General features: G+C 36.6%; 6 protein-coding genes across 12 annotated transcripts; 4 read left to right on the top strand and 2 right to left on the bottom strand.

The window, feature by feature from the left end:
* The first annotated feature begins 3,129 nt into the window (after window positions 1-3,129).
* On the top strand, window positions 3,130-23,208 carry LOC137389908 (1-deoxyxylulose-5-phosphate synthase YajO-like). Of its 5 annotated transcripts, none has more exons than XM_068076078.1 (9): window positions 3,151-3,226; window positions 6,906-6,933; window positions 12,670-12,803; window positions 15,178-15,312; window positions 17,860-18,100; window positions 18,178-18,325; window positions 22,448-22,578; window positions 22,675-22,737; window positions 22,839-23,208. In XM_068076078.1, the coding sequence occupies exons 3-9, from the start codon at window positions 12,676-12,678 to the stop codon at window positions 23,052-23,054; spliced, it is 1,062 nt and encodes a 353-aa protein (XP_067932179.1). In that variant the 5' UTR covers window positions 3,151-3,226; window positions 6,906-6,933; window positions 12,670-12,675; the 3' UTR covers window positions 23,055-23,208. The 5 variants fall into 5 exon arrangements, with proteins under 5 accessions (XP_067932180.1, XP_067932179.1, XP_067932181.1 ...); XM_068076080.1 differs by having other exon boundaries at window positions 3,182-3,226; window positions 6,906-6,970; XM_068076082.1 differs by having other exon boundaries at window positions 3,185-3,226; window positions 6,906-6,958.
* A 7,418-nt stretch (window positions 23,209-30,626) lies between these two features.
* Window positions 30,627-43,822, top strand: LOC137392289 (alpha-aminoadipic semialdehyde synthase, mitochondrial-like). Of its 2 annotated transcripts, XM_068078961.1 has the most exons (21): window positions 30,627-30,900; window positions 31,288-31,464; window positions 31,557-31,709; window positions 31,955-32,101; window positions 32,812-32,890; window positions 33,005-33,132; window positions 33,601-33,752; window positions 34,161-34,283; window positions 34,938-35,049; window positions 36,566-36,625; window positions 37,137-37,207; window positions 37,355-37,473; window positions 38,200-38,440; window positions 39,558-39,731; window positions 39,898-39,973; window positions 40,109-40,269; window positions 40,565-40,667; window positions 40,749-40,864; window positions 42,116-42,204; window positions 42,467-42,652; window positions 43,350-43,822. In XM_068078961.1, exons 1-21 carry the CDS (start codon window positions 30,667-30,669, stop codon window positions 43,466-43,468), a joined length of 2,820 nt encoding a protein of 939 aa, XP_067935062.1. In that variant the 5' UTR covers window positions 30,627-30,666; the 3' UTR covers window positions 43,469-43,822. The 2 variants fall into 2 exon arrangements, with proteins under 2 accessions (XP_067935062.1, XP_067935063.1); XM_068078962.1 differs by lacking the exon at window positions 30,627-30,900 and having other exon boundaries at window positions 31,379-31,464; window positions 31,565-31,709.
* A 615-nt stretch (window positions 43,823-44,437) lies between these two features.
* LOC137391515 (tropomyosin-like) lies at window positions 44,438-51,132 on the bottom strand. Its single transcript, XM_068078018.1, has 8 exons — window positions 51,076-51,132; window positions 50,084-50,239; window positions 48,318-48,406; window positions 47,293-47,528; window positions 46,332-46,507; window positions 45,816-45,929; window positions 45,007-45,174; window positions 44,438-44,650 (listed from the first exon to the last, which is right to left on the bottom strand). Exons 1-8 carry the CDS (start codon window positions 51,130-51,132, stop codon window positions 44,558-44,560), a joined length of 1,089 nt encoding a protein of 362 aa, XP_067934119.1. The 3' UTR covers window positions 44,438-44,557.
* Window positions 51,133-52,786: 1,654 nt separating this feature from the next.
* Window positions 52,787-58,709, bottom strand: LOC137391645 (uncharacterized). Its single transcript, XM_068078163.1, has 4 exons — window positions 58,428-58,709; window positions 54,277-54,423; window positions 54,031-54,118; window positions 52,787-53,309 (listed from the first exon to the last, which is right to left on the bottom strand). Exons 1-4 carry the CDS (start codon window positions 58,503-58,505, stop codon window positions 53,086-53,088), a joined length of 537 nt encoding a protein of 178 aa, XP_067934264.1. The 5' UTR covers window positions 58,506-58,709; the 3' UTR covers window positions 52,787-53,085.
* A 277-nt stretch (window positions 58,710-58,986) lies between these two features.
* LOC137392248 (nephrocystin-3-like) lies at window positions 58,987-98,380 on the top strand. Its single transcript, XM_068078914.1, has 28 exons — window positions 58,987-59,145; window positions 67,449-67,606; window positions 68,259-68,488; window positions 69,608-69,724; window positions 72,733-72,848; window positions 73,109-73,266; window positions 73,960-74,147; window positions 76,146-76,324; window positions 76,622-76,751; window positions 77,356-77,382; window positions 78,862-79,026; window positions 79,559-79,662; window positions 80,516-80,630; window positions 81,175-81,318; window positions 82,066-82,186; window positions 82,633-82,795; window positions 84,241-84,382; window positions 84,496-84,660; window positions 86,917-87,143; window positions 87,292-87,392; window positions 87,610-87,799; window positions 88,034-88,139; window positions 88,380-88,492; window positions 93,764-93,916; window positions 94,897-95,068; window positions 95,851-96,048; window positions 97,158-97,283; window positions 97,828-98,380. Exons 2-28 carry the CDS (start codon window positions 67,477-67,479, stop codon window positions 98,005-98,007), a joined length of 3,960 nt encoding a protein of 1,319 aa, XP_067935015.1. The 5' UTR covers window positions 58,987-59,145; window positions 67,449-67,476; the 3' UTR covers window positions 98,008-98,380.
* A 7,249-nt stretch (window positions 98,381-105,629) lies between these two features.
* LOC137392309 (catenin beta-like) lies at window positions 105,630-118,426 on the top strand. Of its 2 annotated transcripts, none has more exons than XM_068078980.1 (14): window positions 105,630-105,758; window positions 110,919-111,011; window positions 111,563-111,711; window positions 112,578-112,710; window positions 112,906-113,147; window positions 113,255-113,505; window positions 113,736-113,937; window positions 114,302-114,550; window positions 115,895-116,077; window positions 116,169-116,413; window positions 116,771-116,978; window positions 117,157-117,357; window positions 117,490-117,640; window positions 117,830-118,426. In XM_068078980.1, exons 2-14 carry the CDS (start codon window positions 110,978-110,980, stop codon window positions 117,955-117,957), a joined length of 2,376 nt encoding a protein of 791 aa, XP_067935081.1. In that variant the 5' UTR covers window positions 105,630-105,758; window positions 110,919-110,977; the 3' UTR covers window positions 117,958-118,426. The 2 variants fall into 2 exon arrangements, with proteins under 2 accessions (XP_067935081.1, XP_067935082.1); XM_068078981.1 differs by having other exon boundaries at window positions 105,669-105,687.
* The last annotated feature ends 4,363 nt before the right edge of the window (window positions 118,427-122,789 follow it).

The raw sequence follows: 122,789 nt of genomic DNA, 5'->3' as shown, positions 1-122,789 counted from the left end.
GCCTAGCAAGACATCCACTAAAGAAAAACTTTAAGTTTACTGCTTAAGCCAAATGTCACATAAATGTGTTACTCAAACTGTTCATCGTAGAACCGATGTTCTAAGCTGAACTGTAAAATAGAAGTTCTGTAATAACATCAAAACTGCTACAAAATGGATAAGCGTACTATTATTGGTAATACCGATGGCTATTACCATTTCAAAAATTGCTGTTCTGGATGTTCATCAATGTCTATTACTGTGACCCAACCTGAACTATATAACTATAATGTACTTGATAGAAGTTCTGATGTAACCTGCTAAAAGGGTCTGAGTGTGACTGTTGAAGACAAGACGTTTGTATTGAACAGAAAACTTGGCAGGTGACCAGCGATCTTCCCAAGCTCTCATCACCAGAGACCTAACAGCGGTCTCCATATTCTTGTTGAATATATCACCTGTAAATTTGGACTTTGAATAAACTCAAGTTTCAAATGTAATTACCCTGACCGGAGCATGACCTTATTACAACCCCATTAAAAGTTTAAAATAAAACTGCATTAGTAAGCATATTTCAATGTTTGCATCCTCTTTAGACGTAAAGGCTTGCGCTACTTTAGACAATGCATTAACAACTAGTCGCTAGATAAAGATAAATAATATTGATTGCTTTATTTGAAATGTTTATAAATTAATCTCAGTTTAGCAGTTGTGCTATCCTGTTACACAAAACCTAAAGTTAAACTAGCGAAGAATATTTACCCATATGTACTAATGCAATCAAATTCAAAAGATTACACAAATTTACTATTATTACCAACTTGTATAAATAAAAACATAAAACATTTTTCATTCTGAAAAAAGTTCTTTTGGCTTCGTATGTAGGGTGAGAAGCAGTCCTAGCATATCTGCAAAGTTCAGTCAGATATAAAGCCACAACAAACATTATTAATGTTAGTTTCTACAATGTGAGTAATTGAATAGCAAATTGTCTTATGGTCCGATCGAAAGAATCGAGCAATTTGGTGCGATTGTGTTATGTAAACTATCACCATTGCTTGAGTTTTTTTAAACCGCACTTACCGCATTGTGCCTTACCCATTTTCTCGATATGATGAAAAAAACTTGTCTTAATTATTGCAAGAATAAAGATTAAGCTACGGCAATATTGCTTGAAATGTTAGTACTTCGTAGATTTGTTTCGAATCTTCATTTCTTCATTATTTCGCAATGCTTCACTGAGCTTAAAAATTTAGCTCATTTCAGCTTCCTCTTCACCCTCTACATTTTAGAACCAGTTATTACAATAAAGATAATTGTAAGTGTACAATCGTAATTTGAACTCATTCGCCTGTCTTAATAATAGAGTAGCAGTTTACACTGCACCAAATATTCATTCGTATTATCATGGTTATAATTGTGCTTTGCGATGAGAAGATCACTCCTGACTTGAAATTTATGCTTTACCAGTTTTTTCAATTTGGTTGACTTACATTCAAAGGTGACTAGTCACATAGTTTACATCACTTTTTAAAAGATATCTTTATTACTACTTGCACACAAATTAGCTGTTTTCGCAGACACAAAAGGGAATGGCAGATTGCCCAAGCTAGGGATCTGGTTGATCGATCAGCCAACCTATCACTGAAGCATCCAGCGTCTCAGTTGGGCTTAGGGTTTTTATAACCTGCATCCAGAGTGGCTTATTTGTTTTATTTTATTATGTCAGACAAAATGTGGTAGAAGTACTAAAAACCAGGAAACAAATCTCCAACTATGCAAGTTATAAAAACCATAAGCTCAACTGAGACAACAGTTGTCTTATTTTGGTAACAAATTAATTGGAGAGTAGAAGCTGTTGATACAACAAAAGATTTTTCAAGTCCTGCTAATAAGCTTTACGTTGACCAAGTGAGACAAATTTAAGTTATTGTATAACCGCTGAACAAAATAGAATGTTTGAGCTGCAATTTTTGTTCTGTTTTTTACCAAGAGCCATAGAGCCGTTTTACAGTAATAAAACCATAGCAATTTGCTAAAACTGAGTGAGGTCCATGTAGCCTAACTATCTATCTGTAGAAAGTTTTTCTACAGATATTGTAACTGTTACCGCACTTACCGCATTGTGTCTTACCCATTTTCTCGATATGATGAAAATTAACAAAAAATTTGTAACAAAAATTAAGTGTCAAAAATACACAGCGTAATTGAAAAAATAATTCCTCATGGCCTTAGTATTGATACTATACCATGTTGCTTCTCTCAAGACCATAATTCAAATAGAGTTATGATGATTGCATAGAAGTTGCAGCGCGTTTTGAACCATTAAGCTAAAGTTGTCAGGCTTTTGCCTTTACATAATTAGATAACCTTACATAATTAATCCTGTAAGAGTAACGTGTAGTAGGTTCATATAAAATTGCATCACCTTGGAAACAAAACGACAGCAGCTGTTAGAAAACCAAAGACCTATAAAAGATTATTTATGTATATTGAGAACAACAGAAATCTAATAACTGGCTTCCAGAAATTTTCTTAAGTCAAGCTAGCGAACTGAGACAAAGTGGAATAATTGAGCTAGTAGATCTACCACTAGTACATCTAGTAGTATCATTACTAATAGATCTAATCAGAACTTCTGAAACACAGCTGTCGTCCTTAAAAGGCATATTAAGCTCAATATTATAAGTCTAACTTAAGCGCAATAGCACGCTTACATGGGCGGAGTACAAACTTTTCTTTATTTACTGTGCATTTGCCAACAAATACAATTTTGGCAAAACACACCAAACTACATTACCACGTGTAATTAGAAGAGTTGATGAGACCAATACAATAGATCAACAAAGATAATGACTTTAAAACAGATCCTTTTCTCTTACCAAATTTATATACAGAAGGTCTACAAAATAAAATTTGCGTCCTTGACTAAGTTGGGTTACATATTTGATAACCTTAAATAAAAATAAGCCCAACATAGACATTTAAAATTACTTGCTAAATATTGACGCAAATATTCAGCACCACGTAGTGAAACTTGCAGTACGAGAGCTACCATTAGATCTAACGCTAAGTTTTAGCTTTCATTCCAAGATTTGAGCCTCGGGTATGTACTAAACGTGCACAACGTTTGGTGACGTTGCTAACGAGGTTATAACCCTGGTGCAACATGCTTTTCACCACAGGTTCTGTGCAGCGAAGGGTGCAATTGTCATTTGGAGGAATAGGTCAACCCATATCCGAGCTGGGGTGCCAGAGATTACGCCTACAAGTGATTTTGCCTACAGGAGATTACGCCTACAAGTGATTTTGCCTACAAGAGATTACGCCTACAAGTGATTTTGCCTACAGGAGATTACGTCTACAAGCTGATAGACTATGCCTACGATCTAGAATATTGAACCTACTTTAATTCTGTGAATTGTGATGCAGAAAATTACGAATGGCACGATGAATGCATGTTATGAACGTGTGTTGATGTATTTTATTATGTAAATTATTTTTATATCGAATCCTATAATCATCCATATATCAAATCCTTGCAAATATATAAATTTAATTCGAGTTGATTATTGGGAACCATGGTGATTTAACAGTCGTTTATTTGCAACACACCGTGTTATTGAAGTTAAAACCACATTTTTATTGAATTATTAAGCAAAAAACAAGCGTATGTATTTTTGAAGTTGTTACTCTTATACATACAGACACATGTCAATAACTGAGTATTTCTATGTTATCAGCAGCCCATCACTAAAAGTGATCAATGGTTGTTGGTCAATATATCATTTCATAACTTTGGAGTTGTTTTTTATCTCCTATTGCATACCATTATGTTTCACTTTTACATGGAGCCTCCCTCACAGCCGGTTGAGATCATCCTTGGGTACATATGCATATATACAGAGTAAATTACAAATACAAGTTATATGATTTACAATAGTGTCATCCATCATAAATGAGCAAAAGAAGGCTCTCATAAAAATTTGATTTTTCTGCATATAACCTGTTATTTCACTTTGATAAAAAAGAAATTATTTACTAAACAATATTGTTTTAGCAAGAAAAAATATGACATATAAAGGAGCCAACTCTAAATTAACAAAAATACCACAAAACAATTAAGCACGTTTGATAAAATTATGCTAAAGTGGCCATAGCTTCAACCACATTGTAATGCTGTAATAAATATCTTTGAAATGAAGTAAAAACCCATTTCTCAATCTCCTTGCATGGCTACTATAACTGCTCCTTCTCTTTAGCTTTGCTATATAATAAGCATACATTAAAAGACTATTTCGAAGTGAATATCATTTAGACTTATACAAAATTACTCACTTTTGTATAATTTGGAGGAATTGGGCTACTTTTGTACACACAACAGTTCATATGCTAAGTACACATACTTGCTAAAGTTTTCCTATTTCATCAATTGAATCAATAGATAGATTATAAGTTTAGGATTTATTCTGCAAAAAAATACAAACATCCAGTTACAGATTTGTTTGCTCCATTTTCTCATTCATCACATATAAGCACCATCATGTCAGTGATACATCTTAAAATGGTAGTATCTGTACTTGTACTAGTATTTGTTCAATAACGTATGTATCGTCATATCACCCTATCTTCTGACTCATCATTCTTTCTCAATCGACTTTCAATGTTCTACAAAGTAGAGTAGAAGGTTATGAAAAAGCAGTATGTTTTTTGAGAATATTAGAAAGTATGATAATGCAATTTACTTTCTCTACCTCGATACATCAGAAACCCAACAGTGAGCGGATAAGAAAATTTGCACAGAGAACAAATGCAAGATTTTTGCAAGATACAGAACAAATCAACTTAAGCTAGGTTATAGGTATAATATTCTAAAATGTTCAAACAGTAATATAATGATTAAACTTTTGCTTCATTTTTGTGAGCCAAAAGCCCTGCTAATCATTGTATGAGCTAGTTTAGCCTGTTTAGACTAGCTTTAAGAAAGGAGTTGTGTGCTCAACAACAGCAAAACTCTAACAGACAACTCCCAAACCGCTTGTTGAGAGAGTCTAGAGCTATTTTTGTGCCTGCTACATATTGCATAAAATGATGCTTGGTAGGCTAAGAGACGAGGTATTAAGGGACTCCATGTGAGTGCCAAAAAAGTGGCCGAAGATGAACTGACAACTTAGCTGATAACACAAAGCCTCAACAGCTACACAAGACAAAGCTCCCATGCTGCAACAAGATTTATGCTCTCTTGAATCTTGAGCCAAAATTTGGCACATGATTTTAATCCACAAAAGTATTACCATCTCTCTATTGGCAAGTCGTCTTTGCCGATGGATACAAATAACTTTCTCATCTTATATGATCACCATCTTCAAAGTGTGACTTCTAATACTTGTTTTGTGGTAGAGTTGCAGAATGATCTGAAATTTAATCAACATATTTTTAAAATTGAATCCGAGGAAGAGCAATTAATCGGCATGCTTACAATGGTTCTGAAAGATGCAGATCAAAAGACAAGAAAGATAGCTGATACTTCACGAGTTAGACCTGGTCCTGAGTATGGCTGCATGGTTTGGGACCTTTACCTTACAAAGGATATTACTTTACTAAAGTGAACTCAAAACGCTGCACTGAGATTTTTGTATAGACAAAAAAGCAGAGTTAGTTTTCTTCAACTATGAGAAATTAATTATTTTGAAACCTTGAAAGACAGATGAGTTAAACTTTGTCATAATGTTTTTAGTAAAATTCTGGGTGGTGATATTGACTTATTGATCAGGACCAATATCAATATACCAATATTGACATTGGTCCCATTCGCTACTTGGGACTTGTAATTTAGATGTTGCGTACAAAGCTACATACATGGAAAATGGTAGCGTACAGCCTGCTACACGGTATTGGCGTTTCATAATTTACAGTTTTAGACTAATTGTACTGCTCAGAGGATGAAATTTTTAATGTAATGTTACTTATCACAATTAGCCATCCCAAGACAAACAGTTTTAACTCATGATTCAACCTTTCGATCAATCAACCTTGCTTGCAACACAAAATAATAAAACCACTACATAATTATATGTAATATATATTATGTATATGGTATAATATACCAAAGATATAATATTACTACTACTCTGTATATATTAGCAATGCATAAGACATTGCTAAAACAATGTTTTACAAAGCAAGCTAAAACAAAGCAATGCGTAAAACATTAAAAGTGACCAGAAGAATGGAACAATTTAGTTATAAAACAACTATTTATTTTTTTGTTATTTATTCGCAAATAATCATATTATTTTGTCTCATTCATTTGCCCACACTCGTTTGACTATTAAATTACTATAAGCAGACAGACCAACGCCCAATATATCAAATTATTAATACTAGTTCACCGTTAGTTGCAGACTATTAATTAATTACAAACTATCAATAAATAATAATTCGTAGTACAACGAATGGTACTACCACCCTAAGGTAGTGATGATTTTATCAGACTCAAAGCATCTACCAAAGCTTTGAGATTTTAAGCACACATCTTAGCGTTCTTGTGGCTCCGAACAGCCACCAGTAGTAATAGTAGCAGTGGTAGTAACCGTTAAGAAAGCCAAGAAAGGAAAGGAGATATTAAATTGTTTTTATTTTACACTTCCACGATTTTCGTTCTGATTGATAGATGACTTTAATCAATAGTATGTTTTTTCAATCAATGTTAAGTGAAAACACTATTATTGCATTACTTTTTACCATTTTTCTTATATTTTTTCTTCAACAATCAATGGTATGCACCATCTCCATAACTGTAGACGTAATCTCCAGGAAGTGTAGACGTAACCTCCAGGAAGTGTAGACGTAACCTCCAGGAAGTGTAGGCGAAACCTCTTGTAGCCGAATCCTCTTGTAGGCGTAATCTCTGTAACCCTAAGCTGTAGTCGAACGGAGTTTACGTTGCTGCAAGTACATATATTTTGACATCGGCAAGGTCTTTATTCCGGTATTTGCTCAGCCTGGCAGTCGTTCGTTTACCGTGCGATTGGTGATATTGGTAATTGAATCTGTTTTAGGGTCTTCAGAAGAAGTCCTTATGGGTTGTCCAAATTTGCATTTTTGCAGTCAAACTACGTTTAGCAATCGCATTCCTATGCTTCGAAAAGAGAAAAGCTAATTTGTCGTGGCGAACAAATAGTTAACCTAAAATCTGGCGTTTGTTAGCTTTGTTATGCCTGAAGGTTGTTCATACCAATGATATACAGCCCTCACAGGAGGCTGTATATCATTGTTCATACTGAATTAAATTTGTAGGTTGGTGAAAAAACCTCTCATTTCTTGTAGCTGGGTTCACTGTTTCGCTACTGAAATGTGCTTTTTTGCAATGCAAAATGTGCTAAAATTCACGGAAAACTTTCTGTCATGCATCTGCTGCCCCTACTGGAAAATTCAGAACCATTGTGAAAGAACCGACCTAATTCTTCTGCTTGCTCCCAAAAATCAAACCACTTCTTGAGTACAAGGCAATTGCGTATTTATTTCACAGCAAATGTATAAGGGTACAGTCAAATATGCAATAAGGATATAAGTAACTGCAATGTGACACCTTCAGGTGCTCTGTTTTTGGTCGCTTTTGTGGCTTCTTATATGGCTTTAGCTTAGCTCCGCCCCTCGGCTGCATGGCCACCTTGGTAGCTGACCCTCGGATGACCGAAAGTGTTACCGCGGGCCGTGTCATCAACTGAGTTGTGGCCCAGCCCGGTCTTGACGTCGGCTATCTTCTCAAACTCTCTCAAACCCACCACGCTTTCTCCCAGTGGCTACCCACTTAGCGTCGAAAGAAGAGATCAGCTGGGGCTAGAGCGGTGCTGTCGGACTTCGTACTCTATGCAGCCGATTTCTGCTTCGGTGAAAGCTCAGTTTTCTTCCTTTAGCTTCCAGGTTCAGATCAAGCTAGCTGTCTGGATTGCCAACACCTGCCAGTGACGGCTATCCTCTATTAGCTGGTGAGCTTGCTACTTCTGACAAAGGTACAGGGGTTCATTTGCAGGCGGGCATCCCAGCATTTGAGCTAGTCGCTTAAGCGTGGCTCGGGGCATTCTGAGGACTCTTCTGCTCGTTTTCACTGTTTGGTAGTTTGGTTGTACACCAGTCAATCCAGCGGCTCATCAGCTCCAGATCAACTCGGTTGTGGGGAAGAGACTTTGGATCATTGAGTCGGCTTTGGCTTCAGTGATTCTATCAGCGCCTTTAGGCTCGTGCCTGGTCATGCTGACCGACTTGGCTTTCAGCTAGCCACAGTCAGAGTGAGGATACACAGTTTTTTGGTAAGCCGGCAGGCCATCCTCTCTTCTTTCATTGGAAGCAAATCCCACTTGGTCTCGTCAACGAGGTATATCGCACTCGCCACCTCCATGTGCATACATACATCACTTGGTCACGTGAAACAAGTTGCCAACGACAGGGACATACGAAGATGGCGAAATTTCTCAGAGCGTGCTGTCGACATCTTCGGATGTTGGTGACGACACTACACAATCTACAATTGACTTGTTTGCCCTGCATAGCCTCAGCCACTTTCGTCCAGGTGGCATCACTGACGAAGTGCTCTGTCCTAATGACGTTTTATTTAGCCGGCTAAGTAGGCATCTCCTCTAACTCCAACACCGGCGTGTTGATGTTAGCCGAGGTGGGAGCCATGGTCGGCTCTCTAATTGGTTCAGCCTCAGTTAAGCAAAAGGTTCGAGCTATCCAGAGGTTTGCCATCTCGTAACTCAACAAGTTCACATTGGCAGCAGTTTTCACATGGCTCTCTGCTCAGTCTATCAGCATTCCCGTAGCGTAACCCGTCTCCATGCTTCAATGTATACTGGAACTCGACCAGCATTTCTGGCATGTGGTTCAATTCTTTTTTCTTTCGTAGCCAGCAGAGGGAGGCATGGTTGTTGCGGAGTAGGAACTGTTGTTCGTAGAAGTAAAGTTGAAAGTGTTTCATGGCCTCGACAACAGCCAACAACTTTTTCCAGTTGGCGCAGTAGTTTCTTTTTGCAGGTGCTAAGGTTTTGCTGAAATACGCAATGACTTTCTCTGTGCCATCGTGTACTTGGGATAACACTTCACACGTTTGCGTCTCTTTCTAGGAAATATTGTTGGCTCTGATTAGGATAGCTCAAGACAAGTACTGAGGAAATGTGTTTTTTCAGCTCCTCAAAGGTCACCCAATTCTCCACTCCCTACATCCTCGTCTCGCCTGTTCTTGTCAACTTATGCAAGGACTGTGCTGCGGCAGCGAAGTTCGGAATGTACTGACGGTAGTATCCTAATGTGCCTGTCAAGCCATGCAGCTTCCTGAGCCCTCTGGAGTTGACCATTCTTGGACCACCCTTGTTTTTTCAGGGTCAATGTTCACCCATTCAGCACTTACCACATACTGCCCAGATAGCGCACCTTTGACTGGGACAGTGCACACTTAGGTGGTTTTAGTTGAAGTTCGGCTCCCTTTAGTCACCGAAACATCTCCTTCAGTCGGTGTAGGTGTGTGTCAAAGTCTAAAGCAATGGCTATTATGTCATCCTTTAGAGCAGCAATGTTTTCCATTGCAGGCCATGCAACATGTGCTCCATCAACCTCGGGAAGGTAGCTGGTGCAGAAGTGAGTCTGAATGACAAGATCGTTCATTTCCACAGGCGGAAGCTATAGCAAATGCCGACTTTTTTCTGCGCATCAGCATCCAATTGCACATGCCAGTAGCCATTGACCAAGTTCAGTGTACTGAATAATCTGATGCCAGAAAGGGCGTCATTGCTGTCATCAATTTGGACAAAGAATAGGCATGTAAGATAGAGGTCGAACATTTAATTATAGCACTTAATTTTCTCAGTCTTAAGAAACTCATACTGTTCATATGAAAGACTCATTTTGACCTATTACGATCATTTCGGAAATCCTGTTAGGTGTCACCACACAATGGATGCATTAGAGACATTTGATTAGACTGTCGCCACCTAATTAATACAATGAAAATAATATTCAAAATGTGGCTCAATGTTTATAGGATCATCAGCAGAAGTCAAGAACCTTTCCTCTTCATGTTCTTACAACCGAATCTGTTATCTTGACACATTGGTTATGGTTTGCGATGGTCATCCTTCATATTTGTTGAGTGTCTTTGTATCATGCTTCCTGTGTAAACAAAGGTTTTTCTATTTATTTAATTGTTATAGTAGCCACTCGAATCTGTGACTCTTATGGTTTTGTAAATTGTATAGAAGGCTGTGTTTGAGAATCATTGGTGTGCATGAGTTAGTGACCAAGGCGTCGAGAGTATAATACAATAAAGTTTGATAATAATCCACAAGCTCATCTCTTATTTGATTCGAAGATGGTAGTCTAACTACACCACACCCATCTATCACAGGCATCCTGTTCAGTGACTGCATTCAGCCAACAGTAGTCCACACACAACCACTATTTTCCGTCCTTCCGAACCAACACCACTAGGGCGCTCCAAGCACCTACAACGGGCTTGATAAGTCTTCTGCTTCGGCTTTCTTTTTTGGGCCTGAGTCGAGGTTGCTGTACAGGCCAAACTCCCTCTTTCAATGGAATGGAGTGCTCCACGTATCCGTCATCGGTGCTGCGAGCCTGTTTATTTTTATTTTTGTAGTTGCTGAACCTGCTTCGTTATCTACTGCATGAGTAGCATCAGCTGGCTGAAGGTCTGGTGCTGCCCTGGTACTCTTCTTACCCTTTTACCACGGACCAAACGGCTATCAACTGGCATTTACCAGGTTTAACATGGAGGAACCTTCTCATCAGCTCAAACCACTAGAGTAGTATGCTAGAGTTATTCACGATGCTACAAAACAGTTCCTTGGCTATGTCAGCTCGGTAAGGTGCGGACAAGTTCCTTTATGCTACTCGGACCAGTCATTCTCCATGGTATGCGTGCTCATGAATGGTAGCTTTTGTGACTCTTTTCAGGGTATTCAGTTCAGACCGAACCTGCCTAGATGCAATACCAAACCAAGCTCTCAGCTTGGTTTGGCTTCAAGACTCATCAAAGACGACTGTCACTCGGTTGGTCTGTCTACAGTTCTCCACTTCCTTTCACAGGGCCTCTCAAATAGTGAGTAAGCTGGCCACCTCTGTCCATTCATTGGCCTCAGCCACTTCCTGGAAATGGCTGATGAAGTACTCCATGCCTCCCAAGCCGGAGTACTGAGAACACTTGAACAGGTGGGCCGAAGGCACCATCATCCTTTCCAGTTCTTCGGCCAGGCGGTCTGTATCTCAATTTGCGCTCTGAGCGCGCCTAGTGGCGATCTTGATGCCAGCCGTTACGAGAGTAAATCTCAGACCCTCGGAGGTGGTCTGCTCTCAAGGCAGCTTTGTGATCAGGAGGTGGTCTCACCTCGGGACACTCATTCTCTCTGGAGCTCGCCTTTTACTATCACTAGGATAGTTTCGATTGGAGCATGCATATGTCGACTGATTCGTGTGGAGTCAGGATTCGTGATCCCTCTACTACCCATTACTGTGAAGGAACCAACTGAGTTCTTCTACTTGCTCTCCAAAAATCAGAGTGGAACATAAGTGTTACCGAGGGTCGTGTCATTTACCGGAGTCAGGGCTCGGCTCATTTTTAGCATCAGCCACTTCAGCTATCTTCTCTAGCTCAGCCATGAGCCTCAGAAATTGGCCTCTACAATTCATTATGATCTTTCAACTCAGTTATGGTCCTTCAAAACTAGTGATGTTTGCTACTGCACCCAATCGGCTAGAGCTGTACACAGCTTGCTATTCATTGCTAATGTCAACACTTCTCATCATGCAGTCTACTGAACCCAACAAACTACTGAGAATAAATCCCTGCTTTTTTGTTAAAGCTAAAATAGTGTGCTATATCCATCTATAACCTGCTAGACCCAACAGTAGAAGCTAAAACTAACTCACTATACTCTACTGAAAGTAATCAAGTGTGTTGTATGCAACCATTTTTATAATATAACAATAATTTACAAGAGGAAGCTGGAACTGTTCTTTAGTGAAGTGAACTGCTGCCACTGTTTCCTGTAATGCAGCTTTCTGAAGCCAACAGCAAATAATGCGCCTTCTTCCTAGAACATATATATAACAGAATATCACTGTTTTTGCTGTTTTATTACTGTACGGTCACTCTCTTGGATATGCTCATATGCTCCCAGGAAAAGCTTCTTCAATGAGTAAATGAATTTTATAAAACCTTCCTATTAAAAGATCAAAATGCAAACTGAAGCGACAAAGCACTTTTGGTAGTATTTATATTATATCAGAGGCAGATTTCAGCTTTACAGCAATTATTTGAACCATCTAATCAGGCAGCTCTAATAACTTACAAAAATTGTCATTATGCAATCATAAAATAATTATCATGAACAACTAGCCAAAATTGTTTAACAAAGTAGGCACTATTAAAAACCCATGAAATGTGCAATATACAGTACATCACTATAGATCAACAGAAAGTGCTAAAAACAATAAATAAAGATTTATTTCCTCAGAAAAAGTTCAAACAAAACAAAAAAATACTATTTTAATGAATTTTTTTAACTAGTTAACTGGAATAAACGTCACCATTATGTTGACAGACAATCAAAACTATGATTATGATTTATTAATGTACTAAAGTTTAAAAGCTTGACTGATCTTTTTTTTATTTTGCAGTAAATCATGCTGTACACACGCTTAGGATGTTCGGGTGTGAAGGTGTCCAACATATGTTTGGGCACAATGACATTTGGCCCTCATGACAGACCCGGAAACTGCTCTGAAGAACTATCACACAATATACTTGATAGGTCGGTACACTCTTTATTCAAGTTTTCATTTTCGTTATGGAAGTATGCAATAGTCAATATTGTTATGGAAATTTAGAGTCCCCATCAAAAGCTGCAGGCGTTATCGTGCATGGTATCACCAAGGCCAAAACGTTACAGGCGGAAAATTGTTACTTGCATGCTTTATTTTTTCAAATTTATTAAAGATGTGGTTGCGTCAAATTTGAGTTGATCTTAAAAGAAAGCATTTTTTTCTCTTTCGGTTGATGTTGTTTGTTGTGTTAGGCAATCTCATTGCCAAGATATTTGAAGATTAAAATAGAAAAAATCTGGTCGCCGTAAAAACGCTAAGACCAAAAAACATGCCAATTTATCTGTCAATATATCTCGTATTCACATCGGCTATTTGCGATAAAAGTCTAGTCCTACGCGGCTCTATTGGCATATATTTTATTTTGTATTTGCTCATGTTAGTTAGAATAAAATTTTAAACCCTGTTACAGATACATTATTATGAATGTTTCAAAGGCCTCAAATAACGAAAATTGAAAATTTGTCTTACTCACTTTCTCTAAATGCTGTGTAAACATTTGAGTACCGACTACCAATTCTACCGGTCTACGGTAATTCTGTCAAGTTAACTGTAGAATAAGGTCTTTGTATCAGCACGCTTCCTCCGCTACCCACACTAACGATATACAGCCTCCCAAAAGCCCCGCCCACATTATGTCCGTCGCCTATCCTTGGCACGGGGCTGTATATCATTGCCAACACTGAAAACTAGTTTCTTACTACCTTTGAAAATAATATACATAGGGATAGAGTTTTAAGGATGAGAAGTCTGCTGCAAACTGGATTTGAACTCACATTCTCCAGTTCTGCGGACATCCATATACCGTATCCAATTCACTACAATATTCTGCAAATCATGTTTTGCATTATCTTTAACAATATAATTTTATTATATAATTTTTACAAGCAAAAGATTTTCATCTCAGCATGAAGCTTTTATTAAAAATATTCATCAAGTCGTGGCCACTCACATAGTTTTAGCTGATACAATAAGACAAATTCATCTACTGCAAGAAACTCAAACAAAACATCATGGTTTATGCAGCACACATTCAAGTCTCTCTTTCCCTTTTAAGGCAGTTTCCACACTGACAAAGCTGCTTCGGCTGGTGGGATGACATAAACATCCTGTAATCAGTAAAACAAATGCAATAAATATATGTCATTCATAGATATGTCATTCTAAAGCGTATCTACTGAAAGCTTTCAAATTGGGAGTTTGATAGATTGCGAGTGTAATTTTAAAAACGAATAAACGTTTAACAAAGGCACAAGTACGCCAAGCCAACGATTCGGAGCATTGGTTCTGGAAATTAAAGATTTGCATAGATCAATCGATTTTCTTCACTTTCTACAAGTGAAAAGTGAACATCTGAAGTCAAATCATAAATCTAATTTACTAGATAAAACTGCCACAGAAAATTTGAAGCAAATGTAGCTAGGAGAACCGATAAAAAACCATAAAACGATGATTAGTGATCGCAAAAAGTTATAATTTTATTAATTAGTACATGTATTATTGAGTACTAAAATATTACCTTTAGTATATTCATCAATCTAAGCCATTGTATCGCTAGATGCTAAAGATTAAAAAGAAGCTGTCAAGAACTCACTGTACCTACGTATCTCGCATGCGCAGGAAATTACATTTTAGCCTCAAACAGGGAAATATAATCTGAATGTAAACTCAACAGGAAACTCTAGAGGAGAGTCAAAGTAAAAGATAAATTTACCTCCATTCTCCGATCTTCCTCCGTAGAACTTTTACTACCTGATGCGAAGAAAACTCGGAGTCACCTTCGCAGTAATTTTTACAATAATGGTGTTCGCCAATAAAACGTGTCGATCGAGTAATTCATTAAAGTAACGATGTTAATTAATTTAGTAAATATCGATGTCGATGCGATTTAATAATAGAGTAAAATTCCTAAATTTGAGATCACAGCCAACACGTCTTACGAGTGATAACATTTATTGCGGCCTATATAAAAATTTCACGCTGATGATTGGCTAAGGAAGCGACCTTTTATTTATCGCTCGTGGTTTCTTTTCAGATATATTGCTTGTGACGTCACAAAAGAAGCACCCGCTGGAACGTGAGCTTTTTAAAAGAGGGCCTCATTCAAACGCATATATCTCTGGACAGGGTTGGTCTACAAAGACAAAAATGGCATCAAATTGTAGCTGATGTTTTAGCCTTTTATGGGTCTTAATTTCATTAAATCGAATTTTTTGACGCAACCACATCTTTAAAGAAATCATCGATTATTTTATTGGCAAGTTTGGCTTTTACCTACCCTTGTAAAGTAGGTCTTCATTATAGGTTTGTCGAACTTGGTGGGAATTTTGTTGATACAGCCGATGTTTACTGCAGTGGAATGTCTGAAACAATTATTGGAAATTGGTTACAGAAAATAGGTGGAAGAAGGCATGAGCTGGTTTTGGCTACAAAAGGAAGGTGAGTATTTGATTACTACATCAATATTTTTTTCGCTGGAATAAGAAAATAAAATCAAGTCTCAACTTATTTCTTTAACATACAAATTTCTTAAAATGTACTTGAAATTACTGCAAATATTAATCTTTAAACTCAAAGTAATTTTTAACGGGGATGGCTGAACATTCTCATAGTGATGCAGTTTCATCATTAAAAGTAAAGAGATGGTGCAAATTCTTGTTGAGAATGTAAAAGACACAAAAACTAGTAAAAATTTATATATAAGCCAACTCAGTTTGAATTTCACTTACTGTAAGTTAAAGTAAGCTATGGTGGACATATCTACCACCATCTCTATCTACAAACTTACATATCTCTGAGCCTACGCTTCAAGGCTTAGGCAAGGTAACAATAAAACCTCTATTTGTATATTAATAATATTTTATCGGTTTAGTTTTTACATATAATTTGTTTTTTTTTCATTTACTTTTTTATATAGTTTTATATAATGTATTTATTTTATGCATAATAGCAGTGGTTATTGAGGAGTTGTAGGTTTTACTGCTGTAGAACAAAGTAAATGAGCAACAGTGTACAGTCAAACCTTGATATGGGAAGTTGAACTGTTCCTATTTTTGCTTCAAATGTCAAACTTACTGTATGTCCAAGCAGATACTTTCAAATGGTTACTTCATATCTTGTTTAATTCATTTTTCAACCCAACAGAATAATAATCAACAAATCAGGTAATTGCATATAGCATAAGAGATAGGTATATCTTGACAACAATCTATAATCAAACTGTCCATACCATTACCTCAACATACCAGCATCTTTCTGTTCGCATGTCAAATCTAGACAACAGTTGTTTTAACATGCATTAATTCTAGTTAGCTATATTTTCATTTACATTCGAATAACATTGGAATGGAGAACCATAATATTTTAGAGTTCAAGGTCGGACATTGATGTACAATATAAATAATTGAATGCCAAGAAGGCTTTTGGTAGCTTAACATGTCAGCTTTAATGATGGAGCCTGTTTATACAAGGACGTCTCTATATGTTTGACTATTGCTTTTGTCTTTGTGCGCCTGAAACAAAAAATTAGCTTGATAATGTTAGACTGTTTTTTTTGTATCTCGTGTTAGGCTCATGTCAAAATATTTTAGTTTTGCGCTCTTATATGAAAGCGACTTCCACCTTTTGTTGGCGTGTCAGTTTTTCTACTTGCCTCGCTGCTGCTGACATATAAAATAGACGCTGTAAATTTGAACTTCGTCTTATTTTGCTCAAGTAACAATTCAATGCAACACATAACTCGGTGGATGTTTGGGCTGTATATGTGCAGTTGTTCAAGCCTTACAAACAATCATCCACTATAATCATGCTTTACAAACAATCAGCCACTACAAAGCAGCCTTACAAACAATCAGGCACTACAAAGCAGCCTTACAAACAATAAGGCACTACAAAGTACCCTTACAAACAATCAGCCACTACATTCATGCTTACAAACTATCAGCCACTACAAAGCACTCTTACAGACAATCAGCCACTACAATCAGGCCTTATAAACAATCAGCCACTACAATCAGACCTTACAAACAATAAGCCACTACAAAGCACTCTTACAGACAATCAACCGCTACAAAGCAGTCTTACAAACAATCAGCCACTACAATCATGCCTTACAAACAATCAGCTACTACAAAACACTCATACAAACAGCCACTACAATCATGCCATACAAACAATCAGTCACTCAAACTACTTATTAATTTTATTACAAGCAGATCAGCCATTGTTAATATAGTAGGGACTAGCTGTACTACCCGAAGTTGCCCGGATAATAAAAAGATCTTCGCACAAAAAATTGATTTTTATTTAACACATAACAACAGTTACTATTCTAACTTTCAAACTTCATATCATGAGGAAAAGGTTTTTTGCAGGACAAATGAATTTAAAAAAATGAAACAACTACAAATGGGTTTAGATGTAAATTTGAAATAATTAGCAAGCAATAGCTAAATTAAGTCGGTTTTGCTACAATTACAATAAAAGATGATTCGGTAATGATACAATTAATACGAATTGAGAAAACAAAATAAAAATCTTGAATATGTTGAATTAATAATAACAATTCTTGCATAGAGGTGTGTGTGTGCGCGCGTGCATAAAAAATATTACTGTTTCACCAGAAGTTATCCATCAAAAGTTTGAATACGACGATACTGGTACCTTTCGATACTGGTACAAATGTAAGTATGTGATTTCGTACTGTACTTGTCTGACCGAACAGACAGAGAATGTCGAGGGTCTTTTTATAATTGTTCGCGTGAGAAGAATTGGCCTTGACCCCAGATATAGTAATTGAACCGCACAAAGAATATTTCCTAACATGGGCGCCGTAACGAGTGGGCACAATGCTAAAATAATTAGCGTGTGCATTTGCCATACGGTATATAATAACGACTTAGATCATTATGTTTTGTATGGTGGTAGACATATTCTCAATGCAGGGAATGACCAGCAATGCTTTCACATCCTGTTGCTTTTATTTAGATTTGCTCCTGGCTTGGAAGGTTCTATTAACGGAGCTTGTCTGAGTCGTAAACATTTAATAAATGAGGTAGAAGAAAGCCTAAAGAGACTGCAGACGGATTACATAGACCTCTATCAGTGGCATTGCTATGATAGATCTACACCTTTGGAAGAGAGTCTGAGGACAATGGACGATCTAGTCAGAGCTGGCAAGATTAGATACTTTGGTGTGAGCAATTTCTGTGGCTGGCAACTGCAAAAGGTAAGTACATTTCCTGAGTGTATCATATTTGCTAAGTACTGAAGCATTAAATCTCATTACTTATACTTCTATTTTAGCTCGCGGATTTGTGTAAAAGCATGGGAATGACCCCGTGCATTAGTTTGCAGCAACAATACAGCTTGCTAAGTAGAGAGTTTGAACTAGAGGGGGTGGATGTATGCACAAATGAGGGTATGGCTGTTCTCCCTTGGAGTCCTCTCAAAGGTAACTTGCTACACAATAGATTTTTATTTTTTCTATATTCTCAAGTATTGATATATATATATACACATATATGTGTATATATATGTGTGTATATATATATATATATATATCTGTTTTATATATCTACACATATATAAAACATATATGTGTGTGTATATATATATATCTGTTTTATATATCTACACATATATAAAACATATATACGAGGGGTGATCATAAAGTTCCCGGAATCGTTTTCGTAGTCAAATATAAGACCACGTGTAGTTGTTTTGATTGTTCCATGTTGCTAAGCAGCACGGATTTTCCCCATAACCAAAGTTTTATGCCTGTAAGAGCACGCGCAGTGAAGTTATAGTAGGCAATGTCAAGGTCATTTTTTATCGTTCGTCGGATTTTTCCATAATGAATAATGTAGAAGAGCAACGCATTTGTGTAAAGTTTTGTGTAAAAATTGGAAAGTCCGGTGCTGAGACACTCCAAATGTAACGGACAGCTTATGGAGACTCTGAAAACAGCCTGTTACGAATGACACAAAAGATTTAGAGAGGGAAGAACAAGTATTAAAGATGATGACCGCATGGGCAGACCGGCAGCTTCAAGGACCACGACTGCCACAGACCTTGTGAGGCAGCAGGTGATGGGGGATAGGCGATTGACTATACGTGAAATATTAGCAGACAGTGGGCTTTCGTATGGTACATGTCGTCTTATTCTCACTGAAGATTTAGGCATGAGAAGGATCTCTGCAAAGATGCAAACTGCTCCCAACTCCAGAGCCCAAACTGCTCACTGATGACCAAAAAGAAAAAAGAGTTGGCTGTTGTATTGAACTAAAAGATGCTTTAGCACAAGATCCCAACTTTCTTTCAAAAGTTGTGACTGGGGATGAAAGCTGGGTCTATGGATATGACCCAGAGACCAAATCACAAAGTTCTCAATGGAAATCCCCTGTCTCTGAATGTCTCGCTCAAATGTAAAAACGCTGCTGATAACGTTTTTCGACATCAGAGACGTGGTACACTCTGAATTTCTGCTACATGGTCAAACTGTGAATCAGCATGTGTACAAAGACATTCTGACAAGACTTAAAGACAGTATCAGAAGGAAACGTTGAGATGTGTGGCTCTCAGGTGACTGGTACCTACACCATGACAATGCCCCGTCTCACACCTCATTGATGGTACGTCAGGATTTGGCAAAAAATATGGTGACTGTGCTTAACCATCCCCCTTATTCACCTGATTTAGCGCCATGCGACTTTTACCTATTCCCCAAAATCAAATTGACAATGAAAGGTGAAAGATTTGATGACATACCAACTATTCAAGAAAATGTGACGAGACAACTCCGAAGCCTCACGGAAAGTGATTTGTAGCATTGCATGGATCAGTGGAAACACAGATTGGACAAGTGCATAGCAAGCTCAGGCGATTACTTTGAAGGGGACAGTTTAAATTAGGTAATTACAATTAACGGTTTTTGTGTACTGAGACTATTCCTGGAACTTTACGATTGCCCCTCGTATGTGTGTATATATATATACACACATATATATGTGTATGTATACATATGTGTGTGTATATAGTATATATATATATATGTTTATACATATATACATGTATGTATATATTTATCTGTATATGTATATACATGTATATATCTGTGTGTATATATATGTTTATATATATATATGTATCTGTATATATATTCTACTGAATGCCCGGGTAATAAAAAATGCTTTAGGCAGAAAATTTATTTTTATCTAACATATACAACATTTACCATTCTAACTTTTAAACTTCATATCATGAGAAAAATGTTTTTGTGCAAGTCAAATTAATTGAGAGAAAAAATAAAACAACTCACGGTTTTCAAACTTTTTCAAACAACTGTGGCTTTTAAATTTCATATCATGGAAGAAATGTTTTTTTGAAATGAATTAGGAGGAAAAATAATACTTTAAAGCTGTTTAAATGTAAAATCATTGGCTAAATATAGTCTGGTTTGCTACGATTACAATGAAAAATTATTTGGTGTGCAATTATATGATTTTAGTTTGTTTCTGTGTTATCATCATAAGGCGAAAATGTCATATAGACGTATAGATTGGTATAGAAACCCACATTAATTATCTAATGCAATCACATTCTGGTAAAAATTATCAAAATCATTATCATTAAAAAATAGTAACAAAACAATATGTTAACCTTAGTAACTATAGTTACCTACAATAACTTCAGTGCATTTTATGGTTATGATCTGCAAGAAAATGTAACATTACAATGTACTAGGTGCAGAATGTGCCGTGGAGAGTTTTTACCTTCAAGACAGACGTGTAACATAAACGCTGAATCTAACTCAAATGAATTTAGCTTACCAAACACTTACAACAGGAAGTTTTAGTATGTATTTTAGTAAACTTGAAACTAAAATTTCATCACTTATCTGTTTGCGAATCCGTTTTTACCATAGTGGATAACGGTGAAATGGCAGAAAACAATTTCGTCCTAGTATGGCGAGGACGAAAAAGCATGTGTTTCATCGTCAGGCGAGAAATATTTTATAACAGGGGCATCGTAACCCTTGGACGCAATGTATCATTTAGTACATCATTTATCATGTGCAATCAAGAAAAGAGTATACGCTATATGATAAGAGCGATAGAATCTATATTTATTTATTTGTGCACTGTACAGCTTAGCCACATTCATAGATGACATTTTTATTAAAACAAGTAAAGCGGATTTAGGTCGTACAAATAGGGGTCTCATAGCACCCAAAGTACTTGAATAGTGGATTAGAAGGCTTTAGCCTCTAACCCACTATTCAAGTACCAGAGATAGGAAGGAAAGGTATAACACACTAGAGACAAGAAAAAAAGGTATAACACTAGAGACTGGGAGGAAAGGTATAACACACTAGCGACAGGCAGAAGAGGTATAACAGTAGATACAAGGAGAGGTATAATGCACTAGAAACAAGGAGAGATATAACACACTAGAAACAGGAAGGAGAGGTATAACACCCTAGAGACAGGAAGGAGAGGTATAACACACTAGAGATAGGAAGGAGAGGTATAACACACTAGAAACAGGAAGGAGAGGTATAACACACTAGAGACAGGAAGGAGAGATATAACACACTAGAGACAGGAAGGAGAGGTGTAACACACTAGAGACAGGAAGGAGAGGTATAACACACTAGAGACAGGAAGGAGAGGTATAACACAATAGAGACAGGAAGGAGAGATATAACACGCTAGAGACAGGAAGGAGAGGTATAACACGCTAAAGACAAGAAGGAGAGGTATAACACACTCGAGACATAGCACATCAGAAGCTGGAAACGGATTTCTAACATACTAGATGCCAGAAGCTGTATTACATAGAAGTCTAAAAATAGCAAGTGTAGCAAGTCTGCCATAAACATGGTATTATTTCAAATCAGGTTTAGAACCTTTCAAGAGTGTAATTAATTGGCAAAGTAGCTGGATAGCCCTAACGAGAGCAGCACTTCATGGTGCTTGCTATAAGGTGTGGGGAAAATGTATAAAATGGAACATCGCTATATGTACGTTACAAGCCGTAGTCATTGTACAATAGAACACAGCACTAGAATTGTTAGGCATCAATTGAGAAAGCTTGCGGTATCACATCACAAGTTTGCTCATGTGTCTATCTGATGGAACCAAAGGCATAAAGTCTTTAACAATTATAATGACCTGTTACCAACTTATCATGCTCCACCTACACACTCATTTACATCTAGTTTTCTAATCTCGTGATGCGCTAGACATGCTCATTGCGCTTCACGACACTGCAGACCCAGTACTGTTTCCTACTTCCATGAAGGGTTATATCAGCAATATATCCTTCACAGTGTATCCTATGCTGAACTGGAAACTGCAGCAAGAACTGAAAACATGTTTTTATCACCACAGCAAAGTTTAGCTGGTATGGTTGTAGATCGGTAGTCTAGTTATCGTTTTCCAGAGAGCAATATGGAACACTATTTATGCGATAACATATGCTTTTTAGCATCTTCTGACTATCTCATTCTGAAACCCATACAATCCTGATAAAAGTGCCGAGTTGGCATCTGATTCATTTATAATATCTACAGGTGGATGGCTGACAGGCAAGTATGATAAGAGTATGCAATCAGCCCCTGATGGCACAAGAATTCAGTACGCAACAGCAATTAATTCAGAATTATTCAGTCATCCTCCGTGGAATGCTCTTGCTAATGATGAGGTAAGAGGACACAAATCAAAAATGTTAAGATTCTCATCTGTAGTTTGTTGGCAACTCAACTGATGCACTAGCTATTTGGTTATACTTGCGTTTCAGGTTTGGTCCTTGCTGGACAAAATGAAGGCCATTGCCAAACAGCATGAGAAAACTGTATCGCAGGTAAATGTATTTCATATCTATTTTTATTCTTATCTAACATTTAAGCCACAGCGTCGAATAATCCTTAGGCTAAATCTGTGATTGGTTGACTGTGATTCCAGGTTGCCATACGGTGGCTGTTGCAAAAGAAGTCCGTGACATCTGTGGTTATCGGCTGTAAGACTGTGAAGCAGCTGGAAGACAATCTGGGTGCGAGCGGTGGCTGGGAGTTGTCGGATGATGATATGGATGTGCTAAACACTGCCTCTCAGCAAAAGATTCCTTACCCTTACTCATTGACTGACCGATATAACAAGCGTTTTGATGAATTCATGTAATCAAAGTGCTGATTGTTTTTGTAGTATTTGCTTACAATTGTTTATAAACATCTTTGTGTTACCAACTTTGATTGGATACTGCGCGCTATTGGCATTGGGACGCTTTTTATAGCTTTTTCGTTATCAACAGCAATAAATGTTAACTATAAAATAATGACATCTGTTCACTTGCTTTTCAGTTAATTATGCTAATTTATTCTTACTCTTACCATCAGAGTTAAGTTATACGGTTGAGTTATTCAAGGAATTTTGCTGGTTTGTGAAGTTCTAGGATAGGCTATTTACCGCTACCTATATTCACTGGTATAGGTAGCAGTAAATAGCCTGACTGGTATTACTTGACCTTGGTTAGGTTGCGTAGGTGTAGACAACCAACTCTATCAGGTTAAGCGATGACCCAGCTGTGCAGCCCTAAGTAAGCACATGAGTCAGTCATGCTCAATCTTCAACCTCACAACTTGTGATCGTTTGTTCTCTATTTTTTTGGTTGTCATGGGTATTTCCATCTTTTGCGTCATTTCCCTTTGTTATACAGTTTTATGCTGATATTACTGTGTGCATAAATATGCTGTGTAGAATCCTAAATGTTACATGTTGGCTGACCAATACGATATGTAACAAAAGCTACTGTGCTGCTTGTCGCCAGCTCAAGTTAAGTGAAGCCCTTGGTTTAAGGAGACTTGGAACTATTTTCACAAGACTACACGGAAGGAGGATTTTATAAGTGTATGGGTGTTAGAAAACTAGTAGTGAAGCAGAACAGCAATCATTAAGTAAAGTAGGCGCTGTAAGTGAACTTACACATTTACATTACGTAACACATTTTACTAAAGCTAATTGCAGATATCCTGTATTGTTATGCTAATAGAATTAGGAGTACTCTACACTTTTAATTTAGTGAAGACAACTCCAAAATTCTGCTCGTACAGATCGAATAGATAGTTTAATACCCTAACTGTGGTCAGGTTAACCAATAAACAGATTAACAAAAATTATTTGGTTTTACGTTTGCACAGTCATGTACACTGAAGTATTAAGAAAGAAGGACTTGGTAACGGAGGAAGAGCGAAAGATTAAGATGCAGATCATACCTCCAAGAAAAATTAGTGTAGTTCAGTAAAACCTTCCATGTTATAACTTGAAGCTTTCTTATGGCTGTTAAACTGAATGACATAGGATATTAACTGAAAGGGCAGTGCTGTGATATTGCATGATCTAAAGGTTACAGAGCTAAAATCAACCATTTCTACTCGGCTGTAACTAGAATCAATGTATGTAAGATAATTTAAGGATTTCTATAACCAAAAGATCATAGACACCACGGAGAAGCTATTCTATACAGAGTTTTTGTTGATGGTGGGCAGATGCTCTAAAACATTTTTCAGCATTTTGTATGTATGTATTTATTTCATTATTTTAATATACAACATATAAAAGATAAGAAATTTGTAGAAAATGAGGGTCCACATGCGCAATAGCAGAGCAAATCATGGTGCCAAACCCAAGTCACTAGACAAAGCAGCTAAAAGTCAATAGACCTAAGCTATCCCAGTAATCCAAGCAGATGTTGTTTCAAAGTCACTTTAAATTTGTGAGTATTGACAATCAAGCGTAGACTGCCAAGCAATAGGTTCCAAGCCCGTGCCATCTGATAAGAGACCTGTTTATGTCCACATAGTAATGAATGTCTAGCAGGGTAAGCTGGATGTGATAAAGGACAGTTGTACAATTTATTATGTGCTAGAATACAAATGAGTGAAGTATAAAGTTGATGAATAGGTAAAATGTTACTAAGTTTAAACAGTGAAGCAGAAGAATATGTAGGGAGGTTTATGATAAATGATTCTAAGTAATCTTTTCTGTATGGTATTTTATTTAAGTATGTAACAGGGGCATTCCTCCATGCTTCAATACAGTATATTATTTTACTGTTTATCAAGCTGTTGTATAGTAATATGAGGGTAGTAGTAGGAAAATAGCTCGAAGCTAGGTAAATTGTGAAGCTTTTGTGAAGTTGTTGTCTTAAATTAGCTATATGAGCAGACCATTTAGTGTTTGATATATAGTTATACCGAGGAATTTTATGTTCTTTGTCTCAGAAATAGATGAACGATTCATTTTTAAATTTCCAGCTAGCGAAAATTTGTTTTGTGGGTTTTTTATTACAATATAATTTGTTTTATCAATATTTAATGTAAGTTTATTTTGATTACACCAGCTTTTTATTTTGTTTAGTCCAGAGTTTATTGTATCAATCTCATCATTTATTTTATTTGAAGAATAGAACAAGTTTGTGTCATCAGCAAAGAGGATTGTTTTAAAGTTTCTAGAAAAATCAATTAAATCATTTATATATAACAGGAACAAAGTGGGTCCTAAGATGGAGCCCTGAGGAACACCACATAAAATATTGAGAGGCGAGGAAGTTTGCTTGTTTACAAAAACCCATTGAGTTCGATTTGACAAATAACTTTCTAAGGGTTTCACAGCTTTATTTGAAAAGTTTAAGCTTTTAAGTTTGTCAAGCAGAATACGATAATCAATTGTATCAAAAGCCTTTGAAAAATCTATAAATATGCCCAAAATAACCTTGCTCTCATTTAAGGCAGCAAATGTGTTATTAGCAAATTCAATAAGAGCCTCTCTAGTTCCTTTTTTCTTTTGAAATCCATATTGATTTTTGCAAATAATGTTTTTTGAATCAATATGATTGTGAATCTGAGAATTTATTATTTTTTCAAATATTTTTGAAAAAACTGGTAAAACAGATATGAGACGGTAGTTATTACAAGAAAATGAACTTCCTCTATTTTTGTATATCGGTAAAACCTTTGCACCTTTCATAGCATCAGGAAAGGTTCCTGAGCTAATACATCTATTTATTATATCAACAAGTGGGGATACAATAGAATCTGAACATATTTTTACTAATTTGGCCGGCATTCAATCAATTCCTTCTGCTTTTTTATTATTCAATTTTTTTATTTCATCTAAGATAAAAGATCAACTGGTTGAATATGAAAAGCTTTATAGGAAGCACTATGATTTATTACCATAGGAGTTTCTGTAGGTATGGCATTTGCTAATTGAGGTCCTATTTGAATAAAATTTTCGTCGGATACTGACTTTTGAAGATGTGGCAAAGAAGAACATTTTTATGGTGTATATTGCCCTTATTCACATATATCAAGTGGAAATAGGCAAATTAAAGGTCTATCTCCAATAGTCTGCACTTTGTACGACGGGCTTGTGAAATGCTCATGACTACAGATCTTGATTGCAGACTGGCACAACAGGTCATACATCATCGATACAATCACAGGAATGCGATCTCTGAGAGTTCAGAAGGGAAAGAGCTAAGTAACATGATATTGGTTAGGCAATCAGCTTCTAGATTTGCTGCCTTGTACACATATTATGTATTTAAGACAGCTGACTGGCTAAGCAACATAAATCGGCAATTTATTTTTGTCATTTTCGCTTGTCAGCTATATTGCAAAGACCTAAGAGACATAAAGACTGACATTGCAAGTTACTTCATTGTAGAGATTTGCCAATTTGCCTTAATTATAAGTTTCTCTTTTTGTTTATAAACTAATGAATAGGCAGGAAGAGATTATTAAAAGAAACTTAACTTATTAATTTGTTATTGAATTACATTTTTTTATTTTATTACTTCAAGTAAAAGATGAGCATTCTGTGATCAACAGCCTATCAATTGTCACTAATTATCAATAATACTGCTTAGGTTTATGTTAGCAGCAACCAAGCCATGTCCTTAGTCAGCACTCTTACCATAATTCTACTTGAGCCATGCATCACCTGATATTGTGTCTGCTTCAATTGCAACATACTACAGGTAGCAGATTGACTTCAATTAGGTGCATCAAGCTAGCTCAATGCCGGAAACATTCAATTAATGCAAGATGGCTGGTTGCAATCTCTTTGTGTAATTCTGTCTTGGTTGGTATAGTAACTGTGAGTACAGACAGTTGGCTATTAAAATTATTCAGTTCACTAGAATAAAAGCATAAAAACTTTAAGACAGTGTAATTACAGCACCCTGTTGGTTTTTAAAACTAAGTTTAGTTAGTATCGAAAACTGGTCCGGATGAATTTGACTGACGACTGGCCCTTCAGAATTTAGACCCAAGACTCATTTGGCCTAATTGTCTTTTGTTGGCTGTGACTATTTCAAGGAGCTCACCAATATAATACAGATTACCATTTGAGCAGAGGAACTTAAAACTCTGATTTGCCCAGTGCCCAGGTTATTTGAGCACCCTGGTGTTATTAGCTACTATTCTCTCGGAAAACACTTGTCCAGCGAAATTAGCACATTTGAGTGGATGCAGCTATGGTTCGCAGTCTTATACCAGATGTATGTCGACCAAGGTCACAGACATGCCAAATTCATTAATCATCTTCTGAGATCTCTGGTAACTTCAGCTCTGAGGCACCGACTTACATATATGAGAGAATGGAATTGATTTAACTAGTGCTCTATATTAGTTAATCTGTAAACAATATAATTAATGGTAATAATGTTTTATTTTACATGAATTCTGAAGTTTATTGTGCTCAAATCAAGTCGCAACAAGATCAGACTGCCCAAAATGTACAGCACACACTTATTTACAAAAACGATTCAATTAAACACAAGTGATTAGTTAAAAATAGTTTGCGGTAGGTCGAGCCTACTGGCTATGATTGGTCAATATACACAAAGGTACATAAATCACCCAGTCAGGTGTTACAACAGTAAGCAATAGTCAGTAATTTTGCCAACTTTTATGCTCACTTACTAAGAGATACCCTAGCTTAAGTACAACTGCCTATTACTTCTAAAAACTATGCATCGTGCTTGAGCGTTTCACTGGGCATTATGGTGTTGTACTGTACAGAATGTTCCTACAAGATGAGCAGTTTTCATTATCTGATGAAGCGTGGCCATCACCATAGTCAAGTGTGCTACACCAATGATATACAGCCCATATATATATATATTGGGGCTGTATATCATTGGCTACACTCAGTGCAGCGTTCAACTTCCATCACAACACACTGAAGACAACTAGTTACAGGAGCATTCAAAGACAACAGTATTGTGTCAAACCAAGGCTGCCTCAGTCAAAGCTGGTCTTCACAAAAGTCAGGACTACAGCCTGTAATACCAAGTTCATGTTCAGTGGCCCATTTCCGAACTATTTGGGCAATAGCCAGAACCAATGATATACAGCCCCCATTGGGGCTGTATATCATTGCCTGAACAGTAGTGGCCATTGAGTCACTACTGTTCTGGCTATTGCCATTTTCGACACAGTCGTAATGTCTGCAACATTATTTCTTCAATTGTCAAATAAATTAAAAAACTTTTGCATTTCATGTAGCTTAAAAATGATGTCGTAGCAAACAGCATCAGTTTGGGTTTGTACAGAAAGCAGTAAGCTACATATTTTGAATTGTGACTGTGCTTGTCTACTCAACGACTTATCGGAACAAAATGAAAAAACAACTCCTTGTATAAAACAGACTCGCCGTATATTGTATCTATGTGTTAGGCTTCGACTTTTTAGATGCAATACGTGTACATCTATAGGTATTTTTCCAGCCCTGGAAATTATAGCCGCCAGCTTCACCAGACTAGTTGTTATAAAGGTGGTTCGCTACCCTTTTGTGATCGACGCTAGTATAGCTAACACAGTGCAGTTTTACGTCTATGACAAATACTAACACATGACGCACAGTCTTAAAAAGATTAGTGAAACTTCTATTTATGATAAAAACCTTATCACGGTGAAGGTTGTTTACGGATGGCTGTTTGCCGTTTCTTTACATCGTATTTCTTTACAATTTTTGCATAACAAAATATCGGTATATTTAAATATTTAATAAAATGTGGTAGTAAATAATTTTGTTTTTAGTTTTTGTTAACGAGGAATATAAATTTCTCTGACATTGAGTTGGAACAAAATACAGTAAAACCAAGCGTGATAAAAATTTACAAACACGTTTCACGAATTTACAGATTCCGTTTTCAGATTATAACCGCAAGTTTATTCATTCAACATGTCTAATTTTTAGGTTCATTCAAGTCAATTTTTACCAAGTTTATGCCACTAAATTTAGAATCATATGTATCAAAACTGTTACCAACTGCATGTTTTCACCGGTATGCAATAATTAAGTTTCAGATTGTTCACGTTAAATCACTCACCACTAGCAAAACGCGGTTTTAACCCGTTTTTCAATTTTATATCCTGAGTTTTTACAATGCGGCACAGCCAAATGCAAAGTCTGAACTTTTGCTTGTATGACAGTAAAATATACATGTGTACATCAGTTTACTGTAGTAAAGATGCACACCTGACCCTACAAATTACGAGAAAAACCGTAAAAATACACAAATAACAGCATGAATTACAAGCATCAGCAATTTAATTATTAGTAGGTGGTTACGTTAGCATCTTCTTTACAATATTTGTAAAAAAGCTAATTGGTATTTTCTGTGGATGTTCCCCTGATTTACAGTGTACACAGGATGTCAAATGTAACATCATGTTAGGTAACTGCACAGTTGGGTGCAACTGCTAAATGCATATTGACACAGAATGGTTCATTTATTGAGCAACAGAAAATGTTGGAACAAGCTATTTAATAAATGGTATGATGTATCGACCCCTGAATAAGTTGTGTTGTGTATTGTTGTTTGCAATTGCATGTTTTGTATACTTTTTTAATCGGCACTGATTTCTTTCAACAATACATTTTGCTTACTACGTAGTGATTGGGTATCCCTTTGTAACAAATGCTGGCATTAGTTGAAGTAAAAGCTCAAGAATTTTTCATAGCTTTTCTGTCTCTGTTGAACAAGATCAAACTCCTTGACCAGAATAGTTTAATTATAATGTCGGGTTAAACATGATAAATGTTTAGCAATGTGCAGCCTTGTCTAGTGATGTTCATTATGTATTCAGATGTTATAAAATGCAAGCATAACTTGGATAACAATATGTTTCTAGGCTTTGAACAATATGAGTGTGCAAGCTGATGGATTTAGTGATTAATGCCAGGTGTTTTCAAAATATTCATGATATCACTCAATAGTTGTTAACAGTCATGTGAGTATCACTCTTACTTGCCCAAAGATCTCAAGACAGTGTCTTATGAGTGCACTTGGCATGAGGCTGGAGCACATACACCATCATTATTATGGATAGTTTCTCACAATTCTTTGCACTAAACTGCATAGCCTGGACCAAAGCAATTTCACAGCCAATATGGAATGGTTGTCAGATCCTTTTTGGTTTTCTTTAGTTTCTTTGATCTTTGCTTTTAGAACTGTAATGTTTTTATAATGTGTTCAATGAGGCATTCTCATTTTTAGATAAAGTACATTTTGAAGGATTTGGGTTACGTCTCCCAAATGGTTTGGACATAAAGTTTGGGCATAAGATCTGAAATGATCCACTTCAAATGGCTGCTATGCTGCACACCGCCGATAATGGCTTTGTATACTTTTCGGAATTCTGCATTGTACAATAAATTACTTGAGTACATATGATTGTTGCAGGATCCGAAGGAGCGGTTCTATGGTGGCTCAGCCTGCAACATGTCGTACCGTAACACTCTCATAAAGTATTGCTCGTCGCCATTTCTAACTACAAGACGATTTGTGAGCATGTCAAGTTTCATAAACTCCAAACCTACAATCGCTATCAGGCGAGAGGATAACTCCGTCTGGGAAAGAAGAGCTCCGTTATCACCATCAGATATTCGATATCTGGTGAAACAAGATATAAATGTGGTTGTTCAGCCAAGCAACAGGCGCGCATACTCCATGGAGGTATGTATGGGGTCGGTACCACTCTGTGTCAAAGAGGTATTCACATCTTTTGACAAACATTTGTGATGGTTTTAATGCTACCTTCAATACATGTTACTAGATTTGCGAATTATTTAACTGTCTTGGTAGGGTAAACTCGGGCAATGCCACTTTTTCAATAGCTGTTCCATATTGCTGCTTCAACTTAGGAATAGGGTAAAAATCTTGTGCTGCACCTGAACCAAAATTACTGGTAGGTTGTTAGCTAACAACAAGCTCAATTCTGGGCTGTTGCTGCCATATTGTAGTAGTCAGGCCCTTAAACCGCTCTGCTATTACTCATCTTTGATAGTTGGATGTATACTTTTTTCATATGATAGCCGTTTCATGTTGACATCTCATTTTAAGGAATATCGACAAGCTGGTGCAATCATAGATGAGGATCTAACTTCAGCATCTCTCATACTCGGTGTCAAGCAGGTTCCAATTGACAATCTCATTCCAGGTAAAACCTATGGTTTTTTCTCCCACACCATCAAAGCACAGGAAGCTAACATGAGTTTACTGGATGCCTTATTAGAAAAGGTGAGGATTTTATCTTGGAGTTATCCTTTTCTCATACTTAATGTTGTTTTAACCTCTTGAAGTCCTCATCTACTTGTTGTTGGCACTTGCAGAACATCAGACTTATCGATTATGAAAGGATCTGCAATGCATCTGGTATTCGAACTGTAGCGTTTGGTAAATACGCCGGAGTCGCAGGGATGATTAATATTCTGCATGGACTTGGCCTACGCCTCCTAGCTCTGGGTCATCATACGCCATTTATGGTAGGCAGCTCTTGTGCACCTTCTCAAATAATCTTTACTTAGTAGTTTCAATTCTTTATGTATAAGTTTGTAAAGTACATAGGCTTCATTAGAAAGTCTTCTATTATTTTACTACTGATGCCAAGGATCTAATGATTCGTCATTACATAACGAATAGATGTTCCCCTTGTATGAATGACTCACAATTAGAACTTTTTGTCCGAGTTTTTATAAGAATTGTGTAATAGTTCTGTTCCTGTTGATAGTATGTCGGACCAACCCACAACTACAGGACTAGTGAACTGGCAAGGCAAGCTATCAGAGAAGCTGGCTATCAAATATCTCTAGGAATGCTGCCACAGTCAATCGGCCCACTGACCTTTGTCTTTACCGGAGCTGGAAATGTATCTCAGGTACATCCTTGAGTAGTTTCAGCAGTAACTAGGAGGTGTATTGAGCAGGTAGTAATGATGGCAACAGTTAGCTATTTGTTCCTCATTACCCTCAGCTAATCAGTTTGATGAAATGGACTCAACAGCATCTACATAATTATGCTCCCCAACTTACGAAGTTCCAAATGGCCATTCGTTAAGCAAACTTATTCGCAAGTTTTCTTGGTTCGGTATACCGTACGTAACGTATTTTTAAGGATTATATAAGTATGTTTAAGGCTTGTATAGTAACCTATATTGGTTTGTAATGTTTTTAAAAAAACACTAAATAATAATAAAACAATATGCTCTATAAAGATGTGTACAACTGGAGAGAAACAGTACTACTATAAAAGAAATGCTACTGCATTTTTTCAAAAGTGTTGCTGTGCGTTGCGAATACATTAGCGGTATAATTATGTAGAAAAATTGAACTGAAATTTAATGCTTATATAAAACTTTTTATTTAATAATAGTTGCGAAAGAGAAAGGAACTAAACAGAAGCGGTGGAAAGCTGCATTACTTGGAAAAAGGTGTGCAATACAAAATTTAACTTGCGGCATCTCTGAATGAACATTTTGACATACGCACAACACCGTTCGTATCTACATTGTTTGTAACACCAATATTCATAAGTAGGGTAGTATCTGTACATTTGTTATCTAATAATAAGTGAGATGCGCTCTTGCAGGGAGCCCAAGAAGTGTTTAGAGAGCTGCCTGTGGAGTTTGTGGAGCCTCAACACCTGTCTAACGTTGCTCAAAGGGGAGGTAAGAGTTTTACCTAAAAGCTTTTTTGGCGATTAAATTGGTAATTGTTTAATAGTTTATGGGCCTTGCATTCTCAAACATCGACTAATTTGTGGTTCTCACATGTGTTTGTAGGGACAAACAAAGTCTATGGATGTGTCGTTGATATGAAGGATCATCTCGTCAGAAAAGATGGCGGATCCTTTGATCCCGTAGAATTTCAAAAATATCCGGAGAAGTATGCTTCCAACTTTTCAAGAAAGGTGAGGAAATTCGATTATTGTTGAGTTGAGCAGATTCTACTGCATTTACCATCATTCATCTTTTTTCCAATATCTTATTGCGTGTTTATATTGTATTGTTTATCAAGTTTTTATACAATGCCAATACAGAGGTCTATTCAAGTCAGTTGGGTAGTAGTTCTCTTTAGGAAGGTTTCAATTTCATTAAATGGGTCATACAGAGGCTCAAGTAGTCCTTTTCCCTTCTGCAACTCTTTGTTAGTGGCCATTTTTACCATCACATAAGCGAGAAAAGGAAAACAGATGATGAGTAAAACAGTTTTTCTTTAATTGTATTAAAAGTTGATGAATTAACTACTGGTATTGCATCATTGAAACCATACTACAACCGTATTTGCGGCTTGATGGCAATACTCCATAGCTCAACGGTTACCTATCTGTCCTGCGGCAGCTGATTTTTAAAAGCGTATTTTTGTTTTAACATTATAGATAGCTCCCTATGCCTCTGTGATCATCAACGGGATTTATTATGCTCCTAACGATCCCCGTCTCATCTCCATACCTGACTGTAAGGAGCTGCTGCAACCTAGTGATATGCCGTGGTTGCCCACCAGCTCTGGCTGTCCCCGGCTTCCCCACAGGTATATAATATATCAACTATTGCTACTTTGTATATGTAAGGATGAAGTGAGATGAAGCTATGAGAATCTGATTTCACAAGTGAACATCGATCATTGATTCGCTCACTTAGTTCTTTTCAATTCTCTGCGTGTATGCTTTCACGCCTCTTAGTCGTTCTTTATGCAAACGTATTATGGTGAATCTTTAGGGTGACTACACTGGTTTACTACAGTCTTTCTGGACTGTGTGTCTCTAGCATCTCTATCTATCATATCTTGTCAGCATTGAAGGCATATTTACAAACCGAATTATCTGTATTTATTATCAAGCTTATCCGTAGGGCTATTGATCAAAACTTTTCTATGTAAACAAGAGTATTTCAGTAGCACTCAGTCAAATAGTGTTTCTTCCGATTGTGTTTCTATCAGGTTGCTGGCTCTGTGTGATATCTCAGCTGATCCTGGTGGATCACTCGAGTTTATGCAGAGCTGCACAACTATTGACCACCCATTCCTGCTATATGATGCGCAGAGCAACACCAATAAAGAAAGGTAATTACAGGTGATACCAACATTGGTTTAGCTTGTTGTAATTACCTCAAAATATTGCACCAGTATGTTTGTTTTCTGTTCTTTGGTAGCTAATCATGAAGTTGGATTAAGCATATACACTTTTCAAACAATGGCGATAGTTTGAACTGCTGTAGAGTCAAGTGGATTAGAGGCTAGTTGAATTTCAAAAATCCTTTTTTTTGTACAACTTATGCTGTATTGTCATTTGTCATTGCTTATGTGAGGTAATGGCAATAGCAGCAGGTCATTATTCTTGTCATTAACTGAAAATGCAGTAACTTATAAAATTCAAAACTTATTTTTGTTTGGGTTTAATCGTTTGACATCTATCGACATGTGCAACTTTTATCATGATGGACACCGTGATCTTTAGTTCTCAACTATTGGTGACAGTTAATTTTCGTTTATCTATGCGTGATGTACAGCTTTAGTTAACAGTTTATTGACATCCAAGGCTTTTAAGAAGCTAATATTATTGTTTCAATTTACAATTGTGACATTTTGTTGATTGCATAAGAGAGTGAATAGTCTAATCACTTTTTACATATCTATGTTTTGCATAGTTTTCTATTGATCACTGTTTCTGAGCTTGTAAAAAATGTTTTAAAACTCCTGTCTCTATACGGATTGTAGTTTCTCAGGCCCTGGAGTTCTCATTTGTTCAATCGACAACATGCCAGCTCAGCTTCCTCAGGAAGCCACAACATATTTTGGGTCTTTACTTCGTCCGTACACTCTGGATATGGTAAGTACAACTTTTATGATGAGTACATCTATGGTATCTTAAGTACATATTTGATATGGTATGTACATCTTTTATGATGAGTACATCTATGGTACAGTAAGTACATATTTGATATGGTATGTACATCCTTAACTCCTTGATATAGCAAGTACTGTTTTAATATAGTAAGTACATATTTGATATGGTTAGCACATCTCTGATATGGCTTCTACGTCTATGATATTGTAAGTCTATCTATGGTATAGTACGTGCATGTATGGTACAGTAAGTACATATTTGATATGGTATGTACGTCCTTAACTCTTTGATATAGCAAGTACTTATTTAATATAGTAAGTACATATTTGATATGGTTAGCACATCTGTGATATGGCTTCTACATCTATGATATCGTAAGTCTATCTATAGTATAGTACGTGCACGTATATAGTCAGCACATCTATGATATCGTAAGTCTATCTATGGTATAGTACGTGCACGTATATAGTCAGTACATCTATGATATGGCAAGTACATGCTTTATCGGTTAGGTTCTTCCTTAATATTTAACCACATAACGGTATGTAGCCCCGCCTCAGTTTTGGTCCACAGTCTGTTCCAATAGGCTTGTCGAAAAATTGGTTGTCCGATTTCTGAAGCTAATTTTCTCCAATACAAATAATCTTCATCTTTTCCAGGATTAGAAAAATTTTTCAAGCATTTATCTTTTTATTTTACAGCATATATTCTCATTATCTATATTGATAGAGTAGGTAATATGTAAATTACACCGAGTTCCTCATAAATACTCTATCGATAAAGAAGGCTAGGCTGAAGAATGTACTGTCATATCTGTAGCAGCTCACACCCAATCTTGGTTTTTCCAATTGGCTGATTGTGCAAGGTAAAAAAAAATTTAAAATACTTTGTGACTTTTATTCAAACGGAAGCTAAAAATCATAAACTAATACACTAATAAAAAACACAAAATACAGTGAGTATTTTAAAACCTCAACAAACATGACAGCGTACAATGGATAAATATTAAATATAAAGGAAAGAAAGAATCAATTGGCAACTGAGCGACACTGCCAGGTTTTCTTAACATATATCGGAGGTATTTCAGGTCTAAAGTTTTGTTCAACATTTAAAAGTAAAAAACTTTACATTTTTTGTTGGAACTTTAATTTGTTTGAGTTCTGAGATATTTAAAACCGAGGGTGGGCTGTAGTGAGTATATCGAACACTCTTTGTTAGTTACACTAGTGATGCACGTAGTTTTCCAAGTTGAGGTAAATATGTTTTCTATGGTAAGTGTGCTTTTGAAACAAAAGTCTCTCTAAATAGTGAGACTTCTTATTTACACGTCTATTTTTAAATATACTATTACTCCATGATTTATACAAACTTGACAATGTCCTTCATTATCCTGTACTACTACAGCAAGTACAGATAGAGGCAAGACTGACTCACTCAAGTCTCACTTTATGTTCAAACGCAGCAATGATAAAGGAGTTGCTACGCTCGTTATTTGTAGTTGGCGCTTGCTGAGATGAAGCCTCTAAAGGAGACGGCGTGTTCAGACGATGTGAAGAATGTAAGTTCTGAGGCTATTCAACTTAGTACTCCAAGTCACTTTGTGATGTATTGCATATGATAGACTACGTAAAATTCACTTAGTGTTGTATCGCATAAGATAGACTACGTACAATTCACTTTGTGTTGTATCGCATAGGATAGACTATGTACAATTCACTTTGTGATGTCTCGCATAGGATAGACTACGTACAATTCACTTTGTGATGTCTCGCATAGGATAGACTACGTACAATTCACTTTGTGCTGTCTCGCATAGGATAGACTACGTACAATTCACTTTGTGCTGTCTCGCATAGGATAGACTACGCACAATTCACTTTGTGTTGTATCGCATAGGATAGACTACGCACAATTCACTTTGTGCTGTATCGCATAGGACAGGCTATGTACAATTCACTTTGTGATGTCTCGCATAGGATAGACTACCTAAAATTCTATTTAGTTTTCTGCGTTTGTTCTAATAATTATTAGAGATCAACTCACTAATATTTGCTGTTGTATCCATACAGGCTGTCATCACCTCCCATGGTCAGCTCACTCCCCACTTCACGTATATAGCTGACCTACGGAATACAAACAGGTATGTAGTTGTCTGCTCGTGCCTGTCATAGTCAAACTGAGGTGTTGTTAGCTTAGGCTCTATAATTCTCTTGTATAAATACATCATTTGCGTTTGTTTATGATGTCACAGTTTCGGTCCTGTCACTGACTTGTCTATGATTTGTAGAGAAAGGAATGCGAGGATATCGGGTAGCTCTAGGAAGAAAGTCTTATTGCTGGGTGCTGGTTATGTCTCGGCTCCATGTGTAGAGTATCTCACATCTGATGGAATAGCTGTCACTGTAGGTGGGTTCCCTTTATGTTCATGTGTGGTGCTTGAGCACAATCTATTAGGACGGCAGGTTTGCTGGTGCTTTGATATTGGAACCTATTGGTTGCTGTTGCATTGTGTTGGGCTGATCTGCTGCAGATTTTATAGTCAGTAGCAGCTACCATTATGCGCTATGGGAGTCTAACCATATCCGTAACACAATGACAGTTTGTGAGATGAAACTGCTAAATTTCTGGAATTATGTCAATGCAGGTTTCTGAGTTCCAAACATGGATAAACTGAGTTCTAGTGGATAATCTACTAGAAAATAATATGTTGTCTTCTTTATTAGAACACCTGATCTTGAGGATGTTTATCAACTCTAGTAATACATAATACTACAATGACTAAAGCAATGTTAGCTTACAGTCAATGTGTCTACGCTCCACTACATAAAAACTGTTTAGAATTTCCAATTGGCGGCTTTGTGGCTTCTTTGCCTTTGCAATAAAACTAGAAAAGATTAGTTAGTTCTTGTATTTCAAGCAAATGGTTCAGATATTTGTTACAAAGCCTAACTTGCAAGAGGCTATCCTAACTGATAAGGAGGTAGCCAAGCTAGTTGATGAGTGAAGTGACCTGTTTTTATCAATTGTCTCTCTGTTAGTCATACTAATTTTTTACCATGGAAATTAATCTCTTGTGAAGTCTACCGGTTTGTCTTGTCAGCTCTTGTGAATGGTTTACTCGTTATGTTGCAGCGTCCGCCCTGCAGCAAGAGATAGACGCTTTGGCTAGTCGGTTTGAGAACACATCTCCTGTGCTTATTGACATGCAAAGCGATCAGGAGGTTATTGAGAAGCTGGTGGCTGAGCACGACTTGACCATCAGCCTTCTTCCTTATGCTTATCACCCGGAGGTGGCAAAGATGTGCATCAAACATAAGAGAAACATGGTGACAGCCAGCTATGTCAGCCCTGAGATGGCTGCGCTGCATAGACAGTAAGATGCTCCTCATTTATGCTCAGTATTTGATGTGTTAACATATTGATGGCAGCGTAAGCTTCATGCCGCATCAGTCTTCAACCGGGCTTATTTTTGTCAATAGCAATGAGAGTTGGTACAGTTATACCTCGTCATATGAGCTTAGTGCATTCTGGGTCTGAGCTCTTGTGTCAATGCGCTCAGATTTCGATGCAATATTTTCTATATAAAGTAACTAAATGCAAATTAATCCCTTCCCATGCGATGGAAAACTACCTAAAACAGCATATTACGATGGAAAAGCGTGTTTTTGATTGTTGTAATTCACTACCTACGCTCGCAAAGCAAAACAATTACCTTTTTAGTGGTCATGATCTGCAATAAAATGTAACATTACTATGTACAGTACTATATGGAGTTTTTACCTTCGAGACAGGCTCAACGACTGATGGCAGTGTGAGAAAGGTTTTACCGCATTCAGTACACTAGACTTTTTTGTGACCTCACATAACATAAACTTTAAGTTTAACTTCAATGAATTTAGCTTAATAAACGCACACATTTAAAGCTAAGTTTTAATCTTTTACTTAACTTTAACTTTGTCATCGTCTTAATGTTTTATTATCTGTTTCCGACTTGACGCTTTTTCCTCACTTTCACTATAACTTTTAGCCGACCTTATTGTAACGTTTTTAAATTGATGCAATGAGAAAAACCTATCGATGCTGTTCTCGGAAACAGCCTCTCACATACTTAGCCTTTTAATGGCCATCAAGAACTGGCTCGTATCTCGAAGGCTTCTCATATCTAAAGGCAGTAACTCGCTCGAAATACTTAGCTAACTCAAGAGTATTGTAAGCCACTTGAGTGCGTTTGTTTTTGGGACACTCTTCATTCTCTCTGTATTCTACTTTCCATGTGATTCCTTATTATTCAGTCGTCTATATTTACTGGTTCTGTGTCTGATTTGAAGAGCTGTAGACGCTGGAGTAACAATAGTTAATTCCCTATTATTCAGTCGTCTATATTTACTGGTTCTGTGTCTGATTTGAAGAGCTGTAGACGCTGGAGTAACAATAGTTAATTCCCTATTATTCAGTCGTCTATATTTACTGGTTCTGTGTCTGGTTTGAAGAGCTGTAGACGCTGGAGTAACAATAGTCAATGAGGTTGGAGTCGATCCAGGCATCGACCATCTGCTAGCCATGGCATGCTTCCGTGAAGCTGATGAAAAGGGAGGAAAGATAGAGTCTTTTGAATCTTGGTGTGGTGGGCTGCCGGCAGCAGACTTCTCTGCCAACCCTCTAAGGTTAGTTCTTGGACTTCTATTATAACAAATCCCATCTTAAAGAAACTTTTGTGTTCTGATCCAAAATAAACACGTAATATAGTAACTACAGTAGGTTAGTCATTTTGATGCTACTATCATTTTATCATGTTGGCATCTTAAAAAATGATGCGCTTTGCTTTTACAGATACAGATTCAGTTGGAGCCCTAAGGGAGTGTTGAACAACTTGAAGGCTGGTGCTAAGTGGCTTGAAAATAATGAGGTAGCTGGAGTTGTCTTATATCTGCTCATCAAACTTCTATGTGCTCTTCTATTTGAGTTATTATATTTCTATTCTCTTTATTTGTGTTTGCTATGATATAAGCATTGCAATATTTTTCTTGTTTGCACTTTGAAGCTAAAGGAAATATCCCCAGGTGGTGCTCTGTTATCTAACAGCCGTTCACTCGATTTCTTACCTGGGTTCAACTTGGAGGGGTTTCCCAACAGAGACTCGACAGCTTACAGTGAAATCTATGGTATAGAAAAGGCCCATACCATTCTTAGGGGTACTATCAGGTGAGTTATGAAATATCTAGCTCTCCCAGGAGCGACAGTTAAGTTTATGAGACTAGTTAGGTAGAGATCATGAGATTGCCTCTAATCGGACCAACATGGTGCCATCAGTAGCATGCCATTTGAGCATTTCCTACTATTCAGATGTATTTAACCACCAGGTACACTATTGTATACACTTCATCTACGGATTTCTTTTAAATCTGCGACCCAATCTGTAGTTTGTTCGACAAAAACAGCTTCAAAGTAGTTTACCCGTTGTAAAGTCAACATTTTTGCATATTTTCGAGTGTTTTAGGTTCAAAGGCTTCTCTGACGCCGCTAAAGCTCTCGTTGCTCTCGGGCTAACAGAGAGTGATATCGTGCCCAACCTTCATCCCAAAGGCCCACCGATTACATGGGTATGTTGGATACATGGTGGTTTCTCTGTAGTATCATGGAGCTGCCGGAGTCGTCTGCTCAATGAAATGTATGCTTTTTAGAAAGAGTACATATGTGAAAAGCTGGGTCTTAGCCGTGATGTTATGGTGGACACTGCTCGTGACAAGCTGCTGCAGTCTCTTGGCAATGACGTGACTCAGACTAACTGTATCCTCGAGTGAGTTAGAATATTGCCAAAGCTTTGTTCAATTGCATTTCGTAAACACATTCCTACATCGATTGAGTTCTATCGGGAATGTCGTTACCAGGTAATCATTTGTAGCTGGTGGACCAAAACTATGTTGGATCTTCATAGATTTACAGTGGCCAAATATTGCTCGATTTCATTGATATATTTTTATAATCAGACCTATTTGATTTTTATAAGATTCCTTGATTATGTTAGGTTCATTTTATCAAAAGTATGGCGCCTTACAGTGCCTCGCGTTGCGTGTTCACAACTCGAGTTGTACAACTCGAGTTGTACAACTACATGTATGTTGTACAACATAGTTGTACAACTATGTAAACCTGTTTGGGAAAAAAATTTGCAGCCGGGCAACTTCTTTTTCAAATGAAAAAAGAGTCATCTCTCTAGAATCTGACAAGAAACTGAATGAACACCGAAAATGAACATAGAAATTATTTCAACGGCGTTTAATGATGCACAAAAAAAATTCCATATAGCTAGAGAAAATGAAACGATGAGATGTTCTCAAGCCGAGTTGTTGAACTCGAGTTGCTGTTGAAAGAACTCGGCTTGGGTTTTGATGAACTCGAGTTGTACAACTCGAGTTGTACAACTCGAGTTATATTTACAAACTCGAGTTGTACAACTCAAGTTGCAAACTCGGCACACTATAATTCGCCATTTAGTTGTAGTTTCACAGTACATACCTACATGGTTTAATTTCTATTAGCTAACTGGTGCCTATTGATGTACCATTGTTAATATAACCAGATCTACGGTTATGCTACCGTAATACCAATATATTGCACCTTACTTTTGAAAAGTCGCGTTGCGTGTTCACAACTCGAGTTGTGCAACTCGAGTTGTGAACACGCAACGTGAGGCACTGTAAGGCGCCATACGAAAGTGTGTGCAGTACAACATGCATAGAGGAGTTTTCTAGACGCTACTGAATATCCAAAAAGCTATTTTCACAAAGTAACTCCAGACTTTGTTATAACTTGGTACTTGTGACAGTCTTAAAACCCTTTATTGATATAAACATAATGTCTACAGTGTATATTTCTGTCAGAAGAACAAAGAGGTGGAAGATCAATTTAGTGTAGTGGAAATGTAGCTATTCATTCATGGATATCAGTTCCGTCAACCATTGGCTATTGACGGACTTCCTGCGGACTCCTCAAGTTATATTTAGAATGAAGTGATACATTTGTTTTAAAGTTCTCCTCAAAATTTTAGTTTAGGACTTCTGTCAGAGGAGGAAATGGACAAGAGAGGGACGCCCATAGACACCCTCTCTAACTATCTAAACAAAAAGTTGGCTTTTGGTGAGATTCAATGAATTTCCACTTTATTTGCATGGATATTCGGCAATGTTGCTTTATATGCCAGCTTTTCATTCAATCATTTATTATGGATTGTAAGATTTTATAAAGAATATCTATTATAAACTGTGACCTTGACCTTATCATTGAAATTTTTGTTTGATAATGGTTATAATAGGTTGATAATAGTTTGTACTTTAATTTGTTGATGTACATTGCTACATTTTAAAAACGTCACAAACAATTGCTGTATATTATATTACAGGTGACAAGGAGTATGACATGATCATCATGAGGCATGATGTAGGAATTCGCTGGCCAGATGGTAAAAGGGATATGCACCACATAGATCTCGTGGTCTATGGTGACCAAGATCATGAGGGTGGCTTTTCAGCCATGGCTAAGACTGTTGGTTATCCTACAGCCATAGCATCAAAGATGATTCTTGAAGGTCTGTAGGTCATTATAGCGAGTCTTTCAGCGCCTTTCTAATGATCAGTTTTTCGTGATATATTAACAGCTAAGAGAAGAGTTTCATGGTTTTCAAAATCACCAGATGGTGTGATTCGATATTGAAAATTTGCAGTACCAAATTTTATTGTCATCTATTTATAGTCGATTATTATTATTATTATTATCACGATAGTATTATTATGTAAAAAATCTTGTAAATTTTTGAAATATTTATTCGTATATTTTAACTTAAAATGAAACTATTCTGTATTCGTGATAGCTAGAAACATTCATTTCATGAATTCCCGTGTCCGTGGAATGAGCTTATTATAAGACTAGAAGGCTTGTGCATTTTAGTTCCAGTATCACTCGCTCTGAACTTCATCAGGTGGGAGATAAATCGCCATTACACGATTATAACGTTTATACGATTTGCTGTATCTTTTTAAATGGGGACAATTTTCAAATCGTCCAACTTCAAATTCGCCATCAAACAATTAAACTGCCGTTTGCCATACGATTATACGATTTGCAATATCTCTTCAAATTTCTTCAAATCTCTTTAAATTTGAAATTCGCCACCGAACAATTAAACTGCCATATCGTGAAGCTCTAGCTAGAAGTTATTCTGTTTGTCTGTCTGTTTATATATGTTTTCATTGCATAAACTAATATGCGAATGCTGAATGTTTTAGGAGAGATCCAAAAGCATGGAACAGTGCTGCCGCTCACCTCTGATATTTACCTACCTATGATCAAAAGGTTGCAATCTAAGAGAATTAAAGCAAGACAACACGTTACTCATCTTTCTTAATCTTCAAAAAACCGGTGTTATCGTGCTTCCACGGTGGTTATGGCCCCCCTGCATATTGGATCATTACAGATCTACCCAATAACTGTCTCTTAATGATATCTCTTGTTTCTTGGTTATAAAGATGGGTTGGTTTTATTATTCTCAAGAATTCTCACAAGATATAAGAGTCTCATTTTTAACAAGCTTTCGCTCATTAGTGTTTTTACTGTGCACCCAGTTAATCTCTTTACTTAGAAGCCATTTAGTTACGCATTGAATCTCATCCCTTTTTGTCATATATAGATCAGCTCTATGTTTCCTATAAAGTTTTGGAGGTTGTATTTTATACTTAATATAATATCTTGGTTATGGTCAGTCTGTTTATTTATTCTCTCTTGGTATGTTTGGGTGTCACATGTTGTTGATAGATGTAGTTGTTATAAGTTGGTCAGTCAGGTTTCCCAATCAGTGCTAAGAGAGCAGTCGTGGCTTAGCGGTCTACGACGCCTGGCCTGCAAACAAGACTGAGGTTGGATTCCAAAAAATGATCTATGTGGTGACAAAAATGATGTCCAACCTTAAAATGCTCTCAGCAACTAGGCTTGTCTCCAGTCGTTGAGGTCCTCCTGCCATTGGACTCCGACATGCCAAGATCGCAGAGCCATTGTTTGTGCAACGATTTTCTTTAAAACGCGCACAGCCTCTGCTGTAGTGAGCTAAGCAGAAATCATACTCGATTTTCGAGTGTGATTTCATGTACGTTTGGTTAATTCCATGTGGGGTTTTTATATGCTTAGTTAATTGAGTTTTAGTACATGTACTCGCTGTGAATTAATGAATACAATAGCTATTCATAGAAAAGCATTAATTTGTCATTGATGTTGTGACTGTAAGGTCGGATGAATAAAAGTTTCATTACCAGCTTAATTAACAGCATTTAGTCTAGATGAAGCTGCCGACAGCACTTGAGCAACAAGACTGTTTTGTCTGTGACACTGTACATGAAATTATTATTTAAACGTGACTCCCAATCATCACTATTTCACTAGGCACAAAAATAGGTTGCAAAGTCTTATATTACAGTCATTGTTCCTGCATCCGGCATACAGCTCACATCACCATATGTCTAGGCTTGTCCGTGTTCTTCTTGACTGGTATTTGATAAAGTCTCTCTTGTGCTGCCAGGGGTGATGCCGGCAGAAGCTAAAAATATATGTATAAAGACCTCACTTGTGAGCTCTGTTCAGAAGATATATGCATCAGGTTTTTTAATAACCAAAAAGGCAAAATTTGTAACAACACTACATAATTATGGGAATGCATTAAATTTCAAAGGTATTAGTTTCCCACTGTTGAATACAGAAGAACGCACAGCAGTATTGCATATTAAATTACAACATTGATGCAGCACTTCAATCACGAGTGCTCTATAGATTTTATCTTATAGTTTCTATGATAGATGTCACTCTTGACATTATTATAGATTCCTGAGGAATCTAATTATGTTTGTAGTCACATTTGCTGTCATAATTTGACCAATCTTGGTAAGTTTAACAAACCTGATCTTGCCGTTCTCGTTCTTCTAGCAGCTTTATACCCTTCCTTTCTTGTATCCAGTTGGCTGTCTGATTGGTGAAACTTGCTTTCAAAGCTTTATGCTGTTTTTTTTCATTTTCAAGTCTTTTCTGCAGCTCCTGTTTTACGATGTCACATCGCTGCCAACTGTGCTGTAGGTAAATTGATAATCACAGCATTATTATCATGAACTAACTGAAATTAACAGGCAAAATTTATCTTTATATTCTTGTACAATATTGTGATAAGACTATAATTATAAATTGTTTTTTACATAGTTAATACTTTACTGCTTTGTCGCATTTTCTTTTGTTCAAGCCGAGTCATTAGCATGTTATAAAGCACATCTTCAATATGTGGATATTAAAGGAAAGCTCCAGGAATATTTCATTACAACTTAAAGTGCCTGCCCTGTTAAAAGGTTAAAGTTTGATTCCTGTAAAGGCGACTAGTGGTGAAAAGAAGAGCATTTGACATTAGATTTTTAGGTACCCAAGCAACAAGCTGGGGCATATTCCAGGTTTTGCCAGTATGGTAGAGCAATCCTAAACTCCAGTGCACTCCTAAACACGCGGAGGCCTTCATTCAACTGTAGAACAACGACATGGCCTCTTAAAAAATAAGTGACATTAAGAGGCAGTTTTTTCATCTTTTACACTAGCAGTACATAGAACTGAAATGATGTGAATTTATAGGAAAAACCCTGCATGAGAAAGTAAATAGTGTCAGCTGTAATGTTGACAGCTGCACACAGGTACTTGACCCTATCACTCTACAGGTTTCTTTTCTATACCATTGCTTCTTCTCTTTCAGCATCTGCCCGCCTTGCTTGCTTTAAAAAGGCACTGTTGTCTTCAGTTACTCGTTGAATTGCCAATCTTAGCTTTTGATTTTCCTCCACGAGTATCTGGAACATAAGCAACATAACAGCATAAGTTACATGAAATATTTAAATACTGCTTAGAGTGGAAGGTATTTGATAACTTTACTAATTAAAGATTTTTATGTAAGGTCACTTGAGTGTTACTAAATTGTAAAATGTAGCTGTTACATAGCAACAAGAAAACAGATTTAACCAATCAAATGTAAAGCTATTTCCATGAGTTTTTATCGTTTTTAGGATTGTTATTAACCATTCTTAAGTCTTGCTAACATCTTTCTTGTGAGGAAGTGTTTTTATAAATAAAAATTTTTAACATATACTGTGACGTATTTAATTTTGGTACACATAAAACCAATAGTTTATTACTAAAAATTATTTGTAAATATATATTTTTATTGCATCTACGCTGGAAAATCTAAAACTCACCTCATTCCTACGAATTATGTCATTTGGTGTAGCTCCCCTTTTACCAGTAGTGCCTGGTGGCGGGTGTCTCATCTTACCCGGGTCTCCACCCTGACTGTAGTACATCTGATCATATCTGTCGATCACATCGTTGGCTAATTTAAGCTGATCAGCGCACTCCCGGCTTTTCTTTTCAGCTGTAAAAACAAACACATCTTCATTAAAGGAGAGAAGATCAAGGCTTCCTACATTGGTCAGAGCAGCTAATCTAAATAGTTAAGAAGAAATATATTGTTCTTGTTTTTCTGCGGCATATAATCATCACTTGTTTACTAAACTTACCTAGTTCTGTCCGAAGAAAAAAAAATACTCAGAAAAAAGGAGTTTGTGGATTACTAGGGTTACCAGTTTTAAGAAGCTAATATCGAAGAGTTATTACTGGGACTACTACCAATCTGCATAAGCCTGTTATCTCTGTAGTCATGGCAACTTGGGCGGGGTCTGAATAGAATACCTCTCTCAGAACTTAATGGAGCTTGAAGTTGACCCTGTCTTATGGATTCAAATGTTTTGATTGTAATTGCAACAAAAAACTTCTCTGTCAACACATTTTCTACTGCTGCACATGCAAACGCTTTGTAACCAGCAATCGTTATTGAACAAGCTCTGTTCGTTCACAGGCTTTAACACTGTTGTAATGCCACCTTGAGTGTTAGCAGCATGGACTGATTTCTAATAAAGAGTACATGCAAGTGATTCGCCTTAACTCATAAAGCCTTCAAATTCAGACCTTGGAAGTATGTCTTGTCAAGTACTGAGAGTAGAATGTCTGTATTTGCCTGCTCTAAGAACTAGGGCTAAACGAAACCAACAGGAACTGAAGCATTCTATAGTGGTAATTAGCATGGTTCTTGGTTCATACTAATCGTTAATAATTTTGACAGTCCAAAGAATCATTGTTATTTAATAAAGCAAAAAGTACCTCGCAATGCTCTCTTCTCGTACACATCCACCAGATTTGAGAGAGTCGTCTGTGATTTCTGCTGATCTTCTACCTGCTTTTTAAACGCCTGTTGGGACTTCTTTAGGTCTACTTTTTTCTCATGCAGTTCCAGCTCCTTCTTAATGTTCTGATTCTGAGAGTGAATCTTCCTCATGACATGCGCCTTGAATTCATAGGCTATATCTTGCTCTTCAGGAGTCAGCCGAAAGTCAGCGCTAATATAAAACAAGCTCATTTAATGTTGCTTAAAAAGGAAACCACAGGAAGAGTTATGTTTATAGTAAGTCGAGTTATAATGTAATTGCCTTATGGCTGGGTCTAATTATCTGTACTGTTTATTATAGAGTTATTTAGGTTATAAGACTGAGGAATAATTTAAATCAATTACTATGTGTTCTTAGAGAATATATGAGCCTTTGTACTACAATAAAATAGAGCAAATTGTATAAAGCAAATATATATTACATAAATTATAAATCATATTATATAAAATATAAATTATACAAAGCAAACCATATAAAGAAAACCTTAGCACAAATTCAATTTAATTGTGAAGGTCTGACCTAAAAAAATTTTAAGAATTATAAATCATATTATATAAAGTATAAATTATATAAAGCAAATCATATAAAGAAAACCTTAGCACAAATTCAATTTAAATGTGAAGGTCTGACCTAGAGATTTTTCAAGGCTTTAAAAAATTACTCGAGTCCATTCAATTCTCATCAAGCAATTAACAATTCAAATCCCAATTATTTTGCATCATAGATTATGTTAGAGTCGATTCAATTCAGGATTTAAGCATGCCCCTACAATTCACTTTTCAACTCTTGTGCAATTTCACACGGAACAACAAGAATACAAAAATAATCCTTGTGTTAGTAAAGTCGTGTTTGCTATTCACTATAGTATCTTAGGATTAGACCGAGAAAAATTACTAGGATGTTACACAAAACTATGAAAGATAGATAGATTTACAGAACATGAGTTAGTCAAATACTTACGCAAAGGCACTGACATTTTTCTTGCTGCCATCAGCTGATTTGGCAGCTGCCCTTGACTTATGCTCAATAGTTTCTATTTCCCTTTGTAACTGCAAGCAGAATAGTAAGTCAGCATATTTAAAAGAGAAAAAGAAACAACCTAAGCAATACATGACGTTTCTTCCTGTGCAACAGAAAAAGTTGATTGTAAATAATAAATAAATGTGCTGGTTTCCTGTTTACAAACACCGTTTAATTGCTTTTAATAACTTAATGAAACATACTGAATATACTGGTCATGTTAAGGAAGTGAAGTGATGAAGAAGCAAAACTCCTTATAGCTATCATACATTTACTACTATAATAGGTTTAGTAATCCTAACTTAATGAAACATGCTGAATATACTGGTCATGTTAAGGAAGTGAAGTGATGAAGAAGCAAAACTCCTTATAGCTATCATACATTTACTACTATAATAGGTTTAGTAATCCTAACTTAATGAAACATACTGAATATACTGGTCATGTTAAGGAAGTGAAGTGATGAAGAAGCAAAACTCCTTATAGCTATCATACATTTACTACTATAATAGGTTTAGTAATCCTAACTTAATGAAACATACTGAATATACTGGTTATGCTAAGGAAGTGAAGTGATGAAGAAGCAAAACTCCTTATAGCTATCATACATTTACTACTATAATAGGTTTAGTAATCCTAACTTAATGAAACATACTGAATATACTGGTCATGTTAAGGAAGTGAAGTGATAAAGAAGCAAAACTCCTTATAGCTATCATACATTTACTACTATAATAGGTTTAGTAATCCTAACTTAATGAAACATACTGAATATACTGGTTATGCTAAGGAAGTGAAGTGATGAAGAAGCAAAACTCCTTATAGCTATCATACATTTACTACTATAATAGGTTTAGTAATCCTAACTTTACTGATTAGGAAAGAGAACTACAAAGCTTGTTCAATAGAATTATCTTCTTTAGAATGTGAGACATCCGGTATGCAACGTTTATATTCTTTCACTAGTTTGAGATTACTACAACCAACCGTTTTGGTATTGTCCTTGACATTAATAATCATAACATGGCCTCTATGCATGCCGCAATGCTGGAAAATTGCATTTCAAGTTGAAAACAATTTTCTGTTTTATTCATGTAATGTGATTAGTTGATATTCAGAGCCACAGAAATTGCTTTCAACCTATTTAAGAGCGGCGTGTATGTTTAAATCTTAGCCTACTGAAGCCCACAGATGTCATATATGTACCTTAAGACAGAGAACGTGTATGTACCTTGAGACAGAGGGCATGTATATACCTTTAGACAGAGGGAGTGTGTGTACCCTTAGACAGAGAACGTGTATGTACTTTGAGACAGAGGGCATGTATATACCTTGAAACAGAGGGCGTGTATGTACCTTTAACCAGAGGGCGTATAAGTACCTCTAAACATAGGGCGTATATAAACCTCTAAACAGAGGGTGTGTATGTACCTCTAGACATAGGGCGTATATATACCTCTAAACAGAGGGCGTATATGTGCCTTTAGACAGAGGTTGTGTATGTACCTTGAGACAGAGGGCACGTATATACCTTTAGACAAAGAACGTGTATGTACCTTTAAACAGAGGGCGTGTATGTACCTTTAAACAGAGGGCGTATATGTACCTTTAAACAGAGGGCGTGTATGTACCTTTAAACAGAGGGCGTATATGTACCTTTAAACAGAGGGCGTGTATGTACCTTTAAACAGAGGGCGTATATGTACCTTTAAACAGAGGGCGTGTGTAGACTTAAGCTCACTGTTAATGACATCCTCTATTTCTCCTTTTCTCTTTTTGTCTTCCTCTCTCTGGAAGTTTCCAATGTGATCCAGCAGCTCATCATACTTATTTGCTGATTCCTTGAGGGCTATTTTTAGTTGCTGCCAAAATAAATCATGTCAAATATCTTTACAGCTCTGCTGCATAGCAGTACAACATTGAGTCTTGGTAGAACAACTTTTAAATTCTAACTCAAAAAGTTTGTCTTGCTGCAGTATTACTTCAAAAGGATATTTTATTTTGTCATATAAACTTTGCCATGTAAGCTTTGAAGTACTTGTTGTCATATGTCAGATGTCAGGTGAGCCTCAATTTTGACACTCTGAACTGCCAAATTTTGAGAATATTATTTTCAAGCCACTAATAGGAACACAAAAGCACAAAAGTTCAAGCTCAATGTAAGATTTCAACGTATTTCTCTAATTTACTCACAACTCATGCGCTTACTAAAGATTGTGAAATCTTGAAGTTGCTAGGTTCAGCCACCCTCTATTAAAAGATGTTATAAACTTTATGTACTCATTATCATTAGCTAGCTGCACTTGAAAACGAAGGCAAAATTTACATCAAATTGTAGCTGATATTTTAGCCTTTTACTGGTCTTAATTTCATTTGATCAACTTTTTTGACACAATCACAACTTTAATGTTCAGATTTTATCTCTCTTAAAACCTAGGAAAAAATGTAGTACTCGTTCTGAAGCATGTAGTGAATACGACAACTGTTTTAAGGCTCCTATTGAAAAAGTCCACTTTATTGTGACAAGTAACGACAGGTATCTGTTTACATATTTTCACCTATTTCCCTGAAAGCTTGGTTTAACTATGCTACAAATATCTAAAAGGCACCAGGTTAACATTAAACTCTATAATCTTTAGTTGGATGAGGTTATAATCCTTGTTTACTGAAAAAGATTTATATTTAATGTTATTCTTACCTTGACCTGGCCATCCGTAATCTTACTAGCAGATTTTGGCTTGCCAGTGTCAGCCATGTTGTATTCAGAGCTGGTTGCTTAGTAATATCAAGTGCCGCTCTCTATCCGTCTATATATTAAGTGCCTGCAGTATATGTGATTACATTGTGTTAGTTTACCTATTTACGCGGTAGGATACCATTCAACATGGCAGCACGCTGCATTGTTCTTTTGTAAATAGAAAATTATCTAGATAATACTATTGATTGTTAAAGAACTAGGATTAATTCATACATTCACAGACCTTAAACTGCAGTCACCTGCTCTCTACTTGACAGGCTTTCAGAAACTGAGAAAAAATTCAATACTATTGTTTGTTTGCAATAGGCCAATGTAAATGTTGCGTGTCAAAGAGCAACTAACAAATAGAAACGAATCATGGCAGTACATTGAACACAATTTAGCAATTAAAAATAACTTTTTATAGATTTTGTCAGGTTCAGGTAAACCATGATAAAGTTTTATATTCCTGTTAGTATATAAATTATTTAATATATTATATAGTTGATGCTGATTAGGTTTACTGATGATAACTCTTAAAATTATTGCACCGTTCTCATTTTGTGAACCTAATAACTTGACTAAATCCTCTCTAGCTGCTTTCATTTATATGTCTATACGTGAATTAATATTTATTTATAACAAAAAATTTTGAATAATGTACCTGTCCCACTTAGCTATACAATATTGAGCATTACAATAGAACTAGTGCAAGAGTAATTAATCACATGACCCCATCTTAAATTACGTCCTAAAAATAACAGACAATTAAAAAGATAAGTTCAATTGACGCCAACAAGCTAACATTTGCAGGCATCCCAATCTCACTCAAACCTTAATAATGAACAAACTAAAAGCTGTGCGCCAACAAGCTAACATTTGCAGGCATCCCAATCCCACTCAAACCTTAATAATGAACAAACTAAAGGCTGTGCACCTGAAATTTGTTCATATCCATAGGTACATTCCTGGATATAGCATTTCCAGCCTTTATTTGTTACTATTGGTGAGAAGCAATTATTTGGCCTGTCAAAATTATCAACCAGCGGTACGAACTATACTAAACACACATTGAGAAAGCTTCAATTCTGGTTGATTTTGTTTTATTTAGCCTTAAGTTCCTACAACAAGTAAATACAAACATTCAGACCTTGTTTCTTGACAAGACTTACTCTCAGAGTCTGAATTTTAAGGCTTTCTGAGTTCAAGTTTAATTTATTGAAGTTGATAACTTGTTATTGATTAGCTAATTGAATCAGAGTCTTGACTCAATTTCTCATGAAATTTTAAACAAGTAACCAAGGCTGCAAGTCAGAAAATACAAAGTAGATTATATTCCTTATTTCATGCGGTTTAATGAACAGAACTAGTTAAAAAGTTGATGAGTGTTGTACAGCCTAGTTCTATTTAACAATATTCAGCTTTCTTATAATATTTCCACAAATATTTTTTATGGAGTTTTTAACCAGACTGTTATACTTTTGAACAAATTATCAAACATCCATATTTCTATGAAGCTATTATTTTAGTTTCTAAATTAACAAACAGTATCTTGTACTTGATATACATGTATATGATATCTAAATAAAATTTCTGCTGAAAATTCCTAAACGTGATTCTGTATCACCAATGTTTGTCCAGATTCCCGCAATAAGAGCATCATTTCAGGTAAACACAATGAAATGTATAATAATAATACAATGATACAATATAATAATGCAATGATATAAAATGTAAAACAAATTTATCACAATACAAAGTAATAGCACTGCATAAGGTAAGGTGTAGAGAGATTTAATGAAAGAATGTTTCATTACACATTCTATTAAAAATCAAATGGCCACCACAATTATATATATTAATAATGAGAATAAAGCTCTCATCAAGATCCTATAAAAGATGACAAACTATAAAAAGGTGCACGTTAAGAGAGATACATTAAGGTGAAGAGTTATATCTCAGTAAAATAGACTAACAGAATTCACACGTCTGCTGACAGTAGACCCAGGTAAGGTTAAAAAGTTCGTATGTATCATCCTGAAGATCGCAGCCGTTGAGAGATTTCCATACAGTGCATGAGAGATTGGATGCTTTATCGTAGCAGCTTGGAGCAGGAGTAGTTGTGTACTGGCTATAGTCACCGTCAGCGCAGTCGAGTACTGGGCAGCAATGAGGATAATCAGCAGCGTCATCAGCTATAAGGAAAGTATATTGTTGTATTTGATCTGTAATATTCTTATGGAGTCATTCTCATAACAGGAGTACATAAGCATACAGGAAACACTTCTTTCTTCTTCTTATAGTCTGCTTATTAATGCTTCCCCACAAACTCATATCCTGCAAATACTTCTGTAAGTACTCCTACATGTAATCTGAATAGGGAGTTGTGTGCTCTCTTAATAGCCTGCTAGTTATTGTATGTATTTCTGTATTGTATGTGCTGCTTATCCAGAAATCGGCAGGGTGAACCAACTCTAGCAGCAAACCAGGTAAAATGCATGTTGCGTTTGTTTAGTGATTCCAACTCTGCTATTAAAAGACAATATACGACTAAAAGTATATAAATTATATAAAGTATATAAAGTATATAAGCTTATAAATAGTAAATAAAAGCAAATAAGTTTTCCGTATGCATTAGAGACAAAAAAAGTGTCTTAAAAATGGCAAAGAAGCAAAATTGAGTGTACTAAAGCACTCTCACACAGTATGAGAACCCTAATCAAGCCCCATGATGATGATGTCCCGTGATGCTGCCTAATTCCAAGATGGTATCTTTTTCAAAACAAGCCAAGATATTATAAAAATGTATAGCCTCTGGTAAAGCCATGTCAAACTTTCATAACAACACTTTCTATGCAGCTCCAGTAAAAACAATTAACAGCTTGCTTTATGTAGTTGATGATGCAATCTACTTACTTGCAAATACGCAGTTTTGGGAATCAGGATTCTCAGATTCTAGTGGTTCTCGACATGACGACTTTATGATAAAATTGGCACTAGAAGCCTGGTAAAACAGAACGACGTATACGCGTATAAATTATTTGAAGATGTCTGATTATGTAAGCCAAAAACAGTGCGACAGGACTAAACTTAGCAATGAAATTTCATCAAATCATCACAAGTTTTGCAAAATTTGGCTTAAAACTAAAAGTATCAGCTAACCTGGAAGCAAGTGTAGTTTGAGCAATCTCCGTTGGACCAACTCTGAAGGTGGCTGTATGTATTTCCATGTACGTCAGTACAGTCTCCACCATTTTCAACTTTTTCTTTTGATAAAACTCTGGCACTCGTAAACCAGTACTCATCCAGCTGCAATGACAATATTACATGAGTTAATCCTCAGCAACTGTCACTGGTAAAGACCACATCAACTGTGAGCTGCATATTGATGTGCCAAGGCAAGCACTTTAAGTTGTTTTTTTATGCAAAAGATTCGGTTGGTTTATTTCATGGCTTTGCTTATTGCTACACAGAACTTTGCACGTGTACGAAACAATAATTAGTACTTTTTTCAGCTATGATCCGACTTAGTACAAATATGGCTAACCGCTTAGTCTAACCAAGGTTACGTGTCACGATCTTTCATGCAATCGTGATCTTCAAGTGTGCTAGTAGTAATCGATTGTATTTTTTCACCGGTTAAATTACATACGCTTTAAGCATATGTGACCCAGGCAGTCAGAATGTACAATCGTGCTAAAACAACATTTTTGAGTTATTTACAGATTCAAAATCAGCAATATCTGAGGATTTTAATGCAATTTAAATTTTTTAAATTGGATTATATATGCCCAGGTTATGCAAGATTTAGTACAGAAGGTCTCACAATGAACTTAAACTGTTGTTTTGAGTTTAGGCAGGATAAGGTTGCCGATTCATGAATCGTAAATCATGGCATTTGTTTACAAATCAAAATGCCATAGCAACAGACCACTTAATCTCAACCTATATTGATGAAACCTGGCATTCTACACATTGAAACCCTGAAAAAGATGATGGTCACATTTTTATTTAAATTTGATTTTCGGTTGACCTTCCAAAGGTCAGGGTAAGGTCAGCAATATATGTGGCTAAAAGCTCACCTTTCTGGAGATTTACATTAAAAGGGTATGCTTCAAACTGGGCACTTCTCATCAAGTTATATTGCTATGACTGCATATATTGTCCATCAAAATTTCCATCTATACAAAAGGTCATGGTAAGGTCAACGAAAGGTGACCACAGAGGGCATCAAGATGCGGAAATATCAACCCAACTCATCAAGTGACCATTCAATCTAGAGCTATATTTATGTAGTTTAACACTCACACATTGTAACACAGAGTACACAGCAGAGATTTATTGTAGCCCATTCAATGGGATTGCTGTTATATTAGTGGCAGTTTGTCCCAACACTACCATATCAATTGTGTCCTTCGGTAATCCTTGATACACAGTTCTAACGAGGCTTATTTGTTTAGATGACATAAAACTAGTGCAGAATTCCTTACATTTGCATCCAATTATTAGTTCGATGTAAACGGCTATAATGGGAAAGTTATCAGCAGTGATAGGCTGATCGTTATTCTCTGTAATTTAATTAATTAGGATGATCGCTGTTACTCCCCTTATCGTTAGCAGCCACATATTGCGTAAGCAGCTGTATTTCTGAGGTTTCCTTATTATCACAATCCTCATCATCGCTTTTGCTGTAATCTGAGGCAGCTGACTTAGATTTTAAGTAAAAATACTTAGAATTACACCTAAATTATTAGCGTCAACTAGCCGTAATTTGTGCACGGTTTATTTTGTTTTAGCCTGAGGCGTTAAAACAGAAAATGGCTACGTACACGCGCTCACTCGCAATTAGAGTCCATACTTAAGATCTTGGGTTATGGCAAATTCCATAGCAACCACCGATATGGGTAGATTTAAATAGCAATTCTAGCTTTATGATTGGTCAGACACAAAAATAAACAAGACCACGTGAAAGAGCAGGGTTGAATGCACTATAAACCACTGTTTACTAAAATAGTGACGGTGAGTCATATAATAGCATATAGCACGCGTTGCGCTCCATTGTGAACAATCCAATTACCGCACGATTGTACTTTCTGACTGCCGGGGTCACATATGTATTTTGACCGGTGTAATAAGTATGTATACCATTATTCTATTGTATAGCAATATAGTTGCATAGCCTAGAAAATAGCATGCTTGTCTGCAGACTGGGAGGTTCCGAGTATAAATCCAGTGCAAAGTGGATATTTTGTTCCAAACACTTCATCACTATAATTGGACATATGGACGGCAAACGACCAATGACGAACGACAAGTGCTGAGATTTACAGGTACTGATTGATCGATTGTACAGCTACTTTAGAAGCAAGCTAATTTGAAACAAGTTGACCATTTTAGTCACTGACTAAACAGAGCAAGATGCAATTCTTACCCGATGTGCATTCCATATTGAGAGAATAGAATACTGACAATAACCACCTATTCCAAAGCATGAATAATAGGCAATGAATTCCAAGTTTAGCAATAAAGAAAATTATCAGATATCCAATTAAAATTTAATTTTAAAAAGATTTATCCTTAATACTAATAACTCATAGTACTCTTAGTACTATATATGTATAAACAAAAGGTCTGACTTTTTCAGTTCAGTCTGTATTGCAAATAGTACTCTATGCATGACACTTTTATGTTAGGGATATACAGTTTAGGGCATGTTTAGGGCAACCACTAAAATAATTTACCTATAGTTTGCGAGAAACACTGTTGGGTAATACAGTAACTAAAATTAACTGGTATATCATTGATTACAAAAGTCCGACTGAATTTTTTTTAAAACAAATGATATTTATTAGCCAGTCGTGAATCATAACTTTTAATTAATCGTAAACACAACCAAAGTTGTATCAGAAACTTGATACTTTATCAGTATCCCTGTAATAGTATTGACCTCTGCACATAGATCTCTAAATTTAAAGTCCAAAGTGTTATGGACAACATATGCATAGTTATTGAGCAGCTAATAAGTTGCTTTATTAATAGAGTAATGAGCCATTTGATGACAATAGAGACAATGTGAGTAATAAAAAAACATTTAGAGAGTCTAGACTGACGCTAGAGGCTTGGCCTAACTAAACTCGACAAACTGACGAAACTCCGGCTGACTCTAGAGAATCAGCCAACATCTTTGGCAGAGATATCTTGATGATATAGTGTATAGAATATATAACATGTTGGATATCTGCAGTTTGCTACACAATGTATGCAGCCAGGTTGTAACAGAAAATAAGCAGGGCCATAGAAGGTTTGTATCAAGGTGACCTTCAGCTGATAAGAAAATAATAGTACATGTCAGTGTGTAGTTGGGCTATTAATAGTAAGTCAGCAAAAGGGCCAGATGTGAGTCATCGACAAATCAATAGCCAGGTTGTAAAAAGCTGCAATCATCTTATAAGAAACTGAGTGTAGTTCTATGCAAATTTTTATCTTTACATATTACCATCAATCTAACCGCATTAACTTTTAGTATTTAAGAGAATTACCATTAACACTAATTATTTGCAGAGATACCGGTTTAAATGCCGTCAGTAAATCAAAAAGTATTGCAGCTTAGATATATAAAATGCTCACACATTTTCTCCAAACAGTGGTGCTTTATTATAGGAGAGTTATGCTGAGTTATTCTTTAATTAATGTACAATTTGCAATTTATAAATTTTGCCTTATAACACATTTGTATTGCAGTCATTAAAAAGTTATTAAAACTATTATTTATTTATGCAATATAAATTTTTTAATAGCTCAGTATTGATGTTTGATATGTGTGTAGTTAATGCTGTAGAACGTATATTATGAATAACGAACAATAGTACATGTGAATAAGGAATACAATACAAGAGCATTAGAAAAACGTGTAACGCATCCTCGAGGATAAAAACAGAACTGCGTGCGCATGCACTAACCGGAAACGGCAAAGCCAATGATTCAATAACGTAACAATTGAAATAAAAGCGAGTCTAAAAATTACCCTATAGAATGTGCTTTTAGTCAACGACGGCTTTGAAACATGAACTAAACTAAGCAGTAGACATTGTTTGAGACAGAGCAATTTTTACACATAAATATATCAATAAAATATGTAGCTATGATGGCGCCTGAAACTAACCTACTACATTATATGTAAAACTGTTTTGTGATGTAAATATTTTTGCTTTAACATGTTTTATATCAAAGCAAATCTGACTCCTTTAGCGGATTTAAAATTGTTAGTAGGTAAACAATTTATGAAAATCAACATTAAAACATAACATACTTACAGCCACGTGTGTACAATAAGCTCCTAAAAGTATATAACTAGCAACTATTGCACACCCTCTGTACATCGTCGAAGGCATCTTGATAAAATCCGAGTGAGTTCAGTAGCTTCAACGAATAAGAAAGATTATTGAAAGTTTTTTAGTTTAGTTGAATCGGAGTAATTACATTAAAAGCTTCAAGCTAAACATTCAAATATTGTCACAAAAAGTAGTTAAATGAGTTTTACAATTAAATCAACTATGAGAAGCTGTGCTAGTCTCATCGGAAAGAGCCATTTATTTGTTTCGTTGCTGGCGAAACATCGTAGCTATTGGACAATTCGATTCAACTCATTTCACAAGACAGTTTGACACGCTAAAACGCGGAAATTGCGGCACATTTTACCCATGTTCAATCATATCGTCTGTAAGAAACGAAACCGCAACACAGTTTGACAAAGCACAGTAAACTTAGAAACAAAGCCCTACATACCTGGTATGCAATCGATGTAACGGTCGTCGACACGTTTAGTTTTTAACTGTACCGACGTCTTAACCTTGATCTACTATAGAAGTGAAAGTACACTGCACGCGAAAAATGGAGATATGTAGTGTTCTCCGTGAAACAGTATAAAGTTATAGAATGACGATTTGTCTCAACCAACTTTAGTTTCGAAATACCAGTAAATATTGCCCGTTGGACTCAATGAAGCTTTAACATTTATATGTAACAGAACAGGTATCCACTATTCATCTACGTTTGTGTATTATGCATTTATTACGATTAATATGTAGTTATGTACCGTATTTATTGCTTTTAGAAATACGTTACAGTGTGTACGAGATCATCTTAATTTATTGTTTTCAAATTTTGTTGGTAACCGTTACACATCAGATAGATTTCAATATGTAACATGTAGCCTACCTGTTAAGCGATCCTGCAATACAAATATCCACAGTCAACAACGTGCAAAGTATATCTCAATATGTGATGCAGTATAACACTGTCATCCGATGTAACTCTGAATACTTTAGGTGTTTTTCAATTTCTATAAACTGGAAATTAGAATTTTGATGGCTGATTTGGCATAGAAATCTCTCATGATGGAAATGCCACTGTACCACTATGTAACACCAATGATATACAGTCCCCCAATGGGGGGCTGTATATCATTGGTAACACCAAAGATATACAGCCCACAGGGGGGTGCTGTATATCATTGGTAACACTGTCTTCAGTGTTACATATTTGAGGTCTGAGCATATTAAACCACAGCTATTTTCAGATTTCAGTTCAAAGGAGATCACTGATACCTAACCAATAGGGTCTTTAAGGAATTACTTCCATTAGCTCAAAGTCTGAATTTTAGACTTTTAATTGCTAGAGTAATCAACTGAATTATGGACGGTTGGGCGACAGTCAATAGGGCGACAGGCACTTAGGCGACACTTTCGGTTCGAAAGGCGACAACTTCAGACGGAAGGGCGACACAGCGGACAAACAGGCGACAATTCTGAACATTGAGGCGACAATTCTGAGGACAGGATTAATTCAAAATATTAAGTCCTGTTATGGCCAGTTACGTTGTTGTGAATTAGTAGTGATGCCCAGATTGGAAATCTTGCATTAGTATATTTTTTACGCATTGCTCCACCTTATTTCCTTGGCATCTATTACCTGCTTATATCCCCATTAATCTGATTACATTATTCCTTTACACACAGTAGAATTTCATATGGAATTAATGAATGTACCAAATATTTATTTAATTGAAATGGTTATTATTAAAAAAACTGCTGAGATTAATCTGTCTCTAATTGCCCAACTATTCTTTTGTTCATCCTTTTCCACAAATTTAACTCTAAAGTCTGTCAACTCTACACGCTCAGAAGTCATTTAGACAGTCACTACTTCCTTTTTCACTTCCTTCCTTGAATGCTTGTAAAACTGACAAGTTGCATATCAGTGTGGCAAGAGTCTGAGATTCCTTATTGCCTAATATTTGACATCATACAAGTACCAACTTTTTTAACCCCTTTGAAGCGATGCATTCTTGAGTCACTAGCATGCCGCTGTTGATGAGTCATTTTACTATCGCTGGCTCATGTATTAGGACCCTCAGTAGTAGCTCTCAAATTAATGTATATTCTTGTTCTAATTGCAGTATGAGAATAAATACATACATATGAGTTTAGCTTGTTGCATTGTAATAAATTTGCTTTTTGGTATATTTATACCAATAGTAAAGCTGATTTTTATCATATATCTTTCAAAAATACGTATATCAATAGTTTGCAGCATTAATTTTATTACAATAACTTTATTCTGGTTGATACTATGTAGATAAACCCATTTAGCGATAGAACTTCTCTTTCCTATCTAGAATGACGAGATCAGGTTCACAGTTATAAATTGGTAACTGAATATTACTTTCTACTAAGTCTAAAACTTACATGAAAAGATAAGTTGAATTACATTAGTATAAGTATACACAGTGACTCTCAGGTACTTGAATGCTCTTGCACTTCCAATCATACACAAAATAATAGCAGAAAATTCCCTACACCACTATTTAATAAAGCTGTCATTGAAGTTCAAGCCGATGGCTGTCTATGTAATATCTTCCCATCTTTTCTGAAGTCTGCCTGTGTTAAAATAGTTGTGTATAAAAAAGATTCATAGTGCGTGTTAAAATGTAAAATATTGTATATGATGTGGCATATGGTAGCATTGACCTGCAGCTGAGTAGCTTTGAGTGACCAACACCTCAAAGGACTTTGAGGTGTTGATCACTCCTCATTGTTTCAAACTACAGGTTGTGTGTGCCATCGGAATCTGTGACAAGGGTAATTCGATCAAATATCTCAAGTGACTCTAAGGGTAACATGGCATCAAGACCGGCTGATTTCTATGCTTTGGAATGGATCATTTCTCCATAAGCTTTCTGTGATGCTGTTTAGTCTTCTTGCAACAAGCTGCAGAAGTTAGTAAAATATGGATATATCTTAGACACCTATGTCAGAGAAAGCCTTCATTCTTCATACTCAAATAAAATCTCAACAAACATAGATCAGTGTGAACCGCAATTTAGTCTATTGAGTCTGCATTATAATGACATTGATTTATTATCATAATTGTAAAGAAACAAGGATAAGGAAATCATTATTTCCACAAGTAAATGAGAAATCACAATAATAGGGAATTGTCTTTTCATCTCACACAAAGAGCAAACTCTTCTCCCAGTTACTGTGAATTTCGACGATCGAAATCATAAAACTATTTCTTCTCGAGGTAAGATAACTCTAAAGTTTCAACAATCAGAGGCAAGATAACTCTAAAGTTTCAACAATCAGAGACAAGATTGTCGACAATTCAGCCGAGAACGTGACTTTTTGAACAGTTTTGAACCAACATGCTGATACAAAAACAAGTTTTGGTGTTTTAATTGAATAAGCTAGATGCACTTTTAGAAAAAAACCTTAATATTTTGTTAATTGTCTGGGCTAGCATAACCAGAGAAACCCCACCAATGGCGTTTAAAAATACATGTCGCTATTTCCATTAATAAAAAAGTCTGTAAAAACAATAACACTATCAAGGCTGCGTTGTTTAAAATATACGTAAGCATTGCACACGACGACAGCATCTCATAGTATGTCAGTACATTACCTTGCCTTCAACCAAACAGCAAACCAATTTGTCGCCTTTCAGTCTGGAATTGTCGCCGGTTTGTCTGCCGTGTCGCCTTTCCGTCTGAAGTTGTCGCTTTTGGAACCAAAAGTGTCGCCCAAGTGTCTGTCGCCCTAGTGACTGTCGCCTAAAAGTCCAGTTACCAATCAACGTACATCAATGATATACGGCCCCCACAGGGGCTGTATAATGCTTTTTAAGAGATGCATATGTTAGCATTTCACATATAAAATACACAACAAAACAATTAAAAGTTTTTTTTTAATTTTCAGGCTATGAAAAGGTAAAGGGAATAATTTCCTTTGGCACAAACTGAATATTCAACTAGGTTTTCAAAATTCTTTTTGAAGTACAGTAGGTGCTCCCACAGTGTAAACAATCGTTTCCGGGAACTTTTACGTTATAGGAATTTTATGTTATACAAACAGTAAAATATCTGTTAATTCCCTAACCCTTTCCAAGATTTTCCAAACTCACTCCAATGGTCTTTCGAAAAGGAAGAAAACAAAACTTAACCTTTTAATTTGATGACTTACCATAAGTGTAGTATTACTGGTGTAGATTGATGAATTTTCTCCTTTTTCTTATCACTTTCACTCGGTATATGATCTATAATAGCAATAATTTTACAATAATTTAAGGAGAATGCATACCTTCAATGTCAATTTACATTGACTTTTTCTTTCATTTTAGACAACAAGGTCTATGTTGTAAAAGTAAACCAAAAAATGTTTTATAAGTTCAAAGTAAAATAAAGATACATCTTTACCATAATAGGAGCGATGTCTATCTGTCTAGCCGTCAAAAATGTTCAAGGTTATGATAAAAAGTTAGCTTTCAATGATACTCCAATTCATGACATTCATATTGGTAGACAAACAACATCTGCCTCAATCGATCCCCGAATAGTTAATTGCGCAGCTACTGATTATTTGTGCTTCATCGATACACCTGATGATTCCTCATGACAAACTAGACTGCCAGAGTACTAGTATTTATAATACAGATAGCTCTAGACAACGTTTTCTTTCAAATTGCAGCAAGAAGAAAAGTGATATTTTTATTTTTATTATTCATTACTACCATAGCTATACTACACTAAGGATTATTCCTGTTTACGCTAAATAGTTCACATGATAATTAAAGTTGTAACGGAATCTTCGAGAGATCCGAATAGAATACGTTTATTTATATCAATGCCATTTGATTCATTCAGGTTTTTTATGGTATTTAAGCATCATCACCTTTGTCTTTTTACAAATTATTTGCTGAAGCCATGCATCAACCAGACAATCTTTTATACACACCTACAAACTCGACGCATCCCAGTTGTCTAATTTTTACCCCAACTCTTCTGTTCTGTATGTTTTACAAATACAAGTAAGAAATGCATGAAAGACTTAAATATATTTATTTAAACGGTTTATTTAAACTGCTAAAGGAAGATCTTACGATCTTTCTTTCTTCTTTGAACTTTGTTATACGAATATACAGTCAGTCCTATACAGTCTACCCCTGCCATACGACATTAATTCATTCCGGTGTTGGCATCGTAAGGTGAAAATGTTGTATAGAGGGGTATAGAAACCCTTAGTAATTATCTGATGCGAACACTCCCAGATAAAAATTATCAAAATTGTATATATGTACTTTACATATCAAAAATTAGTAACAGAACAATATCTTAACCTTAGTAACTATAGTTACCTACAGTAACTTAAGTGGTTTCAGTGGTTATGATCTGCAATAAAATTTAACATTACAGTTTACTATGTGCTGTACGCAACGTAGGGAGTTCTTACCTTTGAGACATTATAACAAAACTTTAAATTTAACTCAAGTTAATTTAGTTTACTAAACAACGCTTGAAGCTAAGTTTCAGTATGTATTTTGTTAAACTAAACTTTAATTGTGTCATCATCTAAAATTTTATCACCTATCTGCTTCCGATTTCGTTTTCACCATGACATAACAAATACCAATACTGAGAGAAAGAGGGAGAGCATCGTATCTCTTTCAGGCGTGGGAGGGATTTCGGTGAATAGCATATTGGCATTTTCATTATTCTGACATATTCAGCTCATTGACTGCCAAATTTAGATTTCAAGAGAAATTTTTGTTGATGTGGTATAGCAAAAAATTGTCATATGGCGGGGTTGAAACAACCACGTGTTTTACATCGTAAGGAAAAAACGTATAACAGGGTAATCATAACCCGGGGCCGCACTTTTATTACTATTATTATAATAAAGTTATAATAATAACAGAAATAATAATATTTACCTTGTCAGAGAATGCTCAAAAATCACAGAGTACAAGCAATGACATGACAAAGTAGCAGCGGCTGTACATTGGAGCATATGCAAGAAAAATGAACTACCACACTCTGAAAAGTGGTACGATCATCGTGGGAGTAATAATTTCAAGCTACGCTAGGATTTCAATTTGCTAACAGATAAAGTGATCGAAGCACGAAGGCCAGATTTGCTTTCGGTGAATAAAGAGAGGAAGCAAAACCAGATTGTTGGCATACCTATACCAGACGATACACTAGTTGGGAGAAAAAAAGGTGGAAAAGTGCGGTGAACTGGGATTCAAACTCAGACGATTGTGGAATGTAACTCCAAAGGTGATACAAATCGCTCTTGGAGCTCTCGAAACAATAAGCTGCAGAATGATTTTGTACATGGACGAAGTAGGAGCAGATATGTCCCTCGAAACAATACAGAAATCAGCATTTTTTGAGACCGCACAAATTTTGAAAAAGGGCTACAGTACAAGACAGTGACAACTCTCTGGCCTTTAGATTGAGCTCGGGCTCATTTGCTACCAACCTTAAAGGTTGTGATAAAACCTCCAATAATAATGGTAAGACTCGTAATAGTAATAGGGGCTGACATGGTTTTTGGAAACTAACAAAAAATCAGCATGTCTGGGGACAGCACATATTCTCAAAAAACGCTCCAGTATTCACTTATGTGACAACCCTTTGTTCCTTAAGTAGGGTCAGGGCTCATTATGAAACCTGTCGAATGACTGTGGAAACTGAATAGTAATAAAAATGACAATGCAAGGCTGATGGCAAGTAACAAAACCAGCTTAAGCTGTAATAAAACCCATATAATCTACTATAATAAGAGACGTGTCTGTCTGTTCGAAGCCACGGTTGGAGATCGGAAAAAGATTTTATCGTGCAGAATTCACACTTGCAGATTTTAGCACGGTAGACCAATACTCCAACAACTGCGCTAATCGATCACGATCTGGATTTCCAGAATAATTGTACATATAGTTACTATACCTGATGATCTCTCACGGCGCACTAGACTGCCAGAGTGCTAGTTACAATAATGAGAAATACACAGTAGCTGGTAAACCATCTCGTCTGCTAGCAAAATATTACGCAACAAATCTTCTCATTCGTGTGTGGGTGATTACTGTACTGTGATCATTTCTTAAAAAAGAGCAACTCGTAGATCTTGTAGAAGTAAATCTCATACTGTGAAACCCTACTCTAAAAAAACTCTAAAATGTGCTTGTACAAATGCAGGAACAGGTGATAGACAGACAGCTATTTATTTAAACATGATAAGTTTTTGTTAAAGATATAAATGAATTAGTCTTGCCAACTCATCTTATGCAAGCGCCTAAAAAAAATTGAGATGTCAAATATTGGGTATGTTTTCATGAGGCTACAGACAGTGTAAAGACGAACCCAACGGGTTGAACAGAGGCTACACATAACCTTGACCAAAAATATTTGTAATTCTTGGCAGAGGGAAATGGTCTCTGCCTTTTAAAAGCATATATCTGCCTCAATTGAGCTGAACGAAGGTTATGTCAATTGGAAGAGTAAGGAAGTGTGTCTTTAGATAACCTTCCTCAGAAGACAAGATGGAGGTCTGCAATTATAAACACCTGATGCTGTTCAATATTGTCTGTGGGATGCATTCTTTTCTTTACGTATATTTGACTCCGCACTCAATGTAAATTTCCAACATATGACATTTGAATTTTCTAAAATCATTGTGGTCTTGTATCTGAAGGTGGGGAAACTGGTACAAAATTCAGCATTATGTGTTGATATAGAAATGTAAAGATTATATGAGCTATGTTAGTGTAAACTTTACCTGATTTAAGTTGAAGTCAGCTAACCTTCACTAAGCCTACACTTCCATTCTAGCATCTCTAAAGTAATGTGACAATCTAAGCTTCTTGTTGGCTCTTACTTTATAAACTTAATTTTAGCATTCTGTATGTTACATAGTTTTGTATAATGAATTTGTCTTAATGCTATGTGTAATTACATATTTATTAGGATTTATGAAGTTGGTGTCGTAAGTTTTTAGGCTATGGAATGAATTGGTCTTTTCTTATGAGAATATTGATCCCCGAACTAATTAACTTCACATGGTTGAGGCTTGTCTGTATGCTGTACTAGCACTGGCTTCTTGAAGCTTATGGCAGTGCTTAAATCTTATAAGGAGCCCATTAAAGTAGATTTTAAATACATTCAAATTACCTTGCAAGTGTACCAGTACCGACATATCTTTGGTATGCTGTAACACTCCTCCAATCCTTCCAGATTTCTATTTGATAATGCTGTAAACATTTATCTCTATAAAACATCATGTTTTGTCTTGCTGTTTCACTAGGCTCATATCTAACTAGAGGTGTCTCTGTCTTGTTAGGTAAGAGCCCTAGAACTCTAGAGTTACCTAACTCATAGTGTTACCCATACTGTGGATAGTATAGGTCGCAGTAGAGTGTCTATTACACCCCAGCCATATCTTCTCTATTGTTTTACACTGATGCATTGTACACTTTGCTGGTAATAATAAACGTGAACCAAAATTATTTTCTCATAAATTAGCTCCAATTCTATTTATCATGACAGGCGTATATTCCTCTTTACTAACCGGCATGTAAATATTCATTATCCTGCATTGGGTTTTAGCGTAAGGGTGTGTAATGATATATATGGTAATTAGATACTACAAAGGACTCTAACCAAAAATGTAAAGTGTTTTCTAATGAAGCATTCTGAGGCAGGTATGTTACTAAGCTCATCGTGGTTGATTTGTTTGGTTTGTTTGTACGTGAGTGTACCCTTCAGCTTACTGGCTGCACTCGTACCACGTAAATACAGACACAGCTTCTTATTTGGTCAGTTCTCTACTCGTAGCTGGTGTGTAGAATAGCCAATGTTACTCAGCTTCACTCTGTATTCATGGTAAGTGTGCTGCACCACTCGATTACTTGACTATGCATGCGACATGTACTTACCTCCACAGGTAAGTAGTGATGGTGTATACTGTACATTGAGAAAAATTTTGAATATTCTGTTAAAGATATTCACGGCAGTGTTACATCGCAATCATGGGGAACACGGGCTCGGGCATGTCACGCCATGGCAGCCAAGGTGGTCTTGATGATGAGGATGATGTAAATGATCTTGAAGCTTTCCACACGTCCGAGATTACAGTACCAGATGAAGTGAAGCCACGGGGTAGGTATGCAGCCAGCACATAAAATTCTTAGAATTTGCTTATCGATCTTAATTAGAAATAACTAACAATGCATAATTTAAGTTAATCTCTTATTAATTCAAACTCAATTCAGTTTGATAATGTTCTAGCCACAGTTATTGGCGTGTCATAATCGCATCCAATGTACGCAACACATTAGGTAATGGAAATGTTGACGACTGCATCTGCTGTTGTGAGCATTTGTGAGCTGTTGTTGTTTGTTTATAGTTTAGTCAAGTCAGCTTCTGTAAGTTCATCAAAATGTGTCACCTGTTACATATGTTACCTAGGAAAGGAAGTAACACTGTGGTTCTTGGATTACATTTTTGTGTATGGTGAGAAGCCATACATGAAGGCATTGTTATACATGATTACAACGCCCTTAGAAAGCATAACCAATATAGCAACAGTTACAAATATATGGCTAATAGAGAAATGAATATAGATTAGTATCTTAAATATGAGTAAGAGCCCAATGAAGCGCAACATTTGGCTCTCCGCTACATGCCGCTGATGAAATTGTTGTAGTTCCGGTTTCAAAGTTTCGACACAATGATCTCGTTGACATGTTGGCATGATATTAATAGGCAGTTGTGTATTTGTACTTTGAAAAAGTGCAGTTCTTGGTTTCAGGTCGTCTTGGTTTACGGTCAGGAAACTCTCACAATAAGAAGACATTGAAGAGTGGCAGCATGCAATCGGCGCTTTCTGTCGACATGGAGAATCCTGAAGCTGAGCGGATCCGCAGGGAGTTTGAGCTTTATCGGAAGAACAAGGAGAATGAAATAAGCAACATACAGAAGGGTGAGAAAAGGAGTACAGCTGAAAATAAACGATTACGAGCCGAGCTGCAAGCTTTGCAGGTAAAAAATATCGCGTCTATACCCTCCTCTGATTAAAACTATTCTTATATGCAGTATGGTGGAGACAACTCTATTCGCAACATTCTTGCAATACATGACTCGGCTGATTTCTGATTCTAAGAAAGGCTAGCATTGATACTTATGAAATGGTCATTATTGACAGCCGTAAATGTACTGTTGAATGCATGAATATAAGTCATATGAAAGAGGGTTTGTGCAGTAAAAGATCTGAAAATACCTTTGATGGTTGATAACTATGGCCATAATGAAAACATAAACTTACCTAGATGTGCCTTGTCAAGATGAAACAACTTCTGTTAACACAAAATCTTTGCTTTAACATGTACTTATCTTTATCTTGATGTGTTTGAATTGTATGACACATTATACAGTTTTGAATGGCAGGAATCTCATAAGGCAAATCACATACATTGCAGTATTTAATATGTACATAAAAACAATTTTAACTGGTAGCACTGCAGACGACACAATTCTAAGCCAGTAATACTGCAGACGACACAATTCTTAACTGGAACTACTGCAGTCAGCACAATTCTAAGCTAGCATTACTGCATACAACAACTGGCAGTGCTGCACATGAATCATTTTATAGATTAGCCATTTTGTTTGCAACTGATTCTTTGATTTTCTTGCTCAGGCTGTATTTGAATTTTCTCCAGCTGAACTTTATTCATTCTACTGATTAATTGAACAGAAGAAATAATGAAACTGGGCATGGCCATTTTTGGTGAAGTCACACTAGAATGGTTGTTTTAATGAGTGAATTGAAATCAGCTAGTGGACATATCTAGGATGAGTTTCATCCTCTCGCATAATTTAGTTTAGGGCACTTCATTAGCAGAATGTAGACAGTGTATGCCTCTGGCTTGCTTGCTAAATGCCTGTGGTATCTAACATCGCCACAGGTACCTAGCCTCATCGCCCTTAAAAAGGTTTTTTGTTTGCAGTATCAACTATTTTGATTTTTAGTAAGCAGCGCCATGTCAGATAACTACATGTATTTATAGAAACTGTAGTTTGCTGAACAGAAAGTATATTTTATGACCTACTGTGTGTTACCTGCTAATCCTATTCTGTTGGAACCAACTCTTGTTACAGAGGACCTGCAACAGACTGCGGGGTGAGAGAGAGGAAGCGATGCAAGCTGAGCACGAGGCTATGGCTAGGGCAACCACTTTTGAGACAGACAGAGACAAAGTTCAGAGACAATTCAAGGTGATTATTTATCTCTACACGACATGCGATGTTAAAGTGAACTTCATTTTATTAAGCTGCAGAGTTTGCTAAAAATTGATAGGTTAATATTTTAGAGCATTACTTGGTTATTAGCCAATAAGAGGCTTGCTGAACTGTCAGAACTTTGGATTGGTCCTGCTCATTTTCAAATGAATATTCTTCCACAATAACAATAAAAAAATACAAGATTTTATTACAGGCGATGACCGGTTCCAGCTCATGACACGCTTCGGCAGTAACAATTTTTGTAATGATTTTATGTCGTACCACGAAGCTTGTCATGTCTCTCTGAGAGAAATAAATATTGTAAACCCAATTTCTATTCAGTGGAACATGTTTGGTTGCAGGTTTTGATATAAAGTCTGTTTTATTAGCAGGATACCATAGCATGGTTAACAATACAGCCCTACTTGGACCCAGTGGTCTGATGCAATAGTTTAAAAAAGTTTATTGATTAAAACAGCCAACTCAATTTATCGATTGATTAAAACAAATGTGTTTTTTTGAACAAAGTCCTGTCAAAACATCAGAGGTGAGAAGCAAATGTTACAGGAAGCCTTTATAAAAGTTGCTTTTATTATTTTTATACTGTTATATAAGGGTTTAAAAGCATTTATTATGTTAAACAGAATTTTGTTGAAAAGTAAGTTTTATGGTACTTATTAGGATACTTATTGAAATATTTTGAGCAAAAAACTGCTCTCAGTGGAAATAGCTGTTCGCATATTTGTGGTTTGCACTTTTTGAAAAATTTTTAAATCATTTAAATAGCTATGCTTAAAGTTATAAACAAATATTTACAGATGAGTCAAAATCCTAATAAATTCAGAGTGATAGATTTGCTTTTAATAAAGTGTGTGTCTTTGTTGCTCTATATCAACAACACTGTGTTGCTATAGAACAACACAGTGTTGTTGCTTTGTTATTCTATATCAATAACACTGTGTTGCTTTAGAACAACGCAGTGTTGTTGCTATGTTGCTTTATATCAACAACACTGTGTTGCTATAGAACAACACAGTGTTGTTGATATAGACTAGCGCTTCTCAATTATTTTCGGCCATGCCACCCCATCTTAAGAAAGAGAAAACATCTCACAAACCACCACTCTCCCCCTGCTTCTCGCCGTGACTATAAATAGTATGATTTGTCTATAACATTGTTATACATACACCTGTTAGACTGCATAACACTGTATTCTTATTAACATAAAGGAGATGCAAAATATGAATGAAATATACACCAACTTACAATAAAGAGTACTTGTTCCACTCTTATGTTGCCTAGCACATCTATAGGTTTTGCATAATTTTTGCATTACTACTTTATTTAATTGATATATTGGTGCAACACTGTGGCTGGTCATATCATTGCACGCAATGATGGGCAGGCAACTACGAATGTTTTTGGTTGACACCTGACACATCACTATCTTTAATCTACGTCTTATGCATGTACTAGCTATGCCTCCCGGCGTTGCCGGGTATTAAAAATCATCTTATAAACATTGAGAAGTGATGAGAGTTGCCTACCATTTTCTATTAGCCTGGCACATTGCCAATGGAAAAGTGTATTAAACTCAGCTCATAAACAACGAGAAATGATGAGAGTTGCCTGCCACTTGCTGTTAGCCTGGCACATTGCCATTTGAGAATTCCAGTAAGCTAGTTAATAAGCTAGCTAATAAGTGCTAGGCTTCTAATGTCGGTACGCTAGCCTGGGCATGGCTCTCTTGGGGGTGGGGGGAGAGAGAGAGCCTGGGACACAGCAATACCCGGAAATATACTTTTGTACTGCGGTCTGCGGAAGACAACTCTAAAAGTCGACTTCTGCAGTCGCTAATTTCACAATCGTTATTTCCCAGGGAGTATCATGTAACGGTCTTATTTATGATCTATGTTAGTATTATGTATTATTTTTAATCTGAATTGGCCGCAAACAAACGCTGGTTAGTAAGTATGAAATGTTGGTTGAATAATAAATCAATCACGGGAGTTACATCTATATTATTTCATATTTTCTATTAATTATGTTTTGATTTAATTATAATAAAAAATTAAATCAATTAAATAAAATAATTTTACAATAACAATACAAACATAGCAAACGAATATCAATAAAGTAAAGTATCTAGTAAAGAAAAGTGTATCTAGTAAAAAGTAATCTCAGTTTTATTTTACTTGCGACAGTTATTATGAACAACTCTGACCTACCACTGCAAAACGGGGCCATCTGAAAGCAAATACTCTTTCCGAGGCCAGTAGAAAAAACTATAAATTTGTCAAAACCTGTGATAATATGATGTAAAGCTTGAAACTGTTCTGGTCTCAGTATGACTATGCCTAGCTTTGATAGTAATTTTTGAATCGCTCCATTTTTTTATCAGTATATGAAATGAAACTGCTAACGTGAAAACGCAAGAGAATAGTAACCTATGGTTCTCATCGTTTTATTATTAAACGGGGTATTACATAACCACCCAGCCTATCAAAAACATAAGGCCTTTTACTAGATCAAGTCACGTGACCGTGACGATAGGCTTTTAAACGCGTCACATCTACTACATCGTGAGATCTGAATCTAACGACACGCTTCCATCAGTATCAGTCTGAGCGTCATATGTAACATATGTCACTCGTTTTGCAGAAGTTATCTTACCTTTTTTTCGCTATGTGTCCCAGGCTCTCTCCCCTCCCCACTCCCCCAGAGAGCCATGCCCAGGCTAACGGTACGCCATGATGTTGCGTCAGCGTTGTCCAGCTACAGCTATTCTAATAATAGCTATAGCTGGAGGGACACACACACGCACACTCACGCACACCCACACACACCCACACACACACACACACTTTGAGAAATATACAAGTACATAGATTGATTGATTAGAAATGGTGTTTGTCATGAGCTCTGACACGTCACACATGTAGATATTTAGCTCTGACATGTCACAGAGGTAGATATTTAGCTCTGACATGTCGCACATGTAGATATTTCGTGAGACCAAGGAAAAAGAGATTCAAAACCTTCTAAGAGCGAAGAGAGATCTGGAAGGAAAATTACTAAAAGTTGCCCCTGATCTGTTGCCAGATGAAAGTCTAAGCAAGTACGTAAACCAGTTCTTTGTACTCCTTAAATATTCCTGTCTGTATAGCGTTATTTTGCTAATATTAGAAGCGAGTCTCTAGATGTGTGTTTTTTTCATTTGAATATTTAATCGTGTTCAACTCTGTATGTTTTTGAATGATTTAATGCGCTGATGCTGGCCAGTGAAGAGAGAAAATACAACCTTTGTCTTCTTTGTTCTTGTATGTCTTCACACATCACCAATATTCTGCAAGTTTCTATGAAGGTTGTCGTGTTCAGGTCTGAGACAAACAACCATTCAGGTGATTGGTGGAACCAGTTAGATGGAGAGCGTTTGATTGGCAGCAGCCCTCAACTAAACCAGCCAATGGTACGAGGACATGAGGAGATGACCAGTTCTCTCCTTCAGCTGGAGATGGCTCAAGGACTCAACCGAGGTATGTTGCCTAAAGGGCTGTGTGAATGTGAAAAGGACTAAGCAGATGTCGAAAAAAGATCATTTAGATGTGCAAAGGTCCATTTGGATATGCAAGATGAAAAGTAATTGTATTATATGCATCTATCTACATCTTGCTACCTTCTGTTCATGTCATTCATAATAGTTGTTTGCCAGCAGTTTGTGTATTGGTAACAGAGTTGTAAAGTTGGTGAGCTTCAGTTGTAATCATACAAGTGGCAGCGTGCTGCTGCTTGCTGGTAGCCATATATTTAGCAGGAAGTAAGGATTTTCCGAGACTCGGTCAACCAAAATTCAGGTTAATACTTTGCAAATATAACATCCTTCAAGCATAAATGTACAATCTCAGTGGACAGCCTATGCTGCCATTAGAATTTACTCTGCAAGTCTAAAAACAAATATTGTGGAAAAGACCATGTGTATGTGGGAATGACCATGTGGATATGAAAAGGGTTATGTGGATATGGCATGGACAATGTGTATATGGGAAGGACCATGCGTATGTGGAATGGGGAATATTGCTATGTCCCCATCTGAGGATATCATTTCAGTAGACTGAGGATGAGTGGCTCGACCAAGTGACATTTTGTGATTTTTTATAGTATTTATATTATTTTATTGTTTATATTATGTTATTATTTATATTATCTTTTCACCTTTTGTTCCCATGTAGATATTTGGCAGTTTTCAAACGAATATGCTAACAATGCTGCCCTTCAGCTGTACATCACACACACAGACGACATGCAGGATGAGCTTGACTTGTTTCTCTCCCAAGTCGCTCCTCAGCTTCGAAAAACTGTAGAGGGAGAAGGTCATTATCTCAATATCATCAATTTTTCATTGGAAGCCCAAGTTGTGGTAAGATTACAGCTCTGTTTTTTTCTCTTTAAGTGACGTATCAGATATGAGAAGTGTTATCTTTGAAGTCTGTAGTTCGTTTTTATACAATGTAAACTGTTTCAGTGATAGCAAAAGATTGTAGCATGTAGGACATGAGTAATGTATGTTGGGATGTAGCATGAGTTTGCATACTACTATCGATATAGCTATTACTTTTAGTTTAGGCTTCACTGCTTTTTAGAGGTAAACTAGCTGTGCTAATCGGCATTGCCGGGTATTAAAATCAGCTTATAAACATCGAGCGGTAATGAGAGTTGCTTGCTACTTGTTATTAGCCTGGCACATTGCCAATGGACAATTTGAGTAAGCTTACTAATAAGAGCTATGGCTCCTCATGACTTTGTGTCGTGACCGAAAGCGTAGCGTATTTGCTTCCATATATCGACATATATCGCCTAGCGAAGCTATCAAGCTCATGTGGCTAAATTGGTAGGGTGTTGGACTGGCGAACAGGAGGTTTCGAAATCAAATCTTCTGCAATTCTTTCTTCCAAGATTTCAATAGCTATAGCTGGACATATACAATGACGACAAACTTTGAGAAATATATATATATATATATATATATATATAGATGTTCATCACACATAAAGACAATTGTTCTATAAATGAGCCATAGTTTATAGCGAATTTGATATCTTCCTGAAATGAACGCAGTTTTAAAGACCAAAGAACTCGATCAATGTGGCAGCATGAATTGTGGAGACTCTGTAGAATTACATGCTTTTTATATTGTATCACTCTTGTAATTCTTGTTACCCATAACAGCAAACTTTAGAAAAACAGCTGTTGCTTGACAAAAATATTTGTAGTAAATCTGGTTAAACAAATGTGTCTGTGCTAGGATACACTAATGTGTCTGTGCTGTCGGATACACTAATGTGTCTGTGCTAGGATACACTAATGTGTCTGTGCTAGGATACACTAATGTGTCTGTGCTAGGATACACTAATTTGTATCATTTGAAAATAATAATTTTCACACAGTGTCACATTACAGAAAATAATTGTAGGATTGCTATTTTCTTATTGGTTGACATTTATTACACAAGAAAATATTTATTTACGATCACCTCAAAATACAAATTTTTTAGCATATGGCGTGAAGTTTGAATCCACACATTTCCAACATATGAAGTACAAAGGTTTCCATTGAATCCACACATTTCCAACATATGAAGTACAAAGGTTTTTTAAAACATTTCGGTTTTGTACATAAAGGAGGCTGGTAAAAATTAACAGATGCAACAAAAAGTGATAAAAATAAAGCATTATATAACCTAAATTATGTCAGATTTGATCTAGTCTTATCTAGAGTAAGTCTGTCCGAGAATTTCCATCACCATCTTTACCTCTTTACCTCTCAACCTACACAATCGCAATCTCACACTTCGTTTCCTTTTTTTAAGATAAATTAACAATAGAAAATTCTTTTTACCATTAATAATTATTTTATCAATTTAGGTTTTCCGATATCTTAATGTTTTAAGTTTAGTGTTTGACATAGTTTTATATACTACATTTGCATTAATACCTTGTGAATTACCTGTAGGAGTTTTTGTAGGTTTATGGGCTGTGGACTGAATTAAACATATTTCATTGTATACTTATAAAGACATCTGTTCCAACATACAATGGTCTTAACATATGAAGCAGATGTCGCGTTCATAGGTAGAGGTTTGACTGTATTAATGAAGCATAAACTATTTATATTTTTATTATTTTTCATGATATTCACACACTATCACAAAACAGTTGCTGCCTCGCATCCGTGTGCTGCTATCTGATCTGGCAGCTTTGAAGCCTGATTATTACAACTGATATCACTGGTAATCAAGCTGTTCATGATCACTGCTACAAAGTTTCACATTTATTTTTCATGGCGCTCTTAAAATATGATATCATTCAAACTCGGCTGTTTTACATCTTCAAGTTACTTGCATGTGTGTTACTTGCAGCATATCGGGGGAGAGAAGAGCAAGGACCTGAGGCTACAATACGCTGAGCAGTCTACCATAATCCTGGGATTCCTTGGCAACACAAGCAATGGCCTCACAATATCTGATATTCACCATGGCCACCTCAAGAGTCCCGGTGGCAAGCCAGCCCTCTTTTGCCTCAAGTCTGGAGAATCAAGGTAACTCTGCAGTTATCACTCAAGCAACAATGATGCTTCTCGTTACTACCTGCTGGTAGTTTGTGTTTGAGTAGAGATAAGTCTATTTTCGTGACACCATATAGCACTACCGGTATGTATTTTCACATTCATTAGAGGACTGTAGCTAATAGAGAAAAAACTATCCACTTTATCTCTTTTGTAAATTTTTAATTCGACAGTTGTCCATTTTGGTCTCATGATTGATTTATTCTGTTTACATGAAACAAAAAGTCTAGCAGCCTCTCAATAAATCAAACTATTTATTCGATTTGGCAGGGACTGTGAATTGGCCAACACTAAAACAGAGATCAGAAGAACTGGCGAGGCTAAATTATATGAGGGTTACTCTAATAAGGAAGAGCTTATGAGTCACCTTCAGACAGAGCTCAATATCAACCTGTTAGCTGTACGTATGTATGTTTTCGGTACACATAATTCTATAAACTTATTTACTACTCGTATATATGCCTACACTGCTACGTAGCTGTTCCTATGCCATACGCTGAATCTATGAAGACTTAGGTTATTCTATGCGTGATATCATATTCAACAGCTTCTACATTTAAGGCCTCTGCTTTCATTCTGACTCCTGGTTAAGGAGTCAACAACATCATAGCATGTTTCTTCTTGAGAAGAAAGCTGATAACCTTAGGTTGCTCCATGATGCAACACAATATGAGCATCAACACATGTATACAGAACACAGGCTATTGACAACACTGAATATCAACACCTGTATACATAACACAGGCTATTGACAACACTGACTATCAACACCTGTATGCATAACACAGACTATCGACAACACTGACTATCAACACCTGTATACATAACACAGGCTATCGACAACACTGACTATCAACACCTGTATACAGAACACAGGCTATCGACAACACTGACTATCAACACCTGTATACATAACACAGGCTATCGACAACACATACTGAATCTATGGGCTATGATATAGCTGTGTATCTCTGAAGTTGTATACTCTGTCTGTCATCTATCAGGTTATTGCAAAACTCAAGAGACTTATGGTAAGTAATACTGTACTATTCCTCATCAGTCTCACCAACTGTGTGCTACATGATCTACTTTATCTGCTAGCTGTCTATATACACATTCCTCTCATCTTACTCTGTTGGCTGCATGACTAACAGTCCATCATGGTACTATTCCTCATCACTCTCACCAACTGTGTGCTACATGGTCTACTGTATCTGCTAGCTGTCTATATACACATTCCTCTCATCTTACTCTGTTGGCTGCATGACTAACAGTCCGTCATGGTACTATTCTTCATCACTCTCACCAACTGTGTGCTACATGATCTACTGTATCTGCTAGCTGTCAATATACACATTCCTCTCATCTTACTCTGCTGGCTGCATGACTAACAGTCCATCATGGTACTATTCCTCATCAGTCTCACCAACTGTGTGCTACATGATCTACTTTATCTGCTAGCTGTCTATATACACATTCCTCTCATCCTACTCTGCTGGCTGCATGACTAACAGTCCATCATGGTACTATTCCTCATCACTCTCACCAACTGTGTGCTACATGATCTACTTTATCTGCTAGCTGTCTATATACACATTCCTCTCATCCTACTCTGCTGGCTGCATGACTAACAGTCCGTCATGGTACTATTCCTCATCACTCTCACCAACTGTGTGCTACATGATCTACTGTATCTGCTAGCTGTCTATATACACATTCCTCTCATCTTACTCTGCTGGCTGCATGACTAACAGTCCGTCATGGTACTATTCCTCATCAGTCTCACCAACTGTGTGCTACATGATCTACTGTATCTGCTAGCTGTCTATATACACATTCCGCTCATCTTACTTTGCTGGCTGCATGACTAACAGTCCGTCATGGTACAGGGTCTAAAATGCTATCTCTACCTTGGAACAGTTGATCTCGGGTGTAGTTCTTCAGCTCGCTGCCGTTTCACGCTGCTGGACACGCTTTGCTGGTGTTTGTCATAATCATGCTAATCGTTGTCTTGTTTTAATTTGTGTCAGTTATCAGAATATCTCTGCACTACTTCTGGCAGCATGGCGGCCTTCTAACTATTTAGGGAATCTGCATGTATTATCATCATTCTTGTGTGTTAACCTCTCGAAGCTGCATGACTTCGCATTGCATTGTATTTGCTCAATAGTTGTTAATCATACTGGTAAGTTGTTTTTGTATATCGATGCCACTAATCATAATTGCTTGTTTTCACCTCGGAGACCAAGTAATTCTTTCTAGCTGCAAACACCTAACTGTGACTTACATGTACAAGTTGATATAATCAGAGTCTCTTGTCTAATAAATACACGTACATGTAGATACAGTGATGGTCTCTTATCTAATAAATACATGTACATGTAGATACAGTGATGGTCTCTTATTAATGAGAGTTCCTAAACATTGCTGTAGCCGATGAGACCCATAGCTGAAGAAAATCATTAGAGATCATGTTTTAACCCTCTCATGGCTGTCTGTTGTTATTGAAGGAGATGGGTATAGACGGAGAGAAAGAAACCCCTGCTGACGCAACTTATGCTGATGTTGCTAGTGAATCATGTGGCTGTCACATTTGGGACGAGCACAGTCATTGGGAACATCTGGAAGCATTCTATTGTGCTTCTAAGTGTGCGCATGAATGTGCTTTGGAAAAGGTGAGAGGCTCTTGATATGCACCTGTTTACTTACCAATTTTATCATTTCTTTTATTTACGTAGAAATTCATTTTACTGCTTTAAAAGACTACCATATACTGCTTAGGTAATAAGTAATGTTTTGCTGTCATTTCTCCACTGTCATTTTGTCACTCTCTGGCTTGTTAGCACAGGCATCAATTTTCCTGAATTTTCGTACAAACATACATGTTGCTTAGTTTCATTGCCGTTTGGCATTTTTGGTGTCATCACCAAAAATGCATTTGTAGATAGTGAATAAGTAAGTGACACAACTCCTGAATCTTTATAACTTCGCTAATGTGGCTAAAGCATGCATTATGATAGTTTGTGGTTTACATATTAGTAATTGGCCATTGCTTAATGGATTATATTGTACACCTGATATTGTAAATCGAAGGTTCAGCATTTCACAATACTTGTGTCCAGCTCAGTAATAGTCGCCTATGGTACACGATGTGGTTAGCGCAAGCATGGTACCTTCTACCATTCTTTTGTTATATTTATGTCCCAGCTTTTTGAGAGACTCAACAATCACATCACAGCTCCCGGGCCATCTCCCCCTCTTCTCATCACTGGTTCGCCGGGCTCAGGAAAATCTCTTCTTCTTGCCAAATGGTAAGCCAGTTGCTCGAATCATATTTAACAGCGCTTCATACCTTTTTTGATTTTGAAATCATGGATCTCTTTGAAACTAGCGCTAGTGGTAGTAGTTAGGAAATCAGAAAGACAATGTTTTTGAAATATGTATATATAATTGAAATGATGAATAATACAACCGTCTTTTAAAGCTCTCCTTAGATTTCTGTTAGTTATTATGAGCAAGAAAGTGACAGTGATGAAAAAAATAATAGCTAAAATAACTGAAAGTTGATAGGGATAGTTAAACAAACTAAACTTGAAATACTTATATAAAAATAATTAATAAAGTCTACATAGTTTAAAGTAGACTAAGTCCATAACAATTTCGTTAACTTCATCTATGCACTGATCGTCTCCTGGCTCACTAGAGCTACGTCACAATTCGTCTGGTTTTTACATAAAGTCTATGTAATGATAAAACCTTTTTATTTGTAATTACTTTATTAACGTATGCGTGCAATTTAGTTTTTTACATTTAGTTTTTTGCGTAATTTTAGATAATACATTCATTTTCCACTTTATCCACATGTAGTTATGCCAAGTATTTATCAAGTAAACAGTTTGAGTTGTGGAAGGAAATAAATGGAATACGATGCATTTTAATATGAATATTCTCTCAACATAGGACAGTCTATATCCACAAAACAAATATCGGAACAAATCAACTTCGTATGTTGAGGTTTGACTCACTTTATATGATCAGATGTAATTATAACGAGTCAGCTAACCTGAAGAGACACGCAAGCACCTGCCATTGTTAAGGTTGGGTGTAATACATGCCCTGACATGAGGTATATTAACAAAGATATGCTTCTATCTGTTTCCTTAGGATACAAAAGCGACAGCTGCGCGGATGTCCTGGAATTATCCTCTATCATTTTGTTGGCTCTAAATCTTCAGTATCAACAGACCCTGTTCATATGATACGCCGGCTCACCTCTCAGGTATCTAGAACTTATGCTATATAAAGGCTAATGGAATATGTCTATATACTGGCTTTAAGAGTATTTTAGTTCTATCCTATGACTCATGTAGTAAAACATCTTTAGTAAGGTTATGCCTGCTTATTATCTTATTATTATAATTATTATTATAATTATCATCTTACTATTGTTATCTTATTATTTTGAGAACATAATGGCAGGATTCCTGTAAAACCCAAAAAATGTTGTATTTATAGAAGAAGTTTTGTCTTGTGCACTGCACCAAAACTGTCATTGTTTGTGGTCCTCTTTCATAGACCATAATCATGTGCGAAATTTTTTAGAATTTGCTCAATAATTAGAAGTTGTCAACTCGTTATATTATAAAGCGCCAAAGCGGTAGATTTATTGTAATAATCAATGGAAATATAAACATAGGCAGTAAAACCACAAGCATTAGGACAGTGAGGTTCACTCATGAACACCTATTAGTATGATCCAGAAGGGCTAAGTGTAATGTCTATATTTGTGAGCTTCTGATAAATACATTTGTTGGTTTGTTTAGTTAATGCAACATGCTGTGAACCCTCCGGGCCTTACTTGTGATCCTAGTAGACTTATGGAGGAGTTTCCAAGGTGGTTAGAGAAAGTCTCCTCAAAAATACCGGGGGGTGTGATTGTAGTCATAGACGGACTCGACAAGTTTCAGGCAAGTCTATGGAGACTATTTTACATTGACTGCATGCGAGTGCCTCTGTAATATTGAAATGTAATATTTGATTAGAGGCATTTAAACTCCCAAGTCTAATCATGTGATGTTTTATCATTTTTACAAGATACAATTTCTTTTCTTATTGCTATACCATAAGAGTTTGGTAGCATTCATTTACAGCCATATCAGTTGTATACAGAGTGAGTGGTACTTTGGTAGTCGGCCGACTTCCAAAGTAGTAATTACCGATTTTATTGCTGACGGAAAATCTTATTCCAAAGAAAATAATAGTAATGATTTCAATCTGTTATTAGACAAAAGCACCTAAAATTTAAAACGACTTGAGAGTGCGGTCTGATGACATACAGGAATAGATATCAAGAGGAAAACTGAGGGAAGTGTCCGTGAAGAGTACTTTTAACCTGGCAAGAGTCAGGCTAGAAAGGATGCTATTTTATTGGGCAAGAAAGTCTTGTCTCTCAGTGCCATGCACTCAAATTTGTATTCATACAGTCAGTTTGTCCACAAAAATTTTGAACATTCATTTAAAACTCGAAACATTTTGGTGCCAGTTCAACTTGTTCAAGTATGGAAACGGTCAATTTATGGGGGACTATCGCGTATGTATTGGACATCAATTCAGACACGCATACATCTCTTGTATGTTTTCTATTGTGTGTGCACTCTCATATGTACATTAAAATGTGCTTTTTTCATTCGCAAAGAGTTTACTTGGTTGTATAGCAAGGGGAAGCCCACCTCCGCTGGCTCTTGGATCCGTTGCCAGTTGACTCGAGAGTCATAGTCTCTGTGAACGAAGAAACTTGTGCTTCAGTCTGGAAACAGTGGCTTCATCTTCGAATCGGTAGGTTATTTGATAAATGAAGGGGATATTCTGTAATTTATTGTTTTATTCACTTTTATCACTTAATCAGACATTCGTACTAATGATCTATTCAGCTTTAGCTAGAGGTAAATTTATTTAATAAGTCAAGAATGACCGGACCTTTCCAACCAGACGTTACGTGGGTAAGCTTTGGGAGTTGTCTTGCTTTAGTCAAGTTGAAGTTTAACACTTTCTTTTCTATTCCCTCTTGTAAAAATTTGCAACATGTGCATCTGCTGCTTGTGAATGTATATCAAAACAAATCATGGCTATCCGCGACTCTGACCATTGGGCTTTACTTTGTGTTCCATTTTGGCCTGCTCCTTTTAGGACAATTAAACCACCTTCGGTGGAAAGTGTTATCAACCTCTTTAATGTCTGTTAAAAATGTGTCTCTGTCCACAAAAAATATGGTTTTTTTTCAGAACCTCTGACTAGCAAGAGTGTCAAGGAGCTGATGCGAGGCGAGCTGCAACTGAAAGGCTGCTATTTGGACTCAGAATCTGAAGCTAAGATATTGACACACTGTCGAACGGCACAAACATGCACACCTCTTTATGTGACAGTGCTTGCCTCTTGTTTAGCCAGGTATCACCACTACAATAATCCCTTCCACTTCACGGCTTTAACAGTTGTGCTGTATAGCGGGTTTCTGGTGGCCTGCATTTGGATAGGTATAACAATACATGGTCAGTTGCATCTCTGAAGCTGTTCATGAATTATTGGGACATGAAAACATTGGGACAATCAAGAGTTATCCCCTCTCCCATATCTTCAATTATGTGACTTCCTTCTCACAATGAACCAAGTTAATCACAAACATGAATGTTCAGACCTGTAAAAGTCCATACTAAACCGTAAATGCGTCTTCTGGCTTGAAATACTTGGACTGAAGTTGGAGTATAAAATGAGAGTCAATCAAGAACAACTGATCGACTCGTTATTGGTGAAACTCACACAATATGCGCAAACCCATGATTCGCTGTGTAGTGTACCGCCTATTAATATTAAAGCCCCCTAACAGTGATAAAAATAAAATCTCTTCCAGCAATAGCTCAAGACTGTTTTCAATTATTGAATGAAATATGACCACCCCTCCTCCTTCATCTACAGGGAATCACCAATAGGCACATTCCATCATTATTTTATCATCTATCCTCATGCTGCTTGACTCAAGACTATTTAGCATTGACCTTGACTCTTTGATTCTCACTTCAGTCATGCTAGGCTGTTCAGCTCTCATTAATCTTCTACGGATTTCAGTATTTTATATGCAATGTATACAAGGACATGTTCATATACGTACATGTACATATACTTACATGTGCATATACTTACATGTACATATACTTACCTGTACATATACTTACATGTACATACACTTACATGTATGTACATACGCTTACATGTACATATACTTCCATGTATATACACTTACATGTACATACACTTACATGTACATGTATATACACATACATGTACGTACACTTACATGTATAGTAATTTCAAAAGTTTAGAAAGCAGTTTAAGTGTTCTGAAGAATTAAAATTATGACTCATACTTAAAAAATTATATTTCACAGATCCGGAACGTAGCCAGTGCGAAGTAAGCGGGATTAATGTACCTCCAGTATTCCTTGTACTTCATACAATCTCTGCCATATTTTTCTGGCTGTCGCTCAGTTATGGTGGTCTATAAGCCAGCCTTCTTCTGTTAACTTATCCTTCACTTTCATGTCAGACTCCATGGTTACAGATAGACACGATGATGCAGAGCTTGATATCAATATACTCACTCACCGATTATACTGACTTAATAATAGTTAGCGAATGAGTATGAAGTTATGTAACATGCTATATTGTTTTACAGTTGGACTTGTCAACTCGTGCTCAGTTTGAGTTGGTCTCTCCATGCAATGACTCAATACTCAGCATTTAATATGTTACCATATTGATGTATTTCTACTGTATTCTACATCAAGATGTTGCCTTTCGTGATCATCATTTCTTCAGAAAGATTTGCCCAACTTGTAGTATAAATGATGAGCGGAGATTGCAGCATCAGTTGGACCAGTGTCTGGCAGCGGATGATGCCATTGAGCTTTACCTCGTTGTACTCGACTACATTCGTGAAAAGATTGAAACCACAGACACAACTAAGGGCTGCATAAAAAAGGTCACTGTTCCAGCATAATATATCATTTAAGATATCACAAGAATATTGGTAAGGCCATGTTATTTTACTAATAATAGCATTAATGTTGTGTTTCAATGTAAGCTTACATGCAGGTGCTAAAGTTGATCTACTCCTCTCGCAATGGACTGGGTGACTGGGAATGTCTCGAGTTGCTTCCAGGTATCACCTGGAACTTCTGGGCCTTGCTTACCCATACACTTCTCAACTTCAACATCATCGTCTATAGAGCTGGACTGATATGCCTTGCTCATGATCAGGTAAGGAATCTTCCTCTCAGCATTGAGTTGAGATCATTGAATTAACTGAATAGTTACTAGGTGCTGGGTTTCTAAAACTGGCATGCCTTTGTTGCTGGATTCTTTTTGATCAAGTGAGGCATCATTTGATGAAAATAGTTGAGCTTTACAACTTCAATGGAAAAATTATTTTGGAGTTTTAAGCTCTTACAAGGTGATTTATATTCATAAAAACCTTGGCATAAACCCCAGGGCTGATACTCTGAAAGAAACACTCACCTGGATAGGCCCAGACTTGGATATTGTACCCCCAATCACCTGGTTGGTCAATTTGAATTTGGATATTGTACCCCCAATCACCTGGTTGGTCAATTTGAAATACACCCCCTAAACACTGGGAGTTTGCTAAAGGGCGCCCAGGTTCTAAGCCCTGCTAAACATCCAATATGATTCATGCATTAATAAAGCAGAAAAAAACCTCCAAACAAAATTCCCAATTTTATTTAGATACGTTTTTATTTCGAATTTTTTGTTTGTTTAGTATTGCAAAAACGATCGTTTTTTTTTACTGCAAAAGGCTTATTTTTTGTTGCTAACAGAGACTGATATATTGTAGTTTACTATTGGTAAAAGATTAAACAAAAACAGGCAATTAGCTAACCATAAATCAATTTATAAAAACCATTCGTGTGGCGACATAATAGTTGCTCTGCCGACTAGCGTCAGTATCGCAAAACGACAAAATGTCACTAAGCCTGCAAAAAGGGTTAATAAAACTGATTCCAAACATCAACCATCAGATCATCATTTTAATTTACAAAGGAAAACATAGTAAATATCAATGAAAGAAATAGCATATCATTCGTTCTGAGTATATTGCTAAAGGGTTGCTAAGATGATTCAGTGTCGACTGTCTCTTTTCCATTTGTTTCCCGTCAGCAAGCATGTAGATTCTAATGCGATTTGTATTAAAATGAAGACTGAAATTTCGGTGCAATTTCTTGGTATTACTTTGGCTGAATAAAACCTTAATGAGCATGGGCACTTTTACTAGCTTGGCTGTGGAAACCACCCCTAAAGTAGCAAATTCGCTGACAGTGCCTCATGGTCTGAAAACCCCCCTAAAACGTGATTTTGGGCCGAACCTAATGGCCCTTTTAGAGGGGAGTATCAGCCCTGGGGCATAAACTCTTTGAAGGACTTTAAAATATATTTATGATATCATAAAATATATCGCTAGATCTTGTATCTGCAACAGTTAGAAGTTCTTAAACTTATAACTTAAAAATTCATACAGTTAATATTCATTGAGAGTAAATAGAACCCAGGCTAAATTGTTACAAAGAATATTACACCAGTGACATGGTTGGCTAGCCGCCAATCCTGGAATGCTACGCACACCGAAATCAAGATAACCGAGCTGGCCAGTTGACCTTATGACCTCCTGTATTTTGACTAGCAGCAGTAATGACAATCGGTTAGAGAGGTGATAATAGTTTTGGCATCCTGGAGTAAATTGTCACCAAACGGAAGTGAACAAATATTTGTTGTTCAAACAGCGTGCATGATTGATGAGACATTAATACAATAGCCACTTGCGGTCTATAACAGTTGATTAACTAACGCTCTATTGAGGCTTATATCTGCACTATTAAGACAGGCTGTTTTAGAGTATTCTTATTCTATATGCATAATAAAAACCAGTATATCAAATATTGTTATTCCTCCTGGACTTCCTTTATGAGCTTCTATTTTGATGGCTATTAGTTAACAAATCTCTACCTAGCCTGCTTCCAACTCAACCTATTTTTTGCTTTTTTCATTCTATTAGCTATGCAAACCTCCGACTGCAATTATAGCTCTTGGCTGCAATCATCATTATAAAAAAGAACAATTCCTGGAATTTTTTCAATTTTGATGATCAGTTTTTCCTGTGAGTTGTGTGCCTTTTAGTACTGTAAAACTAATGTCAGCGTAACACAGCTTAAGAGCAGTAAGTCATCATCAGACTTGAGCTCAGAAGTGATCATCAGCTGCACAAATTGCAAAAAATAACTATTTTTAAAACTTGATCTTCATTCACCGCGAGATTTTAGAGCAGTTTAAATGAAAAGATGTCACAAACAGAAAACTTTTCTACACTAATTTCACACGTTAATTTGAGACCCATGGTAGACCATTTATAGGCCTGATATATGTACCTGCTGATATAGTCTTAGTACGTAAGGCTTTTTGAGTTACAGCTGCTATTAACTGGCCCGATGCTGTCTTCTTCAGATAAGGGCTGCTATAGAACTTAAGTACTTTCCTCGGGCTGATGAGGGAAAGCAGTTGGCTCTGTGCAGGACTGTGTTGGTTGACTACTTTGTCAAGTCTGTAGCCCCAGACTTTACTACTTGTCGAGTTGCTGACGAGGTCCCATGGCTATATCAGCAGTTGGGTAACAAGGAGAAGGTGCAGGAGTCGCTGCTTAGCTTGTGCATCTTCATGTTACTGTATGTCAGGTGAGCTTCCTGTCTCTCTCTCTCTCATTTCTAGCCTTTCTCTCACTGCTAGCCTCTCTTTGACTTTCCTCCCAATGGTTCATTCTGCACGTAGCAGGGCTGGCTAGGCAAAATTAGATTAACTAAGAATATATTTATGTTTATCAAGGGGACGGTGTAATGAGATCATCTGCTTCTGGCAGTACACTGGTATCGACAAGAACCGAATGGCAGAGCTATACGTTTCCACCACACAGAAATATGAGTCAAGTGAGTTGTCTTCATTGTTGTCTTCTTCTGACTGACCGCTGGCAGATGTATGTCTTTCTTTACATTGTTTGCCAGTGTTCATGCTTTTGGTTTGTATGACATTTTTCAGTTTCTCAGCTATTCAGACATTATTGGCTACTTGTTCACAATGTCAAATCCTCAAGCAGTTTGGGTAAATTTTTGTGCTGTCACTCAACTCAAAATGGTTAAACTTTAGTGGTTGGAAGCATTGATGGTCTCACCCTCATCAAAATATCTGATCTCTATGAAGCGGAAGGCAGATTTTTGCGTGACCTTGGCATGTTTAAGGAAGCCTGCAATCCGCTGCAAAGGTCGCTTGAGTTGCGCGAGACAACTCTTGACCCTGACCACCCTCGGGTGGCGCAGTCTCTTCACCTGTTAGCAAGGTAATAGCAATCGACATACATTTCCTTCTGAATGAGTGTGGTGATCAAGGCAGCTATTCTAAAGTGTTTCCTTCACCCTATTACCTTTACACAACTGGATGTACATATACACTATGCCCGTTGATGACTATATTCTATCTAACATCATACGTGTCGAGTGGCACATTCTACCATCTCACATTTTAAATAATCGCTACTCATAGTTATATATTATATTCTCTCTTTTGTATGTAGCTTGCACGCCCAGTGGAGCAAATACCCGGCAGCTGAAAGCCTGTATAAACAGGCGCTGGATATATATCAGAATGCCTATGGAGCTGATCACATCATGGTTGCCAAGGTATGGAAGAGAACAACTCTTGCGTGAAGTGCGAGAGACAGCAGCCTCTCATAAGAGTAATTCTGTTTAGTCGAATCAAATAGCTATAGCTCTGCTTTTTACGCTCCAACATTATGCTTGTCTAATTTTTGATGAGCAGTTTTATATCGTGGTAACAGCAAGATCGAATGTTGCTTTATCAGATGATTATTCCTAATCGTCGGTGAAGTTATGGAGTTGAGCAACCCTGGCTGTTTGTAGGAACTGGATGCCCTCGTAGTACTCTACCAGAAACAAAACAAGCATGAGGTAGCTGAGCCTCTGAAGAAGCAAGCAAATCTTATAAGAAAAAAGAATAGAGTTCCTCAGATCAAGTGGGTGAATTACAAACTACTCGGACCATAGAGTTATCTCCCCCTAGAGTGATAACTGCGCCTTCAACAACACGAGCGTTTTCAGTGCCAACAAGGAGCGTTTAGGCCACGCCCCTTTTTTGTGCTAGTCAATCGTAGTGATTGACAGAACAATAACATCAGCCATGAGAATGATCATGAATTTCCACAGTTAAGATAGTAATTATTGCTCATATTAAAGAAATGATGATTATAGTTTATTACTCTAATATATGCTTATTATTTAAAGCAATTCAATACCTACATGCCTTGCAAAGGCACTGAATAGATAGTGTAAGTAAGTGAGTTAATGTAATCAATGATATACAGCCCCCACATGGGGGGCTGTATATCATTGGTTACTCATAGATAAGATAGATAGTCATACTGGGGTTGTATTACATTGGTGTGATGGGAAGCTAATCGACTGCCATCAACTGAAAGTATTGACATTGTATGGTGATAGAGTGATTCATTGACACCACAGTCCACAAACAGCCCTTGCATGTAATATTAGATTTCAATACATATCAATCAAATACAAAGACTAGCTTGAAGCCAAGATGTCCACTAGTTGGTGGACATTTTTGCTTGATGTAAGCAAGCAAAAAGTTTGAAAGTTAGAGTGGCAAATGTTGTTATATGTTAAATAAAAATAAATTATTCTTAATTATACTAAATTATAATTATTTACAAATAAAATAGACTTTTTTATTACTTTATTTATTAAATCATTTTTTATTGTAATCATAGCTAAACAGATTATATTTAGCCATTACTTGCTAATTATTTCACATTTAAACACATTTGCAGTTTCATTTTTCTTCCCAATTTATTTCAACAAAAAACCTCTTTCGTGATATGAAATTTAAAAGTTGTAGTTGTTTGAAAAAGCGTGAAAACGTTTACAGTTGTTTTTGTTTTCTCTCTTCTCTTCATTTATTTCAATTACACAAAACACTTCTCATAATATGTAGTTTGAAAGTTAAAGTGGCAAATGTTGTTATATGTTAAATAAAAATAAGTTATACTTAATTATACTAAATTATAATCATATGAAAATAAAATAGACTGTTTTATTACCTTATTTATTAAATAATTTTTCATTGTAATCATAGCTAAACAGATTATATTTAGCCATTACTTGCTAATTATTTTACATTTAAACACATTTACAGTTTTATTTTTCTTCCTAATTTACATGTATTTCAACAAAACACTTCTTTCATGATATTAAATTTAAAATTTTTAGTTGTTTGAAAAAGCTTGAAAACCTTTACAGTTGTTTTCTTTTTCCTCTTAATTCATTTAAACTGCTTAAAAATATTTTCTCATGATATGAAGTTTAAAAGTTAGAATGGTAAATAAATGTTATATAAAAATAAATTTTCTTTCCAAAGACTTTTTTATAACTCGGGTAGTACAGCTCATAGTTGATGGCAGTCGATTAGCTTCCCATCACACTAATGTAATACAACCCCAGTATGACTATCTATCTTATCTATGAGCAACTGATTGCATTAACTCACTTATCACTATCTATCTATTCAGTGCCTTTGCAAGTCATGTAGGTATCAGGGATTACGTGTATGTCACAATTTCCATTTCCCTAATTCATTTCCATACTATTTCTATTTCCATAAAATTTCAATAATTTATTTCAATATTAATTCAATTTCCATAACATTTCCATAATTCATTTCCATAATTCATTTCCATATTAATTCCATTTCCATATTATTTCCATAGCATTTCCATAATTTATTTTCCTATTATTTCCATTTCCATACCATTTCCATATTTCTAAAATAAAATTTCCATATCCATTTCCCTAAAATTATGGAAATATTTATGTTTATGGAAATGGATATGAAAAAGTAAACATTTCCATAATATGTTTAGCGATCCCTGGTAGGTATTGAATTGCTTGAAATAATAAGCATATATTAGAGTAATAAACTATAATCATCATTTCTTTAATATGAACATTAATTACTATCTTAACTGGAAATGCATGATCCTTGTTTAACCCTTTTCATGGCTGATGTTATTGATCTAGTCAATCACTACGACTGACCCCAGGGCTGATACTCCCTCCTAAAAGGCCCATTAGGTTCGGCCCAAAATCACGTTTTAGGGGGGGGGTTTTCAGACCATGGGGCACTGTCAGTGAATTTGCTACTTTAGGGGGGGTTTCCACCCGGTTTCCACAGCCAAGCCAGTAAAAGGGCCCATGATCACTAAGGTTTTATTCAGTCAAAGTAATACCAAGAAATTGCACCGAAAATCTAGTCTTAATTTTAATGCAGATTGCTGTTGCTTGCTTGCTGACGGAAAGGAAGGTAAAAGAGATAGTCGACACTGCATTATCTTAGCAACCCTTTAGCAATATACTCAGAATGGATGATAAACTTATTTCATTGTTATTCATTCTGTTTTCCTTTGTAAATGAAAATGATATTCTGATGGTTGATGCTTGGAATAAGTTTTATTAACCCTTTTGCAGGCATAGCGACATTTTGCCGTTTTGCGATTACTGACGTTAGTGGGCAGAGCGACTATTATGCCGCCACACGAACGGTTTTTATAAATAGATTTATGGTTAGCTAATTGCCTTTTTTGTTTAATTTTTTACCAATAGTAAATTAAAATATATTGGCCTCTGTTAGCAACAAAAAAATAATCCGTTCGCATAAGAAAAAAACGATCGTTTTTGCAATACTAAACAAATGAAAAATCCGAAATAAAAACGTATTTAAATAAAATTGGGAATTTTGTTTGTAGCTTTTTTCTGCTTTATTAATGCACTAGCTGCATTACCCGTCTACAGGAGCAGATTCACGGGCAGCATAAGGTTTATTGAGAGTTGGCTTTCATACTGTAAAACAACTCCAAATATGCAGTTACATCTCCCTCTCTCCATCTCTCCCTCTTTCCGTCTCTCCCCTCTCTCTCCCTCTCTCCCCTCTCTCTCTCTCTCCCTCTTCTCCCTCTTTCTCTCCCTCTCTCTCCTTCTCTCCCTCTTTCCCCTCTCTCTCTCTCCCTCCCTCTTTCTCTCTCTCTCTCTCCCCCCCTCTCCTACTCGCTCTCCCTCTCTCTCTCCTTCTCTCCCTCTTTCCCCTCTCTCCCTCTCTCCGTCTCTCTCCCCCTCTCTCTCTCCCTCCCTCTTCTCCCTCTTTCTCTCCCTCTCTCTCTCCCCCCTCTCTCCTCCTCGCTCTCCCTCTCTCTCCCTCTCTCTCTCCTTCTCTCCCTCTTTCCCCTCTCTCCGTCTCTCCCCTCTCTCTCCCTCTCTCTCTCCCCCCCTCTCCTCCTCGCTCTCCTTCTCTCTCCCCTTCTCTCCCTCTCTCTCCTCTTCTCTCCCTCTTTCTCTCCCTCTCTCTCTCCCCCCCCCTCTCTCCTCCTCGCTCTCCCTCTCTCTCCCCTTTTCTCCCTCTCTCTTTCCCCTCATTCTCTCCCTCCCTCCTCCCCCTCTCTCTCTCCCTCTCTCTCCCCCTCTCTCTCTCCCTCTTTCTCTCCCTCTCTCTCTCCCCCCTCTCCTCCTCGCTTTCCCTTTCTCTCCCGCTCTCTCCCCTTCTCTCCCTCTTTCTCTCCCCTCTCTCCCCCTCTCTCTCTCCCTCCCTCTTCTCCCTCTTTCTCTCCCTCTCTCTCTCCCCCCTCTCTCCTCCTCGCTCTCCCTCTCTCTCCCCCTCCCTCCTCCCCCTCTCTCTCTCCCTCTCTCTCCCCCTCTCTCTCTCCCTCTTTCTCTCCCTCCCTCTCTCTCTCCCCCCTCTCCTCCTCGCTCTCCCTTTCTCTCCCTCTCTCTCCCCTTCTCTCCCTCTTTCTCTCCCCCCTCTCTCCCTCCCTCTCCTCCTCGCTCTCTCTTTCTCTCCCTTTCTCTCTCTCTCCCTTAGTTCAACGCAACACTTGCGGATAGACAACATTTTTGGTTTTTCTGTCGGGCGTATGAAGAAACAGTTTTCGGCGTGTGCCTACTTTTGAGCAGGCGACGTATAGCTGGTCATGGCTGATGCAGGGTGACAGTAAGTCGATAGCAGCTGCTCTCTTTCTTTTCACAATAGCGTATCGCAACCCTCGGAGTACTCGTGAAAGTTCTGTAATAGTAAGTTACAGTAGGCCTACTCGTAGCTGGAAAAAATTAGTAACTCGGCTGCTGAAGGAAATGAACATGACCCACTATCACGAACAGCGGCGAATTCAACGTTATTAAGTAGTGGAGATGTGGCAATTCATAGACAATACAACATCGTATAAGAAACACTTACCTTTTTGATGTGGAAATTTAGTAGGTGAAAAATGCGTTTTCCAGTGGCTCCAAGAAACAAACGTTTACGTGACCTTCTCGGTACACGTTGGCAGTAAATATTAATTGCATGTAAATAACTACTCGTTAATTTATTTTATTTAATGAATAGTACATTTGTATAGCTGTATAGACACCTTTGTATAGGCCGCAGATCTCAGGAAAGGTGCTTTTGAACACGGCAGAAAATTTGCCGTTTAAAAAGCGTGCTAACCGGGGATTTCGGTTAATGCGCCCGAGCGGTGAAAGAAAAACAACAGAATCGCCACACCTTTATATAAGCCGTTTGGCTCAAATCGTCAGAGAAAAGTAACGGCTAATAGTCCATATTACGAAATTACGAAATTACGATAATTAGTACTCATATTAATTCGGTTGGCTTCGTTCGACCGAATGGAAAAAGAAAGACCGCTCTATAATTTATTTACCGTTACTACACATATTAATTCAGTTCGCTTCGTACGACCGAAATTCGTACGACGATAAAAGGAAAGACCGCTCTATAAGGCGGACACACAATCAATCAATCACACACGCACACAGACAACGATTGCCGTTTATATAGTAGATGAATCATATTGGATGTTTAGTGGGGCGTGAAACCTGGGTGCCCTCTAGGGAACTCCCAGTGTTTAGGGGGTGTATTTCAAATTGGCCAACCAGGTGATTGGGGGTACAATATCCAAATTCAAATTGACCAACCAGGTGATTGGGGGTACAATATCCAAGTCTGGGCCTATCCAGGTGGGTGTTTCTTTCTGAGTATCAGCCCTGGGCGACTGACTAGCACAAAAAAGGGGCGTGGCCTAAACGCTCTTTGTTGGCACCGGAAACCCTCGTGTAGTTATCACTTTAGGGGGAGATAACTCTATGACTCGGACTCACCGGTGTTCCTTCACCTTTCTTAAATACTAAATAGGCTAGCGTAGAGACATTTCTCATTCCTCTTGCAGCACGGATGATAGTGAGAATATTAGGAGCTCAAGCTTTAAAAAGAAACACAACAGTATGCAACTGGGTGAGCTAACAGTCGGCCCAGACTCTGCTGATCTGGCTATGAAGCTCAACGAGCTAGGCGTTCTTTACTACGTGCAGGGGAACCACAGGTTAGTTCTCACTATGATCAGGGTACTTATGGGTAACTTCTTTGTTATGGATAGGGTAAGAGCTGTTTAGTTTCTAGTTTAGTGTTATCTACTGAGTAACTGTGGGTTGATTATTTGCTGTTGACAGTGTGATATAGACTTGTTTACTGTAGACAGTCAAACTGTGAGTTGGGTGCCTAATATCTATAGGACTATTCCCAGTGCTTTATATTGACTCATTATATTAAAGCTTGTTTGTCAATGCAACTGAACATGTAAGGTAAAACACTACACGAACATTGGTGAGAGACCATCCATAACTGACTCAAGTTCAAAGAATTACCTTTGTCCTCAATCAAATGTGGTTAAAGTTGTCTACTCGTTTCAAAACAATTATGAAAGTCATTGCATTTGATAATTGCAATATATTTTAGCTCCGCATACAATACCAATTAACAATTTGTGGCGCAAAATGCATTCATTTTTTCTATTGGCCAAAATATCATACCAATTACATCAAGACAGATGTCAACAGGTTTGTACACCGGTAACCTTTGCCAAGCTGTTGGGTATTTTATCACGAGTAGGTAAGGCTTTTGCCTTCTGTTGTCACGCGTATTCATCTCATCGCTTCAGGCAGTAATCTGTTAGGTTCATGCCTTTCACTTCTTTGTCATGTGAACAAATTGCATTTATGTAGTTATTCTAATTGACATTTTTATCTAAACAACAATTTTTCTTGCACAATTTGAATTTCTTGCACAATTTGAATTTGCCCTTTATTTTTGAAGTCAATAGGACTTTAAATCATTGAATTAAATTGCATATATGCATTTAGTCATCTCATATTTTCCTAAATTATTTGCATTAAGTAACGATGTCATATAAATTATTGTTTTTGAAGGACTAATTCCTACCTAAATGCCTCACTTACCGCACATACACGTATACCTGCTTTCCAATAGCAGACCTACTTCACTGCCTGCATCCATACTTTACAGCACAGCTGAGAACTTCTTTAAACGCTCACTGAAGATGCGACAGCAGGTGCTGCCAAGTGAACACCCAGATATTGGTCAGTCGTACAAAAACCTAGCAGCATTGTACTATGATCAGAAGGAACTGGGCAAGGCAGAGCCTCTCTACGACAAGGCCTTGCATATAAAAACCAAGGTGATGATAACTACCTGTCTACAAATGCTTTAGTATCATTATTCTTATCCTACCATATTCTAGGTCATACGTGGACCTGCGATAAGGTAGAATATGGCGCAGCATAGTCATACCTCTGCTACATATATTTTGCTACATGCTTCTTCACAACTTTAGATCATTCGACCTAATAATTTCCCGTGCCACTTAAGAATAAGTATAAAATATAGGAATTCCCTTATTTGTTTCTGTCGCAAAACAAAGACAGCACAACTGCATCAGTGGCGTTGTTATGTTGACAGCACGCTTACAAATCTTTAAAAAACAACAGATTTGGTTGACCAGTGAAATACAACCACATAATAGTCAATAAATTTAGCTTTACTTACAATAATGAATCACTGCTCTTTTAACATATAATAACATGGTGAAGCATTAGCTTGTACTATAGACATGTCCTGTTACAAGTTACGCATTGCCTGGCATTGTTCGTTGCTCTGATAGATTTGCAGTACAACTTTTGGCAATGATTATTTAACCTGGTGTAGTGCCAGTGTTACACTTTGTTTGTTAATCAGTACTAACAACAAGAATCTTGTCTGCGACATTCTGAAATTGGTTTTTGAGTATGTTCATGAGACACATAAGAATAGTGGGGTAGAATGTTAGGCAATGGAGCTGCTCATGTGATATTCCCAGAGCAAGTAAAAATTGCCCTGCTGTTGTTCTGTCAGTGTTGAACGAGTGAAATCAGAAATCCTGTAATAAGATACAAAAGTAACTGTTTTTTGGGTCTTATATAGCACTATGGTGCGGACAGCAAGCAGGTGATATCTATAGTAAAGAATTTGGCACCTATTTGCAAGAAGCTGCAGAAGTGGCAAAAGGCAGCTCCTCTCTACAAGCAGCTTGTTGACTTTCGAGAGTCATCAGCTGGTGAAAAACAGGATCCCTCCTTAGCCACAGCTCTAGTAAACCTCGCTGTTATATATTGCCATATGGTGAGTTGTAGCTGTACTATATTGTCAATATTACTAATTGTAGAGTAATCAGACCTAGTTTTAGAACCATCTATAGCCTCCATTGCTGCCACAGGGTAATTCATGTCTTTCGTTACACCACCTCTTATAATCCCTTCCCATGTTCTATTTTTAGAATGCTTTTAAAGTCTATTATTATCGAAAAATTTTAAACGCAGCTAAATTATGATAACTTTTGTTATGAGTAAGTTCAGGAAAAACAATATTTAAATGGCTTTTGTGTAAATTCTAAACTTCTCTTACAACCATAATGATATGTAAAGAATCAGTTGATGGACAGATATTCACTTTCTTTCTTACATATTTGAGAATAAATTTAGACACAACTCAAAGTTTGAGATGTTTGTGTTTCCTATTTTTCTGAAAACTGATAAAAAGCTTATCAAGCCTCCTAAACTTGCTTTAAATGAAAAAAAAGATGTATATAACTTTATGAAGTTAATTTGATTAAATATATAGTTGATTTATTTATATTTATTTATTTATATACTGATGCTCTTCAATGAATAACATAAGTGTCTTAAATTTGAAGGTGACTGAGCTCAGTATAACTTGTTGTTTGAAAAATGGCAGTTATTTTCGCTAATAATACCACCACTTGAAAAATGCAGGCAGAATTTTTTGTACCTTGATGACAGGATAAAAGCTTGTCCTTATTGCACTAGCAGAAGCTTTTGCAGTAAGGTAAAAATCTGTTATTTTTTATAACATTGTATTTGTAATAATAAAGACATTGAATAAATGTTTGAAATACTAAATAAAAGATTTTGGCATCAGTTGTTTACTCTTTTTCTAATGATGGTTATAATAAAAGAAAAGACAACTTATAAATGTTTCCTTTACAACTAGTAGTGAATCTGTGATGGATTTGGATGTTGTTCACATAGCTTGTGGCACGGGTCACAAATTTTCTTAGTGATTCAAAAGGAAGTACATGTATCTTTTTCAAGCCTGAACCACTGTCTAGCAATAGGACAGCGTGTTTGATTTGGCACTGAACTGTTTTTGCAGTGATAACATTTTAAACATTTTTGGCTGCTAATTTCCACTTATCTATGTATTACTTGCAGTCACAGCAATCTGATGCTGAGCCGTTATATGAGCGAGCCTTAAAGATTTATGAGAGCACTCTTGGTCTCACACATCCAAGAGTAGCAGAGACTCTTCACAATCTGGCCGTCCTCAAGTATGAACAGGTCAGTGTCTGTTTGACCACTGCATCTCGAGTTTGACAGTGTCGCGCCAGTTTTCATATATAAACAGTCACTTCCTGTTGCTGCTTTTAAAGATAAAGTAAAACTGTAGCCTGTGATGCTAAGCTAGTGAGTTTTAAAATTGACTGTTGTAGTGGCTGTCCTGGAATAGTTACGAGTTTCATCATGATTGACTAATAATTAAAGAAACTATTAAAAAGATGACAAGTTTTTAAATGTTTACCGACAACAAATACAAAATGTAAAACATGGTATCTGATATTTGGACGGCATTGATCGCTTGACAATAGTTTGTGTCATGAAATTTACTGGAATTTCTGTTATAGATGACATATAAAAGTGATTAAGAACTAAACACTGAGTGGCCAATGACTTGCCATAAATAATACTCATCAAAGCATAAGTTTGATCATAGTTTGCTTTTTCTGGAAAGTTACTATTTCATGATTAATTTAGAGAAGTGCCATTGGCCAGTCTGGACATTAGCTATTGCAAAACATGTCTCAAGCAATGCAGTATTTTTTAGGGAGATTATGAAGCTGCTGCCAAACTCTACAAACGAGCCACCGATATTAAAAGTTCTTCAACTTATAGAAAGGATAAGATTCCTGCATCTCGTACTAGCTCAGTTAACTCAATGCCCATGTCTTCCGGTCCTGTAAAAACACAAAAAATATTTATCGAGGCCCTGGAAAGCCATTCATAAAAAAAGGAAACTGTCATCTCATTATCGTTACATAGCTCATATTGTTCAATCACAATTCACGAGTTAGCTCTTTCATATTAGCACACACTAGAAGATTAGAATAGCAAACATGTTGACTAAATTTTAGCTTTTTTATGTGAACATATTGGGCTCTGCTTTACTTCTGTATTTTTCTATACCCAGGTTTTGTTAAATTTTCTGTTTATATTTTTTCAGCTGCGTTTTTTATATGTGCATGTACAATGCACATGATGCGTATATCAATACGAGGTATTGATAAATTTTTTACCTTGCCCATTGCTCACAGGCTATGGCATTACATTGTATATGCATTTTAAGCTATGTATATTTTGGTAAACTGCAATTTTTGCTCGGTGCTAAGTTACAATGAAAACATTGCAAATAAAATTTTTTGATATCTTTCAGTCAAGCGCTATTGAGTCAATCTCCATGGATATTGGTTTACGACAAAAAATTGTTGATGAATTTATATATATAGCTGCTCTCCTGGATTATTTAAGATTCCTTGCGAGTGGATTTCTGTGGTTTATTGTATGATCTTGAAGCATCATCATACACCGAAACACACCGTGAAACTACAATTTTGTTACAAATTGGGTAAAACATGTCATAAGCAATAATATGATAGTAGAAGGCAAATATTCAGTAATATTTGGTGCTCAATGCTAAGATCTGTAACCCAACAGATCTTTGCTAGCTCACGATTACAGCAATAATTGATACTGATACCTAATCTTAATACGCAAGTAAACTCAAAGACAACAAATGTGGTTAAAATAAACCACCTCTTTCACCCTTCCAGGAGAGAGTTAAAGGTTGACTTGCAACAAAATTCACATTACATTTATTTGGTATCAAAAGATTCGCCATGTTTTACTCTGTTGTGTGGTAGGTACCAAATATGTGGAAATATGATTAAAAGCTCTTAAAAGCTCAAAAACAAAAAGCCGACGTAGATTGGAATCTCTTGATTTCGATGACGTATCCGCGCTGTATGGTTATTGTCTTGTCACGTGATGTTCTCGCGTTAATTGAAAGGCCAATAAAAAGCTCAATATCAAACTTATCGTAGCAATAGTTTATGATAATCACTTCGGGTTTTACCTAAGATCCCGTATCAAATATAGATGCTCGCTACTTTACAGTTTCGGCTTGGCCATTCCGTTCGACTATTCATGTCTGAGTTGCGATCATAAAAAATGTCAAATTCTGAAGAGTTAAGACCCTGGCGTTTCGAGCCTGACGCTCTATCTGAAGAAAATCCTCAACAGAATAAAACCTCCCAGCAAGTAAGCACCGCCACTAGCCAGCTCTTATGTGCCAAGCTAGCTAGTAGTAATAGTTTTAGCTTGAGAGTGATAGAACGAATATCATTATATATGATTTTAATGATGATAATTATCGCTTCAATATTGCGAAAAAATAATTACAGATTTTTCTCGAATGACAACATTAACAATTTTAATATTTAAATCTAGTGCTGCACTGATATACTGTTGGATAACATCGACCTGATGTATTAGCTATGGTTGCATAGACATATCTGTTCATTTCTTTAGGAGCTAATACCACCGGCTAGAGTGGTGTGCCTGCGAGCGTTGTCAAGACATGCCATCTCTTCCTGAATGTTTGTGCTGCCATTATGCTGAGTTTGCGCATTGTCTCCTTCACCGAGGGGAGCATGAATGCCTGCGTATGCATCCTGGTGTAAACGAATTTGTGGCGTCTGCACCCCTTGAGTTGAGGTGGAATAATTACCTGCGATATCATAGTGAGTTGGAAGTTCATTTAATGCCAACAACACCAAGGTTATGCTAATGTGTCAAGCATTATCTACAATTCTTGTGTTACACATTTAATGCATCAGTTGAACACACATATTCTGAACTCGTGGAACACAAGGAGAACTGGTATATTTGGCTTGTACACTTACTACAGTAGAGAGTGTATTAGTTTTATGATTTTATTATATAAAGATCGGGATTATTTTGATGATCAGCAATTATTGTTTTTCAATAGTTGTTTTGGTAGATAATCTATTCCCATTTGGAGAGCCATCGCCAAATGCTCGGAACAGGTTGTGTGCATACCGCAATCTTGTTTTGGTTTATGCCGCAAATCTTGTTTGCAAGTCTGCAAACTCTTCTTCATCATTCGTTGGTGGGAAAAGAGCCCGAATCTTAGACACCAAGCATGCAGGTAGAGGCCGTCGCTCACGGCGACAAATTTGCGGCATAAGCCAAAACACAAGCTTGCAGTATGCACACAACCTTTGTAACAACATCCGTTGTAATGGACCTCACTCTCAGGCCGTGGGAAATTAGATCGGACTGGCATCGCTTGAAGCCTTCCAGCTCCATGGTGTTAGAGCTGGTGGTCTCTGTTGACTGCAATGTAAAGAAAGTTACGACCAACAATTACTTTCACATTATTTGAATGAACTATTTAGCTAGATGAGCAACTTCATGTTTATGTATTGATAACTACTAAAAAATTTGGGTTTTTGTCAGGCTGTGAAGTAAAAACTGTCAAAGTTTTACCTTGACAAGATGGCTGCTGACTATTAAACCGCAGCTCTGATCCATCATAGTGTAGGCTCTGTATAGTGCGCAATGCCCCGGACTATCGCATCTACCGTCACCTGCCAAATCAAGCTCCCAATCGATTGCTGCCATCAATCCCTCGTTATGCAGGGTACACTGCTCAGCAATACACTGTAAAATATTGTAAAACTTCATTATACAAGATTAATTTGTATCATTATCATTAGTCTAAGAATGTAGAATCTTCTTCCCCCTTTTTGTGCTATATTATGATGAATCAGAATTTTGAATTATAATATATTTTGCTTGAAGGATGACATATTTTCATTTCAAAAAAAAATTGTTTCTAAATGTTGTTATTCAATTAGTGTGCCAAGCTTTTACTCACATTTTCCAAGTTTATGAGTAAATATTAACACTCACACCATGTAAGTATTCTCTTTGTTGGTAGAGGCAAACGCTGTGGCTTGGTATTGCGATGTTCAGGAGCGACAGAAAACGGAGGTTCTGCGTAAGGCATCCGCCAGAAAAGAGTGATGCAGCTGCCAGCAGGGGGTTGATGACGTGAGCTCTGTTCACCCTGGCAGTTGTTTCCCAAGTGTACGATCGGTGACAGGAGGCACATGTAACCTTGAACTCTACCCATCCGCCTTCTCGCACCATCGTGAATGAGCAGGGGAGGGCGCAGGTGTGACAGTGAAATAGTCGCTGGAGTGCTGTCACACTTACTATTATTTTCTCCTCTTTGAAGGAGGATTCGGTTCTGAAATCACAACGCAATAGTTGACTTGCAATAAGATTTGTACAACATCATTTCCTGTTATTATATCATATTTGCTTGATCAGAAAAAGAATAAATATATAGCCATGCAATCATGACACAGATTTTACAAAACCCTATCAGAATCCATGATATTGTAAACATAAAATGTGAGTAATAACTCTATGGATATTTTTTATATTTTGTCAAGTTTGGTTTAGTTCAGCTTTATCTTACATGTAATTGGAGAGCGTTTGACGCTGGCCAACATAGCGCTCAAACTCTTCCCAGTCTTCAGTGGTTGGCACAAACTCTTCATCTAATAATAATCAACTAATAATATTAATATGCTATTAACGATGATACCAGAAAATGACAATAACTATTTTATATAACATATCTATAAGTGAGTGGGGTTAAGAAATTTGGCGAAATTAATCGTGAAACAACATTATTTTATCAATTATATATTAAAATATTACGTTTTACAGATAGATATGCAGTATGAATTAGTTTTGTTATTATAATAAGAATAATACACGTAATTAAAAAGATAAAATACTAATAATATAATATTACAATTAAATGACATTAATATTGTTATATTAAATATAGATTAATACAGTACTATTAGGAGAATACTAGATAATAACCCGAGTTACAACTACTAATACAAGTAGTTCATAAAATAAATTACTCACGTGCTTTGGTGATATGTGGAGTATGTAAACAGGTTAGAAAACATGTCGTCTTTGAACTGGCGAAAACAAAGGTAAGAGTAAGCAGACGAATAAATAAAGTTTGTCACATCCAGCTTCACCCAGTTGCTCCACGCCCGGTGAAGGTCTAGTCTTTTCTCAGCTCTTGGCCAAAAAAAGGTGCTTCTCAGTTTGGCTGCTGCACAAACACTAAGTGGCGCGTTAGACATTATGACGAATTGAAATAAACAAGTTTAATATGAGATAGCGTGTTTGCCATTTGCGATAGATCAAACTTGAACTGAAACTAACATTATCTGATCATGTGACTTACAATTCCCGCTATATGGCGCGAAAATTTTCTACAGCATTTTTCAACTATCATAGCGGACCAAAAAGCTCATTATTTTTATCAGAGAATGATATGCAATCGTTCAAGCTAAGCTTAAAAAATTAAACATATTTTTATGCTATGTTTTGAGATATCAGTGCTCAAAGTTGCAGCATTACGATGCCGATAAAATAGACGCGTAAGAACAATAGACATGGTTTTTATCGCAAGCGTGAAGTATATTTGTGAAAATAGTTCGACGAATGAGGATGCATGAAAGTGTAAACATAAACTATCTCGCACACATTTTAGCCGTTTTAGCACACATACGTCACAATTTAGCCGTTTTGGAAAACGAATCCAAACTAGGGCGGTCTCGTGTGGCTGCGATTTTCTGTTCGTTTTTGAGCTTTTAAGAGCTTGTAATCCCATTCCCACATATTTGGCACTTACAACACAATAGAGTAAGACATGGCGAATCTTTTGATACCAAATAACTGTAATGTGAATTTTGTTGCAAGTCAACCTTTAAGAATAGTACGTACATATATGAACTGTTGGCTATATCATGTCGACTAAGCTTATGTCGATATAATGATATCAAATGCAGGAGGTACCAGAATTCGAACCTTGCTGGCTAAAGTTCTGAGACAGAATGCTTGCATGGCAAAGTGGTGATTGTTAGAGCAAAATATAAGTTAAAAATTAAGTCAATTATGAAAGGATCATTGGGCTGTTTATTTTGACAACCCAAGGCAGCTTCCTTGAGTATCTGAGGATGGGTGGTAAAATTGGCATCGTCCTGAGACGAAATAGTTTTAAAAAGTTAAATATTAATTAAGAATTGATTGGAGGTTATGTGTATGGTTGATGATTGTATCAGTAGCGAGGTAAACAAACTAGTCGGAAATCGATTTATGAATTTTTATTATTATTATTTCAAGAAACACTACATGGTATATTAGGCAAATGTATGCTGACTGATTGTGGAGCCAAGAAATTTCTTAAACCAATTTCTATATGGGTCTGTTATAAAAATGTTAAACAGGAAATCGCCTTTGTCCATGGTCTCATGTACCACAGTTACTGTATTCATCATACCTTGGGTTAGTAAATTGTTACGATTATGCGTAACCTATGACATATTGCTGTTGTTCACACTATTATAACACACGTTATTAGTACCAGTGCCTAAACACACGATTAGATGCCGGCATTCGTGTTGAATATTGCGACTCCGCAAGGGTCTAGGCATACACTAACCTTGTCCAAGTTTAAAGAGTGTCTTTCACGACTTACTAGCAATGTGAGTTTGTTAATCTTAACATTAGCAAACTACTTGCAGAGTATGTTATAAACAGCAAATGTAAAGTAATCCGACTGTTCTGTTCTTTGGATTTGTCCTACTTATGTTTAGACTAATTTGTATTTGATACAAAGTCGTGTTCTTCTACTTCTTTAGAAATATCGGATGGTGCTTCTACGACACATCATCGCTGATAATTAAAATGCTCAAAAAACTCAAATTCTTAGAGTTATTCATATCTAAACAACTCCCTCTCTCCGAACTACTAACTAGTTCATAACTAATACAAAAATAATAGAAATCAGTCGTGCATGAAACCTACATGTAATTAGATGAGCTCAACCAAGTTGCAACTTAGTCTGGTCATGAAGCTACAAAAACTTGTTTCGGGAAACTCAAATGTAATTTGAATGGTAGTTTATAATAAATCCCCAACTTCTATCATTGTTACTAATGATTAAATGATTTCATGACTGCAATTAACATAGGCAGCTATATGAACGAAGTTGCTAATACTTACAAAAAAAACTAATGCAGTCTAGAATACCCAGAAAAACAATTCCAAAGACTAATTCATCAGTGGCAGCTTCATTATAATGTTCGTGGCTGTACAGTACCACTTAGTTGCTCACGACCATAAAAACCCATATAACATAGCATAATCATAAAGGCTAATACAACAATCAATAAAATACTAAGAACAGCATTAGAATAAATCTCTTTCTGTGATGTCATCAGGGATAAACCCTTACAAATATCCTGATAGACAACAAGCCGTCCACACTTTGTACAGATTTCAGATATCTGGGTATCACCGTATCCAGCAATGCCTGAGTTGATGAAGAACTTAGTCATAGAATTGGAACTGCCAGTGCCTCTTTTTGAAAACTTCATAATCATTTGTGGAGGAACAAGCATGAAATCATATAAGATAGGTGTAAGGTACACAGAGCTGTAAGCCTAACAGCCCTATTATAAAAAGCTAAGACCTGGACAGTGTACCAAATACAAGTGAAGGGACTGCACGCAGTCATGATGAGACAACTTTGCAGCATAATGAGTCTCACTTGGAAAGATAAGGTCAAGAACACAAAAATCCTAAAATGGGCTAGAATACTATTCATGGTTGACATCCTGATGAAAAAACGCTTTAAGGTTGACTTGCAACAAAATTCCCATTACAGTTATTTGGTATCAAAAGATTCACCATGTCTTACTCTGCTGTGTTGCAGGTGCAAAATATGTGGAAATTTGATTGCAAGCTCTTAAAAGCTCAAAAACGAACAGTTAATCGCAGCCAACACGAAAATGTCGTAGGTTTATTATTATCTAAATGACGTACTCAGACATTTTGGTTATTGTTTTGACACATTAAAGCTAGGACGTGTGCATAGTCCGAGTCATGAACAATTACCAAGACGATTATTATGTTCAAAGTTCTACGAAATAATGAGATGAAGTCTTTCTTCTCATCGTCGCTTATCGCAACGCTCGGAGTACCCGTGGTATAAGCCTATTCCAGAAGGGTAAACGCGTTTACGAACAAACGCTATAGCATGCACAACATTACATATCAAACTTAACATGTCAAAAACTGCATAAATCATGTTAAAAATTACAACTATGTACAGTGTATACTATAATATAGAACTATACTTTATACGAACGTAGTAAAAAAGTATACAAGTACTATACATACATGTGCGCACATGTAATCGCACCAAAATAATAATTCTTGCGCATGCGATCCGCCTGTCATGCTTTTGTATTAGTGCGCAAAATCATTTGTTTTAGTTTTGAAGTATTTTGCTATGAGAGTTTTATTAACAGGTTTAAAATTATCTTCTTTTTCTGTGAAATATTTTTAGGGCACATAAAAGAAAAATTGGCGATAACAAAATACTTTGTTTGCGGTGGCTCTATTATTACTCGACACACGTCTTTCTTGTTGTTTATCGCAACGCACGCCATCTTGCGAGAAATCTAGCCGTAAGCACAAAAGAAGTCAAATGGTCGTAACGGTTAGTGAATGAGCTTCATTTTCGATTATCCTTATTGTTCTGAGTTTTTCGACAAATTTCCCCATTAAAAGGTGAGGTTTTAATATATAATAGATATGTAATGTGCCACGATTGCGTTTATTATGAATGACGATAATTACCTCTAGAATATACATGTATTTTCGTTCGGCCTATCATACTACGGAAACGAAATCAGACTTTTGCAGCACTGTTAAAGGCTTGAAAAAAGACAAATCACCTAAGCAGTATACTCAAAATAAAATATAACAAAACGCATAGTAATATTAAAGTATCATTTCTCACGGCCTTTGCGTTGATATTAAACATTAGTTTAGGTTCAATATCAAGGCAAATATGCTCTAGTTACGATCAGTCTCTGTTCTCTTTATTAAATGTTACGCTTGCAACTGTAAATCTACGTTAAATTGTTCCGGTGAACAGGCTCATTTTTTGGACAACATTTTTAAGGTTAGACATAAAATCTGGGATGTTATTTTGTTGATGATAGCCTTATATCAAAGAACACAGCTTTTTCTTTTATTATGATCAACTATGGAGAAGTATGTGATATGAGGCCTGTATTCTGTATTTTTGTTAATAGTTGCTGGCAAATAGGTGTTTGAAACCAGTTCAGTTGTAATTTAAAATCTATTGAAATCAATCCAGTCCTAATCTTTGGATGCTACTGTAGCATCTAAGCACGGAATCTAAAGACAGCATAACTTCTATGAGCCGGAAACTGATTAAAATTTAAGTAAATCTTTCATGCGTAGGCTATAAGTATTTCAGCAAATGTGTAATAACGAAAAAAACAGTTAATAAGTCCTTGTCACATAATTTTAAGCTCTTCCAACGGTAGTTGACAAAATAGAATGCATAGCTAATTGTTGTAGGCCTATTAATTGCAGTAGAAGAATTGTTATCTGAAATACACGATGAATTTGAACTTTTAATCATTTCTGCTGACCCTTTTCTGACTTCCAGTATTCTCAAAATGACTGAAAACATTTTCGCTGCAAATCTGTACTTGTTCAGAATTCATGAAACTTAGTTGGTAAATAAGCATAATATGTTTACAAAATTTCTATAAACTTGATATATTCACAGTATAAATATATTTATATTGCCTATGAAGCAGTTTTAGACAGGATGAGTATTTAATTAGTAGTGGTAAAAGAAATGGATCACAGCAAAATAGCGCATATTTAATAGTGATGTTGCAAATGCTTTTTAAATATTTATCAACACTCTCAAAACCTCTCGACAACTCGCTTAACCAAAGTTCCAACACACTATAAATTTCTATACATCTATGAAATATTAAAAGAAAATGCTATATTACTTGGAGATTGCTTTCTCACCAATAGAAAAAATGATGTCTTGCAAAATTCTCTGATCCGAAACCGTTCGTTTCTATAAAAAAGACATATTTTTGTATGGTGTTTTATGTGTAACATTGTGGCAATGTTTTGTAGTTCAACTTCGAAACCTTTCTGTATGTGAGCCCTCATTGCTTTTACTTTCAGAACGTTTCTGCTATCGATAATCATATTTCGAATGGTACAAATTTATTTGTTAGTCGATCTTACATTTTTTAGAGCTCCACTTCCGGCTTGTTTTATATTCATACTAGTTGAATACTCGACGTTGTATAGCTAATAAAAAGTTTTTGCACGAAAGATGTATTTTTAATCAACTTATACATCATTTGCCATTCTAACTTTTGAATGAAAGTGTTTGTTTATTTCTGTGTGTGCTGTAAGTTTAATTATGTTTATGCTATGTAGACATATATTTATAGCATTTAGGGAAGTCTGGGCTCATTTTTTTTATTACTTCACGCTTCAGCACATTGCTAGCTGAAGCGTGAAGTGTGCATATTTTAATGAATTGCTGTTGAAAATTGGCTGGTGTAATAAGCATGCCCGCAATTATTCCGTAGTATGTCAAGGTGGCCATGCGGTGTAGTAGTTAATGTGACTGTCTGCAAAACCGATGTTTCCGAGTTAAATTATAGTACGAAGCAGCTTTACGCACGCACTTATCGCTATAACTGGACATGTGACAGACCAACAAACAAACAAACGCTTGGATTTATATTTATACTAGCTGTGCCACCCAGCGTTGCCAGGGTAATGGAAAAGTCTTGTGACAGAAAATTGACATTGACATATAACAACATTTGCCATTCTAACTTTCAAACTACATATCATGAGAAAAGTGTTTTGTCTTATAAACAATGAGAAGTAGTGAGAGTTGCTCGCTATCAGCCAGTTTAATAATGTGAGCGGACAGCTTCTCGACATGCTATGACCCGCGTCATACGCAAAGCAGTTATGTATTTGCTCTCATATAATGACTATATTGGCAAGCTAGCAATTCGATTTCTGTAGTCTAGTGGGTAAGGCGTCAGACTTGTGAACGATAGGGTCCGAGATTGAATCTTCTTCGGTACGAAATATTTCTTCCAAGATTTTAAGATCTATAGCCGGACAATCGTTCCTACAAACTTTGAGAAATATATGTATAGATACATGAATATATATATATATCAACTAGACAAATGCCTGGTATTGCACCGTAATAAAATAATTACCCAATGAATTTGTGTAACTTACCTCACAAACTAGCAGTCTAAATTTTTAGTAGTGCAATAGCTGTTTGGAGCTAGCTTAATTATTGGTCCGCACAAAGATCAAATGTACTAGTTAATAACCCCAAATGTGACTATTTTAACTGATTTAATGAATGTCATCACAATCACTCATCGTTATGGCCAGTTGAACTACCGTAGTGTAGTGATTTCTGTAGATCGCTAGTTTGCAGACCTAGAGGTTCCGAGATCAAGCTCTCTGCGAAGCAGATTTTTAGATCTAGATTTGCTAGATTTTTTCATTGCTAGATTTTAATCACTATAACTGGACTCATGGATGACAGACCAACAAACGAAAGACAGACATTGTGGTTTATATACAAAGATAACGTTGTATAACTCTGCGTTAATTTATTCTAGCTTTTCTAAACTGTTTTCATGTTATCTTAACACGTTTAACAGCGAAATAAAACGGCTAACCCTCGTGAAATAGGCACTAGAGTCCAGACAGTTGTATTTTTATTTCAAAAAAACAAGTGTTATGTATTCAGCATCATCTGGTTGGTTATAAGGTTACCCAAGACGGATACTATTGGTCATATTTTGTTGTTAATATGCTTCTAGTGATATATTGTTAATTTGGGCTAGATAGATCGAGTAATAACAGAGCAAGAGCCAAAACAAAATGCCGCTTGTAGAATTTGGCGCAATGAGTAATATGGCAGTCAAAGGGTTAAATCATCCATATTGGATTTTACAGATTATTATAATTATTACTGGCTCACAGTATTTAAATGTTGCAGTAGTAGTAAAGATTGTCCCAATGATAAGCACACTTTTAAACTTATTGTGCAATACTTTCACGAAGTTAAAGATTGGTTCCTCGCTCATAGGTTAGGTCGCTGTCGCTGTAATCATCTCAGATAAACTGTCTCCTAAACAATTCAGTGCAAGTCATACTGGTCAGGCTGCTTAATAACATTCATTATTTTTAAAGTTGCATGCAGTTACTCACTGAAAAGTTGGTCTTTAGGTTAATAAAAAAGTTTAGATCTAGTTTGTATTTACCACATGCAATGCAATCATACCTCGACATACGAGTGCCCCAATGTACGAGAAATATGAGATACGAGGAAAGCTCCGAGCAAATTTTTGCTCTGAGATACCAAAAGATTTTGAGATACGAGACGGTTCTAAATATGCAGCTGCTAGTTGCCCGAGGATGTGAGAGGCCACTTACGCTAACAACATTGATTGGATCAGTTTGACAAAGTTTTAAAAGATCGGCTAAAAGTGAATGAGCCAAGCCGAAAAAAGATAGCAAAAGAGTTAAAATCACAACAAAATTAAGTTTAGTGTATAATTAAAACTTATTTCTTAAATGTGTCTTAGCAAACTAAATTCATTGAACTTAAATTTAAAGCTCATGTTAGCGTCGCAGTGTAGCGTACCGAACGTCTTGTCACCAAGTTTCACACTACATCAACCACTACCGTCTGTATGGATGTAAGAACTCCGTACTGTACATAATGTTGAATTGCATTTTTATTTCAGAAATTCACAAAAAATCAGAAATTTTATTTCAGATCATGACCAGTAGATCGGGATTTGGTTCTTTATGAATCTAGGTGGTGAATTAAAACAATTAAAAACAGTGAGTTTGGAACATATTAGTTTGTCTTTAGGTACTTTATATAGGAGACATTGCTTTGAGACACGAGAGAATTGACATATGAACTTGGTCCCAGAACGTATCAAGCTTGTATGTCGAGGTATGACTCTAGTTGTTTTCAAGATATTCAAACAGTTCTTAAATTCATCTTTTAAGCAGAGCCATTACCAAGCATTACCTTCATAATAGGCCTACTAGCTAATCATAAATATCTCCTTTATCAGCTAATAAGTAACCATGTCATGAATTGTTTTTATCAAGCAAGCTATGCAATCATGTTGTATTTGCATAGTTCTTATTTTTTCATCACTTACATTTTTATCTAGAAGGTTCACTCTCCTCTCGTTCACTCTTTTCCATATTTTCACCGTGTTACTAAAGCTTGTGTTTGACATGTATTTCAACTCAACAAAGTTTTGGCTAAATTAACAATAGTTGTATAGAGTGAAGATCAATCTTGCCATTTGTGTAATGCAACTTGTGAGTGTGATCTCATGATACATTGATATCAACTAGGAAACCATCCATGCAAACTAATTATGATTTTATGTAGTCCTGAACTGTTTTGTGTTATCAAAATGTCTAGCGCATTTCATTGTTCAAACAGCTAAGTCTTCTCAGATTTCATGTTTTGTTAACCAGCTTGGTGTCAAGTATTTCATTGTTTGTTGAGAACTTGAAAGCTACACCCGGGTCATAATCATCAATGCCATGTCAACGAGCCAATAAAAGCTTGCCTTGGATACAGTTCCAAGCTTTTATCATAATTCGCTGGCGATTGAAAGGTGACATCTTTGTGTCACTGATTGCTTATGCTAATCTTCGTTTCGCGCGGCTGCTTTCGACATTACAGAAGGATATAGTCTCCACACATACCTGTCTTTAGTATCAGTGTCATTGCTTATCACTAGCTCAGCACGAGCTATATGAATAATACATGTTTGAGCTATGATTGTTACTTTTTAGTGGACTGTTTTGGAACGCTAAGGGCTTTAGTAAAGACAGCTACTGCTTAGCAGTTCGCCATGTCGTTTACTGGGCAAGGTCATCACGCGGCTGGTAAGTTATGACAATGCTTTAGATAAGTATTTTGTCGTGTTCTCTGGATGGAAAATCTATAACGGTTAATCCGTTTTCTGTTCAAACTCCAGATGCTTAAGAAAGCAGTTTGGTGATAGATAACATATAGCTTGTCATTACCAGCATTTAGTCTACTTGTCTATCATCTGCGCTTCTGCTCTAAAATCAATTCTCTTTTGTTTTGAGACTCCTCCTGGTCGTTGTGTTAATAGAGTTTTGATTTTCTCTAAATAAACCATTCACTGGCTGAGAAGAGGTTGACACTTGGACTTGTCTTGTTTTTCATTGGTTCATTGTGTTTATGCTAAGCTTTATCATTTGTCTCCAAATTATTGATTGATATAAGTTTGAACAGCAGCTGCTCGTATGCCTGGGTAGATATGCAAGCACCTGTCAGCACTTTTGCTACTGTCAGCCTACTGTATTACATTTAGCTATGACTCATGTATATGTATAACAAAGACATCTTGCTGACCCTAGTTGAGCCTGCTCTTTTGTCATTATCTTCCATTTTGATGCTTTGCTTTTAGTTTCATCCAACAGCTACATGGACATTTCGGAGAGTAATGGCGCAGCTCCAATGCAGGCTATGGATCAGCAGAAGCTCAATCAGACAATGATGTGGCAGCAAAACCAATACATGGGTGATTCTGGCATCCAGTCTAGTGTAACCACTCGGGTAGGTTCTATAGTCCTAAAGTTCTGCGCGCACCTAGGTAAACATAATCAATCCTGACATGTTGAAAACTAATTTAGAGCACAAACTCTGACACTAAATAGACTATGTTGAGCTAAGTATGGGATGATATGTTGCTATGGAAAAAGTTAATTAGAACTGCATGAACACTGACTGGTCCAACAATTCTCGTCTTGCAATATAATTATCCTTGTTGTAAATACTTCGGCTGACAGTGGAACCTCTTGTGTCTTGTAATCTTGTGTAAGCAGTGTCAAGTTGGCAGCTAGTGCTGGCAGCATATACACAATACTAATGACCTTGCTATAGCCTTTCTGTATCCAGCTAGCCTTATGCCAGCTACTTTGACTCGAGCAATCGTGTCAAGTGATTAGCTAATGAATTGAAGGGAATTCCAGTTGGACTTAGTTTTGATAGATAGGCTGGCTTTTAGTGTCAGTGTCAGGCTGTTTGTTAGTACTTGGAGGCCTCTAGAATTATTCTCCCTTCTCATCCCATAACTCAAGACTCCATTACCAAAGAGCTATGTTATACAGATGCTCTTGGCATGTTAATCAGTCAGTCGCAGCAGTGTTTGATATTCGTGCCACAATCGCATTGCTGTTGCGCGACGCATTTGGCAAACCTGTTTACGCTTCAGGTTTGCTATGTGTTGAAAAGGGTTTTCAAAGTACAATTCGCTATGTCATCATGCTGAAGTCATCACCAAATGGGATTTTAGGCTATTTGCCATGGTGGTCTACAGCTCTCATATCTGGGCTTTCGGTGAGGCTACGTTTATGTGGCATTAGTCAAGTCTAAACAAGATGGTAATGCTGATAGCCTCATTTAATTTCATGGGCTTGTAGGCGCCTTCCTTGAGTGGAAAGAGCCAACATGATGAGATGGAAGAGCAAGCTATGTACGGAGATGTGTATGGTCAACCACAACAAACACCTCCAGCCCGGGCGACTGGAGGCTATACACAAGAGCAAGTAGATGGTAATAGCAACTTAGCGTCCACATTTCTCCTCACACTTGTTTACTTGCTATGTTTACTGTTGTATCAGTCAGCTTCCTAGTGCAGCTTTTTAGTGCAGCTAAGACCATGACAACATGCACATGCCATGCGCATACTTATGGTTTATGCTATTGTCAGTTGCTCTCAATGCTAAAACTATTACGATGTATTTTCAGAGATGAACCAACGGATGAATCAGACTCGGCCCCAGAGAGTCCGAGATGCCATGTTTCCCGAGACACTGGATGAAGGCATGCAAGTGCCACAGACAGCCATCCATCCAGGCGCCGAGACTGCTGTGCAGCGATTAAGTGAGCCTTCACAGATGCTAAAATCGGCTGTTGTCAACCTCATCAACTACCAGGATGATGCTGACCTGGCTACCAAAGCCATACCTGAACTCATCAAACTCTTACAGGTAGGGACAACGTTGTGTTGATTCTGACGCTATGTGAGAACTGGACAACTTGTCACAGCGATACGCTCTCCCCATTATCTATCCTGTTTATTATGAATGGTTTACAGGATGAGGACCAGGTAGTGATAAGTCAGGCAGCTATGATGGTTCATCAACTCTCCAAAAAAGAGGCTTCAAGACATGCAATTATGAACTCCCCACAGATGATTGCTGCCCTTGTACGTGCTGTGACCAACTCGAATGATGTCGAGACGCTGCGATCTGTTGGTGGTACGCTGCATAATCTCAGTCACCACCGCCAGGGTCTCATGACTCTTTTCAAGTCTGGTGGAATCCCGGCACTCGTCCGTCTTCTCGGGTTAGTCTATGCGCTTATCAGCCCATCCCTTTTTTCAGAAATCCACTAATGAAACATTTTAGAATTATTCCATTTTCCAAAAAATCTATTTTTTGCCATCTTATATGTTGTATATATATGAACTATATTATATAATACATATATATCTATTATATGTTTTTGTCATGATTTTAACACCCTTCACGTCGACCCAATGGGTTGGTGATATAATGACTGGTTGTATTCTGTAGGTCACCTGTGGAATCTATACTCTTTTATGCTATAACAACTCTTCACAACCTCCTGCTCCACCAGGAGGGATCAAAGCAAGCCATTCGTATAGCTGGAGGCCTACAAAAAATGGTGGCTCTTCTTCAACGGAACAATGTAAAGTTTTTGGCCATCGTCACAGACTGCCTCCAGATATTGGCATATGGAAACCAAGAAAGCAAGGTACACTTTTTATCAGCAGTGTTGTCATTTAGATTTTTCCTCAGTGATTATTATCTGGAATTGTTTAATTGCATTTGCATACCTTATATATATATATATATATATATATATACATGTATATATGCAAATCTTGATATCTTTAGCTGTGGTCTTTGAATCATAACATTGATAGTCAATTTGTTATTCTGACTGCCGGCATTCATTTGTTTGTAATTACTTTAGCATAAACTACCCAGTGGTAACGTTCAATAAATGCTCTTCCCCACTGTCTAATAACGCCCCACTGGCAATTTTATTCTATATGTGCGTATATATATATATCTATATATGCATGCTTCAATAACTATAATGTGATTATTTACAGCTTATAATTTTGGCCAGTGGTGGTCCCGCCGAATTGGTGAGAGTGATGAGGACTTACGCCTATGAAAAGCTGCTCTGGACAACTTCGAGGGTTCTGAAAGTTCTCTCTGTCTGTCAGAGCAATAAGCCAGCCATTGTGGAGGCTGGGGGTCTTCAGGCTTTAGCCGCACACCTTGGGCACCAGAGTGGGCGTCTCGTACAAAATTGTCTCTGGACTTTGCGAAACTTGTCTGACTCTGCCAACAAAGTGGTAGGCCATGTTACTTTCATCTTGTCTGTTGCCATTGAAAACGTTCTTGTTGACTGTCTGATGTATGCTAGCGGTGTTTTGCTAACCCACTTGAGGATTGACCGCTGACATTCTCCCTTCATGAAATTATTATTAATTAGTGAGCTAACCGTCCACATTCCGTGACCTTTGTTTTTGCTCAGCTCTATTGTTGCTTGACTGGGTCAAGAGTGTTAAACCATAACTGTCACGAACAACTTTTATTGTATTTACTAGGTAAATCAGACACGCTGATTCTGATTTTGTACTCAAAATAAAGATTAGTCCACTAACCTTCAAAGTCATTTAGGCTTTTTTAAAGCGTTTCAATATCCGTTTCGAAAACAACACAATCGGCATTACAAGCTCCGCCTATAAATATGTGACGAAACCTAGCTTTTTCAGAAACGGAAGTTAGGAAAGTTTAGTCCGATTTAGAATAATAGAGATGGGTGTCTTAAAACCCATTATTATCTAAATCCAGCCTGTAAAATAATTTCAGTTTTTTATGAAAGGGATATAAACTATTTAAAATTGCTTGCAGCTTGTTACATGACGTTTAAATGGGCTGGACGCCGAGAAAAATGAGCTCAAAAAGCGCGGTTTTATCACGAGCTAGCGTTGTTATCGCGCTTTTTAAATATGCAATGCTAAATAGCTTATCTACCTTTCAGAAAAGACTGATATTATTTTTAAAGCTGGATTTAGATATTAATAGATTTTAAAACAGCCATCTCTATTATTCTAAATCGGTCTAAACATCTCTACGTAACTTCTGTTCCTAAAAAGCTAGGTTACGTCAAATATTTATGGGCGGAGCTTGTTATGCCGATCGTGTTGTTTTCGAGACCGATATTAAAACGCTATAAAAAATCCTTTATTACTCTAAAAGTTAGTGGCCTAATCTTTATTTTGATTACAAAATCGGAATCAGCATGTCTGATTTACCTAGTAAATACAATAAAAGTTGTTCGTGGCAGTTATGGTTTAAGGTGTAATTATTTGGAAACGTCTTGCATCTGAGGGTGGGAGGACATGTACATACATGTATGGTGGCTCACAGCTACAAATGGAATACTATAGATGTATCAATCAACCTCTAGTAATGTCATGCCAGATTAGCCTGTCAGATATTCCTAGTGTGAGTCACGCTTGGCAAGGGAGTGGCGAGCCCTATTAGAGCCTGCGTGAGAGCAAATGACATGTCAGCAATTAAAGATATTGCTTTGACACTTGCATTTGTATGACAACAGCTGTTAGTGCCAAGACAGATGTTGACCAATGTAGGTCCATGCGCATTCTTTGCTGCACTTTTAATTTCCTTAGGCCACCCAAGAGGGTTTTGATGGCCTCCTCCATGTGCTTGTTGGACTCTTGGGCCAGAGTGACATGAACATCGTTACATGCGCCACTGGCATTCTTTCTAACCTCACCTGCAACAACCAAAGAAACAAAATCATCACCTGCCAGGCTGGTGGGATTGAGGCTCTTGTCCAGACTATTCTACAGGTAAGGCTGCTGCTTATCTTGAAAGATCAAACACAAGTAATCGGATCACGTACCTGCTGACTTTGCTACAAACATGTTTTCCGTTTATTAGGCAGGGGAAAGAGAGGATATTACTGAACCCGCTGTCTGCGCTCTCAGGCATCTCACATCGCGTCATCCCGAGGCTGAGAATGCACAAAATGCTGTTCGGGCTCATTATGGGCTGCCAGTTTTGGTCAAGTTGCTGCATCCACCCAGTCGTTGGCCGTTGATCAAGGCTGTCGTTGGTCTGCTTAGAAACCTAGCCCTTTCGCCGTCCAATCACGCTCCTCTTAGGGAGCACGGAGCCCTGCCAAGGTTACTGTTCCATCATATCTACCACAAGTCTCTGATATTAATGTTTCTAACTATGGAATAAAATGTCATATTTGTCACAGTTCTTTGGCTGCTCATGTCTATTCTCAACTGCAGCTTAGCTTTTGCATTAACATTTAATGGACTATTGCATGCAATACAATTAACTATTGTATTGCATGCAATAGTCATTGCACAACTGTCAGTCACTGCAGTCAAACAACTGTCCTGACTGATGTATTTCATGCTAGATTGCAGCTGTCATTTACAAGAGGCAGAATGGTTTGATGCTGTCGCAAAATATTTTGGTGTTTTCCTTCACTGTACTTTCCTAACCGCTTTTATTTTTGTCTCATACAGGATTGTACAGTTGTTGGTACGAGCGCATCAGGATACACAGCGACAACGGGCATCATCAGCCTCCAATGGAAGCAGCGGCAGCGTTGTGGATGGAGTAAGGATGGAGGAGATAGTTGACGGCACAGTCGGAGCTTTACACATTCTGGCTAGAGAGGTGCAGAACCGAGCGGTTATCCGAGGCCTTAACTGCATTCCTCTTTTTGTGCAGGTCAGTTTTCTAATCGGTTACTTGTCACAAGCTTTTTACTGGCTAAATGCTAAGTACTTCATCAGTTATTTATTACTGGTGTTGCTCATTGCAAAATCTTTAGAAGGTTGTATTAATTCATTTCGAGAATAGCGATGGCTCATCCTGTGGTGGTAAAACTGTATTGTTCGTTCTGCAGTTACTATATTCTACGATTGAAAGCATTCAGAGGGTAGCTGCTGGAGTGTTGTGTGAGCTCGCTGCTGACAAGGAGGGAGCTGAAATTATTGAACAGGAGGGCGCAACTGCTCCACTCACCGAGCTCCTCCACTCTCGTAATGAAGGCGTCGCAACATACGCTGCTGCAGTCCTCTTCCGAATGAGTGAAGACAAACCACAAGTAAGCAGTAGCTTTTAATTGTTCATCGGTTACCAGCTGTTCTCTTCATTGAAGTTTTATTAAAAAACATATAATAATAGCTAAGCGTTGCTCGTGAACTTGTTGGTTAAATTGGTTGTTTGCTTCTGACAGGACTACAAAAAAAGACTCAGTGTTGAGTTATCCTCCAGTCTGTTTCGCGGAGACCCTCTAAATTGGAATGAGCCTGGCACTGGAGCAGGTGTAAACCAAGAGGATCCATATGCCATGTACCACCAGCAAGGCACCCCTCAACCTCGGCCAGGTAAACTCAATTTCGCACCTTAGTTATTAGCATTGTGAAAGGCAAGTTTCAACTTAAGTGGGTATTGCAGACTTTTTCATAGTGAAACATAAATGTGAGCTGTTTTGTGTAAGTTTGTGTGTTTTGGGTGTTTCAAAGTTTACTTTTCACTTGTCGAATTTTCTTCACTTTGCTAGTTCTCATTTGCAGCCTACATGCAGAACGACATGTCAGCTTTGGATAATGCCCTCCCTGACATGGGCACACACACCGATTTCTCATTCGAACCGCAAGAATCATCCGCACCCATCGCCAATTGGTTTGACACTGACCTGTAAATACTTTGGCTACTCATAGTCATATATGGCCACCTGCTTTATCCTGTGGAAGACTCGTTTCATTTTAGTATTCTCTATCTCACTACGCTAATACTAACCAATTACGTCTTATTTCCAGTTTGTATCTAGGTCAAACTATGTATTATAGTACCTTTTTGAAAATTTATTTGTGTGTAGTTTATCTATAATTTGTTATTTGCATGTAACTATGGGCATCAATGTTCTTGCACTCAAATATGTATTACATAACATTTAAGACATATTTTATACCATGAAATACTATCTATTCAATTTTCACATTGATATTCTCATTTACTATTTGTGTTGCAGTATTTTTTGTCATGTCTTTTGACAAAATAGCCTCAGTGTTGTCTTAGTAGGCGTAGATCTTTATAAAATCATGAGCTGTCTTTATTTAGTATCACAACCTATGTGGTCATATGATACAATACACTGATCTTTGTTCAAAGCCTCATGCTCTAATGCCGTCTCGCACAAAACTTGCATTTCCACAAGTTTATAACCTTTCCTACATTTTAAGCTGTATAGGACAATCTGGTCACTCGTCCTACCAATAGATAGGCTACAGTGATGGCTACTCTGGTTCCCAGACTTGCCAGTCATCTGTCTGAATGCAGTAACAGGATAACTCATGCGCTAGTAATTGGGAATCTTCAATTCTACTAGGTAATCCATTGCGATGCTCACAAGACTACCCTTGAGAAAAAAGAGATAGCAACAGCTTTCACCTTAATTGTTTCATGAAAAAGTCATGATGCATTTTAACTTATGGTTAACAAATAATAAGGTAAATTTCTTTTCTATTACTAGTTTGCAGCCTCCTATAAAATAAATCCTTACTATCTTTCAATTGCAGCAGCACTACATAATAAGAGTTTTTCTGCAATAGTTTAGCCATCAAATGCCTTTGGAACAATGTCACGAATATTATCTTTGCGCAGGTGCAAGTCCATAGAAAAGCAACGTGGGCGTTGTTTTTCGTTATAAAACTCATTGCGTAACCAATCAGGCGTGCCTTGACCAAGTGAAATTTTAATCCGATGGGCTGGGTACTTCCTTTGTTTGTTAGTAATTTTGGTAACTTTATTTTAATGCGGATTCGCAAAATTACCTTAGCATTTCAATTTGTCACCGCTTATCGAGTACCAGATATATTCTCAACGTAGAAAATGACGACGCGCTTAAATGCTAAGTCATTCCAATTGTTAGTCCAACAGCATAGCCAATTGCACTATCTTATCCATGGGCTATTTTAGGTTTACATAACTATACATTATTTCTCAAAGTTTGTGGGTAAGTGTGTAGTTCCAGCTAAAGCTATTAAAATCTTGGAATCAATTTCAGACAGAGTTGTCTTCTGCAATCGCTTTTCAAATGAACTTCACTCTACTTCCGACGATACGCAAAGAGTGCGATAATGATGTTTATCGGTGTCTTTGTATTTAGCTGGCGAGCCCGGACTAATTAGCTACATGATTATACATTTATGTTGTACGCACGATGCGATAGTTTTATAGATCACATTGTGCAAAACTTTGACAACGAGCTATTTTAACGATTATCTCTAGGCGACGTTTATACAAAATACTGGTTTCCGCTTGCACGCCATGAGATATTCAAAATTTCTTTTTTAAATAAGTTTTGTTTTTGTGCCTTGCTAATGACTGATAAGAAGTAATAAAAAACTAAGCAATAATGTAATAATTAAAATACATTAGTTTGATTCAAATTTTATATGCTTAATTTTGCCTAACGTTTATAATATAATTAGCTCTTATACTCATCTGTCATTCGTCTCACTGGGTTGCTCTAGGGAAAAGAAGGAACGTATCACACTCTATTTGTCGTATGTTGCAACATTTTGAATAAACGTTTGCTATATTTTTGTTAGCAGTCGTAATATCACGATACTCCTGTCAACAAATTTAGTTGGCATGATCTTTTGCAAAAACCTTTTACAAAAATTGCACGTTATAAACACAAAACAAAAAATAGCAATTTTTTAAATGCTGACGCACACTATAAAACTGGTGCAAACCTATGTACAACTCAATCTACTTGAAGCTTGCTTTGTACATTTTTTTTGTGTAACTTTCAATAATCACATCTAGTTTTATTTTATTGTGTGTTTGGTATATGCTGTATTTGTCGGCTATTTGATTAACATTGGCAGTATTATTTTACAGGTTAGGAGATTATAACTTTATAGCAGTTTATACATAGGAATAGAAACAGTTAAATTGGCAAATGGTACATCCAATGACTCGAATGTCAATTGTGGTCTAGAGTTCAAAATTTAAGATTTCTGATGTTTACAATAAGCGCTGTTGTACTTGTTTTTCTGCAACAATGCAGTCTACAGTCATCATTGCTTGGCGATTGTTTTAATGCATTGCCAAGGCTTTTGTTCTGTTTTGCTGAGGCTCTTTCATGCCAGTGCATTTTAGTCGCTGTTTGCTAGTCTCGTTATATACTCTTAATTTTGACTCATGGCAAATATGGCAGTTTTAAAACCATATAAAATGCTAATGCCTATTTGATCCCATTCTTGCTATACTATGTGTTTCCTATCATGCATTTTACTCCAGGAGTAATATAGAAAATTTTGTCCAGATCGATTCCCATGTCCTTGCTCACAGCTGTATGCTCATTGGGATTTCTTCTTTTTTACAAAAATGACTAATTGCTACAATTGGCATAGCTTTTTCAGTTAATATTTAATTGTCACTCATATATATGTCATTATTATACGCGCTGATAATGCTGCTTGTAGTTGGTACAACATTTTGAAAGTCTGCTATTTTTATCAACCTGAATCTAAGCGCATTATCTATATATATATATATATATATATATATATATATATATATATATATATATATATATATAAATCTCCATGTTTGTCATCTGTCCAGCTACTGCGATAAAGTGTGAGCAACAAAAAATCACCTTCATAGTGAATTTGAACTCGTGACATTCAATTCCCAAGTCTACTAACAACTGTGCGTAACCACAAGGCTAATGAGCTAATGTGACCACAAGGCTAAACCATTCTTATCACTCCCATCGCTCTTATCGTATACTGTATATCATTTTTGCGATTGCACATGCTAAATGTGCACTTTTATTATTAATTGATATTACCTTTTGCATTTTTTTAAATTTTTTTGAAAGCTATTTCTTTTAATATTACTTAGTTTTTAATTTGTAATTTTCAAATTTCCTGATACACTTATATTTCCGGTTTTGGGATATCTGTAAAAGCTAAATGCTTTTCACATGGAAAATTGTATTATCTGGGATAAGATTTGCCTCTACATGGTATACTCTACATGCAATTGTCTTTACAAAGAAAGTCTGATATCTCATTTTTACATTTGTACCGGTATCAAGTTTGAACCAGCATCATCCATCAAAACTTTGAATACAATGAACTTCTTCTGCAACAGCAACCTTTTTTTATCCACACAATTTCATGTACCCATTGTTTACTTTTTCTCTTAATTTATTTAAACTGCACAAAAACACTTTTCTCATGATATGAAGTTTAAAAGTTAGAATGATATATGTTAAACAAAAATAAGTTTTGTCCTTCAAGACTTCTTATTACTCGGGCAATGCCGGGCTTCAATTAGTTTATGGCCAAAATAACTATGTACTGTTTTAACCAGTGCAACCAATTTCTTTTGCAAGACATTATCAAGGATACAAACTTGATGTAGTCGATAAGTCCTTATAGCTGTGGTAAAATTACAAAAGAATTAAAACATCTGATATGTTAATATTGTTGCAGCCTCAAGAAAGGAATTCTCAAGGAGCATATAATGTTGTTTAGGCTTGTTTCACTCTGGCTGATGTGTGCTGCTGTTGACAGCCAGTCACAACTTGAGCTACTCAATGTTGCTGCCAGGGGAATCATCAACACTAAGTATCCATGTGGCTGGTTTGGTGATGAGGTACGTTACACTGCTTTTTGCCTTTTGGCTACTAGAAGGGCCACTCTTTGTTTATAACTTGTTAGTCAGTTGCTATATATCCATCATTAGCAGTAAATTTGACATGTAGAATCATTTTAAAACTTATCACTTATCAATGACTAGCTAATTGCCAATTTCTATCATAGGAAACTATGTAAAAAAAAGAAAATGCATGAGCCTAAATTATGTTTAAAAACTAAATTAATACAGTAATTATAAGTAAAACATGTTTTTATTGTCATGTAACCTTAGAGACTGTGTAAAGAAGAGTAGTCTGAGAATTGCGTAGCTTCAGCAGGAGAGTGAGTAGTAGTAACTTACACTAGATATACATGTAGGTTAAATTATCTTTATGGATGTACTTCGTATTATGTTTACATTCTATTTTTAATTTCTATCAGCTTTTTTATCTCTTACTCCCAAAACTGTAATTTTTCAAGAAGTTACAAGTGCCATATATCGAACACTAATTTGGATGTCAAGGCAACTGTTTGCTCAAAGTTTATGTCGTATGTCAAAATATTTGCACATGGAGAAAATAGTAACTCAAGGTTCGACTCTGAGCATAGCCAATTCAAACATGTATAACACTTCTATCGCTTATTGACATAATTGACGTTGCAAAAACAATAAATTTTACAAGACAAACTAAACTATTTTGCCCGGTGTAATATAATGTGTCTTTATATGTAGAATTAGTTGGCTTAGAGCCAGCTCTTTCATGTACGTAGTTTTGATATTAAGTGAGTTTGTAGTATGAGGCTCCAAATTATGACTTGTGCTTGACATAATTATGCTTATCATTTAATTTGTAGGAATACTACAACCATACGG

This window comes from Watersipora subatra, chromosome 3 (genome assembly GCF_963576615.1).
Source record: "Watersipora subatra chromosome 3, tzWatSuba1.1, whole genome shotgun sequence".
NCBI classification, from domain to species: domain Eukaryota; kingdom Metazoa; phylum Bryozoa; class Gymnolaemata; order Cheilostomatida; family Watersiporidae; genus Watersipora; species Watersipora subatra.
The sequence above is the reverse complement of the archived record's forward strand: the minus strand, read 5'-3'. Positions and strand labels throughout refer to the sequence as shown.

Excerpts from the sequence above, each read along its gene's own strand:
- LOC137392248 (XM_068078914.1), top strand. The coding sequence starts at position 67,477 with ATGGGGAACACGGGCTCGGGCATGTCACGCCATGGCAGCCAAGGTGGT. Across the intron at positions 67,607-68,258 it reads AGATGAAGTGAAGCCACGGG|GTCGTCTTGGTTTACGGTCA; the intron begins GTAGGTATGCAG and ends TCTTGGTTTCAG. Across the intron at positions 76,325-76,621 it reads CTCAAGTCTGGAGAATCAAG|GGACTGTGAATTGGCCAACA; the intron begins GTAACTCTGCAG and ends TCGATTTGGCAG.
- LOC137392289 (XM_068078961.1), top strand. The coding sequence starts at position 30,667 with ATGTCGTACCGTAACACTCTCATAAAGTATTGCTCGTCGCCATTTCTA. Across the intron at positions 35,050-36,565 it reads GTCCGTACACTCTGGATATG|TTGGCGCTTGCTGAGATGAA; the intron begins GTAAGTACAACT and ends CGTTATTTGTAG. Across the intron at positions 38,441-39,557 it reads ATGGCTGCGCTGCATAGACA|AGCTGTAGACGCTGGAGTAA; the intron begins GTAAGATGCTCC and ends TCTGGTTTGAAG.
- LOC137391515 (XM_068078018.1), bottom strand. The coding sequence starts at position 51,132 with ATGGCTGACACTGGCAAGCCAAAATCTGCTAGTAAGATTACGGATGGC. Across the intron at positions 45,930-46,331 it reads ACATAATTCGTAGGAATGAG|ATACTCGTGGAGGAAAATCA; the intron begins GTGAGTTTTAGA and ends CTTATGTTCCAG. Across the intron at positions 45,175-45,815 it reads CTGAAAGAGAAGAAGCAATG|CACAGTTGGCAGCGATGTGA; the intron begins GTATAGAAAAGA and ends ATTTACCTACAG.
- LOC137391645 (XM_068078163.1), bottom strand. The coding sequence starts at position 58,505 with ATGCCTTCGACGATGTACAGAGGGTGTGCAATAGTTGCTAGTTATATA. Across the intron at positions 54,119-54,276 it reads CAAACTACACTTGCTTCCAG|GCTTCTAGTGCCAATTTTAT; the intron begins GTTAGCTGATAC and ends CTGTTTTACCAG. Across the intron at positions 53,310-54,030 it reads CCAAAACTGCGTATTTGCAA|CTGATGACGCTGCTGATTAT; the intron begins GTAAGTAGATTG and ends CTTTCCTTATAG.
- LOC137392309 (XM_068078980.1), top strand. The coding sequence starts at position 110,978 with ATGTCGTTTACTGGGCAAGGTCATCACGCGGCTG. Across the intron at positions 111,712-112,577 it reads AGTCTAGTGTAACCACTCGG|GCGCCTTCCTTGAGTGGAAA; the intron begins GTAGGTTCTATA and ends ATGGGCTTGTAG. Across the intron at positions 112,711-112,905 it reads TACACAAGAGCAAGTAGATG|AGATGAACCAACGGATGAAT; the intron begins GTAATAGCAACT and ends ATGTATTTTCAG.
- LOC137389908 (XM_068076079.1), top strand. The coding sequence starts at position 12,676 with ATGCTGTACACACGCTTAGGATGTTCGGGTGTGAAGGTGTCCAACATA. Across the intron at positions 12,804-15,177 it reads TCACACAATATACTTGATAG|GTTTGTCGAACTTGGTGGGA; the intron begins GTCGGTACACTC and ends TCTTCATTATAG. Across the intron at positions 22,738-22,838 it reads ATGAGAAAACTGTATCGCAG|GTTGCCATACGGTGGCTGTT; the intron begins GTAAATGTATTT and ends CTGTGATTCCAG.